We start from the raw sequence: 121,896 nt of genomic DNA on the forward strand, positions 1-121,896 counted from the left end.
CATCATGGTTAATTCCCAGGATCATCTTCCAAGTAATGTCACGATCTTTAATATCCACCTCAGAGGAGACAGGGCTTCAGTTGAACATCCCATGTAAAAGATGGCTCTTCTAAAAGTTCAGCACTCACGGTACTGCATCGGAATGTCACCATATGCCCAAGTGTCCAAGAGGATGGGGAAGGGAGGAGGGAGGGAGGGGGGGGGGGATTGTTAGCACTGAGATGGGGAATGGAATATCATCCAGGAAGAAGGTTAATAAAAAATCTAACGAATCAATAATAAATCTCATTCAATATATACGCTCGTGCGATTAATGATATAGATTTATTTGGATAAACTGTGCAAAGTGCTTCTCCTAATTTGGAAGAGGGTTTGGCGTAAGGCTTGGAGAATGAAACCTTTGAATCCCAGAATATGATATGTAGCACTCGAGATATTCTGATTGTTAATGAAAATGAATTTTAATGGCTGGGAGAAAAGGAGTGTTGGCATTCCACATAATGACACCCACACACTGTTTTTAGAAAAAAAATGCATAATGTAAGTCAGTTTTTAATTTAAAATCGATTACTTCATGTTTAAATTCCTCTGTGGACTCATCCCTTCCAATCTTTGTCGTCTTCAGCTTCCACAACCCTATGAGATCTCCAGTTTCTCCTATTTTGGGCTCTTGAGCATTTCCATCAGTGACAGTCACTTCAAAAGTTTAAACCTTAAGGTGTAAAATTCCCTCTTTAAAGCTACTCCCACCTCTCTACTTAAAGATCTAGGCATAGTCCCCCAGCTCAGTCACCTCAGGATTCAAAGGCTTAAAATAAAGACATCAGCTTAAAACTAAGTATGTTGATTTTTTTCTGCTTTATTGTAAACAATTTTCTCCGGAAGGTTGTGTTTTCTGTAGATGTCAAATCACATTATGTTCAATTCATTATTTTCCATAAATAAAACACTTTGTACCTTAAGGAGACCCAAGGTAATTTATTCTGAGCAGTCACTAATGTATGGGAAACACATGAAAAAGAATTGCAAGATTATGGGATAGAGGGAGGGGATGGGAATAATTGGATTGATCTTTCAAACTGCTGGCCTGTTTACAGCAGCTGAAATAGTCTCCCTCTGTTCTATATGATTTTTGTATATGATATTGGGTGTGATAAGGTCTACACACCCATACAATCAAAACCTGGCATTTGCTCATTCATCAACGTTAATAGGCATGCTTCCCATGTATTTATTCATCTGATCACGATATATAAATTGTGCCAACTTCAAAAGCATACTGGCAAATAAGGGCAGGGTTCTGGTTTTGAGGATTACGATATAGAGATCGCTGACAGGTGCCAAACTCGATGCCTCGGTGAGTTTAAGCCTTGAGGGTCATCACACTTTGATTGCAAACTCATTGTGAATATCATTCTAACACCTGCTCAGTCACCTGCTGGTGCTCTCAGGAGAAACATTCTGTTTGATGGCGAGGAAAAAAACGAAGAAACATTTAAGTATATTTTGAAAAAATAAACAGGTGGTGAGGAGAGAAAGGGATAAAATTCTGTGAAAAGTACGCAAAATAAATGATTTACTCTGTTGGTTCTCCTTCTTCAGAGTGGTAATTGAAAATCAGTGTGGATCAGGGATTCACAAGAAGAGAAACAGCTGAAGAGGGGGAAGATATTTGGCTCACCCTTCATATTCATGTAATTCCAAAAATAATCTGTCACCTTTCACATATCCTTGTATATACTCAAACTAAATTTATTAAAACAAAGCATCATGTAAGTGGGTAATAATGCTAGAATATGGGGGATACTTTTTCAGGTTTAGCCATTCATGTTGTGGCCATGGCCATTGAGTGGATGTACCAGTGCTGTGTTTATTTCTATCCTGAGAGGAACATGGCTCAATTAAAACATTCAGGTCTACAGCCAGAATGGGTTGCAATGGCTGGCTACAGTTGAAGAAAATTAATAGGAACAGGAAAAGAGCATTTGATCCCTTAAGTATGCTCTGCCATTCAATTAAATCACCTTTGAAGTTCTAATTCCATCTCTTGTAAAATACTGAAATTCCATGATTCCTTCTGTGTCCAAGAATCTATCGATTACAACTTTCCAGGGACTGCCAGAGAGAGCAACTGCATCTCTGTGAAGAAAATTCCAAAGATTCTCAGCATGAAAAACGTTCTCCTCAGCTGAGTTCTTGATGGCTCAACTGTACTCTGAGGCCGTTACGCAGAGCTGGGAAAATCATCCTCCTTGTATCTATTCTTATCAGTCCATAAGAATCTTAAAATATTTGATGATCCCACCAATCATTACTGAGCTGCAGATTATAGGTTTAGTAAATTTAATCTTTCCCACTTGAAAATTAGTCAAATCAACCTTCACTGCAACCCCTCTAAAGCAAAAACTGCTATCTTTAACAAGCTGCTGAACAAATGACAATCTTTAACAAACGCAAGGCTGCATCTGCGGAGGGTAACGGACACACGATGTTTCAACATAGGACCCTGCTTTAGACCGGCTATCTTAAAGATTATTCCACAGGCATGGTCCCAGCTTCGTCTCTCCAAGGTCCTATATAATGCAGCAAGCCTTCTTGGGAGGGAAAATCATTCATCTGTATTTGAACTAAATATTTGATGGAGGCTGCATTTAATATTCTTCTTCCAAAAAAATGCTCAGCTGACATCAAAAGAACCAAATTTTCGAATCAGAGTGCAACCACCCAACATAGCTCCTACATTATGCATTCAGCATATCTAATCAAGGGAGAATTTCTACTTTCACGCCCCTATACCTGTGGAATGTGATTAACATAATTGAATGCTTGTCAGCGAAGTAAAAGTTCTGATATTCATAATAAATCTTAAGTGAACCATTCGTTTGCTGATTATTTGGGCAGATATCAGTTTCAAACCAACTAGACGTTGATGTCAGCTCCAATGAAGTGATTTGGACTCCCTAACTCTAGGTTTGACATGCTCCCTGCACTCCAGTACTAATTTGGACGGGCTGCTCTGATGTGCTCAGTTAACAGATTTTGTTATTACATTCAGGGAGACAAAGTAGTGGATCGTGCCTAACCTATTCCACACTTGAGCTCATCTCTTTCTTCCCCAACCGCACACTGTGCTATTACCAGAGCCACAAAACAGGTTTAAACATCAGTGCATCTGATAATCTGCCAGCAACCATGACTGGAGTCCGTAGTCAAGACAAACTTTATACATTACAAACCACCATTCATTCATTCCTTCAAGAGCCCAGAAAAGAGAGCTTGCCAGGGATGGTGAGGCTATCTGCAGTTGCTGGAAAAACCTTTGATGTGACGGCCCATGATTTCATCCCGCAGACCCTGTAACCCGGATGCAACCCAAGCCTGGCATGATGCTACAAATTGCAAAAAAATCAAGGCCTCTGAAATTTCTACCGGAGTACTAAATTGTGAAATTTACAGAGGAGTTTCCTTGCCATTTGTTACTGGGAAATTCATCACAATGATCCTCTTCGATACATTCTCCCTGGTGTCAATGAATGAATAAATGAAATTTGATTTTCACATGTGACATGTCACAGTTCAGTTTAGTTTAATATAGTTTTGTTTAGAGATACCCGTGTAGAAACAGGGTATTCGGCCCACTGAGTCAGCACTGATCACCGATCCTGTACATCAACACAATGCTACACACACTAGGGACAATTTACATTTTTATACCAAGCCAATTAACCGACAAGCCTGTACATTTTTGAAGTAAGAGATACACCACAGTCCTAATCAAAATACAGTGCCTTGTAACCTGTCACTGCACCAACATTCTTCCTCTTCATTCTTGTTGCAAGCATTTGGGAAAATAATGCACAGCTCAAATCTCTCTGGTAAGAGCAGAGGGAGGCCCAGTGAAGAACATGCAGGAGGACAGCACAATGATCTAAACAATCCTCCCCACTGTAAGGTCCACCTCTTGCACTTGTTGAGATCATCCATGGTCTTACTGAATAGCAGGGCAAGCTCAATGGGTTCAGTGGAACCAAACAGAGCTATTTGGTCATTTCAGAACCACAAAACTGCAATGGAAGTAATTCTTCCTCAACCCCGAAGCACCAGCAAATGCCCATTGGATTCAGAAGGTAGGCAAGCAGCACCACTTACACCAACAAATTTTGGCTATGCTGCCAATTGCACTGTTGTATCAGAAAACAATGTGTGTCTGTATCCAGGGATAATTTACCATTGTTTCCTTCTGTATTTAATATGTACAAATTGGAAGTAGAAATAATAGCTTGTCCCCTCAATCTTGTCTACTATTCAGTAAAATCATGGATGGTCTGATTATATATTCAACTCCACATTCCCATCTATCAAAGGTTATGGGGAGAAGGCAGGAGAATGGGGTTAAGAGGGAAAGATAGATCAGCCATGATTGAATGGTGGAGTAGACTTGATGGGCCAAATGGCCTAATTCTGCTCCTATGACTAGTGAACATGAACTTATCCTATAGTAATCTTTCATCCCCTTGTTTATCTAGTATGGATCTACCTCAGCCTTTAAAATATTCAAAGATTCTGCTTTCACTCTCCTTTGAGGAAGAGTTGCAAGGACCCTCTGAGACAAAAAAGATATTGTCACCTGTCTGCCGAAATGAGTGGCTCTTTATTATAAACAGTGAGCATCAACTCTAGATTCCGCCACAAGAGGAAATGTCCTCTCCAAATCTATCCTGTAAAGACTCCACAGGATCTTATATTTTGGCTAAGACTCTTCTTAATCTGCAAAACTTCAGTGACTATTAGCCTCACCAATCTAACCCTTACTAACATGATAACCCACCCATTTTGACAATGGGTGGGTTATCACAGCTAGACAGATTCCCACAGCTAGCCAGACTACACCTCCTCCCTGACTATCGTAAGGATGCCATCTCTTTTATATATCCTGGGCATCTCCTTTATGTAATCTGGGCATCACCTGCACACCTTTTTGTTTTATTCTGCCAGAATTGACAATTTCACATTATCCCATATTATACACCATCAGACTAAATGGTATTGTTAAGAGCAGAGAGCAACATTTTAAATATGACAACCATAAAAACCACATGTAGACACACATAACATGATTATTATTTTGAACAGTACGTATAGACGTATCAATAACGAGTGTTGATTATATATACAATGTATTATTCAGTAATGCCACACATTATCCATTGTGGTCCTACTGAGTCACTCTTACACGTGTACTGCTAATGAGATGAATGATCATTGTCAACACCAGGCACCTTGGAGAATAAAGTGGATGCCTTGACTCTTGAAATTAATGCTATTAGCTTCCAGAAAATGCAGTATTCAAGCAACATAAAGATGAATTCTCTAACCAGATTCCTTTGTCACCATGGAACCAAATATTTGATAGTGTCAGTCCAAAATAATTCATACCTATGCACTTTTCGGGGTGTGATTTCAGTTTGCTGACATTTTATAAGTACACTGGAAGGCAACTTAACATTGAACGACTCACTGTGAAAGGGGAAGTTATTTAGCCCATTGGGACACTGATGGCTTTCAGCACATTGACCTCATTCACCCACTCATTTCCCTGGATCTTTACAAATTATTCTCTCTCATACTCAGGAGTAAAAGCCATGGGTGCTGACATTGTAGCTTGGGTGAGTAACTTCTCTTTCATTATTTTGCCACTCACCTATACCAAATGGTAGCCCACAGCGGCCAATTAGCCTACCAACCTGAGTTTGGGATGTGGGAGGAGAGCAGAAACCATGCAGTCATGGGGAGAACCTGCAAATTCCACATAGAGAGTGTCCAAGGTTTGCATGGAAAATTGGTTTGAATAGAGTGGATGTAGAGAGGATGTTTCCACTAGTGGGAGAGTCTAGGACTAGAGGATATAGTCTTAGTATTAAAGGACATTCTTGTAAGAAGGAGATGAGACATTTCTTTAGTCAGAGGGTGGTGAATCTGTGGAATACTTTGCCACAGAAGGCTGTGGAAGCCAAGTCAGTGGATATTTTTAAAGCAGAAATAGATAGATTTTTGATTAGTACAGGTGTCACAGGTTATGGGAAGACAGGAGAATGGGGTTATGAGGGAGAGACAGATCAACCATGATTGAATGGCGCAGTAGACTTGATGGGCTGAATGGCCTAATTCTACTCCTATTCCTTCTGACCTTATGACCACAGGTCCTCGGAGCTGTGAGGCCACAGTAGTAGGATAGAACTAGTGTATGGTTGATCACTGGTTGACGAGGACTCTGTGGGCTGAAGGGCCAGTTTCCATGCATTATGTCTAAGCTAAAGTTGTAAATGTTGAACCACTTCAGTTCATGTGTTGGAATTGTAGCTGAGATCCACATAAATAATGACAACTAAAAACAATTCTGCCCCAGATACTCTTTGTCAGAATATGTATGCTTTCCACACCATCAAAACATTTATGGCCCTGTCCCTCTGTACGAGTTCATTCAAGAGCTCTCCCGAGTTTAAAAAAAAAATCTAACTCGTGGTAAGCACATAGAATGAACGTAGCAGGTACGTCGGAGCTCAGAGACATCTCTTAGCAGCTCGTAATGCTAATGGCAGGTACTCGGGAAACGTGGTAAGCTTGGGAAGACTCGTGAAGATTTTTCAACATGTTGAAAAATGTCCACGAGAGCCCCGAGTACCAACGAGCGGCCATTACTGTAAATCTCCGAGTTCGAATCAGGGCAAACTCGGGAGAACTCTTTGAATGAACTCGTACAGTGGGACAGGGCTTTAAGACAGGTGAGAGATCAGATGAAACCTCAAATCAAATTTATGGGAATAAAAATCTCTAAATCCTTTCAAGTGTCTTTCAGAATCAATGTGCTGCATCTAGGAAGCACAGCAGCCAATTTGTAAATTGAGATATCTTTCAAACAACATATTTCAAACAACATGGCCAGATAATGCATTTTAATTCCCCTTCCCATTCCCACCTGACCTTTCTGTCCTAGGCCTCCTCCATTGTCAGAGTGAGGCTAAATGCAAATTGGAGGAACAGCATCTCATATTTTGTTTGGGCAGTTTACAGCCCAGTGGTATGAATATTGATTTCTCTAACTTCAAGTAACCCCTGCATTCCCTCTCTCTCCATCCCACCCCCATCCAAGTCACACCAGCTTTTCATTCTCACCTAGCAAACAGCTAACAATGGCCTGTTTCCTTTATAATTGTTACTTTTTTGCATATCTTTCATTCATTTGTTCTATATCTCTCTACATCATCATCTATATCTCTCGTTTCCCTTTCCCCTGACTCTCTTTGAGGAAGGGTCTCGACCCGAAGCATCACTCATTCCTTCTCTCCAGAGATGCTGCCTGTCCCGCTGAGTGACTCCAGCCTTTTGTGTCTATCTTCTGACTAAATATGTAGATGGATTTAGCAGAGTTCATGAGATCTACCTGGACTACAGTAAAGCCTTGGTGAAGGTGACAGACTGCTCCAAAATGTTGTAGTCATTTAGAAGGCTCTTAGGAAGTACTGAGGTAACCGGGTACATACAGTATGTCCTACTATCCTTTAAGGCAACAGCACAGCCATCTAAAGTGGTGAAGAAGGCATATTGGATATTTGCCCCATTATCTCAGGCATAGAATATAAAAGTAGGATGTTTGCGGCAAAAAAGCACCAAAGATTTGTTGCACCAACCTAGAGTGCGGAGCGCACTCGTGGTTATGCCTTGCTAGAGGAAGAGCATGTTTGCATTGGAGAGGGTGCTGAGGAGATTGATCAGGATTCGCCTGGATGGAACATTTCAGTTATGAAGAAAGTGGATAGGTTGGGTTCATTTCCCCTTGAGTGCAGAAGGCTGAGGGAGATATATAAAATAACTAGACCAAGTGCAGACCCGTTGGGTCTGTTCCCCCAACGTGCGGTTGTGGGGGGGGGAGGCGGCATGCAGTGTCACACACACTAACTATCCCCCCCCCCCCACACACACACTAATTACCCCCCTTGATATTATATTACTATTATTCATTTGCTCCTTTTACCCCATAATCACCCTATCTACTGACGCATAGCCCCCAACTTGCAGTCACATCTAGAGAGTGGGGGGCGGGGGTAGAGAGTGAGGGCAGAGAGAGAAGGGGCAGAGACAGAGAGAAAGGCAGAGACAGAGAGAGAGGGGCAAGAGGGAGAGGGGGGTGAGGGGGGAAAGGTGGGGGAGGAGGGGAGAGAGGGAGGGGAGGAGAGAGAGAGGGGAGGGGAGGAGAGGGGGTGAGAGTGAGGGGGAGAGAGAGGGGGTGCTGAGAGGGGGGTGAGGGGAGGGGGGGAGGGTGGAGGGAAGAGGGTTGGGGGTGTGGAGGGGAGGGGGTTTAGGGGAGGGAGGGTGGGGGAGCGGATGGATGGGAGGAGGGGGAGAGAAAGAGGGGAGAGAGAGAGAGGGGGGGAGGGGTGGGAGGGGGAGGGAGAGGGGGGAGAGGGGAGGGGGGGAGGGAGGGTGGGAGAGGTGGGGGAGAGAGAGGGGGTGCTGAGTGAGGGGGGAGAGAGAGGCGGTGCTGAGTGAGGGGGAGAGAGAGGGGGTGCTGAGAGGGGGATGAGGTGAGGGGAGGGGGAGGGGGAGGGGTGGGGAGCAGGGAGGGGGAGGGTGGAGGGAAGGGGGTAGGGGGGTGTGGAGGGAGGGGGGTTTAGGGAAAGGAGGGTGGGGGAGGGGATGGAGGGGAGGAGGGGGAGAAAAGAGGGGAGAGAGAGGGGGGGAGAGGGGAGAGAGGGGGGGAGGCAGAGGTGGGGAGAGAGAGGAGGGGAGAGAGAGAGAGTGCCTTTTTATTTCAACCCAAACCCCCCAAACAACCATTTGCAGGCAGTGCCTTTTTACTTCAAACCAACCATATTTTCATTTTCAAACCACATTAAGGGCACTCACAGTTGAGTAGATATGTGTTCAGTGTTATTCAGAGCTCAGAGAGTCGTGACCTGCATCTTGCAGAGACTGAGTGAGGCACACCACTTCCTGGTTTTATAGTCCCTCCCCCTCCCTCCAGCAGCAGAGAGAATGGAGAATTTTAAAAATTAATATCTCTCTGATTGTTCATCGATGGGAAAGATCCTCTGGTCCAGGAAGGCAGACGTGGGCTCTGAGCGAGATGGCCAAAAATGACGGCCGTAGGTGGCGGCGTTCTCTCAGAAATCACAGCACAGTGGGCCAAAAGCGGTCAAAATCAGACTTTTAGTAATATAGATAGATAGATGAGGGGAGATAGATTGGGTAGATCAGGAAAACTCTTCCCCTTAGCTGAGGTATCTATAACCGAAGTATATGTTAAGCGGTAGGAGAGTTTTGAAAGAATTTTAGGTGGATTTATTTTTCACCGTGACAGTCGCTAAATTTTTTAACACACTGCTTGAGGGCGTGGTGCAGATAAGTACTCTCATAATATTTAAGAAGCCTTTAGATGAATACTTGAAAAGCAAAGGCATACAAGACTTCAAGCTAAATACTTGAAAATGTGATTTGGGTATTGAGTGGATAGGTACTTGGTGGCTGACATGGCAATGGTGGGTTGAAGGGCCTGTTCCACTTTTTTTCAGGATAGACAAAAGCTCAATTTAAAATTTCATTCCAAAAATGATGCTGTGTGTTAAATTCCATGAAATTCCATCTTGATCTTTTTGAGTCATCCAGGAGATCTTTATGGTCCTAGATTCCTTGAAAGAACTCCAGTTCTGAGCAAATTTTGAGAGAAAGCCCTAGCAGAAACAGGAAGAAATTTAGCAATTCAGTGGACAACAGATCAATTACCTTGAAATTTATGCTCCAATCATTTAGTATATACTTGAACACATCATTGATATCGTTGATCACTGTGCTGCAATCAATAAACATGCCTAGCCTTCAATCTGATGAGACTCCTTAATCTCTTTCAGACATTATTAGTTTTCACACCACCATTCACGAAATATGTGCCATTCATTATCCCTAATTGTGAGCAGCACGTCACTATATTAATTTCTACTGGCAATTTTTCTGTCCCCATAGATATATTGTTCATCTTTCTCTGCTGCGTTTGAACTGCCTCCAGGGTTGCCATAGTGGAGCATCCATAGTGGTCCCTTGTCAGCAAGCGGGGCCTACTTATGAACACCAAGCAAAACAAAGGACTATCCCGAAACAGAATATTAAGTACTTTAAACAGGGTGCCATAAATCTCTCATGAAAGAAACGAGCTGATGCTTTCTGCAGATGAGTGCTGGGACACAAAGATCAGTGACATGAGTCCATTTAAAAGACCCATGAGAGGTCATCAGAGCTATGTTGGCGTAGCTGCTGGGATTCCCTCAGGGATCTGGGGAACAGTAACAGCATTATAGCAAAAAGAGTCATAAAGTGTTATAGTCATGTAGCATGAAAACAGGCCCTTTTGCCAACTTGCCTACACTGACCAACATGCCCCATCTACAAAAGTCCCACTTGCCCAATCTATTACTGTCATGACTTTGTACACCTCTATAAGATCACTCCTCATCCTCCTGCACTCCAAGGAATATAGCCCTAGCCTGCTTAACCTCTCCCGATAGCTCGAGCCCTCGAATTCTGGCATCATCCTCATAAATCTTCTCTGCATCCTTTGCAGCTTGACAACATGTTTCCTATAACATGGTGACCAAAACTGAACACAATACTCTAAATGTGACCTCACCAATGTCTTATAGAACTGTAACATGGCCGCCCAACTCCTATACTCGATACTCTGATTGATGAAGGTCAATGTGCCGAAAGCATTCTTGACCAATGTGATGTCACTTTCAAAGAACTATATACTTGCATTCCTCGATCTCTCTGTTCTACAACTCTCTCCAGAGCCCTGCATTCAGCTTGTAGGTCTAGCCCTTGTTAGACTTTCCAAAATGCAACACCTTACATTTCTCTGAATTAAAATCTATCAACCATTCCTGAGCTCACCTGCCCAACCGATCAAGATCCTGCTGCAATTTTTGACAACAATCTTCACTTTCTACTATACCACCCACTTTAGTGTCATTTGCAAACTTGCTAATTATGACTTGCATGTTCTCATCCATTAATCATTGAGATGGATGAAATCATTGATGTAGATGACAAACAATAATGGGCCCAGCACCGAACCCTGAGGCACACTATGAGTCACAGGTCTCCAGTCCGAAAAGCAACCTTCCACCATTAACCTCTGCTTTCTTCCACGAAACCTATTTTCTATCCATTCAACTATCTCTCATTGAACCTTCCAGAGCAGCCTACCATGCAGAACTGTCAAATGCATTGCTGAAATTCATATATACAACGTCTGCAGCTCTGCCATCAGCCTTTTTACTCACACCTTCAAAAAACTCAGATTCATGAGACACGATCTCCCCCGTACAAAACCATGCTGACCATCCCTAATCAGCCCCTGTCCATCTAAATGTATATACACTGTATATTTTATTCCACAGAATACTCTCCAGTAACTTTCCGACCACTGGCCTGTAGTTCCCAGGCTTTTCCCTGCAGCATTTCTTAAATAGAGGCACATTTGCTTCCCTTCAGTCTTCCAGCAACTCACCCGTGAGTGGAGTAGCGCAGATGACCATAGGAGACAAAGTTCAAAAGTCAGCAGAGTAAGGAGTGCTTAATTGTCATCTGTACTGGAACAATTACATTTTTGCTTGCAGTAGCTTAACACGCCCATAAATGCAAAACACTGCAGGGCAGCCCAGTGAATTCATTTAGTGAGTTTAGGGGCTTTCACTTGCTAAACCACTTCCATTGATCTGGGGATCATCTGGCAGTCGTAACTTTACATCTACTGCCTGAAAACCACCACTATCATCCCGGTGCCCAAGCAGAAAAACATCAACTCCCTCAATGAATACAGGCCCGTTGCTCTTACATCTGTAGTCTCCAAGTGCTTTGAAAGGCTGGTCCTAGGTCACCTCAAATCATCTCTCCCCCCCTCACTCGACCCACACCAGTATGCATATAGGGCTAATAGATCTACAGAGGATGCCATAAACACTGTCCTCCATGCTGCACTACAACACCTAGAGGAGAAGGGGTCATATGTCAGGATGCTTTTTGTTGATTACAGCTCAGCTTTTAATACTATCATACCCAGCAAGCTGATCACAAAAATGCTAGACCTTGGCCTCAGCAGTCAACTGTGTCGGTGGATATTGGACTTTCTCAGTGAACGCCCACAGACGGTGAGACTTGGACCCTACACCTCGACATCCCTGACCCTCAGCACAGGAGCACCGCAGGGCTGTGTGCTCAGACCGCTCCTCTACGCCCTATACACACATGACTGCTTGCCCCATCACCCCGCAAATAGGATCATAAAATTTGCGGACGATACAACCGTGGTGGGGCTCATCTCAAATGGGAACGAGGTCGCCTATAGAGAGGAGGTGCACAGACTTTCTGAGTGGTGTGCTCACAACAATCTCTCTCTGAACACTAAAAAGACAAAGGAGATCATCACTGATTTCAGGCGACATAGAGCGGAGCTCAGGCCACTGGAGATAGGGGGCGAGGAGGTGGAGAGGGTGCCTAGTTTTAAATTTCTATGGATCAACATCAGTGAGGATCTTAAATGGTCTGTGAACTCTGCTGTAGTTGTAAAAAAGGCGCAACAGAGACTTTACTTCCTCAGAACACTGAGGAAGGCCCATCTGTCTGCTAAACTGCTGGAGTCTTTCTACCGCTGTTCGGTAGAAAGCATACTGACTTACTGCGTAACTGCCTGGTTTGGGAACTGTTCAGCAGCTGACAGAGCAGCTCTCCAGAGGGTGATAAAAACTGCCCAGGGTATCATTGGACTCCCCCTGCCCCCTCTGGAGGACATTTACCACTCCAGATGCCGCAGCAGGACCTGTAATATCGTGAAAGACATTACACATCCTTGTCACCACCTTTTCACACTGCTGCCCTCAGGAAAAAGGTACAGGTCGCTAAAGTCACGCACTGCCAGACTCAAGAACAGCTTTTACCCATCAGCAATCTTGGAACTGAACTCTGTCTCGGGAGCGGCTTATGGGGAAGGAGGGGGGGTGGGAGACAGTGTTAATTTATGTAAATGTGAATCCATGGGTGGGTTTGGGGAGGGAGGGAGTGTAAAAAGTATGAGTATGTGAATGTTTGAAGTTCTTTTAAATGGAGAGACACAGTAATCTCGTTGTATGTGACACATGCAATGACAATAAAGCATTCTGATTCTGATTCTAAGTCCCTCTGCCCTTTTTTAATTCATCAATTGCTTCCATATTATGTGCATTGTGTATTACAATGTTGTCAAATGGGACAGTGACAAATCCCTTGCATCAATGATTTCAGTTTGGAGAAAATATTTAAAATAACAGCAGCAACAACTGACCGGAGATAATTGCAGTGAATAAAAAGGGGTGAAGCCGAAGAGGGGTTTGAAATGAGTGATGAGAATTATTAAATTAAGGCATTGCTTAGAGTTTGGGGGTGAATAGAACTGAGTGTGTAAACATGAGCAGCAAGTTTTCAGACAGCTTCAAGTTTAAGAAGAGTGGAAAATAAGAAGCTGGCCAGAGGAGTTTGTGTTTTAACCTTTGAAAGGTGGTATATGACCAACTGCCAAGGAAACAGAAAATGAAAAGCATGACTATTGCACTGAAGGAAACTGCAATGAGAAGGTACAGAGATTTAAACAATTTATAGATAATTTTAGAATTGATTGCCACAGCAGCGATTAGTGTGTGGAATAGGTTGCCAAACAGATTAGTGGAGGCACAAATGCAAACATTACTTAACAGCCAACTGACTTTTGTAATGAAGTCACTGCGGGATCATTCTGGGTTTGCAATTCAAGATAGGAAGACAAAAAAAATGCGGCAGCAGTCCACAGGAAGTTGGCAGAAGAATTTCTGTCAAATCCAAAGGAAGACACAAAATGCTGGAGTAACTCAGCGAGACAGGCAGCATCTCTGGAGAGAAGGAATGGGTGACGTTTTGGGTTGAGACCTTTCTTCAGAATAGTTATTCGACTAGAAGTCTGAAATCCTTGTCTGAAGATATCCTAGTCTGAAGAAGGATTTCAACCCAAAACGTCACCCATTCCTTCTCTCCAGAGATGCTGCCTGTTCCACTGAGTTACTCCAGCATTTTGTGTCTATCTTCAGTTTAGACCAATCTTTGCAGTTCCTTTCTACACATTCTGTCAAATTCACTTGACTATTCTTGTCTCCATTAGTTTCAACAAAGATAGCTGTTACCAGGATTTATCAGAGAACAAGCTGGGCACAGCTGAAGCTTTGGTAATGCTTAAACTATTCCTAAAAAAAAAATCTAGTTATCTATTCAATAAGCGGAGGAATTCTTTTATGCCTGACCAAGTTATCTTAAGCTCGATTTAAATATAATTCAGAGCAAGTCCAATTAAGAGTCAGTCTCGGCAACAGCTTGCACCAATCCATTACATCTGCTCTGTGAGCCATTTGTGCTGATTTGGAAGAGTCTCAATGGCTTAAAAGCTCAAAATATTAACCTCATTGTTTTGATAACAATCAGTTGAACTGGTGGACTATTTCCGTGGCTCAGCAGCAGGTCGCATGTGATGGTGATTGTGAGAAATTGCAACCGGATTTGTAAGATAAGGTCGGTAGTAGTACTCAACACTGAAGACTGTGATCAGTCAGTACATTAGCCAGAATTAGCGGCCACTACAAGTGCTCAGTTCAATGATCGCTACAAATAGTACAAGTACTAGTGGATTGATGGGTATAAAGAATAGCACGTAGTGTGATGACAATGTGAAGTTATTCGTGCAAAGATCCGTAGAGTGGACAAAATAATGAGCTGTCAAGTGGTGAAGAATAATGGGCAGGACTGAATGATGGTATTAGTGATCATTGTTATGGTCAGTACAATGCCATTGCTGCATCTTCAGCTAAGCAACATTACCAATAAATCATTGTATTCAACTGTCTCAGCAACGTGGGCCCACATTGCCCGCGGCACAGCAGTAGAGTTGCCTTACAGTGCCAGAAACCTGGGTTTGATCCTGACTACGAGTGCTGATGTAAGGAGTTCGTACATTCTTTCTGTGACCTGCATTGGTTTTCTCCGGGGAGCTCCGGTTTGCTTCCACACTTCAAAGATGGACAGTTTTATAGGTTACTTGGCTTGGTATAATTGTAAATTGTTGCTAGTGTGTAGATGGGTCAGCATGTCCTCGGTGGGCTGAAGGGTCTGTTTCTGCACTGTATCGCTAAACTAAGCAACATGATCATTTTATTTGAATCATTGGCTTTTACAGGCATTCAGTACTACAACAGATATCCGAAAGCTTAGTTCCATTGCCCTAATACTTCACACTCGTTTTCTCAAATCTTTATTCATGTTAATTAAAAAAATTATCTTGAATACAATTATCTTTTACAATTAATTTTCTGACCTAATCTTGTAATTAATTATTTTTTTCTGATCGACAAAGATGCTCTGAAACTTTTGCTGATAATGACCTAGATCTTAAAATGTATCCATCTGGTAATCTGGTTTTCCCTGACTATATCATAATTTTTCACAACATTTTTAACTTTCTCTGTTGAAAGAGATGTGACCTAGCCTCACAGGTTAACGATGAATCATCTATCTATCTATCTATCTATCTATCTATCTATCTATCTATCTATCTATCTATCTATCTATCTATCTATCTATCTATCTATCTATCTATCTATCTATCTATCTATCTATCTATCTATCTATCTATCTATCTATCTATCTATCTATCTATCTATCTATCTATCTATCTATCTATCTATCTATCTATCTATCTATCTATCTATCATTTTTTGATACTATTTCTGTAGTTTTAGGTATTGATTTACAACCTCATCCTATTACTGCAATTTTTGGGCTACCAATGTTAGATTCTACTCATCTTTTCCGTTCTGCTCATCGGCTGATTGCTTTTACCACATTAATTTCCAGAAGGTCTATTTTATTTAAATGGAAAGACTCTAATCCTCCGACCACACTACATTGGTATTCTGAAACGATATCATGTTTAAATTTATAAAAAATTAGGAGTGACATTGTAGAACCCTTGGTTAAATTTGACAGGACTTGGGGAAGATTTATTCAACATTTTCATACGACATAAATTGTCCCCTCTCCAACCGTTATAATAATTTTTTTACCTTTATACAGTGGAACGGACTTGACAACAAACAGGGACTTAAATTGTTGAAATTCTTTGCAGCCCGGATTCTGTTTTGCTTTTTTTTTAGTTTAGGGGGGTTTTGTTTTTTCATTTTTTCTCTTTTTTTCATTTTTTTCTTTTTATCTTTTTGCTTTTATACATATAAGTTCTCTTTTAAACACTTATCTATATTTACATAGAGACCGGGAGGTCTATATTCAATGTGTATTTTGACACTGGACTCATATTTAGTAATGTAACGCTGATCCCTATGTATCAATATCATTGTTATGTTTATCATTTTTTTTTTGTCTTGTTTTTGCTTTTGAAAAAAACTAATAAAAAGATTTTAAAAGAAAGAGGCTGTCCAGAGCAAGCGATGTCTGCGAAGGGCGTGCAGCATCGTCAAGGACTGCTCTCACCCCAGCCACAGATTGTTTACCCTCCTCCCTACGTAACTCTATGCCTTGGTGGTTGCCAGTCATCCCCTCCCCCCCCCCTCGGACACTCCTTCCCCCAGTGACTGATCTTTCTCTCCCCCCCCCCCACCCAAAAATTGTTGTCTCTGTACTTGCACACTGCACAATGACAATAAAGTTTGAATCTGAATCTGAAAAAAAAATCTATCTATCAATCTATCTATCTATGTTTGCCCATGTGATCCTGGACCTATGCCAAAATGATATATGATAGTGTTAAAACATTTTGCACCGCCTTAATCACAATTGTCCTGTGTTTGTTTTGTGTCAAGTTTCGTTCAGATTGATGTTATATTTCATAAGTAAGATGGGTGAGTGTTGGAATATTGCGTTGGGGGAACAGGATGCATTGGGGGAACGGGTGAGTGGTGGAATATTGCATTGGGGAATGGGTTGTGTTGGGGGACCAGGCTTCCCATGGGGGCTGTGGGTGAGTGGTTGAATATTGTGTTGGGGGAACAGCTTGCGTTGAGGGACCAGGGCTCCCATGTTGGGGAACGGGTGAGTGGTGGAATATTGCATTGGGAAATGGGCTGTTTTGGGGGACCAGGCCTCCCGTGGGGGCTATGGGTGAGTGGTCGAATATTGTGTTGGGGAACGGGTTACGTTGGGGGACCTGGCCATCCATGTTGGGGAATGGGTGAGTGGTGGAATATTGCGTTGGGGGAATGAGTTGCGTTGGGGAAACGGGTGAGTGGTGGAATATTGCCTTGGGGAAGGGGTTGCATTGGGGGACCAGGCCTCCTGTGGGGGCTATGGATGTGTGGTGGAATATTGCATTGAGGGAATAGGTTGCGTTGGGGGACCAGGCCTCCAATGTTGGGGAACGGGTGAGTGGTGGAATATTGCATTGGGAAACTGGTTGTGTTGGGGGACCAGTCCTCCCATGGGGGCTATGGGTGAGTGGTTGAATATTATGTTGGGAGAACAGCTTGCGTTGAGGGACCAGGCCTCCCATGTTGGGGAACAGGTGAGTGGTGGACTATTGCGTTGGGGGAACGGGTTGCTTTGGGGGACCAGGCCTCCCGTGTGACAGGGACCCAACTTGGTCTAGTATATTATTAAAACTCTCATCTTGTTTGTTTCTATCTATCTATGTGCGTATATGTGTGTGAGCAAGGACCTATGCGAAAACGGTACATGATAGCGATACTCACCATTAATGGTCTGTGTCAAGTTTCGTTCAGATTGATGTTATATTTTACAAATTATTCATGGTTTTTAATTTAAAAAATTCAAGTTTAAGAAAAATTTAGCAGCTAAAATCTTTACTGGCCCAGCTTGCAACAAAGTTGCAATCGAGGAACACTCAGTCCTTCCAGCAAGTTTTTAGCTGAACAGGAGGGGGAGGGGGCAATTGCATTTTTTTTAAGTCCTCGAAGCAAGAGGAGGGGGAGGCAGTGCTGGGGGATACTGCCCTACAAATTTGGGGGCTATGGGTGAGTGCTGAAATATGGGGGAAGGGGTGAATGGTGGAATATTGCGTTGGGGAACGGGTTGCGTTGGGAAATGGGTGAGTGGTGGAATGCTGCGTTGGGGAACGGGTTGCGTTGGGGACCAGGCCTAACGTGTGACACCGACCCAAGGAGAAATGGGTGAGTGGTGGAATATTGCGTTGGGGAATGGGTTCCTTTGGGGAACCAGGCCTCTCATGTGACAGGGACCTAACGGGTCCCATTTGGCCTAGTTTATAACTAAAACTCTCATCTTGTATGAATATATATTTGTTTGTATGTATGTTCCCAAAATACAGACAAAAGGGTACATGATAGGGCAACAATTTTAGGCCCACCTTACTCACCATTCACCTGCGGTGTGCAGTAGCAAGTTTAATTCGATTTGACAAAGTAATTCCCTTTAGAAACTTTAATTTACTTTATACCGTGAACGGCACTGCGCTACCACTTGCCGGCCCTATCAGCCGTGCCTGCGCAGTTGGGGGAGGTTTGCCAGGCCCGCTATCTGCGTGTGCGCATTTGGGGGAGGGTTGCCTGGCCCGTCGCCATTTTTAGATCGCCATTTTGACTGGCGTCACAACGGGGATCTCTGGCGTCACAACGGGGATCCAACGCGTCCACAGGTCGTCTAGTGTCCCTTTAAAGACAATGAAATGTACAAAAACAAAATGCTGTAGTGTCATTTTAAAACCAACACACAAGATTCATTCCAAATGAGTATGACCCAAAAACGAAATCTTTAAATCTAGGGCAACAAGGAGATTAAGTCATGTTAAGAGAGAATAATCCTTATCCGATTTTCAACATATCATTGTAACAAGCAAAATCCTCCTTCCACATCTGTTACATCCGGTTTGTTCAACGGGCACCTGCAAATATTGTGCGCTATGATACTCACAATCAATAGCCTGATAGCAGTAGGATTTATTTTTTTATCTGTTCGTCTGCGAATTGCTAGCAATGCCAGCATTTACTATTCATTTACTGTCCTTGCAGCCTTGGCAAAGCACCGTTTCTGGAACCTAATTGATGACCTAAGTTCCGCATTCCTGCTGGTGGGATATCCACAGTTCTGACCCAGTGATGACAAAACGGTGTCCTTACCTGGTTACATCATTCAAAGCACGACCTGTACAGATGGAGGAGAATGCCACAATGTTGCTGCGACTGACCTTCCACGTCATCCTCCTCCTTTCTGACAACCATGGAAATGTTCTACTTTCTTTACAGGAAAAAATAACCCCATAAGCAGTTGCACTTCAGTGGATGTGGTAAACATCCTGAATCCTTTGTCAAAGTTTTTCCTCTCTTTCTTCCATCTTAAAATTCTCCCAATTTCATTTTTATGGTTGGTCTTTTAAGATTGCATTTTGCGTGCTTTCATCATGTTTGCTGCTGCCTAACTGACATAAACCTAGAAGTGAGATGATCAAGAGATGACTATGTTAAAATGCCAAACATATGTGTTACAATTCCTTCTGTGTTTTCCATGTGCTTACAGAACATTGCGCTACCCGAGCAATAATCTGGATAATAATTAATATTTTCCTTCAAGGATGTTACTTGACTCAATTGGTAATCAATGCTTTTATTTTGGATTTCCAGCCTGTGCAGCAGTATTTTTACTTTGTTAAGGCCCAGGGGCATGAAGATGGGTAATGTTTCAGTTTTTGAGGAGAGGTAAAAAGGGTCATACATCTTAGAAAACACCTTGCATTTCCTTGCATGACCTATTTCCTTCGCTCCATAGATGCTGCTGCACCCGCTGAGTTTCTCCAGCATTTTTGTGTACCTTGCATTTCCTTGACACTTTTTGTTGACTCTTGAGTGCCCAAAATTCTTTAGCAGTAGCCATGCTGGCCTTCATTAGCTGGAGTATAGAATATAAGAGAGAGAGAGATAAGGAATTGCAGAGACTGGAATCTAATGTGAAGCATAAAGTGCTGGAGTAATTCAGCAATCACACAGCATCTGTGGAAAGAATGGAGAGGTGGCATTTCAGGTCAGGACCTTTCTTCAGGCTGATTGCAGTATGAAGGGGGGAGGGGGAAGCTGAAAAATGCTGAGTGCTGAACAAAGATGGCAATTGATGTGGGTACAGGTCAGAGGGGGTTTGATTGGTAGATGGATGGACAAAGGCTGGAGATGAAAAGGAAACAAAAGTCTGTCAAATAAGGAGAGAGGAGGCGTGTAATATAAAGCCAAAGCCATATGGGTGGAATGGGACAGGGCATGGGGGAATAAAGGAACAGGATGGTGGGAGAAATGGGTGCACAAGGGTGGGAAGATTCATTCATCATCGTTGAAAACATTAGCGACACAGTGGTGCTGGTTTACGACAGGAACAATGACGGACGCACCACACATCTCTGTTCTCCAGTTCCTGCGGACTTCCGCTGATGGAAATATAGGATTTTGGTGTGTGTGTTTTATCATCATTCCTTACAATGCTATTTACGACAGTGATCGCAACTTCTACTGAAGTGTGGATGGCCGTTGGCTCGCTAGAAGCAGAGGTTTAGGTTTATTATTGTCATGTGTTCCGAGGTACAGTGAAAAGCTTTGTTTTGCATGCTGTCCAAATAGATGAGATGCAAACTCAAGTACAAGAGAGCAAAGGATAGAGTTCTGCAAACTATTCTCAGCATTGTACTGTAACAGTTCCATAGACAAAGACAAATGTCCACAATGAGATCGAGGTGAATCAGACAGTATCCTAGCTTATGGAAGGCCGTTGGGAAGTCCGACAACAGAGGGGAAGAAGCAGACAAGAGCCGGGGGAAGAAGGAATGCGCAGGGTGGGATAAGTCTTTGATTACGTTGGCTGCTTTTCTGAACTGTAGATGGAGTCAATGGTGGGAAGTCTGGTCTGTGTGATTAACTGGGCTACATCTACAACTCTGCAATTTCTTGCAGTCTTTGACAGAGATTTTCCCAAACCAATCTGTGATGCAACTTGACAACTTGCTTTCAATAGGGCATTTGTAGAAATTTGTAAAGAGTCATTGGAGACATGCCGATTCCCTCAGTCTGCTAAGGAAGTAGAGGCGTTGAACAATAGACATTAGGAGCAGGAGTAGGCCATTTGGCCCTTCAAGCCAGCAGCGCCATTCAATGTGATCATGGCTGATCATCCACAATCAGTACCCCGTTCCTGCCTTCTCCCCATATCCCCTGACTCCGCTATTTTTAAGAGCCCTATCTAGCTCTCTCTTGAAAGCATCCAGAGAACATTCCTCCACCGCCCTCTGAGGCAGAGAATTCCACAGACTCACCACTCTCCTCGTCTCCGTTCCAAATTGCTTACTCCTTATTCTTATACTGTGGCCCCTGGTTCTGGACTCACCCAACATCGGGAACATGTTTCCTGCCTCTAGCCTGTCCAAACCCTTAACAATCTTATATGTTTCAATGAGATACCCTCTCATCCTTCTAAACTCCAGAGTGTACAAGCCCAACTGCTCCATTCTCTCAGCATATGACAGTCCCGCCATCCCGGGAATTAACCTTGTACACTGCACTCCCTCAATAGCAAGAATGTCCTTCCTCAAATTAGGGGACCAAAACTGCACACAATACTCCAGGTGTGGTCTCACTAGGGCTCTGTACAACTGCAGAAGGACCTCTTTGCTCCTATATTCGATTCCTCTTGTTATAAAGGCCAACATGTCATTCGCTTTCTTCACTGCCTACTGTACCTGCATGCTTACTTTCATAGACTGATGTACAAGGATCCCCAGATCCCGTTGTACTTACCCTTTTCCCAACTTGACGCCATTTAGATAGTAACCTCGCATTTATCCGCATTAAAGTTCATCTGCCATGCATCTGCCCAGTCCCCCAACCTGTCCACGTCACCCTGCATTCTCATCGCATCCTCCTCACAGTTCACACTGCCACCCAGCTTTGTGTCATCTGCAAATTTGCAGAGGTCCTATTCGCAAAATATTATTCACCTCAACTAAGTTTTTTCTTCACCTCTGTTGCTGCAGAGAATACAATCCCAGTTATCAAATCTTTCTTCAAAATGAAAAAAAATTCCTGCCCTGCCAACATCTTCGTAAATCGCCCCTGGATCCTCTCCAGAGCAATTGCACCCTTTCTACAATGTGTCATTGTCTTACAGTATGGAAATAGACTCTTCATCCCAGCTTGTTCATGCAGATCAAGATGCCCCATCTAAACTAGTCCCATTGATCCGCATATGGCCTATATCCCTTTAAACCTTGTGTGTGTGTGTGAGAGTGTGTGTCAGTGAAGCAGCGACAACATCCGGAGTGAGCGGAGACTTGGCAATGCCCAGGGAGCGATTTCCTTTCCCCATCCTCCCGGGAATGCAGGCCAGCCCAGGTGTTCCTTGGCCAGATGGGGTCCGGGGGAGGTGAGGGTCAGTGACCCGGGGGTCGGGCATCGGAGCGGAGCCTTAGCCCGAGATTCATCCCCGCGACTCCGGATGCGGCACTGACGCCCCCACTCACCCAGTCCGCTCATGGCTCCGGGCAGGGGTTAAAACTCCATGGGGTGTGGACAGAGCGGCCGACGGACCAACACCTGCATATTTTTGAGCGTGAGAAATTTGTGATCAGCGTGAGAGCGTGAGAATTTTGTGAAATGTGTGAGGCTCACGCTCAATGCGTGAGAGTTGGCAGCCCTGCTAATAATGCAAACATTTTATGCGTTCCAATTGTTTGGACAAAAATCACTTATTACTGCTTTATAACAGTTAAGTTACTTTAAGACCATTTCAGAAATTATGGCAGTCAACTAACAATCAGCTAACAAATTAATGCAAACTAAAAAAAAATAACATGTTCCCTTTCCTGACTCTAGCTCATAAGTACTTTAACGCTGTTAACAGAGCAAAGGGATATTAATCTCAAGAATCAAAACGGGGAAAGTGGGGGCAATTTTGCTTAAATGGTAATTCTAAGCCCATTCAGATCTGCGTAGAGTAAGAGTACATGGCTGGCCCAATTTGTCCATAATGATCAAGTTGGCATTCTGCGTGTCCTGGGACTGGCTGCAGTTTCCAGATCAGCTCGCGTCCCAGGGACTGGCTGCAGTTCTCAGGTCGGCTCGCCTGCCCCGACCCCGTGAAAACGGATTGAAAAAAAAAAACACGGTTTTTCGGGTCACGGGCCCGATTCGACCTGTGTGCCATAGTTTGCCGAACCCTGTCCTAGATGTTTGGCCTCATTGTGGTCCCCCTCATGTTTTACAATTGATTCACCTGGTTAGATCTGTCTCTGGCTGCTTCATGTTGTCAGCGGCTGCACATCCAACCAAGAAAGAAGAGAAGAGAAGAAACGCGACGTCACTCACAGCCGCGAACTGACGTCCTTCCCCAGACTGCACAGATCGCTGTGATGTGGCGCAAAGAGACAAACTGTGCAGGGACTGAAGACAGCGTGAGAATTCTGTCATCAGCGTGAGAACGTGAGAATTGGTTGAAATGCGTGACTCTCATGCTCAAATTGTGGGAGTTGGCAGCCCTGTCTAAGGCCAGGATGTGACAACACACACACAGGGAGACATGCACAAAGGAAGACACACATACACACACACAGACAGACAGACACACACACACAGGGAGACAGACACACACACACACAGGAAGACACACAGACACACACACAGAGAGACACGCACACACACACACACACACACAGGGAGACACACACACAGACACGCACACACACACACACACAGGGTGGCACACATGCAGAGACACACACACAGGGAGGCACACACATGCAGAGACATGCACACACACACAGGGAGACACACACAGACACGCACACACACACATGCGCGCACACACACACACAGGGAGACACACAGACACGCACACACACACAAAGAGACACACACAGGGAGACAGACACACAGCCACACACCTTTCCTTCCCCCTCTCCCTCCCCCAACACGGGCCGGAAACGAAGGGCAGAAAGAGAAACACAGCGGTCGAAAAGGCCAGAAACCGACACAACGTCCCGGGCGAAACAGTGTCTCACCCTCCTCACTATTGGCCCCTTTGCTCTTTCATACCACTCCGCTTTCCTCCCCATCCTTCTTCATCACCCGCCCTCTTGTCCTTCGCCTCCTTCATCCCCTTTCTACCTTCCTCGCCCCTGTCTCTCTTTGCCCTCCATCCCTTCCTTTTTTTTCCCCTCTCTCTTGGTCTCACCCTGCCCTCTCTCCTCCCGGACTTCACCAATGGGGAGTCTGATGGGCACGGTGCAGCGTGGATTGGCGGCGCTGGCGCTGCCGTGTGAGTTGAAGGGCAGGAGAGAGGGAGGGAGGGAGGGAGAGAGGGAGGGAGGGATTATAACAAGAGGAATCGAATATCGGAGCAAAGAGGTCCTTCTGCAGTTGTACAGAGCCCTAATGAGACCACATCTGGAGTATTGTGTGCAGTTTTGGTCCCCTAATTTGAGGAAGAGCATTCTTGCTATTGAGGGAGGGCCGCGTAGGTTTACAAGGTTAATTCCCGGGATGGCGGGACTGTCATATGCTGAGAGAATGGAGCAGCTGGGCTCTGGAGTTTAGAAGGATGAGAGGGTATCTCATCGAAACATTTAAGATTGCTGAGGGTTTGGACACGCTAGAGGCAGGAAACATGTTCCCGATGTTGGGGGAGTCTAGAACCAGGGGCCACAGTTTAAGAATAAGGAGTAAGCAATTTGGAACGGAGACGAGGAAACACTTTTTCTCACAGAAGTGGTGAGTCTGTGGAATTCTCTGCCTTAGAGGGCGGTGAGGCAGGTTCTCTGGATGCTTTCAAGAGAGAGCTAGATTGGGCTCTTAAAAATAGCGGAGTCAGGGGATATGGGGAGAAGATAGGAACGGGGTACTGATTTGGGATGATCAGCCATGATCTCAATGAATGGTGGTGCTAGCTCGAAGGGCCGAATGGCCTACTCCTAGACCTAGTTGTCTATTGACCTGTTTTGCTTAACAAATAGTGGAGTAAGGAATTGCAGATGCTGGTTTAAACTGAAGATATAGACACTAAAAACTAGAAAAACTCTCACCCAATGTTGGCAGCCCTGTAACTGGCCCCTTCGTCTTGCTGACATTGACGGAGAGATTATTGTCCTGACACCATGTTACTAAATTATCTCCTTCTTGTTCTCCGTCAAGCTCACGACAAACTTGCAGGACCACCAGGATCCTTTGCTTGGGGAAGCACACACACCCCATCCCAAGTAAATACAACCCTAAACCTTGTATTGAAACACAATTGGAAATCTTTCTCCAGATGACACATATACAAAGTAAGAGTTTATGATATTAAAGGATCATGGTTTAGTTTTTATCGCGAATATGCATTGCATTCCTTTGCCCGCCCTGATGCACTGAAGCACCAGGACCAAAGCTCCTATAGCGGAGCGAGCTTTGACCAGGACCACGTGAGCTCTGCCCTGGGACCGGCAGCGCCGCAACATTCTCGTCAACGCGCCTGCGCGCCAGCACTTGGCCGACCCCTGTCAATAAAGATTGTTCTCCGGCAGCGGTTTAAATAAAGTATTGTTGCGAAGATGGCGGCGCCCAGGGGGTGAGGTGTGTCTGACTGGTTGATGCAGCAAAGCAGCACAAAACACCCTCTAAAACATCAAAGAACAACGACCAAGAGAGGGAATGTCAACTGTGAAAAGGAGAATTGGTTATTAAACCAGTTCTTGTGTTTTATTTCACAGCAGCAAATGGATTTTTGTGGCCCCTGAGATTTGAGTTGCTTATTTATTTCTCATTGCCCACTCCCTCTCGCCTCCCCCATAATTGTCTTGCGTCCCAGCTAGTTCTTGGACTATGAGTAGCGATTCTGCTCCTCGCCAAACCAACAACAGGTCAGTGCTAAGGAAAGGCAAGTACTGTACTTAGATTTTGCACTAAGTTTCAGTCCCTTGGCCCACAGGTCCGGTATTGTATATGTAAAATTTCGCACCGGAATACTAAACATAACAATTGTGAGGAAGAACACGGCAAATGTTTGAAAGGCAACTCTGAGTTTGCAGTTGCCTGTCACGTTAATTTCCATCCCATTCTGACCTCCAGCCTTGGATCCAACTTTGCTCTATTAACGTTCAAAGTAATTGTGTGGAACAACACCTAAATTTAGCACTTACAGATTTCAGGATTCAAAGTTAAATTAAATAGATAAATAGATTAAATAGAAAAATCTGAAAACAGATGTTTTAAGTTACATAGGGGATAGGTGGAGGGATAGAGGGAATGTCTGTGATGGGATGCTGACCAATATAAAAATAATAATTATGTGTAATAATAAAATAGTAGTTGATGACAACAAAAAATGAGATCAAAAGTGTTATCTCTGGAATTATTAAATTCTCTATTAAATGCTGAGTACTACAGGATAAAAATGGCAAGCTAATGTTGGGCATCACTAGCAATGAATAGAAGTCACAAGACAGATCAGAATCTGTTTAGAATGAGGAATTAAAATGATAGGAGACTCACCTATGCTTGAAGCGATCCTTTCCACTGCGACTCCCATATCCACATTTCCATCTCCCCCAACTATCCCCCAGAACATTTCTCTATGCAACATGATAGTTTAAATCTGTTCTTTTATCCCTTTTTTTCAATGATCCAGGTTACATGGTTAACATGCGACATAAGTTTTTCACTGTACCTCTGTACACGTGACAATAAACTAAAGTACAACTGAAACGTTCTAGGTAAAGCACGATTCACTCAGATTCTTTTAATTGATTGCATTTCATCCTCATGATCAGGTCCGAACGTTAGAGAAACCAAATGCAGATACTTTATGGAACGTTTCTCTTTAAGGGCGGCTGATATTCCAGTTTCTTGTCAATATAATTCTCCATTTCACCTAACTCTGGCCTATTTGTTTTTGGTCCTATGTTACTCTGGTGATGCCCAGTGTAAGTTTGAGTACAGCAACTATGCTTTGTCTATGCATTTTCTAACCATCAGGGCAATATTGAATTTACTCATTTCAGGTATTTTGTTTACTTTCTCTTAACACACACACATGTGGCCTTACAAATCTGTAAATTTGTTTTATTTCTGTATCCATATGACATTTAAGGTAATTGTTATCTCTACAGCATCAGTATCTGCTCTACCACAAATATTCCCTCTTCTCTCCAGTACTTTCCGCTGCATAAAGAATGCATGTCTGATGACATTTCCGCTCTAAAGAAAGGTCTATGATCTGAAATGCTGCCCGACCTGCTGAATGCTTCCAGTATGCTGATGATATTTCTTAATGTATAGCGTGTTAAGGTATTTCAACCTAGATAAGTTGATACTTGTGCAAAACAGAAAGATCGATCCAGGATACAGGGGGAGTGTGTGAAAGCAGAATTAGAAAGAATTTAATGTGAAGAAACTGGTCATTTGGTATGGTCCACCAACCGCAATCTGATAATTATGCTCAACATAAATCTTCTCTTTTGTCAATCTTTTATGTCATAGTTATACAGCATGGAAACAGGCCCTTCGATCCAACTTGCCCATGCTAACTGAGATGCCCCAACTACACTAGTCCCTCTGGGGTAGACAAAAATGCTGGAGGAACTCAGCAGGTGAGGCAGCATCTATGGAGAGAAGGAATAGGCAAAGTTTTGGGTCGAGACCCTTCTTCAGACTGATGTTGGGGGGAGGGGAGGGAGGGCGAGTGCGGGAAAAAGAAAGGAAGCGGCGGAAACAGTAGGCTTGTGGGTAAGCTGGGAAGGGGGAGGGGAAGGAGGGAGAAAGCAAGGACTATCTGAAATTAGAGAAGACAATGTTCATGCCGCTGGGGTGTAAACTACTCAAGCGAAATATGAGGCGACGTTCTTCCAATTTGCGCTGGGCCTCACTCTGGCAATGGAGGAGGCCCAGGACAGAAAGGTCAGATTCGGAATGGGAGGGGGACTTGAAGTGCTGAGCCACCGGGAGATCAAGTTGGTTAGTGCGAACTGAGCGGAGGTGTTGGGCGAAGCGATCGCCGAGCCTGCGCTTGGTCTCGCTAATGCAGAGAAGTTGACACCTAGACCAGCCTATACAGTAGATGAGGTTGGAGGAGGTGAAGGTGAACCTCTGCCTCACCTGGAAAGACAGCTTGGGTCCTTGGATGGAGTCGAGGGGGGAGGTAAAGCGACAAGTGTAGCAATTCTTGTGGTTGCAAGGGAAAGTACCCAGGGAGGGGGTGGTTTGGGTAGGAAGGGACGAATTGACAAGGGAGTTATGGAAGGAACGGTCCCTGCGGAAAGCAGATAGGGGATGAGATGGGAAGATGTGACCAGTGGTGGAATCCCGTTGGAGCTGGTGAAAATGTCGGAGGATTATATGTTGTATGCGACGGCTGATGGGGTGGAAGGTGAGGACAAGGGGGACTCTGTCCTTGTTACGAGTAGGGGGATGGGGAGTAAGAGCAGTGCTGCGGGATATAGAGAAGACACTGGTGAGTGCCTCATCTATAATAGGAGAGGGTAACCCCCGTTCCCTAAAGAATGAGGACATCTCCGATGCCCTGGTCTGGAACACCTCATCCTGGGTGCAGATGCGGTATAGACGGAGGAATTGGGAGTCACGGATAGAGTCCTCACAGGAAGCAGGGTGAAAAGAAGTGGAGTCCAGATAGCTGTGGGAGTCAGTGAGTTCCTTAAACATCTAGTCCCCCTGGTTTGAGTTAGGCCCTTATCTCTCTAAACCTTTTCTATCCATGTACGTCCAAATTTATTTTAACTGTCCTTAAATTTCGTTCAGTTCCTTTCTCCATAATTTGCTTATTTGATATCCTCATAAATGTATCAGTGGTATTACCTCAACTAATCATGAAAGTAAGATTGCATTTTTCCCTGTTATGATAATTTTTTGTTTTCTTGAAGGCACCTGATTTGTACAAAAGATGAAGCGTGCCTTGTGGATGCTGAGGCATTCCACGTCCTGTTTGGAGAGACGTTTGTGTGGATGGCAGAGTTTACTGAAACAAAATGGAAGGCAAGCACTGGGATGTAACAGAAATATTTACAGTGAAACAGGGACATGGGAGAGAGATTATCGACCTGAAACACGGAAAAGCGTAGAGGAGTATTGGCATTCAAGAATAAAGGAGCAATTTCAAATTATTTCTGAAACTGATGTAAGTATTTACAAATACATCCAACTTGTATGTATATTTGAAACACAATCATGTATCAAACTGAGATTCAGGGAGGAAAAAGCATAGAAACACGAGTGGTCAACAGATTCAAGAGTCTCGGGGATGAACGACGACAGTGACACACTAGTCCTGAAATTTCTCCATTTTGCTGAATGTTTTGCCAATGTGTAAGCTATCAATTCTCTCTTCTCCAGAGTGTTACCAGTAGTGACAATGTAAAAGACAAAGATCCATATGACAAGAAATTTATTAAAAAGATGCTGCAAAAAACTCAGCAAATCCGATGCGCAGAAAGACCCGAATAAATATTTATTATATTTGAACCATTATATTTGGCCAAAGTTACAAAAAAAAAAATATTTTGGTTGCAGATAGTTGTTTAGAGAACAATACAAATATTGGTGTTACGGTCATTGGAGAAATCAAATGCAGACTGGGTGACCACTTTGCTGAACATCTTTGTCCAGTCCCCAAAAGTGACCCTCCAGTGCCTGTCACTTGAATTTTCCACTCCATTTTGATCTTGATCCTTGGCGTCCGACACTGTTCCATATAACCATATAACAAACACAGCACGGAAAACAGGCCATCCCGGCCCTTCAAGTCCGTGCCGAACACTTATTTTCCCCTAGTCCCATCTACCTGCACTCAGACCATAACCCTCCATTCCTTTCCCGTCCATATATCTATCCAATTTATTTTTAAATGATAAAATCAAACCTGCCTCCACCACTTCCACTGGAAGCTCATTCCACACAGCTACCACTCTCTGAGTAATGAAGTTCCCCCTCATGTTACCCCTAAACTTCTGTCCCTTAATTCTCAAGTCATGTCCTCTTGTTTGAATCTTCCCTACTCTCAATGGGAAAAGCTTATCCACGTCAACTCTGTCTATCCCTCTCATTATTTTAAAGACCTCTATCAAGTCCCCCCTTAACCTTCTGCGCATATAAACCATATAAAGCTATAAACCAATGAAAGTTTATGTCATTTTGCTGATTTGCATCTAATCTGATGGTGCTTTACATCTTTCGAGACTTTGACAAGTCAAGGCAAGTTTATTGTCATGCACGTACAGTGAGGTACAGGTACAATGAAAATCTTATGTGCAGCAGCATTACAGGCACATAGACACAAACACACAAAAGCATAAATTATACATAAATTATATGCAACATTTTGCAAGACCGTAATAAGAAATGACCAAAAAAACAAACAAGACATTATTGTGAAACACAATTAGAGGGACAAAAAGTCCATGGTAGTGCTCGGGGTGGTCTATAGGGTTTCCTTGATGAGGTTGGTTTAGGGTTGTGCAGGTTGATTCAAAAACATGATACTTGTAGGAGAGCTTTCCTGAACCTGGTGGTGGGCAACTTCAGGCTCCTGTGCCTCTTGTCTGACGATGGTAACGCTGAGAAATGGCATGGCCCTTAATGGTACATGCTGACGCCTTAAGGTAGATGAGGCTCATGTAGCTGCTTTCAAGGGTGGGGAGGGCGGTGTCCATGAGGCACCAAGTTCAGTTCACTTCTCCCTGCAACCTCTTGCGTACTTGTATGTTGGAACTGCTGTTCCAGGTCACAATGAAACAGTCAGGATACTTTCCTGATTTGGTGTTGAATTCAACAGTTTCTCTTATCAGCATTCTAATTCAGTACAGTACCTCCATCATTAATTAATTTTTTGTTCAAGTTAACATTTTAAATCAATGACCTTTCAACAGAACTTGTGTGGAATTTAAGTTCATTTTAAGAGTTGTGTTTGACTTTGTTTTGAATTGAATATTATATCTGTATATATGTGTATTATGGATTTTTATTTGGAAATAAAAATTGTGACTGTAGTGTTATCTGCTGAGGTGCCCCAAGTTAACTAGGTATACAATAAATTACCAGAAGCAGCTTCATTATTATGTGGTAACTATTTAATCTACATTCCATTCCTAATTTCCATTGGAAAAATAACATATGCTCTAGTGAATGATCATAAGCTTAAGACTGAATTACTGTTGTTTAATAATTTATAGATCATTTTTATTTTCTTCCCAGAAATCAAAGCCAAAGTGTTATGTGCTTTCCATGTTCCCATATCCTTCTGGGAATCTCCACATGGGGCATGTTCGAGTGTACACCATCAGTGACACAATGGCCCACTTCCAGAGAATGCGTGGATTTCAGGTAACTAATTGCACTGGAATATCTGTCTGATGCTCCTGTCCCACTTAGGCTATTTTTTAGGCGACTAGGCTGTCGCCACATGGTCGCCGGGGTGACACCTGTATGGTCTCCTCAGTCACCCAAAGAATCGTACCTTTTTTCTGGTCACCCCTGGATTTTGAAATGTTCAAAACTTTTCGGTGCCAGTTGGTGCCCATGGGCTTGACACCAACGATTGTAGCCTGATGTAGCACTACCGCCAGGGTGACGTAGGTTGTTGCCGGTGCTGACTTTGGTGAATTCCATTGGCGACGACCTACATCAACCGGCGACAGGTACCGGCGACTGAATTGTCTTACCTTGTCGTAGCTTGTTGCGGGTGGACATAGGTTGTCGTAGGTGTGGTCGTAGGTGGACGTCCCATGGGTCGCCGGTTGTCGGTAGCTTGCCGTCGACTAGGAGGTAACTTGTTGTAGACATTATCGTACAGGGGGTCCAGTCGGCTGTTTTCGGCTACCTGCTAAGGCTATGACAGTCGCCGAAAAAATCATCTAAGTGTTTTTGGAGTTGTCGCTCCATGGCATTTATTGTTTATGGTCCTGTGGGGAGAAAAATTGTGATGTTTCTTTACTTGTTTATACTTATAAAATGAACTTATCTGCATGGTAGGCTGCTCTGGAAAGTTATTTCATGTGGGATCCAGTGAGGGCTAGCCGACTGGATTAGCAGAGGGTGATGGTAGAAGATAGACACAAAATCCTGGAGTAATTCAGTGGGGTCAGGCAACATCTCTGGAGAAAAAGGTTGGGTGATGCTTTGGGTCGGGACCCTTCTTCAAAAGGTGATGGTGGAAGGTTTTTTTTTTGGACCGTAGGCCTGTGACTAGTGGTATGCTTCAGGTGTTGGTGCTGCGCCCATTGCTGTAAAGCCCCTGTCCCACTTAGGAAACCTGAACGGAAACCTCTGGAGACCTTACGCCCCACCCAAGGTTTCCATGAGGTTCCCGGAGGTTTTTGTCACTCTCCCTAATGGTCGTAAGTGGTTTCCGCGTAGTCGAGCTTCTTCTATGTTTCGCCGATTATTTAAAAAAATTCAAAACCGGCCTCGACTAAAAATAGGTTGCTGTTTTAAAAATCGGTAATTTTTTAGTCCCAGGTTTTAAAAAAAAAATCATTCTGAACCATGAGAGCAGGGAAGGAACAAGTTAGGTGGATGTTACTAAAAGTACATCTACTGCTGTCAGCAGCAGCCCTTTTGCTTCATCAGCCTTTCATCACACAGAACATCATTTGGTATTCTGGGGCAGTCGATCACATTATCCCCATATATGTCAATGATTGCGTCACAGGCTCTCGTACAATCTTACTGATAGTGTTGTGGGCTACAAGAAAGTTGTAGCTGAGGCTCTTGTAAGAGTCCCCTGATGCCAATTAGCGGAGTGTGATGGCTAGGCGCAGTCCTGGTTCCAGTGGCTTCCTCATATAGGTCTCCTTTATTTCCAGCAGGGGACCCACAGTTTCCTTCAGCTCATTAAACAGCTCGGGTGTGATTCATAGAAAGTTTTTAAATGCAGACAAATCCTCCTCTTGTAGCACATTCATCAGGTTATCATACTGTCAAAGCATCAATCTTCTTTGCAAGAAGGGCTTCACCCACTGACACCTCTTCTTCTGCTTCCTCTTCACCCTTGTGCTTTCTCTTCTGCCTTTCTTGAAAGGCTGATGAAGCAAAAGGGCTGTTGCTGACAGCAGTAGGTACTTTTAGTAACATCCACCTAACTTGTTCCTTCCCTGCTCTCATGGTTCAGAATGATTTTAAAAAAAAAAAACAAAAAAAAACTGGGAGGCATTTTATTGTAAGAAAAAACAACTTTTCTCTGCTAAAAGAACTCTGCAACTATGATTGAGCACGCCCAGGAGTGACAGAGGTCACATGCTTATGTTAATATTAACCTTTTTTTCACCCAGTTTTATTCCACCAGGGAGGTCTTACCTTCCACTACCTGCAACCTCCGGTAACCACCTTCAACTAGCATCGCAACCGGCTTCGAATAAAAAATTACCAATTTTAAAAACGGCAACCTATTTTTAGTCGAGGCCGGTTTTGAATTTTTTGAAATAATCGCTGGAACAGAAGAAGCTCGACTACGCGGAAACCACTTTCGACCATTAGGGAGAGTGACAAAAACCTCCGGGAACCTCACGGAAACCTTGGGTGGGCGCAAGGTCTCCAGAGGTTTCCGTTCAGGTTTCCTAAGTGGGACAGGGGATTTAGTGGTTTAGATCAATGATTTGCATGAGAATGCACAAGGCATGATTAGTAAGTTTACAGATGACACTAAAGGGCTTAGTGAAGACTTTTATCGGATATTACAGTAAGATCTTGATCACTTGGGCAACTGGGCTGAGGAATGGTTACTGGAGTTTAATGTAGATAAGTGCGAGGTGTTGCATTTTGAGAAGTCAAACAAAGGTAGGACCCTCACATTGATGGGAAGTGTTGTCGAGCAGAGCCATCTAGGAGTGCCGGTACATAGTTCCTTGAAAGTGGCGTCACAGGTAGATAGGGTGGTCAAGGAGGATTTTGGCACATTGTCCTTCATCAGCCAAAGTAATGAGTATAAAAATTGGGATGTGTTGCAATGGTACAAGACATTGACGAGGCCACATTTGGGGTATTGTGTTCAGTTTTGGTCACCTTGCTATTGGGAAGATGTTGTTTAGCTGAAAAGGGTGCAGAGCGGATTTACGAGGATGGTGCTAGGACTTGAGGGCCTGAGACCTAGGGAGAGGCGAGGTGGGCTAAAACTTTATTCCTTGGCTTGCAGGAGGCTGAGGGGAGATCTGAAAGAGGTGTATACGATCATGTCTTTTACCCAGGGTAGAGAAATAAAGAACCAGAGGATATAGGTTTAAGGTGACAGGGTAAAGATTTAATAAGAATCCGAGGAGCAACATATTAACACAGAGAATGGTGAGTATATGGAACGAGCTGCCAGAGAAAGTAGTTGAGGCAAGTACTATAACAACATTTAAAAGATATTTGGACAGTTACTTGGATTGGGGAGGTTTAGAGGCATATGGCAGGTGAAACTATTGTAGATGGGATATCTTGGTCAGCATGAGCAAGTTGGGCCGAAGGGTCTCTTTCCATGCTCCATGTCACGATGACTATGACTAAATCGCACGAAGCTGATCAGCTCAAATAAGCTAAAGTTTATTGACTGACATTGTATGCCTTGTCATTCAATCTCTTTTGGACTCATCCTTCCCCTTCTCTGTATTTTAAAATATTTTTGATTTCTAACATTACCTAGTTCTAATGAAAGTCCCTGATACACACTCCACATACAGCACCTGGCCTGCTAAATATTTTGAGTAAACATCTAAATATTTTCAGATGTCTACGATCTGCACTTTTGCTTTTCGCTCATAGTTTTAGTGTAAGTTTATGTAGAATCAAGATATGCAGCCCAACATTTTTGTATAATTTTGCTTAATAAATGTTATTGAATTATCTGTACATTTTATTATTCTACATTATCTCTAAGAATTTGGTTTTAGATTAGAATCATAGATTCGCAGAGCTATAAAGTGTGGATAGATTTTTCTCTGATTTCTGAATCCTCTTCCTATTTAGAAAATAGTCTATGCATGACTGCACACTTTGCTATGCTGTATTCCATCTGCAATTTTTTTTGCCTGCTCTCCCAGCCTGACCAAGTCCTTCTGCAGAGTACCTGCCTCCTCCACACTACCTGCTCCTCCTCCTATCTTATCATTTGCAAACTTGACCACAAAGCCTTCAATTGTTTCATCAAAATCATTGATATACTACATGAATAGTAGCAGCCCCAACACCGACCCCTGCAGAACATCTCTAGTTATGGGCAACCAACCACATAAAGACTCCACATAAATGCAGAATTCTCATGCGAGACACTGCATTTTGGAAGTTAAATAAGGGCATAGCCTTTACAGGGAATGGCAGGGCCCTCAGGAGTGTTGTGGAGCAGAAGAATCTAGGAGTGCAGGTACATTATTCCTTGCAAGTTGTGTCATAGGTAGATCGGGTGGTCAAAAAAGCTTTTGGTACATTGGCCTTCATTAGTAAGGGTAGTGAGTATGGAAGTTGGGTTAGGTTGAGTAGAAGTTGTACAAGATATTGGTGAGGCCAAATTTAGAGTAGTGGGTTCACCCTGCTATAGGAAGGATGTTGTTAAGCTAGAATGAGTGCAGAGAAGCTTTACAATGATGTTGTCAGAACTTGAGGGCTTGAGCTATAGGGAGACGTTGGGCAGATAAGGACTTTATTCTCTGGAGACTAGGAGGCTGAGGCTGATCTTATAGAGGATGTATATATGATCAAGAGGGGAATAGATATGGTAAACGCACAGTCTTACCCAGAGAAGGGGAATCAAGCACCAGAGATAATCGGTTTATGATAGATTTATTAGAAACCTGAAGGGCAACCTGTTCACACAGAAGGTGGTGGGGATACAGAACGAGCTGCCAGAGGAGGTAGGTGTGACAGGTATTAGAACAACATTTAAAAGACATTTGAACAGGAAAGGCTTAGAGGGACATGGACCAAACATGGTCAGGTGGACTAGTGTAGATAGGAGGTCTTGGTCGGCATCGGCAAGTTGGGCCAACGGGCCTGTTTCCATGTTGTATGGCTTTATGGCTCCTAGTTTTATGTGAGGAACAACTGCAAATGCAATCCAGCAAAAGTCAATGTTGGCTATTGTGCTTCATATTTATCAGTAATTTGTCCATTGAGGATGCCCACTGATAATATGTATCTCAATCCAGTAACTTATCTGCGGAGGTAGGAAAATTAAGGCAAATAGACATATGTGCTGGCAGAAACTATAAGGGTGTACAAAAGACATGTTCAGCTATTGCAAACTTGTGTGATTAAAAACAAATGGCGGGCAGTGCCAGCTCTGAAAGTGGATATCTGCATGCAGTGGATGGTTTTTAGCATGGATAAGTATTACAGCAAGAATACTGCAATGCCAAACCCAAAATGGTTATCAATGGGAAGCTAACTAAAACTGTTGAGAGGAAGGAAGGGAATCAACAACAGTACATGTCGCTGAATCTCCATGACCAATTCCGCAGATTACTGCAAGACTTAATATGCAAAAATGTAAAAATTAGAAAATGTAATTTAAATATTCTCCTTCCTGCCTCTATGTCATTGTCAGGAGCGCATTAAAACTACTGTCCTATTTATGGCCTCACAGAGATGAGGTGTATGAGTGCTTGGATAAGGGTAGCACTTTTGATAGCAATTCTCTACAATTTCTTGCCATCTTGGATAAAACTCTATTCAGACCATGCTGAGATACATCCTGCTGCAGCACATCAGTAGAAGTTGTTGGGGACATGCCGAACTTCCTCATCTGGAGATGATGTTTTCACTAGTGGGAGGGTCTAGGACCAAAAGCCTCCAAATAAAATGACGTACCTTTAGAAAAGAGATGGGGAGGAAGTCCTTTAGTCAGAGGGTGGTGAATCTGTGGAATTCATTGCCACAGACGATTGTGGAGGCCGTCATTGAGTATTTTTAAAGCGGAGATTGTCAGATTTTTGATCAGTAAGGCTGTTAAAGGTTATGCAGAGAAGACAAGAGAATGGAGTTGAGAGGGAAAGAAAGATCAGTCATGATTGAATGGGGGAGTAGACTCGATGGTCCTAAATCTACTCTGATGACATGAACATGCTTATTGGATGATAGCATCAACCTTTAATGCACTATGTAATCTAGCATTATTCTTAATAATATGGATTAATGTCAATCAACCATTTGAAATCTCTGGCTCTCAATGGCCTTCACTTACCTTCAGGCTGTTTTCATTTCTGTCTTTATTATTTGTGCCAGGTCCAAATGATAAATAATGCTTAAGTTAGAACATATTCCTCAAGCCAAGAGGCATTGAAAGCCTCTTGGCTTGATAATGAAAGGATATGTGTAATGAGTTTATTAAGAATGAGGAAAACAAAAGGATATAATCTGCAGAGAATCTGGCCACATTTTTGCGCTGATTGCTAATGTTATTGTGTGCTGCACAGGCTTAGCTGCATATGCAAGCAATTTTAAAATATCTTTTCAGTAACTATCTTCTTTAGTCAGTAATTTCAGGAGGTGGTACTAAATCCAACATTTGGATGTAACCAGGTTATAAAGTCTACCTAATTTCATGGATAGTGACGTATAATTGTCATTATGATGCTTGAAACCTCCAACAATTTTTATTTCCAGAGACCAGCAACCTTTCCAGTTTCTGGACCTTCATACTGAGGTGTTTGGCAGAGGCAACCACAAAGGGGGAGGCTAAAATAGCCATCTTAAAAAAACAAAAAAACATTTCCTTATTTCTTGGAGTCCCTTTCTGTTTCAATCTGATCAGCAGATCACCTCTATAATAATTTCACAGACTATACAGTGCCATCCATAATGTTTGGGACAAAGACCCGTCATTTATTTATTTGCCTCTGTACTCCACAATTTGAGATTTGTAATAGAAAAAATCACATGTGGTTAAAGTGCACATTGTCAGATTTTAATAAAAGCCATTTTTATACATTTTGGTTTCAACATGTATAAATTGCAGCAGTGTTTATACATAGTCCCCCCATTTCAGGGCACCATAATGTTTGGGACACAGCAATGTCATGTCAATTAAAGTAGTCATGTTTTGTATTTTGTTGCATATCCTTTGCATGCAATGACTGCTTGAAGTCTGCGATTCATGGACATCACCAGTTGCTGGGTGTCTTCTCTGGTGATGCTCTGCCAGGCCTGTATTGCAGCCATCTTTAGCCTATATTTGTTTTGGGGGCTAGGCCCCTTCAGTTTTCTCTTCAGCATATAAAAGGCATGCTCAATTGGGTTCTGACCGGGTGATTGACTTGGCCACTCAAGAATTACCATTTTTTAGCTTTGAAAAACTCCTTTGTTGCTTTAGCAGTATGTTTGGGATCATTGTCTTGCTGTAGCATGAAACGCCGGCTAATTAGTTTTGAGGCATTTGTTTGGTCCACAAGACCTTTTTCCAGAACTGTGGTTGCTCATTTAAGTACCTCTTGGCAAACTGTAACCTGGCCATCCTATTTTTTGCAGCTAACCAGTTGGTTGCACCTTGCAGTGTAGCCTCTGTATTTCTGTTCTTGAAGTCTTCTGCAGACAATGGTCATTGACAAATCCACACCTGTCTCCTGAAGAGTGTTTCTGATCTGTCGGACAGATGTTTGGGGATTTTCCTTTATTATAGAGATAATTCTTCTGTCATCAGCTGTGGAGGTCTTCCTTGCCCTGCAATTCCCTTTGTGATTGGTAAGCTCACCAGTGCTCTCTTTCTTCTTAATGATGTTCCAAACAGTTGTTTTTGGTAAGCCTAAGGTTTGCCTGATGTCTCTAACAGTTTTATTCTCGTTTCTCAGTCTCATAATGGCTTCTTTGACTTTCATTGCACAACTTTGGTCCTCATGTTGATAAACAGCAATAAAAGTTTCCAAAGATGATGGAAAGACTGGAAGGAAGACTAGGTGCTGCATTAATACCTGCATTAAGGAGGGATTTAAACACACCTGAGCAATTACAAACGCATGTGAAGCCATGTGTCCCAAACATTATGGTGCCCTGAAATGGGGGGACTATGTATAAACACAGCTGTAATTTCTACATGGTGAAACCAAAATGTATAAAAATGGCCTTTAATAAAATCTGACAATGTGCACTTTAACCATGTGATTTTTTTTCTATTACAAATCTCAAATTGTGGAGTACAGAGGCCAATAAATGAATGATGTGTCTTTGTCCTAAACATTATGGACAGCACTGTAGAACATAGAAAATGTACAGCATGGGTACACGGCCTTCAGTTTACAATGTCTGTGTCGAAGATGATGCTAATCTCATCTGCCTGCACCTGATCCATACCCCTCTATTCTAAGTTTTAACGTAGTTTTTTTATTATAGCCGTAACAGAAACATGGTTGAGAGAAGGGCATGGATGGCACCTCAATATTCCAGGGTATAGATACTACAGATGTGATAGAGATGCATCACATAGAGATAGAGGAGGAAACAGGGGGTGCCTATTTGACAGGGAGGACATACAGTAACTAAGTATCAGAAAGGATATTCTCTGCGAATCATCCAGTGAGGCTATATGGATAGAACATAGAAATAGGGAATAATTACATTAATGAGATAATATTATAGGCCTCACAATCGTCAGCGTAAATCAGAGGAAACAATGTGTAGGGAGGTTGCAGATAGCTGTGAAAGTAATAGGATCATATTAGTTAGAGATTTCAATTTTCTTTATATTAACGAGATCATCCATAATGTAAAGGGCATGGATGGGGTAGAATTTATTAAATGTGTCCAAAAAAGCTTTCTTAATCAAGATATAAAGGTGTCTTTTGGAGGTGGCGAAAATGTCATGTTCATAAGTGATAGGAGCAGAATTAGGCCATTCGGACCAACTAGTCTACTCCACCATTCAATCATGGCTGATCTCTCTCTCCTTCCTAACCCCACTCTCATGCCTTCTCCCCCTATCCCCTGACATCAGTACTAATCCAATGTAGTTGAGGCCAGTTCATTGGCTATATTTAAGAGGTAGTTAGATGTGGCCCTTGTGGCTAAAGGGATCAGGGGGTCTGGAGAGAAAGCAGGTACAGGATACTGAGTTGGATGATCAGCCATGGCGGTGCAGGAGAATGGCCTACTCCTGCACCTATTTTCTATGTTTCTATAATCAAGAATCTATCTATCTCTGCTTTTAAAATATCCAATGACAGCCTTCTATGGCAATGAATTCCACAGAGATTTACCATCCTCTAATTAAATAAATTTCTCCTCATCTCCACCCTAAAGGAAAGTCCTTTAATCCGGAGGTTATGACCTCTGGCCTTAGACTCCCCCACTAGTGGAAACATCGTCTCCACATGCACTCTCTCCAGGCCTTTCACTATTTGTGAGGATCAGTCAAAGGATTATGTTTCCCCTCCTCCATTTTCGCCACCTCCAACGGATCCCACCACTTGTCACATCTTCCCATCTCCAACTCTCCACTTTCCACAGAGACTGTTCCACCCTCAACTCTCTGGTGCACTCATCACTTCCAACCCAAATCACCCCCATCTCCCCAAGTGCTTTCCCCTGCAACCAAACATAGACACAAAAAGCTGGAGTAACTCAGCGGGACAGGCAGCATCTCTGGAGAGAAGGAATGGGCGATGTTTTGGGTTGAGACCCTATTTCACCCATTCCTTCTCTCCAGAGATGCTGCCTGTCCCGCTGAGTTACTCCAGCATTTTATCTTTGGTTCAAACCAGCATCTGCAATTCCTTCTTACACATTTCCCCTGCAACCACATTAGATGCCACACCTGTTCCTTTTTGTCCTCCCTTCGGTTCCATCCAGGGACCCCGACAGTCCTTTCAGGTGAGGCAGAGGTTCACTTGCACCTCCGCCAACCTCATCTACTGCCTCAGCTGTTCTAGGTGTGGACTCCTATATATCGGCGAGACCAAGCGGTATCTGGGCGATCATTTTGCTGTACACCTCCGCTCAGTTCGTCTTGGCCTATGCGATCTCCTGGTTGCCAAGCACTTTAACTCCCCTTCCCATTCCCATACTGACCATTTTGTCCTGGGCCTCCTGCACTGTCAGAGTGAGGCCAAACATAAATTGGAGGAACGGCACCTCATATTTCGCTTGGGCAGCTTACAACAATGAAATTGAATCGTTTCGGGTCGAGACCCTTCTTCAGACTGTATTTATATTCCTCTCCTCTGCCCTACAACACTCCCACTGTGCACTGTGAAGGTCCTTCCATGGTTTTTGTGCCATCTGCAAACTTCTGTGCCATCGGCTGAATAATGGCGCAGCAGTAGAGTTGATGCCTTTAGAGCACCAGAAACCCGGGTTCGATCCTGACAATGAGTCCTGTCTGTGTGGAGTTTGTACGTTCTCCCTTGAGCGCTCCGGTTTCCTTCCACATTCCAAAGACGTGCCGGTTTTATAGGTTAATTGGCCTCTATAAATTGTCCCCAGTGTGTAGGATAGAGCTTGTGTATGGGTGATCATTGGTCAGTACAGACAGGGTGGGCCAAAGGATCTGTTTCCACGCTGTATCTCTAAACTAAACTACTATTTGCAACTGCAGGAGACATAACAGCTGTTTCTACACTTCCTCCTTCACACACATCGCAGGACCCCTGTAGCCCTTCGAAGTACCATTTCCCCCCAGCCCCACTTCCCCCGGATCTCCGGCGCTTCATTCGTTGTAAGGCAGCAACTCTACCGCTGTGCCACCGTGCTTCCCCTTAAATGAAACGCATATAGATGTAATTAATAGAAAATTGCTCTCTCATATTAACATGGAATCCATTATCTGTCTTCTGTTTATACAACAGTTGTCATGTAAAAACATATCCAAGCATACATATTTCTGGAATTCAAAATTTACGTGCAAGAAAACATTGATCATACTGTGAAGTCTGAGGCAATGTTTTAATTTCATTTTAAAAGATTTTGATCTTTTGAAAATGTTCTTCATATAATGTTGGCATAACCAATAAGGTCAATACTTATTTTCCATCTGTAATTTCTCTTGAATTGAAGGTCGTTTCAGAGGATAGTTAAGAGTTGGCCTTGTTGCTATGGATATGGTGTCAAAAGTAGGAAGGAAGGACAGCACTGAGGAAGGACAGCATATTTCCTTCACTCAAGGGTGTCAGCGAAACACATGGGCTTTAAGTTCAAGTTCAAGTTCACATTTACTGCCACATGCGCCATTTAAGGTACAGTGGAACTTGACTTACCATGCAGCCATACAAACAAAAGAGCACAATACACAATAGAATATAACATGAACATCCACCACAGTGGAATCAACATTCTTCACTGTGGTGGAAGGCAATAACTTTTGTCAATCCTCCTCGTTTGTTCATCTGTGGTCGGGGCCATGAACCATCCGTAGTCACCGCTATGTACAGGCGCTCTTGTCAGGATGCCCGAAACTCCAATGTCGGGACGGATGGACACTCCGTGGCTTGGAGGTCCCAAAGCTTCCTACCGGACACCGGGGCTTCACGATGTTATAAGCCGCAGGCTGATGGTCGGAGCTCTTAAAGTCCACACTGCGCCCACGGCTAGAAGCTCCGCAGACCGCGGCTTCAGTAATAACTTTAATAACAGTCTGCAAGTTTCCTGCTACTAGTTTTTCCAGAATTATCTGGAATGGTTTGACTTACTAATATTTTAAAGCAGGTGAGAAGATAAGACCATAAGACATATGAACAGAATTATGCCATTCAGCCCATCGGGTCTACTCTGCCATTCAATCATGGCTGATCTATTTTTCCCTCTCAACCCCATTCTCCTGCCACTCCCCATAACCTTTGACATCCTTCCTAATTGATAAAATAGATTAGATGTATATGATTCGTGTAGAATATCTTAGCAATAAAACTCTCGTAAAAGAACTTGGCTGTAACTGTGTACATCACAGAGAACTGCAAAGACATTTAAAGGAAAAGCATTACTTACTTCAATAACTAAGGGATTGTAACTTGGTTGTGTCAATTGTAGGTCTTGCATCCAATGGGATGGGATGCATTTGGCTTGCCGGCAGAAAATGCTGCAATTGAGCGTGGCTTGGATCCAGAAGAGTGGACAAAAAGGTAAAGCAAGTGTATAAAATTGCATAAATTAGTACGAAAATATACTTGGGGAGCTATTCCCCATTTTCTGTTTTATGGTAAGATTTTCAGTATGTTCTCTTTGAAACTGGTACAATAAGTTGTCACCTTGACATTTTTTTCTGTCGGGCAAAGGGTCTCAAAGGTTAGGAATGGATTTCCCAGAATTTTTATCCTGCGGCAATGAAAAGATGATAATGGATAATGATACATGTCTTTGAGGGGGGTTTACAGCCCAGGCATCAGCTGCTCTGGTCCTTCTCAGTAGAGGGTGCAACTTTTGGCAGTTGCTTGGTGACAGTAGTACTGATGCATTTATGGTGAAGCCGAACGTGCGTATGAATGAGTAAGAAGGAACTGCAGATGCTGGGTTACATCGAAGATGGACACAAAATGCTGGAGTAACTCAGCGGGTCAAGCAGCATCTCTGGAAAAAAGGAACAGGTGACATTTTGTGTTGAGAAACTTTGATTTCAACCCGAAATGTCACCTATTCCTTTTCTCCAGAGATGACGTGTATGAATGATGCAGGAATGGAAGGATATGTCAAAAAGCAAAAAAAATGGAGATGCTGAAAATCTGTAATAAAGACAGAACATGCTGAGGTTATGTAGCAGGTCAGGCAGTAATGTGGAAAGAGCAAGAATTCTAGTGAATGTTAACTCTTTTTCTCACTGCCTATTTTGCTAAGTATTCCCAGCATTTTCTGTGATGGAAGGATATTTCAAAGATTTGTGTGAGCAGACTCTTGAGATGATCTTTTGGGCTGAATGTTTTTGTTTCTCTGCTGTAAATTCCACATAATGTGCCTGACCTCGCTACACATATTATTCAACCCCCTCCCCGTTTTCAATCCATTCAAAGATGAAGGCTCCTCTGTTGGAGGACTCATTCCATCTCTGATCACAAAAAGAAGGGAGTCCCTTGGTTGCAATCTTGTGCATGCATTGTTGCCTCTGGCTGTGTGGGGGAATTGCTTTTGTGAGCTGTGACCTTGAGCTATGAACTAAACATCAGTTCTGGTTAGATGCTTAGCAGAGCTGCTTTTCCTCACAATAATTGATACTGGTGCCACCAGGACCTTTACTAAAAGTAACCATTGTAATAAGTACATCATGACCATGTGCTGCCTTAATTGATCATTTAGTGGATGTTTTAAAAGGTTACCGAATAGATTAGTGTACTGCAGCTGGAGTTCAAGAGCAAAGACATTTATAATATAACCATATAACAATTACAGCACGGAAACAGGCCATCTCGACCCTTCTAGTCTGTGCCGAACACATAATCTCCCCTAGTCCCATATACCTGCGCTCAGACCATAACCCTCCATTCCTTTCCCATCCATATAACTATCCAATTTATTTTTAAATGATAAAAACGAACCTGCCTCCACCACCTTCACTGGAAGCTCATTCCACACAGCTACCACTCTCTGAGTAAAGAAGTTCCCCCTCATGTTACCCCTAAACTTCAGTCCCTTAATTCTCAAGTCATGTCCCCTTGTTTGAATCTTCCCTACTCTCAGTGGGAAAAGCTTTTCCACGTCAACTCTGTCTATCCCTCTCATCATTTTAAAAACCTCTATCAAGTCCCCCCTTAACCTTCTGCGCTCCAAAGAATAAAGCCCTAACTTGTTCAACCTTTCTCTGTAACTTAGTTGCTGAAACCCAGGCAACATTCTAGTAAATCTCCTCTGTACTCTCTCTATTTTGTTGACATCCTTCCTATAATTAGGCGACCAAAATTGTACACCATACTCCAGAATTGGCCTCACCAATGCCTTGTACAATTTTAACATTACATCCCAACTTCTATACTCAATGCTCTGATTTATAAAGGCCAGCACACCAAAAGCTTTCTTTACCACCCTATCTACATGAGATTCCACTTTCAGGGAACTGTGCACAGTTATTCCCAGATCCCTCTGTTCACCTACATTCTTCAATTCCCTACCATTTACCATGTACGTCCTATTTTGATTTGTCCTGCCAAGATGTAGCACCTCACACTTATCAGCATTAAACTCCATCTGCCATCTTTCAGCCCACTCTTCCAACTGGCATAAATCTCTCTGTAGACTTTGAAACTCTACTTCATTACCCGCAACCCCACCTATCTTAGTATCATCTGCATACTTACTAATCCAATTTACCACGCCATCGTCCAGATCATTGATGTACATGACAAACAACAGTGGACCCAACACAGATCCCTGTGGCACCCCACTCGTCACTGGCCTCCAACCTGACAAACAACCATCCACCATTACTCTCTGGCATCTCCCATTCAGCCACTGTTGAATCCATCTTGCTACTCCACCATTAATACCCAACCATTGAACCTTCTTAACCAACCTTCCATGAGGAACCTTGTCAAAGGCCTTACTGAAGTCCATATACACAACATCCACTGCTTTACCCTCATCAATTTCCCGAGTAACATCTTCAAAAAATTCAAGAAGATTAGTTAAACATGACCTTCCAGGCACAAATCCATGTTGACTGTTCCTAATCAGACCCTGTTTATCCAGATGCTTATATATATTATCTCTAAGTATTCTTTCCATTAATTTGCCCACCACTGACGTCAAACTAACAGGTCTATAATTGCTAGGTTTACTCTTTGACCCCTTTTTAAACAATGTAACAACATGCGCAGTACGCCAATCCTCCGGCACTATTCCCGTTTCTAATGACATTTGAAATATTTCTGCCATAGCCCCTGCTATTTCTACACTAACTTCCCTCAATGCCCTAGGGAATATCCTGTCCGGACCTGGAGACTTATGCACTTTTATATTTCTCAAAAGTGTCAATACTTCCTCTTCTTTGATCCTCATAGTTTCCATAGCTACTCTACTTGTTTCCCTTACCTCACATAATTCAATATCCTTCTCCTTGGTGAATACCGAAGAAAAGAAACTGTTCAATATCTCCCCCATCTCTTTTGGCTCTGCAGATAGTTGGCCACTGACTCTCTAATGGACCAATTTTATCCCTCGTTATCCTTTTGCTATTAATATAGCGGTAGAAACCCTTCGGATTTACTTTTACCTTACTTGCCAAAGCAACCTCATATCTTCTTTTAGCTTTTCTAATTTCTTTCTTAAGATTCTTTTTACATTCTTTATACTCCTCAAGCACCTCATTTACTCCATGCTGCCTATAACTATTGTAGATCTCCCTCTTTTTCCGAACCAAGTGTCCAATTTCCCTTGAAAACCATGGCTCTTTACAATTTTTACGATTTCCTTTCAACCGAACAGGGACATAAAGATTCTGTACTCTTAAAATTTCACCTTTAAATGTACTCCATTTCTCTTCCACATCTTTCCCATAAAACAAACTGTCCCAATTTACTCCTTTTAAATCCTTTCGCATCTCCTCAAAGTTAGCCTTTCTCCAATCAAAAATCTCAACCCTAGGTCCAGTTTTGTCCCTCTCCATAATTATATTGAAACTAATGGTATTGTGATCACTGGACCCGAACTGTTCCCCAACGCATACCTCTGCCACCTGACCCATCTCATTTCCTAACAGGAGGTCCAGTACCGCCCCTTCTCTAGTAGGTACTTCTATGTATTGTTGCAAAAAACTATCCTGCACACATTTTACAAACTCCAACCCATCCAGCCCATTTACAGAATGTGTTTCCCAGTCTATGTGTGGAAAATTGAAATCTCCCACAATCACTACCTTGTGCTTACTACTAATATCTGCAATCTCCTTACATATTTGCTCTTCCAATTCTCGCTCCCCATTTGGCGGTCTATAATACACCCCTATAAGTGTTGCACCTGAAGCAATGAAATCCTGGAATATTTAGTTTCCAATCACAGCCCTCCTGCAACCATGTTTCACTGATCGCCACAACATCATACTTCCAGGTGTCAATCCAGGCTCTAAGTTCATCCACTTTTCTTACAATGCTCCTAGCATTAAAATATACACATTTAAGAAACCCACCCTCTCTTATTCTCTGATTATTTTCTTTTTCTTCTCTCTCCCCTACATTTTGGGTCAGAGTGCTACCATTCTCTGCCCCCTGCTTCACACACTGACTGCTAGCTTTCCCAATTTGAGTCCCTCCCCCCAACCATACTAGTTTAAAGTCTCCCCAGTAGCCTTTGCAAATCTCCCCGCCAGGATATTGGTCCCCCTTGAGTTCAAGTGCAACCCGTCCTTTCTGTACAGGTCGCACCTTCCCCAAAAGAGGTCCCAATGATCCAGAAACTTGAATCCATACCCACTGCACCAGTCTCTCATCCACGCATTTATCCTCCACCTCGCTCCATTCCTACTCTCACTGTCGCGTGGCACAGGTAGTAATCCTGAGATTGTTACCTTTCCAGTCCTTCTCCTTAACTCTCTACCTAACTCCCTAAATTCTTCTTTCAGGACCTCTTCTCTTTTTTTACCTATGTCGTTGGTACCTATATGCACCACAACCTCAGGCTCCTCTCCCTCCCATTTCAGGATTTCTTGGACACGTTCAGACACATCCCTGACCCTGGCACCAGGGAGGCAAACTACCATCCGGGACTCCTGTCTGCGTCCACAGAATTGCCTATCCGACCCCCTGACTATAGAGTCCCCTATTACAATTGCCCTCCTCTTCTTTTCCTTACCCTTCTGAGCAACAGGACCGGTCTCTGTGCCAGAGGCCCGGCCGCTGTTGCTGCCCCCAGGTAGGCTGTCTCCCCCACCCTTACTCAAACACGAGTACTTATTTTCAAGGTGTACAGCCACCGGGGTACTCACCAGTCCCTGCCTCTGCCCATTGCCCTTCCTAACTGTGACCCAGTTTTCTGTCTCCCGTGGTCTTGGAGTGACCACCTCCCTGTAACTCCTTTCTATGACCTCCTCGCTCTCCCTGAGCAGACAGAGGTCATCGAGTTGCTGCTCCAGGTTCCTAACGCGGTCCCTTAGGAGCCCCATCTCGACGCACCTGGCGCAGATGTGGACGTCTGGAGAGCACTCAGACTCCATGACCTCCCACATCTGACATCCAGAACAGTAAACTGCCCTGGCCCTCATTCTCCCCCTTATCCGAATACAATAAAGCCTTACCCGGGATACAAGCCAATCAGCTGCTTCCTCTGATCCTCTTCCACCAATCAGAGGCTTCCACCAGAATCCTTCTAGCTCCAGGCAACTCCTCCTCTCACCAACGGCTCCCCGGGCCCCGGGGGATTTCTTAGCACTTTTTACAGGGTATGATTAGATAAACCCGGATGAAGACTTAAATCACTATTTTTGTACAGTTATCTATCTGAGAAATGTGGTCCAAATAAATAACATTACATCTCATTCCTATCCTGTACGATATGTACAGGATAGGAATGAGTTTACATGGATAGGAACGTTTTATAGGGATATGGGCCAAACGTGGGACTAGTTTAGATGAAGCATCGTAGTTGTCATGTTCGAGTTGGGCTGAAGAAGAGCCTGTTTCTGTGCTGCATGACAATGAAAATGGCATTCTTGGTGCACTCCAAGCCCAGGTACTATATTTCAATGAAATGTACAGGATGGGAAGCTGAAATCAAGGCCTTGGACAAGGCCAGCGATCCTTTCACTTCTGATTCACCTTTGTCTGAATATTTCTATTTGGCATCAACATGTATACGTAAGCTGAGCACAAAGCTGCAGACTATTCCAGCATGTTGATGGCAAAGATAAGAAAAGAGCAAGAATTAGAGCAAGAATTGTAATTAGACAGAGAGCGGAAGCCGATATTAAAGATACAACTATTCTCAACCTCTTTGGTGATCCTTGAACTATTCTTGATCGGACTTTGCTAGCTTCACCTCGCACTAAACATTATTCCCTTATCATGTGTCTATACACTGTAAATGAATCGATTGTAATCACGTATTGTCTTTCTGCTGACTGGTTAGCACGCAACAAAAGCTTTTCACTGTACCTCGGTACACGTGACCAAAAAAAACGAACTAAAGATGTTCATGACATTACTGTAATGTCTGCTGTATGATCTTGTTGTGACATGACCATTTATAGACTCCCAAATGAATAATTTTCATGACATTCGAAAGTATAAAAAAAAATCTAGCTGTTGCCAATGAGCCACGTCCAGCTAGTTTACATAATGAAAGGTTGTGTAACGAGGCAGTGACAGAATGAATTTTTAAAACAAGGTGTAGACAGCTGGTTTTACCACCTCTGCTGCGTAGTTACTTGCAAGTTACTTTCAAGTATAGCACATTGCAAAAGCATAAGATAACCATAAAGTCAGGGGACTAAGCTTCTCCGTGATCCTAAAAGTATACCAAGCACACATTCAAAAAAGATTCACCAATAATTCAGCCATGAGCTGCTTAGTGTTTCCTGGTTTTCAGTTCAGTTTAAAACATGAGGAAAACAGAAAAAATGTATAATAAAAGGACAAACCAAACTTTTAGATGAGACAGCATGTCAAGTCTTCAGACTGGTGATCATCCAGAATCAGTACCCTGTTCCTGCTTTGTGAATTGCCCTCCACTGCCTTCTGTGGCAGAAAATTCCACAGATTCGCAACATTTTGAGTGAAAAGGTTTTTACTTCATCTCAGTCCTAAATGGCCTACTCCTTATTCTTAAACAGTGACCCCTGGTTCTGGACTCCCACAAGTTCGGGAACATTTTTCCTACATCTAGCCTGTCCAATCCCTTAAGAATTTTATACGTTTCTATAAGATCCCCTTTCATCCTAAATTCCAGTGAATATAAGCTCAGTCGACCCATTAATTCCAATGAATATAAGCCCAGTCGATCCATTAAGAAAAGGCACAGGAAGCTTTGTTGAGTTTTTACAGCACATCCTTTAGATAGTTCACACTGCGGCTACGATTTTAGACATATTAAACAGTTAATAGATTAGTGGGAGAAGCAGACTGGAGTGCTCTGAACGCTGTCAAACTACTTGAATGTTGTTGCTGTTGCACTCAAGCATGTCAACAAAGAATATTTCCCACTCTATGCTAATTTCTGTGTTATAGTTAGAAGGAAGGCACTGCAGAATGCCATATATTGATGTGTACTGATTTAACGCTAAAGGAAATCCATGACTTTAATTATCTGAATTTGGGATGTGTGGATTTCAGCATATGTTTATATAGGTTCCTTAACCAGTAAAGCCCCTGTCCCACTTTCCTGAGTTACCACAAATTCTCCCGAGTTTTCCCCTTGATTCAAACTCTGAGGTTTACGGTAATAGCCAGCCGTAGGTACTCGGGGCTATTTTTTTTACTCGTGGACATTTTTCAACATGCTGAAAAAACGACCCGACTTACCTGATGCCCCGAGTACCTACGGCTGGCATTACGAGCCGCTACGAAATATCTACGGACTCCTACGGATACTCGCTACGGACTCGCTACGGACATTCACCGAGTTTGAATCGAGGGGAAAACTCGGGAGAATTCGTGAGTAACTCGGGAAAGTGGGACAAGGGGGTTAAACCTACCCAAGTCTCAATCCTGACGTAACACACTTACTTGGTGCCTGTTTTTTTAATGAAAAGATTGATCTTCACTCGGAGGATTGTAAATCTTCCAGAACCTTTGGACTCCCCTAACTCTGACTGGTCAAAAAATATTCCGTTGGCTTCTCAGGGAATTATGGTTCTAGGAAATGTTGGGAAAGGGTTCTTAAGGTGCATAATGGAGCTAGTCAGAAGCAGTTGGGCGTCTCCTGTTCATTATGTTTATGTTTGGTTGTTTGTCTTTTAAAGAAATGCTCAATACGTGCCAGATTATCTAAAATTTTAATTTTAATTTCTACTTCATGCAACAAAGTATCTTTGGATATACTCTGACAAAAAATATTACTGTACTTTAAATAAATATGATCTGTTTCCTTCCAGTAACATTGCACACATGAAAGAGCAACTTCATAGACTTGGTCTGTGCTTTGATTGGAATAAGGTGAGTTGGTTACAGTTAGTTTTGAAATTGTTATTTAAGAATAAATGATGATATATGCATAAATGCTCGATCAACGTACGACATACTCTAATTCAATATAAAATTCAATTCAAAAACTAAAATAAATAAAAAATTTCCCAATGTCTCACCCATTTGTAATAAATGTCAGTCACAAGAAGCTAACATAGCGCACTCTTTTGTTTTCTGTATAAAAATTCAAACATTCTGGAACGAAATATTTGAAATCTTCACAAAATTATTTAAAATAAAACTTGTACCAAAAGCAGAATGGATCATTTTTGGAATATCGGAAGGTAACCCCGAATTAAATGTGTTTCAAAAGAACTTACTTAATTACGGGCTAATAATGGGAAAAAAGCTTATACTCAAATTTTGGAAAAATGCTCCAATACCAACAATAAAAATGTGGATTTCAAACATGTTCGAAACACTACACTTGGAAGAGATGAGACTCCTCCTAGACGTGGTCTGCATTTACAGAACTATTACAAGCATAAGGTGCAATAGTAATTTAAAATATAAATGGTACCAGGATCTGGTAACAGGGGGTATAAAATATTTTTTTTTTTAAATACGGTTGGTATATCCTTTTTTTGCGGAGTTTTGTGTTACAATAGAGCGATTGTTTTTCCTTTTTTTTCTTTTCTTTCTAGGGTCTTATTTCCTTTCTTTACTTCCTTCTCTAACTTCTTCCCTAAGGGGCTTTCTTCTCCCAACACTTTCCTGCACCGTCACGATTCTTGCTCACTTTCCTTACTTCTTTTGATTTTGATTTTATTTGATTTTGATTTTATTTGGGACAGTGCATATTAATAAAACATTTGCATGTAATATGCAAGATTGTAGCCAGTGGCTAATTTCCATCTTATTTCTACCTTTTTTAAAGATCGAAAAACGAAGTGGTACAACAAAATGTAATAAGATATATGTGATGTGTATTACTGTAATTTACTGTACTTCTAATAAAAATAAAATTAAAGAAAAAAAAAAGAAGAAAAAAAAAAGAAAAAAAAGAATAAATGATGAAAATTGCGAAGCCAGTGTAAAACTTACATGAGTGGCCTCGTGATGCTGCTTTCTCGATTTTCTGGTTTGATGCCATGCTGAGTTATTCAAATGTAATTTCCACGACTTGTTAATATATTACTGTGGTGCAAATGGTGTAAAACCACAAACAAAAGTACAACTGAATTATTTTAAGCATACAGGATAGATAATGGAAAAACGGTGTAGGATCTTAATGCTCACATATATAGATTACTAGACTAAGTCGGACCTGTTGGGTCCCAGTCACACGGGAGGCCTGGTCCCCCAACGCAACCCATTCCCCAACGCAATATTCCCAACGCGTGTGTGGGCGGAGGGGGTTTGGGGAGGGGAGTGTGGGCAGGGGGGAGGGGTGTGTGGGTGGGGGGGTTGTTGGAGGAGGGGGGTGTGGGTGAGGAGGTGTGGGCGGGGCGGTTGTTGGGTGGAGGTGGGGGTAAGGGGGGTTTGTGAGGGGCAGGGGTCTGGGGGCAGGGAGGAGGGGTGTGTGGGGAGATGTGTAGGGTGGGGTGTGTGGGCAGAGGGGGTTGTGGGTGGGGGGGGGGTTATGGGGGCAGGGGTGTGTGTGGGTGAGGGGTGGGGTATGTGGGCCGGGGGGGGTTTGTGAGGGATTGTGGGGAGGGTTGGGGGGGAGCGGGAGGGGGGTGGTAGTGGGGATTGTGCGGGAGGGGGGCAACGAGCGTTGTGGAGCCGTAGAGGGGTGATGTGTGGGGGGGGGGGGCGGTGTGGAGGCGGGAAAGGAGGGGGGTGTGGAGGCGGGAGAGGAGGGGGGTGTGGAGGTGGGGGGTGTGGGGAGAGAGCTTGGAGAAAAGACGGGGGTCGTGGAGGAGAGCGGGGTATCACGGGGGAAGGGGGCAGGAGCCAGCAAGGGGGACCAGAGGGGAAAGGACTGGAGGACTCACAGCAGGCGATGTGGACTCACAGTGGGCTCTGGTCTCTGGACGTTCTCCTCCGCCAGGATCAGAGTTTCTGTTTGGCAACACCTCTGACTCCGCGCCGGGTTGGGCCGCTTCCGGTCCCTCCGAAAATTGTGTCTGGTTGGAGAACTCCGCCGGCCACCCTCAGCTCCAGTAAAGACGCAATGGTGCAGGAAGGGGCTGAGCCTCCCGCGGAGTGACAGGATAAAAGACCAATCCACGCGGCTCCAACTGGCAGGAGAGTAGATCGATCTGTGCACCCGCGACTTTTAAACCTTGCTAACTTTTACATTTGACCCCCGATCGGAACGAAACTTGGTGCAATCGCGGCAGAGGAAAACTGAGTAAGCTGGCGAAAATCGTAACGCTATCGTGTACCGATTTTGCGCAAATGGAATGACCGCGCAAACCAGAAGATAACAAGATCAGAGTTTTAGTTATGTATAGATAAAAGCTAGCAATCTATAGGAATCTGATTAGAACCATAGGTTAATCTTTGGATTCTTGTGGTCATTTCTGGATTGAAAACTTTAAATGTTTATTTTTGGAGCAGACGACAGTTCCAGACTTCTGTATTCACTCAATAATGCTCGAAATCCACACTACAAATTAATTGCCAGCACAAATTGTTGAATGATGGGTAAACATTGGATACCAATATATGTCTATTCTTTATAGAACAGAGACATATTTATTTATTCTGCCATAGAATGTGTAACTATTTTCCTGAGTGATTTGAAGATGTCTCAGTAAGACACTCAGCTAATAGATAATGCTGCACTATCTCAGCGCTATACCCAAATGCCAGCTTACATTTTTGTTCTTCTTCATTGGAGTGAGATTTAAACACTCTGACAAAGGAGAGGTTTACCATTGAGGCACAGCTGACAAGGAGCTATTTCAGAAAGCCAGCTTGAAAGTAATGGGTGAAATTTCTTTTTTGCTGGAAGATGATTTTACTAGGATTGTCAAGTGGATACATGGGTGACACGGTGGCGCAGCGGTAGAGTTGCTACCTTACAGCGCCAGATACCTGGGTTCAATCCTGACTACGGATGCTGTCTGTACAGAGTTTGTTTGTTCTCCCTGTGACCGTGTGGGTTTTTTTCCGAGATCTTCGGTTTCCACCCACACTCCAAAGACGTGTAAGTTAGAAGGCTCATTGGATGGTATAAATGTCCAATTGTCCCTAGTGTGTGTGGGATAGTATTAGTATGCAGGATTTCTGGTTGGTGCGGATTCGGTGGACCGAACAGCCTGTTTCCGCGCTGTATCTACACTAAACTAAACAATGTAATTTGAAAGAGGTTGTCATTTTTTTCTCCTTGTATTTTGATCTGTTCTTCTCTTTCTCCTATTAGGAAGTGACCACATGCCAGTCTGACTATTACAAGTGGACACAATTCCTCTTTCTCAAGCTGTTTGTGGCTGGCATGGCTTACCAAAAAGAAGTGAGTTTTTATTGATTAATGAAATTTGACCTTTGATTGTAAGGCTTATATTCATTATCTTCCCCCTAATTGCTCATGCATTAAGTTACTTGGCATTTCTCCTCAGAATAGTCAACCACTGGCAGGGCTGAAAAAATTGTATATTTCCTTCTCTAAAAGGCATGAGGAATCGCAGTGGCAATTATAAAATCATTTTTTGGTAATAATTTCTGATGGTGGCTTCATATTCCTGATTTATTGAATTAGGAATTATAATACAATACAATACAATACCGTTTATTTGTCATTTGAACCTCACATGAAGTTCAAACGAAATTTGGTTTCTGCAGTCATACAAGAGAAGAACCAAGACACACACCCAACACAATTTACACAAACATCCATCACAGTGAATCTCCACCTCACTGTGATGGAAGGCAAAGTCTTGTCTCTTCCCTGCTCTCCATTCCTCTCCCGAAGTCAAAGTCAAAGGCCCCGGCGGGCGCTAGCAAGTCCCACGGCCACTTAAAGCCGCGCCGGGCGATGTAAGGCCCTGCTCCGGGTCCCGATGTCGTTCCGGTTGGAGGCCGCTCCACGGTGCTAGGCCCCAACGGCAACGGAGACCCGACAGGGAAAAGGTCGGGTCCCCGTACAGGGAAGAGATCTAAAAGTTTCCCCCACCCACCCCTCTGCCCCCCCACACATACACAGTCAAAAACCCACAACAAACTATACACTCAACAGGACAATAAAATAAAAAAACTGACGGACTGCAGAGGGCGCTGCGACGTCGGTTGCGCCGCCAACGCCGATAACATAATTCTCCATCTGCAGTGGTGAGATTTGATCTTGTAGTTTTGTATTAAAATCCATTCCTCAGGCTACTTGTTCAGTAACTTCCAAAGGAGTGATGCAAATATAACATAACCAATACTCAAGTTATATATATCTTTGAAATCTTTCAACACATCTTAGTTATTGCAGAGCAGATGGATGATCTGTGACTCATTGTGATAGTGTTATATATCTCAGGGATCATTCGTGCAATTGCTAGTGGCCGCTAGTGCAGCATATATTGGGTCGTTAAGTCTGTGTTGATGAATCATAATGTTGCCATCAAGACACAGACACATAAAAGTTAGGAAGGTTAACATTTCACCTGCTTGGCAGAGATTGTTGTAAGTGATATTGACAATGTATAAGTGGTTGAAATTAAAATATCCACATCTGGGGATCAATCCAATGTCATCTTAAGTTTAAAAGTATGCATCGTGTGTTACTAGAAACCTATGGCATGAAGGGAAGGAAAGCACATCATGTCCACACAGTTGAACAAAACTAGGACATCCCAGTTCCCCGATTTAAATATATAGCTTTGGAAACCACAGTGCAACAAGGTCCATCCATTTTGTTAAAATGTTTTAACAAATGATAAAATGTTCCGCCTTTAAAGTCCTTCCAGATCGCCACCGCTATTTGAACAGCAAATGTTGTTGTCTCCAAACAAACAGCTGAATAGCAGTGCCAGGGTGAAAGCTATTGGTCAAACTATTATAAGAAGAATTGCGGATTTAATAATAGTTAGACCAGCAATGATCAGAGTAGCCTCCTGACCATTGCTGGATTGGTTGATGTTAGCAAATTCTGTGTAAATAAAATATATGGTAAAATTCTCTCCACCCTTTCACTTTATTCCTTTCCCTATGAGAGGAAAAAATATCCTTGCACATAGCACGGGTTGCCTACCACTGCACATGTTTGTTGTCAGTGAACTGAATTCATTGCGTGTGGATGAGTTATACGTTCAATCTCAACATGTTGTAATGCATTTTCCATTGCTCTTCAGGGACTGGTCAACTGGGACCCAGTAGATCAGACAGTGTTGGCAGATGAGCAAGTCGATGAAAATGGCTGCTCCTGGCGCTCTGGAGCAAAGGTTGAACAAAAGTACCTCAAACAGTGGTTCATCAGGACAACAAACTATGCCAAGGTGAGCATATCATGGGGACAAAGATGCAATGTTCCAGGATAACTCAGAATAAACACCACTACATTGCAAGTTGCCTTTTACTATTTTTAAAACAGCTGTTTTTGAAATTATCACAAAATTCCTTCTTATGGTTTGAACAATAAAGTTGCAATTGGGTAATCTTTTTGAATCGTGAATTAAGACAATTTGTGTTGAGTGATCTGAATGATAATCCAGACTACACAATAGCTAAAGTATATATATATGTGCATTAAATATTTATTTTGTCTTCACAATATTTTGTTGCTACATTTTCTGGTGGTCCTCACAGTGCTCTCCCTCTGAATAAAAAGGTTATTGAGCACAAACTCTTGACTGACACTGTTACACCATTGAGTATTCCTGTGATGATAAATTTAAAGTCCTGTGCCCTCTCAGGTGAATATACACATACAAGACCTTAAACTTAAGTCAGCAAAACATCCTTCACTATAATTCTCAATACCGGTCGTCAGTAAGGATGGATTCTCAGCACCTAAACGTTGATTAATAATTATCACATATGCCGAGATATAGTGAAAAACATTTTGTCCAGTCAAATCATAGTATATATGTGTTCAATCAAGCCATACGCGAGTTCAATAAGTAGTTCATAGAGTAAAATATCGGAGTGCAGATTATAGTGTTACAGCTAAAGAGAAGACGCAGATTTTTATGAAAGTGCAAGGGCCGCAAACAGGTGGATTGGGAGATTGGGAGTATACCTGTATATGAGAGGACTGCTCAATAGTCTGATAACAGCAGGGAAGAACAGTTTTTTTCCCACAGTCCCATTATAAACTGTCACCTTCCTATCACCTGCTCTCCTTCTAAAATTGAACCAAGCTGCTCAATACCTTAATACATATTGAACCTTTAGAAGAGCTGCAGGCAATGACTGCACAAGTACTTGGATCCACTGATGTTTTTCACTGTTGCTATCTTAGTGACATTGCACTCCATTTCGGCTCATCTGCTGAAATGTTGTTCTATGCTTTTGTTATCTTTAGATTTGTTTGTCACCAAATGCGTTTAGTTGGCTTTCGCATTATATCTACTGTATACGTATGATCGACCAACTCTACAGCCAGTTCCCTAGCTAAGTCCCATTTATCGTACAATAGACAATAGACAATAGGTGCAGGAGTAGGCCATTCGGCCCTTCGAGCCAGCACCGCCATTCAATGTGATCATAGCTGATCATCCACAATCAGTACCCCGTTCCTGCCTTCTCCCCATATCCCCTGACTCTGCTATTTTTAAGAGCCCTATCTAGCTCTCTCTTGAAAGCATCCAGAGAACCTGCCTCCCCCGCCCTCTGAGGCAGAGAATTCCACAGACTCGCCACTCTCTGTGAGAAAAAGTGTTTCCTCGTCTCCGTTCTAAATGGCTTACACCTTATTCTTAAACTGTGGCCCCTGGTTCTGGACTCCCCCAACATCGGGAACATGTTTCCTGCCTCTAGCGTGTCCAAACCCTTAACAATCTTATATGTTTCAATGAGATATCCTCTCATCCTTCTAAACTCCAGAGTGTATAAGCCCAGCTGCTCCATTCTCTCAGCATATGACAGTCCCACCATCCCGGGAATTAACCTTGCAAACCGACGCTGCACTTCCTCCATAGCAAGAATGTCCTTCCTCAAATTAGGGGACCAAAACTGCACACAATGTTCCAGGTGCGGTCTCACTAGGGCTCTGTACAACTGCAGAAGGACCCCTCTTTGCACCTAGATGGAGGAACTGAGTGAAATCCAGGTTAGCCGTGAAGTGGTGTTAGGTAAATTGAATGGATTAAAGGCCGATAAATCCCCAGTGCCAGATAGGCTGCATCCCAGAGTACTTAAGGAAGTAGCCCCAGAAATAGTGGATGCATTAGTGATAATTTTTCAAAACTCTTTAGATTCTGGAGTAGTTCCTGAGGGTTGGAGGGTAGCTAATGTAACACCATTTTTTAAAAAGGGAGGGAGAGAGAAAACGGGGAATTACAGACCAGTTAGTCTAACGTCGGTAGTGGGGAAACTGCTAGAATCAGTTATTAAAGATGGGATAGCAGCACATTTGGAAAGTGGTGAAATCATTGGACAAAGTCAGCATGGATTTATGAAGGGTAAATCATGTCTGACGAATCTTATAGAATTTTTCGAGGATGTAACTAGTAGAGTGGATAAGGGAGAACCGGTGGATGTGTTATATCTGGACTTTCAGAAGGCTTTCGACAAGGTCCCACATAAGAGATTAGTATACAAACTTAAAGCACACAGTATTGGGGGTTCAGTATTGATGTGGATAGAGAACTGGCTGGCAGACAGGAAGCAAAGAGTAGGAGTAAACGGGTCCTTTTCACAATGGCAGGCAGTGACTAGTGGGGTACCGCAAGGCTCAGTTCTGGGACCCCAGCTATTTACGATATATATTAATGATTTGGACGAGGGAATTGAATGCAACATCTCCAAGTTTGCGGATGACACGAAGCTGGGGGGCAGTGTTAGCTGTGAGGAGGATGCTAGGAGGCTGCAAGGTGACTTGGATAGGCTGGGTGAGTGAGCAAATGCATGGCAGATGCAGTATAATGTGGATAAATGTGAGGTTATCCACTTTGGTGGCAAAAACAGGAAAGTAGATTATTATCTGAATGGTGGCCGATTAGGAAAGGGGGAGATGCAACGAGACTTGGGTGTTATGGTACACCAGTCATTAAAAGTAGGCATGCAGGTGCAGCAGGCAGTGAAGAAGGCGAATGGTATATTACCATTCATAGCAAAAGGATTTGAGTATAGGAGCAGGGAGGTTCTACTGCAGTTGTACAGGGTCTTGGTGAGACCATACCTGGAGTATTGCGTACAGTTTTGGTCTACTAATCTGAGGAAAGACATTCTTGCCATAGAGGGAATACAGAGAAGGTTCACCAGACTGATTCCTGGGATGTCAGGACTTTCATATGAAGAAAGACTGGATAGACTCGGTTTGTACTCGCTAGAATTTAGAAGATTGAGGGGGGATCTTATAGAAACGTACAAAATTCTTAAGGGGTTGGACAGGCTAGATGCAGGAAGATTGTTCCCGATGTTGGGGAAGTCCAGAAAAGGGGTCACACTTTAAGGATAAGGGGGAAATCTTTTAGGACCGAGATGAGGAAAACTTTTTTCACACAGAGTGTGGTGAATCTCTGGAATTCTCTCCCGCAGAAGGTAGTTGAGGCCAGTTCATTGGCTATATTTAAGAGGGAGTTAGATGTGGCCCTTGTGGCTAAAGGGATCAGGGGATATGGAGAGAAGGCAGGTACAGGATACTGAGTTGGATGATCAGCCATGATCATATTGAATGGTGGTGCAGGCTCGAAGGGCCGAATGGCCTACTCCTGCACCTATTTTCTATGTTTCTATAATCAATTCCTCTTGTTATAAGGCCAACATGCCATTCGCTTTCTTCACTGCCTGGTGTACCTGCATGCTTACTTTCATAGATTGATGTACAAGGACCCCCAGATCCCGTAGAACATCCCCTTTTCCCAACTTGATGCCATTTGGATAGTAATCTGCCTTCCTGTTTTTGCTACCAAAGTGGATAACCTCACATTTATCCGCATTAAACTTCATCTGCCATTCATCTGCCCACTCCCCCAACCTGTCCAAGTCACCCTGCATTCTCATAGCATCCTCCTCACAGTTCACACTGCCACGCAGCTTTATGTCATCTGCAAATTTGCTAATGTTACTTTGAATCCCTTCGTCCAAATCATTGATGTATATTGTAAATAGCTGCGGTCCCAGCACCGAGCCTTGCGGTACCCCACTAGTCACTGCCTGCAATTCTGAAAGGGACCCGTTAATCCCCACTCTTTGTTTCCTGACTGCCAACCACTTCTCTATCCATGTCAGCATTCTACCCCCAATACCATTTGCCCTAATTTTGCCCACTAATCTCCTATGTGGGACCTTATCAAATGCTTTCTGAAAGTCCATGTACACTACATTCACTTGTCCATTTCCCTGGTTACATCTTCAAAAAATTCCAGAAGATTAGTCAAACATGATTTCCCCTTCGTAAATCCATGCTGACTCGGACCGATCCTGTTACTGCTATCCAAATGTTCGGCTATCTCATCTTTTATAATTGACTCCAGCATCTTCCCTACCACCGATGTCAGGCTAACTGGTCTATAATTCTCTGTTTTCTCTCTCCCGCCGTTCTTAAAAAGTGGGATAACATTAGCTCCCCTCCAATCCACAGGAACTGATCCTGAGTCTATAGAACATTGGAAAATTATCACCAATGCATCCACGATTTCTAGAGCCACTTCCTTAAGTACCCTGGGATGCAGACCATCAGGCCCCGGGGATTTATCAGCCTTCAGTCCCATCAGTCTATCCAACACCATTTCCTGCCTAATGTGGATTTCCTTCAGTTCTTCCATCACCCCAGATCCTCTAGCCACTACTATATCAGGAAGATTGTTTGTATCTACATCTTGTGTCTACAAGATCTACATTTTTATGTCCAAATCCCCAGACTACTCGACCATTCTTTCCTCTTATGAAATCTGAGTTTTTGACTGCTTTTAATTGAATAGGGCCCTTGTTAATAGAATATATTTGAAATTGAATTTTTACTTTGGCCAGAAATGTGGGGTAAGGCATGGTCAAGGATGGGCTGGTGGTTAATGTATGTGATTTGTTATTTTACAAACTGTTATTTCAGCAGGCTTTTATGTTTTACAGTCTTTGCTGGATGCCCTGGAAGGCCTTCCTGATTGGTACGGTGTCAAAGAAATGCAAGCAAACTGGATTGGTGCTTGTACTGGATGCTATTTTGACTTTGAGTTAAAGGTATAAACAACTTTGGGCTGTTCCTCCATTTTCTTGTTTGCCCATCTGAAGTTTTTTGTTATTTTACTGCAAGAAATAGAAAATCATAGGTTGGGTATTGCAGCTGTGGGAATCTTGGGCTTGTTTTATACATGTAAAAACAGTTAAATGAATGCCATTTTATGGTGTTGGAAGGGGATTGAATATAGAAATGTAAAACATTTAAATGTGGCTTGCAGCTGTGAGGTTCCCAGTTTCACACAGAGAGTGGTGAATCTCTGGAACTCCCTGCCACAGAGGGTAGTCGAGGCCAGTTCATTGGCTATATTTAAGAGGGAGTTAGATGTGGCCCTTGTGGCTAAGGGGATCAGAGGGTATGGAGAGAAGGCAGGTACGGGATACTGAGTTGGATGATCAGCCATGATCATATTGAATGGCGGTGCAGGCTCGAAGGGCCGAATGGCCTACTCCTGCACCTAATTTCTATGTTTCTATGTTTCTATGTTTACTGTATTATTCAAATAGTGTGAATCTTTCTACCTAGGTGAATGGTGAAAAGGTTGGTGAAAAGCTTGCTGCATATGCCTTCGTTCCAGAGGCCATTTATGGAGCGTCCCATCTATCCATCTTGCCTAGTCATAGATTGCTACATAGCGACAGTAAGCTGAGACATCTGCTTCATGAGCAATTCGTATCTGATACGGGTAAGGTTTTGTGGAAATATTTTTGTTAGCAGAACTGTTTAATTTATTTATTATTGTCCCAGGTCCGGGACTCTACAATTAGACTTGGTAACCCCCAAGCTGCTTAAGAATTGGGGAAGGTGAAATCAGCTGGAAAATGATTGCGAAGACACAAAGGACTGTAAATATTGAAAAAAAAACAATTGCTGGAGGATCTCAGTGTCGGGCATCATCTGTAGAGGGGAATGGACATTTGGTGTTTCAGGTTGGGATCTTTCCTCTGGACTGAAATAGTGCCGAAGAGGTCGCCAGTATGAAAAGGTGGGGCGTTTGGGGAATAGAGGAGGCCAATGGCAGATAGGTTGTGGTGTGGGAATTGGGAGCTCAATGTGGCCATGACAAAGTAGTTGCCTAGTCTGCACTTGGTCTTACTGACATAGAGGTGACCACCTTATGCGATAGATGATTTTGCTGCACCTCCTACTGCACAAGTAACACACATAATACTCCAGGACACTGGTGACATTTCCCTTGATCTTTGCACCTGAAAAAACAGACGGGGCCGCAGCTTAGTTGATGAACATCTGACAGTGTGACACATCGTGCTGACAAGCAGGCCAGGATTTTTGCTCACAGTTCTCTGGCATATTATAGGGACTGACTTGGTTAGAATGCTAAGAACTCAGATTCAGATTCAGATTCAACTTTATTGTCATTGTGCAGTGTACAGTACAGAGACAACGAAATGCCCCTCGGATGGCATTTGATTTGTAGGTGAAAAGTTGTTTAGCATTGAGTCAACTTTTTCCTAAGCATTGAACAATAAGGCTGCTAATATAAGATGTAATATAATGTGTCATACCATTCACTGGGTGAGAATTAGAAACAAGGTTATGTTTGCAAGGCAATGTTGTTTTAGCAGTAAATTCCAATTGTGTCTGTTTCCCTGTAATAGAATTTACTGTCCAAAAATGATGAATTTTTTCCCCTCTAAATATGGAACTGAAGGAAATCTTGTAACAAGATGTGTCTTCATCAGGAAGTGCCTTTGATAGAAATGTACTTCTGCGTCTTTGGAAGGCAATGCCGTAATGTGCTTTCCCATAACCGGCAGAGCTGCATTCATTTTCCAGTCCCAGCAGGATGGTTCAGACAGAAAAAATAACCAAACTGAAATCTGTTTTCCCAGACTGTACCTTTTTAAATTTACTCTCATCCTGTGAGGTCCATGAAAACATCCTGTCAGAATATTTACTTGTCAGCCAAGTGAAATTTGCCTATAAACAATTTCAGCAATCTTTCTCATCGTGTAATCCACCACATTGTCTTTGCTCACATATTAACAAACTACAGACAATGCATCTGCATTGGATTGTGGAAATTTTGCCAGTGTTTTACACATCTCATTACAAGTTTCCTTCTGTTTTCGTGGCACTGTAAAGCTAGTCACTTTGTATATAACATATAAAAGATCTGTTATTCCTGTATTCTGGCTACTGCCTCAACACGATTAAATGGGTCAAATTCCATTCTGATTCCATGTACTTTTGATGATCAGTTCAAATTAGCATTGGTTCCCATTTTCCTAAAAAATCCAGTGTCCCTAATCTTTGGGACAGTTAAACTACAGTATAATCATAAATATTTCTGTTTTAGAGATACAGCGCGGAAACAGACTCTTCGGCCCACCGGGTCCACGCCGACCAGCGATCCCCGCACATTAACACTATCCTACACCCAATAGGGACAATATTTTTTTACATTTACCAAGCCAATTAACCAGCAAACCTGTGCATCTTTGGAGTGTGGGAGGAAACTGAAGATCTCGGAGAAAACTCACACAGGTCACGGGGAGTACGTACAAACTTCGTACAGACAGCATCCGTAGTCAGGATCAAACCTGGGTCTCCGGCGCTGCATTCGCTGTAAGGCAGCAACTCTCAATGGCTGATAATTTTTTTTATGTTGTTGTGTTCTATAGAAGCAGTATGTACTTTTATAGAAGCAGTATGTCTGCAAAGGGAAGCACAAGTCTTTTAATTTATTGAAAGCTAGAACTACTTGATTCTGAGGAGGTCCACTCATGGAAACACAGTTCTATACTTACTGGATAAAAAATTGATTTATAAGGACCTAACCATAATTCATTACTAATTGAATTCCAGATTGCCGAACTCCAGTGACTGCTGTAAACCTTTTAAATGGTCTAGAAATTCCTCTTATAATTTCAGCCAAGGAAGAGTTTGAAGATCGTCTCGACACTGTCATAGGTAAAGCATACATTTCTGCTTCAATTTTCTCTGATCAGGTAATGTATTCCAGGTTGTTTTATCTCCAGTAAATTTCTTAGATGACCTGTATCATTTTTGAATGTAGTTTATCTAAGCGGCGAGCCGCGCGGCAGAAGGTCACCTCCCAACAAGCTGTGTCGCGCTATCGCGGCAACAAGAACGGGCCCGGAGAGGTTGCTGCCATGCCCGGCCTCTGCTCACCCCATACACCGGAGAGGAGGAGGTCGAACCGAGGGTCGTTAAGCGGATCGGTAGCGGGAAGCAGGCCAGGGCCTAGACGGTGGACAGGGCCACTGGAGGCCCAGCAGCAGCAGGCTTTATCCCAACTGCAAGCCCCGCTCCATCGGAGAGGAAAGGCCGCCGACCCCGGCCCTGCTCGCTTTGTGAATCGGGAATCGGCGAAGGGGTGGAAGAAATTGTTAGCAATTTTGGGCCCCATATCTGAGGAAGGATATGCTGGCTCTGGAGATGACCTCTGGCCCAGAGGAGGATTACGAGAATGAGTGGATTAACATATGATGAGCGTTTGATGGCACTGGGCCTCTACTTGCTGGAATTTAGAAGGATAAGGGGGGTTCTCATTGAAATGTACCGAATAGTGAAAGGCTTGTGTAGAGTGGATGTGGAGAGGATGTTTCCACTAGTGGGCGAGTCTAGGACCAGAGGTCATAGCCCCAGAATTAAAGGATGTTTCTTTATTTTAGCCAGAGGGTGGTGAATCTATAGAATTAATTGCCACAGAAGGCTGTGGAGACCAACTCAATCGATATTTTACGGCAGAGACAGATAGATTCTTGAATAGTACGGGCGACAGGCATTATGGGGAAAAGGCAGGAGAATGGGGTTAGGAGGGAGAGATAGATCAGCCATGATTGAATGGCGGAGTAGACTTGATGGGCCAAATGGCCTAATTCTGTTCCTTTCACATGAACTTATGGAAGGAGACACTGATGGCGGCGGACGCTGGAGGAACCGAAGGGCCCAGTGAGAGGAACCGGGGGGGGGGGGGGGGGGGAATACACATTTATGTAGGGAATATACACAGATATTTGTACATATATACACAGTTATGTAGGGAATAGTCTTGCTGATCAGTATGAAAAAATGTATGTCACTGTACCTGGTGTACGTGGCAGTTAAGAAACCGTTGATTGAACATTGCAAATGTGACCTCCAAGGGTGGGGAGAGTAAAATTTGGAGATGCGCGAGAGGCCAGAATTGTTTGAGTGCTTAAATCCTGATTGGTTGCAAGTCTGGGTGAAATTAGAGGTTTGGAGGGACAGGGCCATGGAGGAATTTGAAATGAAGAATGAATGGTCTGTTTGCAGCACTAATGTCCATAACAATCCATTTTGTGAAAGAAATGTGAGAACGTATGAAGTCATTAAGTACAATGAGATGCTTCCCTTGTGACAGGCATGGGGCTGAAGGAAAGAGAGTAATTCTTTATTACCATTGAGCACCTCTGTTAGCGTGTTTAGAGCCACAGGAGCAAATGGCCTAATCCCATTAACTGCAGAGTTCTCAATTATACTGTGGCGAGTTGGAATGAACAAGAGTGATTTACATTTCCATAGCATTGTTCAGCTAACTTCAAGGTCTATAATTGTAATAATTGATTTATGGTTGGTAACCCACAATGTGATGTTGATCACATAATTGCTGCAGAAATATTGAGTGAGGAATACATATTGGCAGAGATGTTGAGGAGGACTCCTCTACCTTTACTGAAATAATCCCATGGGTCTTTTAACTCATTTGGTAAACTCATGGGGTCCTTGTTTAGCACTTCATGCTATGATAAAACAGTTCACCTTCAATACTGTATTGGAGTCTCATCAGAAAATCACCTGCTTGGGAGGGATAGACAGAGTTGACGTGGATAAGCTTTTCCCATTGAGAGTAGGGAAGATTCAAACAGGACATTACTTCAGAATTAAGGGACAGAAGTTGAGGGGTAACATGAGGGGGAACTTCTTTATTCAGAGAGTGGTAGCTGTGTGGAATGAGCTTCCAGTGGAAGTGGTGGAGGCAGGTTCGATTTTATCATTTATAAATACATTGGATAGGTATATGGATGGGAAAGGAATGGAGGGTTATGGTCTGAGTGCAGGTAGATGGGACTAGGGGAAAATAAGTGTTTGGCACGCACTTGTAGGGCCGAGATGGCCTGTTTCCGTGCTGTAATTGTTATATGGTTATATATGCGTCTCCAGAGTCGGATTTCACACCACAGCCTTCTGATTTAAAAGGGGTGGGAGTACTACTCACTGAGCCTTGGGTCACGACCAATGCCGTTGTCTTGTGGTTCAAAGTGAAGAGATGTGGCAGCTATTTACACAGCAGAAAAATGGCAGCAAATATATTTCTTAATATAGTCCAGTTAATCCTTCTGGTTTTTTTTAAACAAAGGTATTCCATGTGTAAATCCAGAAGATTCTGCAGTTGCACAAAAGTTGGATCTGCAGTGGAGAGAGGTCTTTGAGACTTTACCTGATGGTACAGAAAAATTACGGAATTCTGGTGAGGTTAGTGCTGCAGCTGAGCCTGCTGTGTTTGTGGTACTTGTAACTGCGTTCAGAACAAATTTACAAGAATGCTTCCAAGGATGAGTGCTTAAAGTTGCATCAATATACCAGTGATGTGAAGATTTCTCTGCCAAAAAAATATGTACAGTATGAAGAAAGGATATTTAGCAGCGGAGGAAGAGCACAGGGCACAGATTAAGGTTTTCATTAAAAGATCTGGAAGCAGCAGAAGGAAATATATTATACACAATGTACATTTAGAGTTTACTGATCAGATACGGATACTGATACTGACTCAGATACTGATTGATAAGGTATCACGTGGATTTCATAGTAGCCTTGAAGTCGGAGAATATTGGACAAATATGGGGAATATTGTCCATTCTTTTCCCCTCACCTCTTTCTGCCAGCTTTCTCCCCTCTACTCCGTTGGTCTGAAGAAGGGTTCTGACCTGAAACGTCACCTGTCCATTTCTCTCCATAGATGCCACATTCTTGAAAACAATTAGAGATGGGGGAAAAATTGGGTAACCACAGATACTGGGGGAAAAAAAAATCATACAAATTTCTAGTTAAATTAGACTATTTTATCTTTAGTTCACAGGACTAGATAGACGATCTGCAATTCATGCCATACTAAAGCATGCAAGGGACCTTGGAATTGGTGGCCATTTTACGAGTACAAAAATGCGTGACTGGTTGATATCCCGGCAACGTTACTGGGGGACGCCTATTCCCATCATCCATTGCCCATCTTGCGGCACTGTGCCAGTTCCTTATGAAGAACTTCCTGTACCTCTGCCCAAACTTAAGTCATTTACAGCCAAAGGAACTTCCCCACTATCTACAGCCTCCGAATGGTTTAATTGTACATGTCCTAAGTAAGTATTTTTTTTGTTTCCTCAAAAGTTTCGCTTCAAATTGCTGTAATAGCTTATTGAAATAAAAATAAAGAATTGCTGAAATGCATAGCAGGTTAAACATTAAGTAAAAATATATCGATAGTAGAAGATTGCTCATGGCATCAAATGTGAAATGATTTTGTTAAAATATTTTACATTGCATGAGGTACATTGTCAGATAGCCAGTTTATTGACGATGCTTGCTTGGAAATCAAGTCATTAACCAAAACAAAACACAATTTTATAACCAAAACTAAACACAATCTTATCTTCATGGCCATCCTGTCTCATTGGACATTGACTAAACTTATTTAATTTTTAATTGGAACATTCTGAAAGTATGGAGTAAAATCTAAGTTGTACCTAAACAAGAATAGATTCTTATTCAGTAACATTGGAGGATATGCAGATATGTGTTATCACTGGTTAAAGAATTAATAATTAGAGGGTATAATGTTTTAAAATCATCAAAAGCTGAAAGAGAGAAATTTGATTTTTTTTTTAATACTTAAAATTGTTAGCAAATGAAATAACCATATAACCATATAACAATTACAGCACGGAAACAGGCCATCTCGACCCTTCTAGTCCGTGCCGAACACATAATCTCCCCTAGTCCCATATACATGCGCTCAGACCATAACCCTCCATTCCTTTCCCATCCATATAACTATCCAATTTATTTTTAAATGATAAAAACGAACCTGCCTCCACCACCTTCACTGGAAGCTCATTCCACACAGCTACCACTCTCTGAGTAAAGAAGTTCCCCCTCATGTTACCCCTAAACTTCAGTCCCTTAATTCTCAAGTCATGTCCCCTTGTTTGAATCTTCCCTACTCTCAGTGGGAAAAGCTTTTCCACGTCAACTCTGTCTATCCCTCTCATCATTTTAAAAACCTCTATCAACTCCCCCCTTAACCTTCTGCGCTCCAAAGAATAAAGCCCTAACTTGTTCAACCTTTCTCTGTAACTTAGTTGCTGAAACCCAGGCAACATTCTTGTAAATCTCCTCTGTACTCTCTCTATTTTGTTGACATCCTTCCTATAATTAGGCGACTAAAATTGTACACCATACTCCAGAATTGGCCTCACCAATGCCTTGTATAATTTTAACATTACATCCCAACTTCTATACTCAATGCTCTGATTTATAAAGGCCAGCACACCAAAAGCTTTCTTTACCACCCTATCTACATGAGATTCCACTTTCAGGGAACTGTGCACAGTTATTCCCAGATCCCTCTGTTCACCTACATTCTTCAATTCCCTACCATTTACCATGTACGTCCTATTTTGATTTGTCCTGCCAAGATGTAGCACCTCACACTTATCAGCATTAAACTCCATCTGCCATCTTTCAGCCCACTCTTCCAACTGGCATAAATCTCTCTGTAGACTTTGAAACTCTACTTCATTACCCGCAACCCCACCTATCTTAGTATCATCTGCATACTTACTAATCCAATTTACCACACCATCGTCCAGATCATTGATGTACATGACAAACAACAGTGGACCCAACACAGATCCCTGTGGCACCCCACTCGTCACTGGCCTCCAACCTGACAAACAACCATCCACCATTACTCTCTGGCATCTCCCATTCAGCCACTGTTGAATCCATCTTGCTACTCCACCATTAATACCCAACCATTGAACCTTCTTAACCAACCTTCCATGAGGAACCTTGTCAAAGGCCTTACTGAAGTCCATATACACAACATCCACTGCTTTACCCTCATCAATTTCCCGAGTAACATCTTCAAAAAATTCAAGAAGATTAGTTAAACATGACCTTCCCGGCACAAATCCATGTTGACTGTTCCTAATCAGACCCTGTTTATCCAGATGCTTATATATATTATCTCTAAGTATTCTTTCCATTAATTTGCCCACCACTGACGTCAAACTAACAGGTCTATAATTGCTAGGTTTACTCTTAGACCCCTTTTTAAACAATGGAACAACATGCGCAGTACGCCAATCCTCCGGCACTATTCCCGTTTCTAATGACATTTGAAATATTTCTGCCATAGCCCCTGCTATTTCTACACTAATTTCCCTCAATGTCCTAGGGAATATCCTGTCCGGACCTGGAGACTTATCCACTTTTATATTTCTCAAAAGTGTCAGTACTTCCTCTTCTTTGATCCTCATAGTTTCCATAGCTACTCTACTTGTTTCCCTTACCTCACATAATTCAATATCCTTCTCCTTGGTGAATACCGAAGAAAAGAAACTGTTCAATATCTCCCCCATCTCTTTTGGCTCTGCAGATAGTTGGCCACTCTGACTCTCTAATGGACCAATTTTATCCCTCGTTATCCTTTTGCTATTAATATAGCGGTAGAAACCCTTCGGATTTACTTTTACCTTACTTGCCAAAGCAACCTCATATCTTCTTTTAGCTTTTCTAATTTCTTTCTTAAGATTCTTAAGATTCTCTTAATGTCTTACTGGAAACTGTAATAGATGCTAAAACCATGTCCTCCGTCATTTTTAAAAGGATTTGCAGAATAAATTAAATAGCTATTGAGAAATAGATGAAAACAAGGAACTGCAGATATTGACTTACAAAAAAAGGCACAAAGTTCTGGAGTAACTCATCGAAACAGGCAGCATCCCTGCAGAACATGTCTCGTCTGAAGAAGGGTCTCGACCCGAAACGTCAATTATCCATGTTCTCCAGAGATGCTGCCTTCTTCTTCTTGCGTATGGCCTGCACAGCCTAAAGTTGTAGGACAACTTGTTCTATTTGATCTTATTTGTTTGTGCACTCCGGGTTGATTGCATTCGCCGAAACAGGGCGGCCATGTGAAGGTTGCATTCTTCCACCCCAGATGCTGCCTGACCTACTGGTTACTGCACCACTTTATAAGAAATAAGGTTTAGATGGCTTAGAGGTCAGCTTGGGTGCACAGTTAAAACCTGGCAACGAACCCAGTGAGGATGAGTGCCTGTAATTATTTTGCCATCAAATTAACCTCACCCAGATTCCTGTACTACCCTGCAAATGCAACTTGCTCCCACTAAACCAAGCCTCGGGATTGCTGACTTGCACATCTGTCTTTTAAAACTAATCACAACCCATTTGTTAAGAAGGATATAGCTCTGGCTGTGTGCTATTCAGTAACAGTCTGGACCTTGGCGAGTGAAGGGAAGTGTTGAGGTGGGGCCCTGGTAATGGAAGGGAAGTGGGACCCTGTTACTGGAAAGGAGGGTGGGAACAGGGGCCTATGAGGGAGTGAAAATAGATGCAAGAATCAGCACCCAATGAGCCAGGTGTCAAATCAACAGGATTTTCAGATAACAAGTTATTTGAATTGTCCTGCAAGTATAAATTGCTATTTTCTTTGAGTACATTTGATTACTGGAGAGCATTTGAATAGTGTAACAAATAAAGGATCTTTGTTGGAGATGATTCTGGCTCTAAATAGATGTTTCTTTTCAGAAGTGAATGACCCAATCATTTGCCACCTTTCCTATGGCGCTTGCTGCTGCAGGTTTAGATGAGTTTGTTGTCATAAACACCACATGCAATAATATTCCTTGTTCACATCAATCTCACAGAGTAAACAGTATCCATACAGTTATGATAAATGTGACAAGTACAAAACAGCAGAATAGTGCAGCATTGTAGTGCAATCTGAAGCATTGCAAAAAATGTTAAAATCCAATGATGGCACAATTGAATGAGGTAGAGTTAAAAGTATGCAGGAGCAGCAACCCTGGAAAAGGGGCAGTGAAAGGTGATTCAGAAGTCTGATAGCAATACATACAGCATGGAAACAGGCCCTTTGGCCCAATGTGCTCACGCTGACCAATGTGTCCCTTTTCCACTAGTCCGACCTGTGTGCCCATATCATTCTAAACCTATCCTATCCATGTACATGTCTAATTGTTTCTAAATGTTACGATAGTCCCTGCGCCAACTACCTCCTCTGGCACCTAATTCCATACACCCACCACCCTTTGTATGATAAAGTTACCTCTCAGATTCCTAGTAAATCTTTTCTCCACCTTAAACATATGTTCTCTGGTTCTCGATTCATCTACTCTGGGCAGCAACAGTTTTCAAGTCTGGATGTCTCCCACAAGGTAGAGGAGAGAAGAGGGAATGGCCAGGGTGGCAGGTATTCTTGACAATACTTCCAGCCTTCCCAAAGCATGTGAAGATGACTGAATGGAAGAGAGTGATGAGTCTGTGATGGACTGGGCTGTGTTCATCATTCACTGCAGGTTAAGTTGGTCAAAAGCAGAGCAGTTATCATTCATGCTGAGATGCTGCATAGCTCGTAATGTTGCTTAGTTCAGTTAGCACTCTTCCCCGTTTGCTGCTGGCTGCAAAACTTGCAGAGCTTACAACTTGTCTCTTCTTGTGCAGGTGTAAGGGCCCTGCCAAACGAGAGACCGACACCATGGATACATTTGTGGATTCAGCCTGGTATTACTACAGATACACTGATCCTCATAACAGTCAGAAGTGAGTTTGAAATGACTATCCTTATATTATGAAATATATTTTCCCTCTTTTGCCACCATCCTTGCTAGTACTGTAAATAGTCAAGGTCAATGTTGAATCATAAACATTTACAGCACAAGAAGAGACTATGTTTAAATGGAAATTAAATTGAAAATTAAAATGGATCAAAACCTGTTGATTTTTTAAAAATGTCATGAGGATTTGCCTCCAGACTCTATCAGATAGTGAGTTCCATGATTTAACTCATTACTGACCAAAGTGTGGTGTTCAGAACTCCATATGTAGTCTGCAAATTCAGCACAACCTTTACCGCATTGTCCAGTCAAGTCACATTTATTTAAATAGCACATTTAAAAAACAACTCTCGTTGGCCAAAGTGCTTTACATTTGTTATAAGAATAGTATAAACAAACAAACTACATACATATATACATATAGCCCTCACTCAGTGGACGTCAGGAAAGGCTTGGGAGTATAGATAAGATTTTAGTCTTGACTTAAAGGAGTCGATGGAGGGGGCAGTTCTGATGGGAAGGGGGATGCTGTTCCACAGTCTAGGAGCTGCAACCGCAAAGGCGCGGTCGCCCCTAAGCTTATGCCTAGACCGCGGGATATTCAGCAGCCCCAAGTCGGCCGATCTGAGGGACCTGGAGGTGGAGTGGTGGGTGAGAAGACTTTTAATGTAGGAGGGTGCAAGCCCATTGAGGGCTTTGTAGACATAGAGGAGGGTCTTGAAGTGTATACGGAACAGCACAGGGAGCCAGTGGAGAGAGGCCAGGATCGGGGTGATGTGGTCCCTGTAAAGTAGTAAAGTAGCCTGTTTCTGACACTCTTTAAAGTATTCATATTGGGCATTTTTTCAGTATGAATCAAATAATTCAATATTATTCTTTTCTTACAATTGTCAAGTTAGACCATAGTGAGGGCATATTTTCATTGGAGTGTCTGTGGTGGTTTTACTGGAGATTCTCAACTTCAAAGGCTATCGCAAGAAGAAAGATTACACAAAGTACACATATCCTAAAATTTAGGAGATATTTATTTATTACCGTCACATGCACTTTGTTTTGTGTTATTCAGGCAAATCATCGTACACCATACATGAGTAAAGTAGTGCAAAAAGAGAATGGAAATAGTTTAGAATATAGTGTTACACCTACAGAAAAAGTGCATGAGCCACACTTGGGTGGATTGGTTGGGAATACATCCTTAGTATATTAGAGGTTCATTCAAGAATCTGATAACAGTGGGGGGAAAGTAGTCTTGAATCTGGTGGTGCGTGCTTTCAGGCTTTTAAATATTTTGTAAGATGAGAGAAGAACAAATAAACAATGGTGTGAGTGTTCCTTTATGTTGACTGCGTAGATGGGGGATGGTGTAGAGGAAGATCAAAGTGGTTTAATCAAAGTTTCAAGGCATCGGAAAGAACTGATAGGATGGATAAGAGAGTAACTCTTTACATTGTTGGGAAAGATAGAAATGTGGGGGTCTCCTCCTTGAATGATAACCAATGATGTGCCAACTGTTAAAGGAAAGTCCATTTTAGTTTCTCGGTTAAATTTGAGTCTTTATCTTGAAAGAAAGCGCTATAATTTACTGAGCTCTGAATGAGGAATGGTGAGGCGTTTATTCTTGTGTGCTTAGTTAGGGAATGGGTTAGGCACTTGTGTGTTGTTGGGTTTCAAAGTGGATATAATTAAAGTCATATTAGGTGCAGATGAATTTCCTCCCTGAAATCTCTTTTAAGTATAATGGCAATGCAGTAAAATGTATTCAATTACAATACATATAATGGATGTTCCACTAAAGACAACAACAGCAGTAATAATCAGATATGTGTTATTAAATTCTCATCTCGTTGCTTGGCAACCAATTATCCCAGAAAATTTGAGGTTAGGCAATGTAAATAAAAGATGTTTGGCTTAACCAAGGAATGAGATACTTGGAAAACAATGCCTTTGTTATGAAGTGTTTAAGTAGGAACTGCAGATGCTGGAAAATCAAAGGTAGACAAAAATGCTGGAGAAACTCAGCGGGTGAGGCAGCATCTATGGAGTGAAGGAAATAAGCAACGTTTCGGGTCGAAACTCTTCTTCAGACCCAACTTCTTGCCCAACCTCAAATTTTCTGGGATAATTGGTTGCCAAGCAACGGGATGAGAATTTAATAACACATATCTGATTATTACTTTATTATGAATATAACTGTCTGTAACTACTTGCTTTCAAGGCCCTTTGACACCTTATTAGCGGACTTCTGGATGCCTGTAGATCTGTACATTGGAGGGAAAGAGCACGCTGTCATGCATCTATACTATGCAAGATTCATTAGTCACTTCTGCAATGATCAAAACATGGTCAAATACAGGCAAGTCCATCTCTACTGAAAAGATGCAAGCAACAAAAATGTTTGCCTCTGTGATTGTTTTCATTCCCCAGTGGTTTTATAGTATTTTAATAACCCATATGTCACACTAGGCCATTGGAATTGAGCCCGTGTTCTTTTTAAGCTACCATGATGTGTCAAGAGGATAATTTGTTATTGTGTGAGTCGGTGTGGTATGCTTGGACTAAATTCTCTAGTAGTAGCAGTAGCAGGCATTTGTCCCCTAGGCAGGGAAGTTGAGCTGTATGTCCACAAGTTCCTTCCAGTGGGAAGATGGATGTCCTTCTGGATATGATTTGGCAGTGACCTTTCATTTTCTGACAAAACAAATCTTGGGCGTGCCTTTTTCAACAGCCATAACCTTGGCTAATATAAACTTTTAAAATTAGCACAGGATGAATTGAACACCTGTTGACGAGGCACTATAAACAGCAGGATGATTATCTGATGGAAGAGGGCTCCAATTGACTACAAATTTAGCATAATATTCTTGGCTAGCACTTGGCGGTCACTAATGGTCACTTATGAATGACTGCTGCACTGCAGGAAGTACCTTTTTTCAGATGAAATAAGGCTCAATCTGCTCTCAAGAACCATAGAACCAGAGGATAGCACGGCATGGAAACAGGCTCTCCGAGACTGTGCTGATTATCAAACACACTAACCCTCCCAAGCAGAAGTGTTTTGATATAAGATTTTAGCGTTTGCAGTTTCCTTTGATTTTCAATTCATGTTTGCACACTTCACCCAGTGCCATGAATTCTAAACTTCTGCACCAGCCTTGTACATGGTACTTTGTTGAATAAATGGAACGGGAAACCCAGATACACTACCTCTACAGGTTGCACTCTGATGTCTCAGCTCATCTGGTTGGAGTTTAACTTTACAGGAAGTTCTAACTTAAACAAATTATGTTTTTTTTAAACTGGACCATTTGATGACGATAAAGGTTATTTAAAAATAAAAGCTTGGTTACTTTTTCTGCTGTTCTCTGCTTTAGCCACATAACAAACTTAGACCATTTTCTAGAGCAGTGTATAAAAGTGTTGAGGACCAAAGAATGCCTCAAACCAGTGACTCCTTGTTTTCCTTCCATGCTCGAAGGAATTGTCCATTCTATCTCTGGCCACTGCCAAGACTGATAAATGAATTAGTTAAAAAGTGGAAAGCCAAAGCGAAAGAAAGAAAAATAACATGGAAAGACACAAAGCTGGAGTAACTCAGTGGGACAGGCATCATCTATGGATAGAAGGAATGGGTGACGTTTCAGGTCGAGACCATTCTTCAGACTGGTTAGGGATAAGGGAAATGAGAGATAGAAGATAAAGAACAATGAATGAAAGATTTGCAAAAAAGTAACGATGATAAAGGAAACAAGCCATTTGTAGGGTGAAAATGAGAAGCTTGTGCGACTTGGGTGGGGGAAGGATAGAGAGAGGGGGAATGCCGGGGCTACCTGAAGTGAGAGAAATCACAATGCATACCACTGGGCTGTAAGCTGCCCAAGCGAAATATGAGATGCTATTCCTCCAATTTGCGTTTAGCCTCACTCTGATAATGGAGGAGACTGAGGACAGAAAGGTCTGTGTAGGAATGGGAAGGAGAATTAAAGTGTCCAGCAAACGGGAGATCAGGTTGGTTCACGCGGGCTGAGCGAAGGTGTTCCGCGAAACGATGGCCCAGCCTGTGTTTGGTCTTGACAATGTATAAGAGTCTGCAAATTACATGGATGTTGGAATTACTCAGCGGTGTAGGCAGCACCTGTGGAGAGAGAAACAGAGTTAATGTTTCAGAATGAGGATCTTTTATTGGAACTGGGAAAAATCAGTGGTGAAACAATTTCTAAGATGCAGAGAAATGGAGGGGGAACTAAAGGGGCAGACCTGAAAGGATGCATTGCTGGTGATTTTAGCTGAACGAAGTGCAGTTCCAACTTATTCAAATTTAATTTATTTTGGCACTGATCTCCTTCACACAAAATCAATTCCAATACCAACTTTTCATAGTGGGGGTAATTGTTTTGTTTTTTTGGTCTGTGTTCGTACTTGCCGCGGAGTTTCAGTAAATACATCTGTCACTCTCTGGTTGTTTGATTTCTTTTGCATAATCTGAGCTTTCCTATTCTCTGATCTGTCTGTAGGGAACCTTTCCATAAACTCCTCGTTCATGGACTTATGAAGGGGAAGACATATCGATTGCCATCGAATGGCCGGTATCTGAAAAACGAAGAAATAAGTTTCAGTGGTAGGTAGCAAGTTGGAACTTACCAAAAGGTGGATAAGGAAAATTACTGATTAGTTTAAAATTAAAAGAAAATTAAAATTACGGATAAGATTAAATTACTGGCTCCCCGCTGACATATCATTTTCTATTGCCTGAATGGTTTAAGGTTATTTTGACAACTGCTTTGATTTATATAATACAAACCATGAAGGAAAAAAGATCCTAAGGCACTTCTCAAGTTTATCAAACACAGAATTTGATGCCGTACCATATAACGTCATAAGATGTGTAAAAAGATTAGATTAATGGTAGGTTTTAAAAAGCATCCTAAAGGAGGAAGGAGATGTAATTAGACAGAGAGGCTTTAACAAGAAATTCCTGAGCTTGGGATCTTGGCAGCTGAAGGCATGGCTGTCAATGGAGAAACAATTAAGTTCAGGGTTGCTTAAGAGGCCAGAATTAGAAAAAAAGAGAAATATTGGAAAGTTGCAGGGATGGAGGTGAATATTAGACAAGAAAAAAAGACACTTTAATGGAGAAATTTAAAAATAAGGACGAAAACTTGAAATGAAGATGCTACTCAATCAGGAGCATTTGAATATCCAGTTGTGCAAGGCTGGTATTGAACAGTTTGGACTACGGCAAAAAGCATTTGTTTTAAATAATGAACACATTTTTGTTGTAAATGATATGTCACTCTCCCTTGGTTGCCCCCAACTTTGCTAAAATTGACAGACTTTGATAGAATTGATAGTGTTTAAATGCCAAAGGAGCAAAGGCAACTGGATTTGATTATGCTACAGATTTCGCGTAGTGAAAGAACAGCTATGGAGACCTTGAGCTGATCCCCTGTTTTACCAAAGCTGTTTTCATCCTCCAGACAGATGTATCCAGCAGCTCTATTTATTGCTATCCTCGCTGTGATCTGCTCAATTTCACAAACAGTATAAATAAGTGTTTACAAATAAATGTTCTCATCATTAGTCTGCTGCTGTTGAGAAGCAAGCTTAGAGGGGAGAATGACCTATACAGTATGTCAGCTTGAGGAATAATGATATAACCAATTGAATTGACTTTTCCTGAAAAACTAATTATTTTTCAAGTGTGTTTGAGCAGTATTACTTAAGATGTGTGTACCTACAGTATTTGGTTCCATGGTAATTCATCAACCCAGCTCTGTTTCATCATGAAAAGGTGGAATGAAACATTGTGGTAATGTAACTGGGCAAGGGACGGAAACTAAAACCTCATCACAGCACTTGGCAAAGTCAAATATTGTTAATTACATGTATTTTCCTAAATTGAAAAATTAGTGTCAGTTGCAGTGACCATGTATTAATTGGATGATCTTAGAAATCAAATAGTTTCACAGATGTTCTTTAATGAAGGAAATCTATCACCTTTGCTTGTTAGGCCTTCATGTAATTCCAAACCACAGCAATATGGTTGACTCAGACCATTCTTCTGAAAAGGCCAAACAAGCCATTCAGTTCATGGTTAATTCAACTGAAGGTGTGTCTGATTGGTAGCAAAATCACCTAGTGGTCATCCCCAAGAATACCAAATGTCAATTGTGGTGAAAACCTTAGGGATTGTAACATCCAGTCTTACTAATCAATCTGAACATCTGGATCAAACCAGTGACCGCTGCGAAAGGGCAGCTGACAACCAGGCAAAGACCTAGTGACGGCCTGGAGAGACTGCTGACCAGAGGGAATAGACCCCACCGGGGCTGGCATGGGCTAGCTCCTCATGCCAGCAGGATCCATCGCTAATTAGCGTTTTGGATCCACCCTTATATTGCTACAGAAGGAATCAACAATGAATATTACAACTAGCACAGCAATTGACAGAGCGGCAGCCCCGGCAGGACATAAGCTACGAAGCTGCATCTGTGGCTGGGAAAAGATAACATCAGAGAAGGGTCTCAAGATCCACCAGGGCAGGAAAAAGTGCCTGAGAGAGCTTGGTGAGGGGCCTCGCATTGACCTTTACTTTCTAAGAGGTAGGCCAAATCAGTCGAGTGAAGCCCAGTGGCAGGTTAACCACCACAGTCCACAGGGTATCAGCACCCCAGGCGATGCTCCACCAAGTACTGCCCCACCAACGGACACAAGTCCAGAGCCCAACCAGCCACAGTCAGTGGTAGAGAGGAAGATGGAAGGAAAAAAGCCGAATGGAGCAGTCACTGGCTGTGGATGAAGAGAAAAGATGCTGTCTGGGCTGCCACAAACCATCTGGAGGCAAACCATAAGACACACACCCAGGTCTGATCTCCCTGCAGTGGGCCTGCCTTGACTGAGGGTGTCTTGTGATTAAAGGACAAAACACCCAGTGACGTTGAGGTACACAACTGAAGATGTGTCTGATTGGTAGCAAAATCACCTAGTGGTCATCCCCAAGAATACCAAATGTCAATTGTAGTGAAAAACCTTAGGGATTGTAACATCCAGTCCTACTAATCAATATGATGGCTTTGACGATGAATTAAACCAAACCCTTCACATTTTTGCACATTACAAAGTGAGCTTGGAAAATTAACGTTTAACTGTTTTCATTTTTCTTTCAAGGCCCTGATCCAGTCCATGCTCAGACCTCCGAGAAACTCCAGATCACCTGGGAAAAGATGAGCAAATCCAAATATAATGGCGTTGATCCAGCAATAGTAGTCCAGCAGTATGGAATTGATACCATGCGCCTGTACATTCTGTACGCTGCCCCTCCTGAGCAAGACATTCTATGGGACATTAAAAGTAAGTGACTTAACTCAAGCGACTTATTGCTCTTTATATGCTTGAGATCTTCCAGAACAGAGCATCCCCTCACTTTAAATGTCACACTCTCTCCACCATACTACTTTGGCCATAGTGTGTATTGTCTGCAAAATGCATTAGATTAGTTTAGAGATACAGCGCGGACACAGGCCCTTTGGCCCACTGAGTCTGTGCTGACCACGATCCCAGTGCACTAACATTATCCTACACATACTACAGACAATTTACAATTTTACCAAGCCAATTAGCCTGCAAACCTGTAGGTCTGTGGAGTGGGAGAGAAAACCCACGCAGATCACTGGGAGAAGGTACAAACTCCATACAGACAGCACCCGTAGACAGGATCGAACCCGGGTCTCTGGCGCTGTAAAGTAGGGACTCTACCACTGTGCCATTGTGCCACCTCAGATCAAGGCTACTTTAATAGGATCTCCTCCAAATCAGTGATCTCTGCCACCTAAGGGAACACCAAACAGTTGACTGGGAACACATTGCAAGTAGTCCTCCAAATCACACACCAACATCAGTAGGAAATCAATTGCCAGTTGTCACAATTTATTAGTTCATCACAAGAATGTATTTGTATCTTCACAGACTGCAAGAGTTCAAGAGTAGGGAAAAAGTTCAAGAAGATGCAACACCACGACCTTGAGAACATTTAGGGATGAGCAGCTTTTGCTGGTGACTCTCCCATCCCGTGAATTGTTGGGAATTAAATATGTAGATTTGAGAGGATAATGAGAGTAGTCACGGACTCACAAAATCGACAAAAAAAACAAAAACTGCCAATTCTAGGAAGTCTGAAATAAAACAGGAAATGCTCAGCAGATCTGAAGAACGAAACTATTTTGCATTTCAGATTGCTGACCTTTTATCACAATTGAGCAAAATTAAATATCAAACATTGTTTTAAGTTGCAGAGAAGGGGGAAGGTGAAAGGGCAAATATCTCTGAGGTAGACACAAAATGCTGGAGTAACTGAACGGGGGACAGGCAGCATCTCTGCAGAGTAGGAATGGGTGATGTTTCGGGTTGAGACCCTTCTTCAGACTGAATATCTCTGATTTGGCACGAAATAAAACAACACATTGGAGGCTGACGGGATGATAAAGGTTTTATTAGTTGCAGATGATGTTACTTGAGGAGATGCAAATATGTGAATGTAAAGCGTGAGAGTCATTGGTGACTGATGGAAAAAAACCTTCTGCACTCAAGAGATTGTCAGGACCTGGCTCGTTCAGTCTGATAATTTGCTAAAAGCTGATTCCATCAGTAATTAAACATGAGTTCACAGAGTAGTAAATAAAAACTAATTTGTGGCTCAGCATGGCATCCAGCAAAGGGATGGTGAGCAGACCCTGAGAGTGCTAGACGCTGCAGGCTGCTTATTGGTTTGTCTCTCTGTATCCTCAGCGGATGCCATTCCTGGTGTCCTGAGGTGGCAAGTGCGGCTCTGGGCCCTGGTTACAAAGTTGATTGATGCTCGGAACGCTGGTGTACTGCCCTGTCCGGACCTACTTAATGAAAAGGAGACATCAGAAGCCAAAAGGATGTGGCAGAGCAAAAACTACGCCATTTCTCAAGTAAGTACGTGTGTTTTGCTGGGTGAGATAGCAATTCATATGGTTTGTGTGAAACAGAATGGTTAAGGGACATCTCCTTCAATTGGTGATCAATTATTTTTCTGTGCTGAAAAGCCTGTAAATTGTTAGGTAAATAAGTGTTGAAATTCCGTGTAAAATCTCTCTCTATTTGAGTGTAATCACTCTCAGCAAGAAATCGATCTTAACTTTTCAATGACAATGCCATGAATCTTTGGATTTTCTCACCACCACATCTGCGGATGTTCAGTTGTTGACTTTTCAGAGTTGAGATTGATGTATGTTTGGAAATCATGTGGAGGCAATGGATCAGCCACTGGCTTACTGAGATCAATACTCAATGTCCTTCTCCTGCTATTTCTTATGGTTAGGGCCGATCAGTTCGGTCTTGTCAGTGTATTCCCAGTGATGAGGCACAAATTGGAGCTGTGTGGGATACTTGTGCGTTGGCTGCTTTCATGCTGTCTTGAACTATTCTTTACCAAGCAAATACAGTGGGACAAAGACCCATCATTTATTTATTTGCCTCTGTACTCCACCATTTGAGATTTGTAATAGAAAAAAAATCACACAGTGAGGAAAAATTGGGGTAATCATTGATCATTTGTGATCCTTGATCCTTTAGCTAAGAGTTTATGGATAATTAGTTAGTGTAGGAAGGAATTGCGGATGCTGGTTTAATCCAAAGAGGCACAAAATGCTGGAGTAACTCAGCGGAAAGGCAGCATCTCTGGAGAGATGACGTTTCGGGTCGAAACCCTTCTTCATACTCAACCCGAAACGTCACCCTTTCCTTCTCTCCAGAGATGCCGCCTGTCCCGCTGAGTTACTCCAGCATTTTGTGTCTATTTATGGATAAATAGTTGTTTGTCAGTGGGGATGCTTGCTCTGAATTATGCAAAACAGAAGTTAATAGCATCCAAAATCTTAAGCAAGCTGAAGTTGTAATATCTGTGTTCTTGTGAGCAACGATTAACTGCTCAAGTTTTGTTTATGTTTTTATTGTGAACTAAGCTCCACATTCTAACTTGCAATTCTCTTTTTAATTACATTTCGAAAAAATCTTTCATAACCACAGTTTGATCTAGTGAGTTTCACAATCGATTAATAACTTTGGAATTGGAGAATTCCACTGTAATGTAGAAAATGCAGTAGACAATTTACATGTGGCAAGTCCTCACAAACGGTAGCGCAGTGATCTGTTGGAAGGATGAATGCTTTCTTGGACATTGGCAACAACTCAGATAGTTTCCTGACACGACCTCGGTTTAGGGTCATTTTCTCCTGCCATATCTCTGCCAAAAAATGGCATTCCAGCCAATGCCGCAGTCTTTGGTTCTCTGGAGTGGTATTTAAGAAATCCGTTTTCTTATTCCAACAAGACTGCTGCCAAGTGTGCCACAGCTGACACTAAGCGCTATTATTTTAAATCTCGTTACCAAGGTAAAACTGCACCAAATGTGTGCCTTTGTTTCTCGATCAGAGGATAGCCGTCTGCAATTTTCACTTGGCTAGCCAAGTATTGCAACAATTGTTTTTAATCTTGTTTCCCTTGCTTAAATGTGTTTAGGTAACCAGCTACTTGACCAAGGATTTCCTGCTGAATGCTGCAATATCTCGGCTAATGGGTCTTACAAACACTTTATCAGTAAGTGCAGTTCCACAAATCTCTAAGCGTTAAGAAACAGGAAGTTACTGAGTACAACGGGCTTCAAGTATCTCAGTCAGCCAGGGAAAGCACAGAACATCTGTCGGGCAGCTTTGCATATTCATATCATTAAGAACTAGAATATTTAGTGCTGAATTTAAATTACATTTTTATGAATTTATTTCTTAACACTTTTTATAGTTGTCAAATAACATGCACTTCAGAAGTGAATGGCGTTATGACCTTTGTACTTTTGTCAGGGCAGATCTGTAAACAATGTTTTGTTTGCCAAATGGAAGCCAGGAACTTCCCACATGGAGGAACAGGAGGTGATAGATCTTGCAGCAGCGTTATAAGAGAACGTGACGCAAGAACTGTTTTCAATCATCTAACTTTTGCTAGGTCGTTAAGAAGGTGACCAGTAGCAGATACAAAAATGCACTTAATCAGAATTAATTTTAAGGAGCCCAGCAAGTTTAATTTTGAAAGAAAATAGAAGCCTTCCAGACCAGAAGAATAGAGATGGGGAGGGAGATAGATTCATGCCACACAGAGGCTCTTTGATACATCGAGCCCACACTTCGTGTTTAGCATCCATTTACACAAAACCCATTTCACTCTCCCCACATTCCCAACCATACTCACCCTCTGTCTTGCGTTTGGTCCCAGCCGAGTGTAATTGAAGTTAGTCGATGGAGGGTAAAGATAAGTAAAGTAAGTGAAAAGAGGATGCAGAGGTTATACATGTTTAGATAAGAGTCTTCCTGATAATCTTTGGGTGGAACCAATACATGCTGATATCATTCCCATTATGTAGATAGCTCAAACTAAAGGAACTGGAGGTAGCAATGGGAATGAGGAGAGGATAGCAAAAGGAAAATGCTGATGCAAGGAACTGCGAATGCTGGAATCTTGAGTAAAACACAGACTGCTGGAGTAACTCAGCAGGTAAGGCAGCATCTCTGAAATGAATGGACAGGAGAATGCAGAAAAGAGTCGTAGGTCCACAGTTCAGTGTTAGTGAGGTGATGAGAATGATTGAGAATTAAGCTTCTATGTCGTGCTCTTCTTCACCGTTTCTCCCTTCACCCACCTTAAATCAAACCCATCCCAATGTGGGGGGACCTCACATTGGGATGTAAGACCCCCCACATAGTGAAAGGCTTGGATCGAGTGGATGTGGAGAGGATGTTTCCACCAGTGGGAAAATCTAGGACTAGAGGTCATAGTCTCACAATTAAAGGCAGTTCTTTTTGGATGAGAAGGAATTTCTTTAGTCAGAGGGTGGTGAATTTGTGGAATTCTTTGCCACAGATGGCTGTGGAGGCAAAGTCAGTGGATATTTTTACGGCAGAGATAGATAGATTCTTGATTAGTACAGGTGTCAGAGGTTATGAGGAGAACGCAGTAAAATGGGGATAGGAGGTAGAGATAGGTCAGCAATGATTGAATGACTTGATGGGCTGAATGGCCTAATTCTGCTCCTATCTCATATGATCTTATGATCTCTCGAAACTTAAGTCTAAAAGGAAAGAATGGGCTGGAATGGAGAAATTAAGATTTATTTGATGTATTTCAGAAGTGTGAAATATCTTTTTCATAACTGCACAATATTTTAGTTGATTTAAACTCGGTTATGTGCAGAATATTAGTTGTCATTGGTAAGTTTATTTTCTGTTTACAGCAAGTTTCTTCAATATATAAGACTGAACATCTGTTATTGAATGAGCAAATTCTATCCATTTTTAAATCAACTTTTATAATAACTTCTCATTTATTTTGTTGATGTTTCTGCTTTGGAATTATAAAAGAAAGCTTGCATTCTGCAGTTTTTTTAAATCTTGAGTTGCAATTTCAATTATTGTCATTTTGATTGATCTTTCGGTTTGGACCTATGGGGTATGGAGAGAAGGTAGGTACAGGATACTGAGTTGGATGATCAGCCATGATCATATTGAATGGCGGTGCAGGCTCGAAGGGCCGAATGGCCTACTCCTGCATCTATTTTCTATGTTTCTATGACCTCTGCTCTTTTGTTTTTCTAAAGTCCGTTTGATGCTGTTTATCTTTGTTCTCCTTTCAGGCAATTGCCTACAGGTGTATTTGCTACATGTGGTGGCTATATTTGACCCAATTGTAAATTAACAGATGGAATTAATCTTGGGTTAATTAATTACTCAGTGAAGTTTTCTCAGGGGTGAGTTTAACGGCTTTAGGAGGAAACTTGCACTGTTGTTTATGCACACCTTTTGTTTTCTTTCCTCTATGTCGGGGTCGGCAACCTACGGCCCCCGGGCCGAATGCGGCCCGTAAACCGAAATCATCCGGCCCGCAGGCGGATTTTTTCCCCCGTAATCATCCGGCCCGCCGAGCGCCCCGAGCAGCAGTGACTGGGCGCCGAGCTCTGGCTGTATCACATCCTGCGCAAAGCGACCGGCACGGCTGCGTACCTTTTGTGAACACGTTTAAGAAAGAACTGCAGATGTTGGAAACATCGAAAGTAGACAAAAATGCAGGAGAAACTCAGCGGGTGAGACATGCAAGGATTGCATGAGGCTGTCACACCCGCGGAGTTTCTCCTGCATTTTTGTGTACCTTCTGTGAACACGTGATTTGATGCCTGCCATCTGGGGCAGGAAAATGTGTACACGTGATAGATATGGCCTGCCATCCGCTCACAGACATGTGTCCTGACCCCTATGCAGAACAAGGTTGCCAACCCCTGCTCCATGTTTCCCCGGCTCATTCTTTAAATCTCCCCCATATCCTTTGAGGTTTTGCTCTCCATTATGAGTAATGCACAATAGAGCTGAAAGTTATCAGCTTTCAGGGGCCACTTTAAAAGGAAATTGCTCAAGTGGTTGCCTTAGCAATAAGCTGCAACACAATTACTGTTTTAAGTAATGAGAACGATGTTGGCATCTTCTGCACTCTTGTTTACTTTCCCAATCAATACCACAGCAGTTGAATAAACAAATCTGTAAAGGCAATTTTGATTTGCTGCCATGTAGTCATTTGGGACTAGCTTCTGTCTGAGGAATAATGACTAGATTTTTCAACAATAATTAAAGAAACCTCTCACAAATTTCCAAGGCACTGGGTTTCTGGCCTTGAAGCAGTATTAAAGCTGTAGGTAATGAACAGCTGACTGTTGCCATTAATGATGTCTATTGGCATTTTGCAGTGGATGCTGTTAGATCTAATCTCCTTTGATATGTTTCTCCAAGTTTTTTCAGTTGGTTTCTATTTGAAGAGATCCTCTTTTATGCAAGTCCCATTCCCCAAGGCCAAACCTCATTATTTTTCCAAAGTCCCATTTCCTACGGGTTGTTTTCATGATCTTGCTGGGGATTTTTTTTTAAAATTTTTTGACAGGAAGCATTCTTTGTGAGAAAGTACAAAGATGGACATTGCAGTGTGTTGTTTTGTATTTAACTCATTTTGAATAGCTCAAACTGCAGACAACATTTTGTGTTCACTGTTTTTCTCTCTGTACCCCATAACCTCCAACAAGTTGACTGCATTGACAAGTTGAATGATCGTCACTCCCGCCCATGATTATGTCCTGTCTCGCTGATGCGATCTCCCATGGTTGTGCTGTGCTGTCTGTTTTGTATTTCTGTATTTAGCTTCTCCTTGGTTCCCCACTGTTTCACTGATGGTCATGGTTTTAAAGACACAAAGTTAAACTATTCCACCTTACACTGCAAAGCTCCTTCTGCTTGGCCACTTCCTCTCAAACCTTCTTAAAACTATTTTCAACTGTGTCTTTCACTTTCTACCTATACTGAGCGCAAATCCAATATACGTTTCCTCTTTCTTCTCTTGGATAAGTAAGATATTTCATCAGACATCCTTGCCCCATTGAATTGACCTCGGTAAGAACTTATTCATGAATTATATTAGACAAAAATGCTGGAGAAACTCAGCGGGTGCAGCAGCATCTATGGAGCAAAGGAAATAGGCAAAGTTTCGACCCGAAACGTTGCCAATTTCCTTCGCTCCATAGATGTTTCGACCCGATACGTTGCCTATTTCATTCGCTCCATAGATGCTGCTGCACCCGTTGAGTTTCATCAGCATTTTTGTCTACCTTCGATTTTCCAGCATCTGCGGTTCCTTCTTAAACATGAATTATATTAGACGAGTTAAACTTTATGGCCCTAAGAGAACACATTTCTGCAATTTAACAGAACAATTATTCTTTGTGTTGTACTTGGCAAAATGTTCCCGACCCTATAAAAACTGTAGCCTTTGATTTCCAGTGTGCTGTGCCCCTTTGAATTTTCAGGTACCTATTAAATTCAATCCTTGGACATTTGTTTAATTGAAAACTCAACCTGAAGAACCTATTTCATTGTGGTGATAACTTTTGTTCTAAATTATCACAGGGTGGTACCTAAATGGACTTTGCATTACAATAAATAGATTCTTTTGAGATTGTCAAAGCCGACCACTATATCAAAATGCTTCTCGCAAAAATGTCTGTTGCCATTTCTTGCTTTGTATTAAGAATTTCAAATATCCAGTATCCCTTCATGGTTGAAGTTAAAAATACATTCATATTTTTTGATCAAACCATTGTATTTTTTTTGTGCCTTGCCTTCATTATATATTTTTAAAGATTATCCATTTCCTAAAATTGAGAATGGGGTTAATATTTTTGCTTGAACCCATACAAAATTGTGCGGTTTGAAAATTAGCAACACATTGAATCTCCTCGATCCATCTGCACTGCTCAGTCATTTTTGCTTCAAGCACTTTCAGCTCAATAGCTCTTCTTCCAATGATTTTGGAATACAAGAGGACAAATTTGAAGTGCTGTACTGAGGAAGAAAATCATTGTTTAATTAAAAACACATGCTACATTGTGAGAAAGAAAATAAATATTCCCACTACACCTCAAATGTAATTTTTATGTCTAAATCAGTACAAATAATTTATTACACTAAAGGAATAATAGATGAACTTGTGCGTGAGAAAGAGACTGGATTTAGCAAAGTAGGGTCTCGACCCGAAATGGCGCCTATTTCCTTCGCTCCATAGATGCTGCCTCACCCGCTGAGTTTCTCCAGCATTTTTGTCTACCTTCGATTTTCCAGCATCTGCAGTTCCTTCTTAATCACAACAGCCAGTCTTTTAATGTTGCTTCAGCTTTCAGCAAACACCAGCTGAATTTTAACTTTGGTACCAATTAATATCACCACTGGAGCTTGGGAAAAGTCATTTAAAATCCTATGAAATGTAATCTCCAAATGAAATGTAGTCTCCAGACTGAACAATGCTAGAGAAAATTCAGATAAGTAATTTCTTTCTTTGATCTAAATGATTTCTTTGTGGCGTCACCTGGTTGTTAGGCCTTTACTGAGCGAACCCTCGGCGCTAGGACTGCAGGGTCACATGACTGTGTTTGGCGGGAAGGAGTCGTCACGAGGTTTAGGGGTGTGCCATGGTATATATTCAGAACTATGGAGTACCCTCGCCAGTCGCGTCTGTGCTGTTCTCTGCATTTTACCAGTAAAGATTACTTTGATTCACAATGCTTGGCTTGCTATATTGCTCGCTATATTGGTGACCCCGACGATCCACAACGGTTATTTTGGATTTGAATAATGGCAGCAGAATGCCGTCTCTCTTAAGCTGCCCGTGTTCTGGGCATCGCAGCCTCAAGTGTGGTTTCAGCAGGCCGAGGCCCAGTTCCACATCCGACGCATCACGGCTGATAACACCCAGTATTATTATGTGATCGGCACGCTGGATCAGGAGACGGCCGGTCGCCTGGTCCATTACCTATGTGCACCACCGGATGAGGACAAATACGAGGCGCTTCTCCTGCGTACCTTTGGGCTCGGCCGTCGTGACCGCGCAGCGCGGCTCATGCACATGGACGGTCTCGGCGATCGCAAGCCGTCAGTGCTCATGAATGAAATGCTTATCCTCATGGATGGTTATCAGCCCTGCCTCCTATTCAAACACGCCTTTCTAGAGCAGATGCTGGCGACATCCGCCTGCTCCTCGTGGGTGAAGATTTTGCTGACCCCCTGCAGCTTGTGGAGCATGCGGACGACCTGTGGCAGTCCAAGCAGCAGGGTGGCGTTTCGGCCAATCGGGTGTCGGGGGTGCGGTGGAGACCCCAGCGACCAGGCCCTGCGTCCACCGGGAGCTCGACTGCACCACTGGTCCCAGGGGACCCCGGTAATGGGAAGTGGTGTTACTACCATCAGTGCTGGGGTCCCGTGGCCCGTCAGTGCCGCCCGCCCTGCTCGTATCCGGGAAACGCCGGGGGCCGGCCGGCAGTAGACACTGCGGCGGTCGGCCAGAAACACCGCTTCTGTGCTTGGGACCGACATTCGGGACGACAGTTCCTCGTTGACACGGGTGCGGAGGTTAGCATTTTGCACCAATTGGGGGTCGACACTCGTTCCGGCAAGCGGGGGCCCTCTCTGACTGCAGTAAATGGTAGCTCCATCCGGACGTATAGGGTTCGTACGGTCCCACTCATCTTTGGCCCCTGTCATTTTACCAGGACCATAACGGTTACCGATGACTCCCAGCCGTTGTTAGGTGTCGATTTTCTCCGGGCTCAATCCCTGTTGGTGAATGTGAGAAGGCAGCGCCTCGATCGTCTGCCGTTTTGTTTTCGTGCCTCTGGTGGGGGGGGGGGTCCTGTGGTTAGGCCACTTAATGAGCGAATCCTCGGCATTAGGACTCAAGTCAAGTCAACTTTATTTGTCACATACACATACAAGATGTGCAGTGAAATGAAAGTGGCAATGCCTGCGGATTGTGCAAAACAACAGATCAACAGAACAGAACCAGTATTTAAGGTCATGTGACTGTTTGCAGGAAGGAGTCGTCATGGTTTAGGGGTATGCCCTGATATATATTTAGAACTCTGGGAGCACCCTCCCCAGTCGCATGTGTGCTGTTTTCTGTATTTTGCCAATAAAGATTGCATTAATTCACAATGCGTGGCTCGCTATATTGCTCGCTACATCTTCATCTTTTTAATAACGAAGTTGAATCTTTCAATAAAGACGGCAGACTTTGAGAGAGGAAGCAAACAGCCTCTCAAGTCACTTCCATCCTTGCAATAAATTATGACACGAGTTGATGAAGGGTGGTGGATTGTGTTTGGTTAAGTATAAAACAGATGACAGAAGGAGAGTTAGAGAAGAATGTATGGGCATCGAGGCCATCTTTGGAATGAAGTGTTGCAAATAATGGCACTAAAAGATCAAGGGACAAGATGGCAATAGGACCAGTGTCAGGTGTAATATGCATAGTTGGGGTGGTGAAGTGAAAATAGTCTCTGGGAACTGTATTTACCCTGCAACCCAACGTATCAGAGCAGTTTAGTTTATTGCCACGTGTACAAAGGTTTTGCTTCATCAGTAGCAGCAATGGGTGGGTTCTGACATTACAATATTCTCCCGATTATCCAAAAGACAAGACCCCAGAAAAGACAACGTGAACAAAGAGTGAATTGCAGGAACTGAACAAGAAAGTAATATGAAGTCAGGTCCTGCGATGTTTATCTTTGAAAATGATGAGAGAGCAAATAATAAAGCGTTTGGGATTATAGACTACATAATGGCATTGCATACAAAAAAAAAAAGATTCTTTATAAAAGACTGATTTAGCCACAAATGAAATAGTATTCAGTACTAGTTGCTTTAGTTGGGTGTGAAAGTCCATTGGAGGATGCAGAAAAGTGAGTGGTTATGATTAAGAACTTGCTGTCTACAAGAATAGCAAAGAAGAGTTGATCAGGACTAGAGAAAGGAAATTGTTTCTGGAGTGCAGTAATTAGCAGGGCTCTCCAAGTGTGAAAGAATGAGATTGATTGGATTATTAGCTTAGAAAAATCATCACCTACTGTGCAGAAATTGTCCTAACAATCAAATAAAATGATCCTATTCCCTGTTTTTAGCACCAGGGCAGATTGATTAATATTTCAGCAGAATTATGGTGTTGTTAAGGAACTAATAATTCAAAATCTGAGGATAAGGTTGAAATCCCACAATTAATTGCTTCACATAATTGAATTAACATGAATTATAAAGCTAGTTATTAATGGCAACTGTGGAGTTATTGGGCTGACACAATCAAAATTGGCTCTAATTAGGACAGGAAATTTGCCGTGTAGGCGGGGGGCGGAGGGGGGTTGTGGGGGGGAGTTGTGGGCGGGGGGGAGTTGTGGGGGGAGTGAGCTCGGAGAAAAGACAGGGAAGAGCAATGGGCGAGAGGGGGGTATTACGGGGGAGGGGAGGAGGAGCCAGCGAGGGGGACCAGAGGGTTAGTGACTAGAAGGAGGAGGCGCTGTCCTGAACGGCTGCCTGTCCTGCAGCTGTCCGTTTTTTTTCCCCTTCTTTTTTATTATTTTTAGTACGTTGAGTGTGCAGTCAGGGGGCCTAATCTTTTTATGTGTGGGGGGTGGTGGGGGGGAAGGGGGAAACTGCTTTTCGAGTCCCTACCTGGTCGGAGGGGTTGCCTTCCTCCGAGCAGCGACTTCGACCTGTCCTTGCGGCCTACCAGCGGGTCCTGGAGCGACGTTTCCCTGAGGGGACCTGGCCAGAACATCGGCTTTGGCGGCGGCGCAGAACATCGGCTTTGGCGGCGGCGCAGAACATCGGCTTTGGCGGCGGCGCAGCGCTGGAGCGCTATTGCGGAGCGGGCGATGCCTTTCCTGGGTTTGCCGCGCTGGAACTCCAGTATGCTGGGACCGCCGATAAGAACATTGTGGAGCCGCGGTTCTGTGGAGCGGCCAGCTGCGACGCTGAACGTTACATCTCGGAGCCTGGGATCTCTCGTTGAGATCGCCAGTGTGTGGGGCTCCGTCCGGCGCGGTCTGTTGGCTTGGAAGCCGCGGTCTCCGGTGGGAAGGCGGTCGTTCCTGGCACCCCAAGCCGCTGGGGTTCTCCCGACGCCGGAGTACCATCACCCGGCGAGAACATCGGGCGCCGTGGCAGCGACTGTGGAGGCCTCAATAGGCCCGACTTTGGGTGGACAAGAGGATGGGGACTGGACTTTGTGCCTTCCCCCACAGTGGGAACCACTGTGGGGGGATGTTTTTGTGTTGAACTTCTTTTTGAATACTATGTTGTATTTTTATTAGTGTGCTGCAAGGACATCTGAATTTCCCCTAAATAAAGTTTAATCTAATCTAATCTAATCTAATTGGCAGTGCGATGGCGATTCACAGCGGGCGCTGGTCACTGGTCGTTCTCCTCCACCGGGATCAGAGTCTCCGCTTTCTGTTTGGCTACATCGGCGACATCTCCGACTCTGGGCTGGACTGGGTCTCCGATGTAGGGCTGGGTCTCCCATGCTGGGATGGGCTGGGCAGGGTCTCAGATGCTGGGCCGGGTCTCTGACGCTGGGTCTCCGATGCTGGGCTGCTTGGGGCTGGGCTGCTTCGGGTCCCTCAGAAAATTGTGTCTGGTTGGAAACCTCCACCGGCCATCTTCAGGTCCAGTACAGACGACGTGACAGGTGAAGAGACTAATCCGCTCGGCGCTGAACAGCAGGAGAAGAGATCAATTTGCGCATGCGCGTTTTTTAAGATCTTTTAAACCTAGCTAACTTTTACTACACTCAACCGATCGGAACGAAACTTGGTCCAATCGCAGCATAGGAGAATGGTGAGTGAACTGGCGAAAAATCGTAGCACTAACGTGAACCGTATTTGCGCAACTAGAAAGACCGCACAAACCGGAAGATAACAAGATCAGAGTTTTAGTTATGGATGGATGGGGGGGGGGGGGGGGGGTGGAGAATCTCAGATGAATGGTTTAGGTGTTTGGAATCAAGAGAATGTAAAATTCTTCATTGAAAGTGTTGTAAATTCTAGTTTTAATTTAGAGATACAGCGTAGATACAGGCCTGTCAGCCCACTATGCCCATGCCAACCAGCCATCACATATACACTAGTCCTACTCACAAGGACCAATTTACAAACAACAACTCCATACAGATAGTACCCACAATCAGGATTGAACCCGGGTCTCTGGCGCTGTAAGGTAGCAACTCTTCCGCTCTGCCATTGTGCCAAATCTTTGTAGATTCTACCATTGAGTTACGTCGACATCCTGGCAATGAATCTTTTTATTTCTGAAATTAATTGTTTTTTAAGCATCAAGGTAATCAAAGGATATGGCAAATGGGTAGGAAGGTGGAAGATGAGCTGTGATCTTACTGAGTAGCAGAGCTGGCTGAAAGGGCAGTACAGTTAACCCTCATTACATCAAACTGTAGGGGGAGTGAGTCGGGCGTGGCATCGGAAGCCAGGGCTGGGGAGGCCACGCGAGCTGGGTTGGTGTCGACAGGTCCGTCCCCTAGAATCAAAATCTGTTATAAAGGAGTCCATTAAAATTAGGGTTTATTGTATAGTGAACTCTGATTTCTGCTCTTGAAGGAATTGGCTCCATTCATGCTGTAAATTAAGATTTTATTTTTTTCTTCCTCTTAACCTTTCTTTCAGCAAGCTACTCCTCGGGTAATTCTCCATAGCAGGGAATATGAAGAGGCTCTAGTGGCCTTGTGCATTATGGTGGCTCCTATGGCTCCACATCTGGCATCAGAGTTATGGAAAGGTAAAATCAATTTTTGTGTTGCACCAAAAAATTGTCGTGTTTATCAAAAAGAGTTATAAAACCAGTCCATGACAGTAATACTGAGTTTAACACTGAGAAATTTGAATTTGTCTATCTATTATCGTGAAGGTGGTTTTGAGTTGCGTTCATAATGTTCTATAGTCAGTGTGGTGAAGATACTCCAACAGTGGCATATAGAAGGATTTGCAGAACTTTGATCCGGTGATAATGACAGAATATTAATATTTACTAAGTTGGACCGTGTGCAACAAGAAGGGTAAATTGTTGGTGATGGTGATCCCCTTGCACCTGCTGCTTTTGTTCTTCCAGATGATAGACCTCACGATGTTGAGTAATAGATTAAAGAGTTGATGCAGTGGATTCAGTAGAAATTGCATTCTGGCAGCTGCACTGAAGGGTGTGAAGGTCAATGATGCTGAAGAGGGTCCAATTAAGGGAGCTGCTTTATGCCAAATGGTGATGAGTGTTTTGCGTGTTTTTGGAACTGCGCTCATCCAGGCATGCAAAGATTATTTTATTACATACCTGACCTGTGCCATGTGAATTGTGAAAAGTCTTTGAGGCATTGGGAGATAATCCATTGGATGCCAAACATCTGTTCCGATTAGACATTTTGATATTCTCAAATTGACGTTGAGCATTAAGCTCTCATGTTATCGGCAGCAGCAAGGATTTGGTTTCTCATTGCTACGAGGTGTTTAGAATCTATGATGATAAAGAATACTGCATTGAAATGACAAAGGTCATACCAAAACATGTTTTTGCTGGTGCAGCAGTGTAAATTTGCCTGCTCATACTTTAAACTAAACTAGAAAACACTCAGGTTGACAGTCAAGGGTTCTATTTACTAAAGACACAAGCCGTCACAGTCATGGAAATCATGAATGCTATTTGATAAATTAAAGTAATAAAGAATAGAAGTAGAATGAGGCCATTCAGCCCATCAAGTCTACTCCGCCATTCAATCATGGCTGATCTATCTCCCTCCTAGCCCCCTTCTCCCCACAATCTATGACACCTGTACTAATCAAGAATCTATCTATCTCTGCCTTAAAAATATCTACTGACTTGGCCTCTGGTACATTCTGTGGCAAAGAATTCCACAGAATCACCACCCTCTGACTAAAGAAATTTCTCCTCATCTTCCAAAAAGCATGTCCTTTAATTTTGAAGTTATGACCGCTAGTTCTAGACTCTCCCACCAATGGAAAAATCCTCTCCACATCCAAGTTGGTGGCCTTTTCCTGCTCCCAAGTTTCTGTATTTTTCATTGGATGTGGCTGTTCATGGTAAACCTGGCATTTATTTTGCATTTCTATTTGAGCCTTCTTTTGATCCACTACGTTGAAGGTATTCCCACAGAGTTGTTGCATTGGGGTGTTCTAGAATTTGGACCCAATTACGATGAAGGGACATACGTTTTAAGTCCATAGCTGGTATGAGTTGGTCTGTGATATGTGCTGAGGTACATTCATGTGTTTATTGTTTTCTTGTATGTTAATGAACTCGTAATGGAGCTACACTATCTTAAGATTAATCAATCACAGCTATTGTTTCTCCAGATGACTTCCAGCTGCTGGCTAGCATACAATAACAGGAACAATGAATGCTTATTTAGTTATTTTCCTCCTCCTTCGTAACTGAAGGTCAATTTTAGTGTCTGCCTTACATCACTTGACAATTTGCTTGATTAAATTATAGAACGGCTTTTCTCTCTAAACCACACATCTTGTTCTAGAGTTAGTTATACAACATTAACACAAGCCCTTCAGCCCAACTTGTCCATGCTGACCAAATTGGCATTCTGAGCTCGTCATATTTGCCTGCAGTTAGCTCGCATTCTTCTCAACCCTTCCAATCCATATATCTGTCCAAATATCTTTTGAAACTCGTAATTGTATCCGCTTCTACAGCTCCCCCTGGCAGCTTGTTTCAGATACTTTCTGCAACAACCACCATTAGGTGTCAGCTAAGGCTCATTCATGGACATTACTTTGTTTCTGTGTAGCTTGATTCTTGGCCTTTAGTTGAGTAGAAAATCTAGGTTGACACACCAGTGGAGCACGGTCCAGGCGTGTGTTTTTATAGTTTGCAGTAGTTCATGAGTTCTCGGAGCAGAATAAGGCCAATTGGCCCATCAAGTCTACTCTGCCATTCAATCATGGCTGATCTATCTTTCCCTCTCAACCCCATTCTCCTGCCTTCTCCCCTGACACCCTCACTAATCAGTAGTTTATCAAGAGACAATAAGGTTTACCCAATCTCTTCTGAAGACTCAATTTTTAAATATTCCTATCACCTGTGCTTTTGTTTCACAAATAGTCTGGTAATTTACCGACCGTTAATCGTGCTTTAATTATTTGAAGAACATTTAATAGGCTTAGCGTGATCATCAAAATTAAAGAGCACAGGTTCTAACCATTTGTTCACCAAATCCTTATATAAAAATGACTCTCAAGAGTCATGAGTGTTTAATTGTCATAACTACAATGGAACAATGAAATTGTTTAATTGTCATAACTACAATGGAACAATGAAATTCTTATTTGCAGCAGCATTACAAGACTGTAAACAAAAATACACATTGATAATATGTAATAAACAAAAATTCGATAAATCAAGTCCCAATGTAGTGCAAAAAGCCATCATTAGTGCAACACAAGACAGTCCATTGTTCATAGCTTAATGTTGTATAGTGTTCAAGAGCCTGATAGTTATTGGGAAGAAGCAATTCTTGAACTTGATGTCACAGCTTTCTGATTTTATACCTTCATCCTGATGGTAGGAGTGAAATGAGAGCACAGGCAGGATTCTGCTGCTGAGTTACTCCTTTTGTGTCTATCTTCGGTTTAAACCAGCATCTGCATTTCCTTCTTACTCATTTTGTCTGTTCCACTGCAAAATCTCCTCAAGGTATGTCTACTTTGAAGACGTTCTCCTCCTCTCTCTGACGACAATTCTGCAACATCCTCTCTCGCTACTCCCTCTCTGATTCCTCCTGCTCTATGACCACGTTTTAACCTAGACTCGCTACCACAACCACGTGTGTTTTGTTGGTGCTTGCCTGCGCCTCCATCTTCTACCTCTGGGATTGCAGCTCTGGTTCCAGTCAACCTAGCTCGGACCCAACCCAGATTACAGGTACCGACAGTCGATTTGCTGCTTTTCGCAACAGTTCTCCTTCCGTGCCCTGCATTCTACACTGGCTGCAATGCGCCGGCACCAGCAGGCCCTTGCTCTGCCTCTCCCGCAGCTCCGGGCCTCGCTCACACACACACCTGCAATGGACCCCAACTGTACTTCATTCAACGCCAGATCCACAACCTCAACAAACACTTCCTCGCCTACCTGGTCTCTACCAAGGATCACAAGCTTGCCCGTGTCCAGACTGGTCCCTCCACTGACACTCCTCGACACGGTCGCCCGCGGGCCTGTGTCCCCACCGCTGGACTACGCCGCCTGCCCGAACACCGTGAGGCTGAGATTTCTACCACAAGGAGCAGCACCAATTTCCACTGCCTCTCCAAACTTCACCGCCTTCCCGACCAAACCCAGGCCCGGACCACCAAAACTGCCGCGGCCACCGGCTCTCATCTGGGGCCACCGCTTTTGTCGTCGACTCTCATCACCACCTGTTCTCGGTCTCCTCCATTGTTTCTCCGGGACCACCGATGCTGCTGCCACCGACCTGTATCTCTACTCCAGCCCCCCACGGGCCTCCACCAGCGATTACACCGACCCGTGCCTCTTCACCGCCCACCAACGTGCCGGAGCCATTGCCTCACCTGAGTCCCAGGCTCAGCACCAGGCCCACAGTCTCCACAATGCAGACTCAGCTGGGTCCTACTGCTCCCCCCTCCTACGGGGAACTTCAGTAGTGTTGGGTCTTCCCCTTCTCCCTCTTTTAACCAGGTTACCCTGACCACACCCCACCCATACAATAGTCCTCACGCCCCCCTCTCTGAGCACCCACCACTTCCCGGACCTCCACTGACCCCAATCCCCCCTGACCTCCGCCTTTCTGATACAGAATAGTCTGTCCTCAACAGAGGCCTCACCTTCGTTCCCCTCCGCCCCAACCTCAACGAGTTGCGGGTCCACCACGACGTAGAGTTTTTTTCCCTTCGCCTCCACCGTGCCTTTTTCTATGGGAAGGAGTCCTCACCACCCAATGATGACCCCTCCTCTTGGACTCCCCAGAACTGCCTTCTACCCTCTCTAGACCTCTTTATTTCTAATTTCCGGTGTGACATCAACCTTTTCCACTCCCTTTAAGGGCATGTCCCACTTAGGCGACTCTTTAGGCGACTGCCAGGGACTACTTTTAATGGAATTCACCTACAACACCTGGCGACAACTGACGACAGCGCCCACGACAACACCTACGTCCACCTACGACAACCCACGACAAGAACAATTGTCGCCACTGGCGTCCAAAAATATTCAACATGTTGAAAATGTTGCATCAGTCGCGCAAAAAAATCGCCAACGTGGGACAGGCCCTTTACTTACTCCATCCTCACCCCCCCCCCCCCCCCCCCCTGATCGTACAGCCCTCCACTCACTCTGCAGCAACCCTGACATTATAATCAAATCCGTTGACACGGGAGGTGCCGTGGTAGTCGGGCGCGCTGATCTCTGAGGCCAGGCGACAACTCTCAGACTCCTCCTCGTACTTGTCCTTGGACCATGATCCCACAGATTAGCACCAGGCCATTATCTCAAACTCCATTTCTGATTTCATCACTTCTGTCCTTCCACAGCCTCGAACCTTATCATTTCCCAGCCCCGCACAGCCCAGTTTTACCTTCTCCCAAAAATCCACAAGCACAACTGCCCTGGCAGACCAATTGTTTCTGCCTGTTCCTGTCCCACGGAAATGATTTCCACGTACCTCGACTCCATCCTATCCCCCCCTGGTCAAATCTCTCCCGACCTATGTCCAAGATACCTCACATGCCCTTCGGCTCCTTAATGGCTTACGTTTTCCGAGCCCCCACTCCCTCATCTTTACTATGGACATTCAGTCACTCTACACCGCCATCCACCACCACCACGAAGGCCTTAAGGTCCTCCGTTTCTTCCTCGACCGCAGAACCATCTAATTTCCTTCTACTAACTGTCTACTCCGCCTAGCAGAGCTGGTCCTCACCCTCACCAGCTTCTCCTTTGACTCCTCCCACTTCCTCAGAGTCCAAGGCGTAGCTATAGGCACTCACATGGGACCCAGCTATGCCTGCTCTTTGTAGGGTACGTTGAACAATCCCTGTTCCAGGCGTACACTGGCCTTATCGCCGAACTCTATCTCTGTCACCGATCCAGAACTCACGGACTTCATCTACGTCACCACCAATTTTCATCCTGCACTCAAATTTACTTGGACCATCTCCGACACCTCCCTCCCCTTTCTTGATCTCACAGTCTCCACCACAATAGACTATTGACTGACGTCTATTACAAACCCACTGACTCCTACAACTATCTCGACCTCACTTCTTCCCACCCTGCTTCCTGCAAAGACTCTAACCCTTACTCCCAATTCCTTCATCTGCGCCGCATCTGTGCCCAAGATGAGGTGTTCCATGCTAGAACATCCGAGATGTCCTCATTCTTTAGGCAACCTGGGTTCCCCTCACCCATCATAGATGAGGCCCTGAGTACCCCGCAGCTCCGCCCTTCCTCCCCATCCCCCTCCCCCTAGTCGCAACAGAGACAGAGTCCCCCTAGTCCTTACCTTCCACCCCATCTGCCGTCACATACAACACATGATCCTCCGAAATTTCGCTATACCTCCTCCCTCGACTCTGTCCAGGGACTCCGACATCCTTTCAGGTTAGGCAGAGGTTCACTTGCACCTCTTCCAACCTCATCCACTGTATCCGTTGTTCAAGATGTGGACTCCTATACATCGGCGAGACCAAACGCAGACTGGGCAATCGTGTCAGCCAAGGTATGAATATTACAGCCCAGGGATATGAATATTGATTTCTCCCACTTTAGGTAGCTCCGACATTCCCTCTCTCTCTATCCCTCCCCCACCCAAGTCGCACTAGCTTTTTATTTTCACACTACAAACAGCTTACAATGGCCTGTTTACTTATCATTGTTACTTTTTTGTATATCTTTCATTCATTGTTCTTTATCTCTCTACTTAACCGTCTATATCTCTCATTTCCCTTATCCCTAACCACTCTGAAGAAGCGTCTCCACCCTAAACGTCACCCATTCCTTCTCTCCAGAGATGCTGTCTGTCCCGCTGAGTTACTCCAGCTTTTTGTGTCTATCTTCGGTTTAAAACAGTATCTGCAGTTCCTTCTTGCACATAGACAGGATGGTATTAGTTGCCTTTTTGAGGAGGAAACATTGTTGTCAATTCATACTCATTTGTACTTTGTTGTTGTCTGCTGATAAGGAAGTCAATGATCCAGTTGCATGGGGATGAGAAGAGACCTAGTTCCCTTAGTTTAATGTAATAAAAAGGAACTGCAGATGCTGGTTCAAAGATGGGAATGTTAATCCTGGCCAAATTGGAGAGGCTAGGACTTTAAAATGGGGTAAAAGCTTCAGGGCTGCTGGGAGATTTGGTCAATTTGGAATTGCTCTCTGCAGAACTGGGACAAGCTGCGGAGTGGTGACATTGTGTCGAGAGCCTAGATACAAGTTGCAAGAAAAGAATAAGAACATCTGCAGACACTGTCAATTAGGTGCAAAATGCATTGAATGGATTGGATGGCTGCAAACCAGACATACACCTTGTAAATAATTATAAATAATGTTGCAGAGTTCTACATTGCCGAGTGTTGATTGGATGAGGTATTGAGCCTTGTCTGGGTTTCTTGCAGATCAGGGTAAATGTTTCTGTTGGCTTCCTTGAGAAGTCCTGTTTGAATACAATGTATTAAGCTGCTGTATTATTGGGTTAGGGAAATGTCTGTAATGTATGGGGTTAATCAATATCTGTAATTGGATTATTAATAGACCACCCCGATGTGGTTCGGCCCCTCGAGGTCCTGGGACATATAAAAGTCCGCTATCACGAGGTCCAGCGACGATCTTCTGGGAGAGCGCTTGGAACTGCGCGACCTTCTGGAGTGTCTGTTTGAGCGAGGCCTAGAGGGCTTGATCAGGAAGATACGAGGATCGAGCCTGCGGTGGGATAGGTACAGTAGTTGAACTGTAATTGCGCTTCGTCAAAATAAAGATTAGTTGTTCAAGTGCTTGATTCAGTGTTTTTGACTGAAACTAGACTGGGGGGAAGCTTAGAATGAGCAATTTACAGGCACAAAATGCCAGAGTAACTCAGCGTGGCAGGCAGCATCTCAAGAGAAAATGTATAGGTGACGTTTTGGGTCGGGACTTTTAGAATGTCACCGTTTCATTTTCTCCAGAGAGGCTGCTTGACCCGCTGAGTTACTCCAGCATTTTGTGCCTTTCCCTTAGTTTATCGAATAATATGTTTAGAGGGGATGATGGTGTTGAACGTTGAGCTTTAATCGATGAACAACAGATTTAGGTTTATTTATTATTATTGTCATGTGAACTGACATACAGTGAAAAGCTTTGTTTTGCATGCTGTGTAATCAGATCAGGTAATATTATAATGTGACAGCTCCCCCTCCCTCAGATGACACTCGGATCACCATCACTGCCAGACAGGCCAGGAGAGGCCAAACCTTGAGCTGAGGCCACAATTATATGTAACAGCTGTGTGCAATTAGCTGATATTGGTTTGTAAAAGCAGGCGTTCCAGCCAGAGGGGGGAAGTGAAAGGGTGAGAGAAGCAGGAGAGAGGAAAGGAAGGAAGGAAGGAAGGAAGGAAGGAAGGGAGGGAGGGAGGGAGGGAGAGAGAGAGTTCGAATTTATTTGAAATTGAACTTGAGAGAAGCAGGAGAGAGAAAAGGAAGGGAGAGAGAGAGAGAGTGAAAAAGAGAGGGAGCGAAAAAGAGAGAGAGAAAAAGAGAGAGAAAAAGAAGTGGGGTGGGGTGGCTTCCTGCTAGCTGTGTTCCCCTGTTGCAGATTTGGAGGAAGACTAAGCCATTGGGGCAGACCCAAGACCACCAAGACTGAGCTGCCAGGAAAAGCCATAGACAGCTAGCTAGTGCCTCCTCTGAGGCCAAGACTGAGCGGCCGGGGCAAGCCTAAGACCGCTAGTGTCTTACCTGCCCACAGACAACGAGGGACTGCGCCCACACAGAGGCAAACATTGAGCCACCAAGATAAGACTGAGATAAGACTGAGACCTCTTGAAGCCCTGAAGCTGAACTGCCAGGACAAGCCTGAGATGGCCACTCAAGGGTGAACTGCTGGGAGAAGCCCGAGATCTCCATGCTTCCTCCTTCGAGACCACGAATGAGGTGCCGCGACAAACCCGAGATTGCCAGCTTCTCCTCACATGCACCCTGACGACGACGGACAGCGCCCCCATGTGGACGTGGGCTTACTTGTCACTATCAATAAACCTGAGTTGTGGAACCTGGCATCAACCCTGATACCGCAATAAATACAATCCGGCCAAACTCAGGTACCATAGATTGAGCAAAGGCTAAGATGACAGAGTGTGGAGTATAGTTCACAGCATTGTAGTGTATCAGTTCCATCTACAAAGTCCAAAGTCCACAATGGGGTAGAGGTAAATCGGACTGTACCCAACCTTATGGAAGAACTGTTCAGAACCTGATAACAGAGGGGATGGAGATGTTCCTGAGTATGGTGAGACATGCTTTCAAGCTTTTGTAACTTCTGCCTGATGGGAGTAGGGAGAAGAAGGAATGACCAGGATGGGACAAGTATTTGATTATGTTGGTAGCTATTCAGAGGCAGTGCAAAGTGTAGATGTGGTCAACAGTCTGTGTGATGTTTGGGGCTACATCCACAACTCTGCAATTTGTAGCAGTCTTGAACAGATCTAACCAAGCAATGATGCAACCTGAATCCACTCATTATGCCTAAACCTACCTGATCTCCCAGTTGCTCAACACTTCAACTCCCCCTCCCATTCCCACACTGGCTTTTCTGTCCTGGGGCTTCTCCATTGTTAGAGTGAGGCCCAGTGTAAATTGGAGGAATAGCACCTCATATTTCGCTTGGGCTGCTTACACTCCTGTATAAAAATTGACATCTAACTTCAAGTAACACTTGCCTCTCCATCCCTCCCCCCCCCCCCTCCCCCCGCCCAGTTTTCCAACTAGTCTGACTGTCCTCATTTACATTTTATTTGTTTGCTTTATTGTTATTCTCCAAGCTAACAATGATCTATTCTACATATTCCTTGACCTTCATCCCCTTTGACTCGTTTTCACACCTTACACGTCCTTATCTCCGTATCTCCCTCTCCCCTGACCCATTCCTTCTATCCAGAGGTGCTGCTTGTCATGCTAAGGTACTCCAGCATTTTGTGTCTTTGTTTTCTATGGGGCATTGGAGATGTGCTGAATTTCCTCAGTCTGCTAAGGAAGTAGAATCATTGGTGGGCCTTCTTGGTTATCGTATTAATATGGTTGGTCCCCGACATCGTTGGTAATACTAAAGCCAGGGAAATTGTAGCTCTCAACCATTTCGGCACCATTAATGCTGGTTGGGGATTATACCCCACCATGCTTCCTGAAGTCGATAATTATCTGCTTCATCTTGCTGACATTGAAGCAGAGGTTATTGTCTTGACACCACATTACTAAGTTCTCTAACTCCTTCCTGTACTCCGTCCCATCATTCCTGATTTTGCCCACCGCAGCAGTGTCACCTGAAAACGTGTAGATGGAGTCGGAGTCGAATTTAGCTGTACAGTTGTGAGTATATAGGGAGTATTGTTGGGGACTGAAAATACATCCTATTCGGGCACCAGTGTGGAGAATTATTGTGGAAGAGATGTTGTCACCTATCCTCACTGATTGTGGTCTGTGGGTCAGAAAGTCGAGGATCCAGTGGCAGAGGTGGGGTTGATTCCTAGGTCCTGAAATTTAGTGATGGGTTTGGACAGGATTATGGTGTTGAAGGCAGAGTATAGTCGATAAATAAGAGTCTAACGTACGAGTCCCTGTTGCCTAGGCGTTCCTAGTGATGGGGGGATGACGTCTGCTGTGGACATGTTGCGACAGTAAGCAAGCTGCAGTGAATCAAGGAAGGCTGGATTTAATGTGCGCCATCACCTGTCTGACGTTACGCGTTCTTATTTTACAATTGGTCTAGTGCAGAGTGAAGAGCCAACAAGATTGCACCTCCTCCCTCCCCCCCTCCCCCCCTCCCTCCCTCCCTCCCTCCCTCCCTCACAGTTAATCTATTGTAGACAAATTATGTGGGTCCTGTACTTATTGTGGTAAGAGTTGATATGCACCATAATCAACCTCTCAAAGCAATTCATCACACAGATGGTGGTGCCACCAGTTGGTAGTCATTGAAGCATGTCACCTAGGTCGAGTTTAATAATTTAGTGTGATAGGTTTGGATTGGATTATGGTGTTGAAGGCAGAGTATAGTCGATAAATAGTCTAACGTACGAGTCCCTGTTGCCTAGCTACATAGCTAGATAGGCCAAAGCTACTTATAAAAATCAAGCTTAATGAATATATATTTTTAATTGAATTGAATTGAATCCATTTTATTAGCCAAGTATGTATACATACAAGGAATCTGCCTTGGTGCCTTGCACTTGTGAAGTAGTATTTGGACCTTCCAGTAATGAATGTCTAAAATGCTAAACCATTAGCCAATATGTGTTTTAACTCTATCCAGTAAGGACTGGCTCGTCTACCTTTACACCGTTCTGCTGTTTTTCATTTGTTCTATTTATTGTTGTATCTGACATTAGTGGATGCTATTCACTTTGAGTTTCATGTGCACAAGGAATTTCATTGCACCTTGGTGTATATAACAATAAACTAATCTGAATTTATTCCTTTCAATTATCTCATGTCCTTCACTTCCTTGTATAGTCATACTATCCTGCTTTGCAAATTACTTTTGAAAGGCATATTGAAAGAGATTTTACTCAGAAACATGCTTGAGTTCAGGCAGTGTTACAAGACACAAATCTGTTCAAGAATATAATTGGCAATAGAAGCAATGCTATTACATCCAAAAAGGCCGCCCTTTGAATCCCCATCTTTTTCTTCTTCTGGATTGCATCCAACTGTCGTCTTACCTTTCTGATAATATTTGCTTCAAGGGGCCCCTTTCTAGTATGAGGTCGTTTCATAGTGGCAAACTTGCAAATTCACTCTCATGAAACTTGTCTTGAGTGTGCAGGTTTTCAATTTTTCCCAGAGATTTAAGTCCGTCCTGTCAGTTCCACGGTACTATGTGTAAGAAGGAACTGCAGATGCTGGTTTAAACATAGAAATATAGAAACATAGAAAATAGGTGCAGGAGTTGGCCATTCAGCCCTTCGAGCCTGCACCACCATTCAATATGATCATGGCTGATCATCCAACTCAGTATCCTGTACCTGCCTTCTCTCCATACCCCCTGATCCCTTTAGCCACAAGGGCCACATCTAACTCCCTCTTAAATATAGCCAATGAACTGGCCTCAACTACTTTCTGTGGCAGAGAATTCCACAGATTCACCACTCTCTGTGTGAAAAAGAAAATTCTCATCTCAAGTCAAGTTCAAGTTCAAGTTCAAGTGAGTTTATTGTCATGTGTCCCTGTATAGGATAATGAAATTCTTGCTTTGCTTAAGTACACAGAAAATAGTAGGCATTTACTACAAAACAGATAAATGTGTCCATATACCATGATATAAATATATACACACATGAATAAATAAACTGGTAGTGCAAATAACAGAAAGTGGTTGCTAATAATCAGAGTTTTGTCCGAGCCAGGTTTAATAGCTTGATGGCTAAGGGGAAGTAGCTATTCCTGAACCTGGTTGTTGCAGTCTTCAGGCTCCTGTACCTTCTACCTGAAGGTAGCAGGGAGATGAGTGTGTGGCCAGGATGGTGTGGGTCTTTGATGGTCCTAAAAGACTTCCCCCTTATCCTTAAACTGTGACCCCTTGTTCTGGACTTCTCCAACATCGGGAACAATCTTCCTGCTTCTAGCCTGCCCAACCCCTTAAGAATTTTGTAAGTTTCTTTAAGATCCCCCCTCAATCTACTAAATTCTAGCGAGTACAAGCCGAGACTATCCAGTCTTTCTTCATATGAAAGTCATGCCATCCCAGAAATTAGTCTGGTGAGCCTTCTCTGTACTCCCTCTATGGCAAGAATGTCTTTCCTCAGATTAGGAGACCAAAACTGTACGCAATACTCCAGGTGTGGTCTCACCAAGACCCTGTACAACTGCAGTAGAACCTCCCTGCTCCTATACTCAAATCCTTTTGCTGTGAATGCTAACATACCATTCGCTTTCTTTACTGCCTGCTGCACCTGCATGCCTACTTTTAATGACTGGTGTACCATGACACCCAGGTCCCGTTGCATCTCCCCTTTTCCTAATCATCCACCATTCAGATAATAATCTACTTTCCTGTTCTTGCCACCAAAGTGGATAAACTCACATTTATCCACATTATACTGCATCTGCCATGCATTTGCCCACTCACCCAACCTATCCAAGTCACCTTGCAGCCTCCTAGCATCCTCCTCACAGCTAACACTGCCCCCCAGCTTCGTGTCATCCGCAAACTTGGAGATGTTGCATTCAATTCCCTCGTCCAAATCATTAATATATATTGTAAATAGCTGGGGTCCCAGCACTGAGCCTTGCGGTACCCCACTAGTCACTGCCTGCCATTCTGAAAAAGACCCGTTTACTGCTACTCTTTGCTTCCTGTCTGCCAGCCAGTTCTCTATCCACATCAATACTGAACCCCCAATACCGTGTGCTTTAAGTTTACATACTAATCTCTTATGTGGGACCTTGTCGAAAGCCTTCTGAAAGTCCAGATATAACACATCCACTGGTTCTCCCTTATCCACTCTACTTGTTACATCCTCGAAAAATTCTATAAGATTCGTCAGACATGATTTACCTTTCATAAATCCATGCTGACTTTGTCCAATGATTTCACCACTTTCCAAATGTGCTGCTATCCCATCTTTAATAACTGATTCTAGCAGTTTCTCCACTACCGATGCTAGACTAACTGGTCTGTAATTCCCCGTTTTCTCTCTCCCTCCATTTAAAAAAAAGTGTGGTTACATTAGCTACCCTCCAATCCTCAGGAATGACTCCAGAATCTAAAGAGTTTTGAACTGAAGATTGACACAAAGCTAGAATAACTCAGCGGGATAGGCAGCATCTCTGGGGAGACGGAATGGGTGACGTTTTGGGTTGAGACCCTTCTTTTCTCGACCCGAAACGTCACCCATTACTTTTCTCCAGAGATGCTGCCTGTCCCGCTGTGTTACTCCAGCTTTTTGTGTCTATCCATGGTACTATGTGCTTGCCACAATCCAGATCAAATCTGGCTATGAAAATGGAAGCACAATAGACTGCAGATGCTGGACTCTGTAGCAGCAGCAAAAAAAAAAAAAAGAGCAGCTGGGGGAACTGCAGTAGAGTTCACTTAGTTCTTACCTTTCAGCCCACTAACTCCATATCCAGCACATCATTCTTTAACATTTCCACCAGCAACATCATGATCCAGTGCGAACTCCATCATCAAGTTCGCTGACGACACCACTATTGTGGGACGTATCACTGATGGGGATGAGTCAGAGTACAGAAGAGAGATCGAGCAACTGTCCATATGGTGCCAGCGCAATAACCTGGCCCTCAACACCAGCAAAACCAAGGAACTGATTGTGGACTTTGGAAGGAGTAGGATGGGGACCCACTGCCCCATTTATATCAACGGGTCGATGGTTGAAAGGGTCAAGAACTTCAAATTCCTGGGCGTGCACATCTCTGAAGATCTTTCCTGGTCCGAGAACACTAACGCAATTATCAAAAAAGCTCATCAGCGCCTCTACTTCCTGAGAAGATTACGGAGAGTCAGTTTGTCAAGGAAGACTCTCTCTAACTTCTACAGGTGCACAGTAGAGAGCATGCTGACCGGTTGCATCGTGGCTTGGTTCGGCAATTTGAGCGCCCTGGAGAGGAAAAAACTACAAAAAGTAGTAAACACTGCCCAGTCCATCATCGCTCTGACCTTCCTTCCATCGAGGGGATTTATCGCAGTCGCTGCCTCAAAAAGGCTGGCAGTATCATCAAAGACCCACACCACCCTGGCCACATACTCATCTCCCTGCTACCTTCAGGTAGAAGGTACAGGAGCCTGAAGACTGCAACAACCAGGTTCAGGAATAGCTACTTCCCCACAGCCATCAGGCTATTAAACCTGGCTCGGACAAAACTCTGATTATTAATAGCCACTTTCTGCTATTTGCAGTTTATCAGTTTATTTATTTATGTGTGTATATATTTATATCATGGTATATGGACACATTTATCTGTTTTGTAGTAAATGCCTACTATTTTCTGTGTGCTTAAGCAAAGCAAGAATTTCATTGTCCTATACAGGGACACATGACAATAAACTCACTTGAACTTGAACTAACATCAGTCACATCTTCCCCTCCCCTTTCTGCTCTCTGTGACTCCATGGTTTGCTTACTCCTCCACATCCATCCCTCCCCCAAACCCGACCACTTTCCCCAGCCACTATAGGAGGTGTAACACATGTCCCTACACCTCCTGTGACCTAAACACCATGTGAGACAGAGATTAACATGCACCTCCTCCAACCTTGTCTATTGAAGTTAGTGCTCTTGAAGTGACCTTCTCTGCAGCGGTAAAACCAAATGCAGGCAAGGCGACCACTTTGCCGAGCACCTGAGCTTTGTCTGCTGTGGTCATTAGATCCCTGGTTGTCAGCATTTCAATTCCCTTTTTATCCCAGATCCACCTGGCTGGCCTCAGCCACCTCCCCTGCCAGGTTTAGGCCAAACACAAACTAAAGGAATTGCACCATGTATCCTCCCTGTGTAGTCTGCTCTTCTGCCTGAAAATCACCTTGTATTCTGTTGTGGTGCCCAATTGCATGAACATTAACTTCTCCAATTTCAGGTGACCCTGTGTCCTTTTCTCTCATCACTTCTGAAGGCTGGCCAATTGTGTTTTATTGTCATATTTTCTGAAACAGATCAATTCAATTTTTATTTGCAGCAACACATCAGATATCTATTTATCACCTCGAAGCCAGTGTTACTAGCTGCACCCTTCGTTTTGCCATCTTGTTAAACTGAGTTATTTTGCCAGTCTAATTCAAGAAAACTTGATTCAAACCATTGCTGCTGTTGAAATCAATTCTTTATTCAGCGCCGAGACTAATCTCTAAACCTTCCAACACAGAGCTGAAAGCTCCAGGACAGGTCCAAAGAACTAGTAACTTTGGTACAAACTTAATGCATCATATAGGTATTAGACAATTATGGTACAGAAGGTGTGGCAAACTATTAACCAATCATTATGGTTTACCATACATTAGCTTATTTGCACTAACTAACCAACTAAGTCCTTTCCAGTGATTGACAACACATATAGTCACATGATTTTCCCTTTTCTGGCCTCTTTACAACCCTTCGTTTGCCTGTGGTCTAACTTTACCCTCTTTGTTCAAAATCATTTTATTTCAATGAAGTATACCCACAAAAATATAAAATCAATTCTCAGAGACCACCTCTCAGAATATAAAATACACATCATACAGCAATCACACAATACATACACACAAATAATTTCCCTACAACTACATAGTTAAAATACAGTTACTTATGGATTACAAAGATTAAATATGAGTTTTGTCCCATTCTTACAAAGTGGTAAAGACTTAAGTTATTTCTAATCACACAATTCCCAACTCCAAGCACACAAAGGCCATATACTTGTCACACTTGATAAATTATAATTGCTTCTTACCAAGCTCGGGTCTAGTTTCATTCTGAATTACAACCTCCCCCTTGCTCATCTCTGGAATGTAAGGCCTCTCTATGACTTCTTACTAATGACATTCCACACAGCAAATGGAAGATTACTATATGCAGACCCAAATCGTTTGGCTTAGATCAAAACAGAGTTACTTTCTCAGTTTTCTATAAACATAAGAAATCATCCTTATACAAAGGTCACACAACCATCACCCATGCCTTAACTCTTTAACTCTGACTCCAAATCACAGACTATTATCTAGCCTTGCTGTCTAAGACCCAACATAAACAACCACAAACCTTCTTTGTGACGCACTTGAGCTCAAAGATGTGTCATAAAGAAAGAACAAATGGTGCCTATGTCCTGGGAAGAGACCCTATTAACAACCTAAACCAAATACAACTTCTGACAGCGTTATAGCTGCTTCAAAGCAAACAAAGCTATGCCTATTCAGATTAACATTTCCATGTTATGATAAGCCATCTGTTCTCCTGTGAGTGTGTACTTTGTATTTTATTACTTTGTGGGGACATGTATTTCTGAAAACCCCAAACCCTTCTCTTGCAACTCAACATAAGTTCCTCACACTAAAGTTATTATCCGAGCAATTCCATTACATAATATTTCCTCGGGAAGATTGTTCCCGATGTTAGGGAAGTCCAGGACAAGGGGTCACAGTTTAAGGATAAAGGGGAAATTCTTTAGGACCGAGATGAGAAAAACATTTTTCACACAGAGTGGTGAATCTCTGGAACTCTCTGCCACAGAAGGTAGTTGAGGCCAGTTCATTGGCTATATTTAAGAGTGAGTTAGATGTGGCCCTTGTGGCTAAAGGGATCAGGGGGTATGGAGAGAAGGCAGGTACGGGATACTGAGTTGGACGATCAGCCATGATCATATTGAATGGCGGTGCAGGCTCAAAGGGCCGAATGGCCTACTCCTGCACCTATTTTCTATGTTTCTATGTTTAATACTGGCTACTTCTCCGTAATCCTTTAGTCAAGATGAATGGTATCGGCCCAAAATGACAACTGTCCATTTCCCTCCACAAATGTTGCCTGACCCTCTGAATTCCTCCAGCTGCTCTTTTTATTTTATCGATGATGAGAATTGCTCAGATAGTTCACTGAATGTTGTACGTGGGAAACAAATGCCCACCCACTGTAGCCTCTTCCAGCAAACCTTGTACCTTGACTCCTGGTACTCCTCTGGAAACGAGGTTTGTAAATACTCAAGCAGTACAACTCTACATTTACCATTTTAATTTCCACTTCTTGAAAGAACCTACCTGCAGCGTCATCCTCACCGTAGTAAACCTGAGACATTTTGAAGAGTGAAAAATAAATCTAAAATGTAAAGCAGATAGGGGTCAAAGAAATTAATGTGAGGTTTTAGTAGAAATGTTTAAATATTATCCCAATTGAGCATATAAATCCACCTATCTGAATCCTAAAATATAGTTCATGGAACATGTGAATGGTATGCTTATTGGAGCGCCATATCTAAATTTGGTTTCCTGAAATGTAGTGGTCAATCCTACCAGTTAGTTTGGTTTATTATTTGGAATAATATTAAAAGCTAATAAATCAATGCCACCTGGAAGCTTGTGTTGTGCAAATTAGCTGCTATATTTCCTGTCTACAGCAACAACTCTCTTATAAAAAGCACTTCATGGCTGTAAAAGATAATGAAAGGCACTCAAGGAATGTATGTTTTTGCTTTTATAATTGTGATAACACTCAAAAGTATAATTTATATTAAAGTCACATAATTCAGAGCCTGATATGACTGGATTTCTCTGTCTAATGTTGAGCGGGATTGGCACCATGGTTCTCCATTGTCTCATGGCTTGTGATAAATAAACATTAATTTCCTCAAGGTGTTGCCATCACCATCATCGCCACCTGATGTATTTTTGGGAATCACAATTTTATCTTTACATTAATGCACAAATTAATGTGTTTCTTTACTTTTCAGGTCTTTCCAGTGCTCAAAATAAGTTTTCCACTCTCTGTCAATGGAACACTGGTGTACTTCTTCAACAATGGCCAAGGGTGGACCCAGTGTATATGCAGCAGCCAGACACTGTGCAGATGATAGTCAGGGTAAGAGCAGAAATGTGAAATAACTCTTCCGCATGGTATACTCATATATAACTTACTTTTTGTACAATTCCTCTTTTTCTTCCACTACACAGAACTTATTGCTCTTCTTTGCATATTTGAAACGTTCCAACTTATTTTGTTCCATAGACATAGACATAGAAAATAGGTGCAGGAGGAGGCCATTCGGCCCTTCGAGCCAGCGCCGCCATTCATTATGATCATGGCTGATCGTCCCCTATCAATAACCCGTGCCTGCCTTCTCCCCATATCCTTTGACTCCACTAGCCCCTAGAGCTCTATCTAACTCTCTCTTAAATCCATCCAGTGACTTGGCCTCCACTGCCCTCTGTGGCAGGGAATTCCATAAATTCACAACTCTCTGGGTGAAAACGTTTTTTCTCACCTCAGTCTTCTCCTTGTATCTCCAAGATGGGTGATAGATTGGGCCCAACATTAACAGCTACAAGCCTTTGGCATCAATTTTTTCTTTACGTAACAGGAAGAGGCCATTCATTTCTAATTTCATCCATTTTCTACCATGGTTGATCAATGGACTAACCTCCTATATCCATCTTCCTGCTGCGGAGGGTCTCTGTGAAGACAGGGAAACGTTGAGGCATGGATCTATCAGTGAGTGGGTCACAATTCTCTGATTCCAAGACACAGTGGATGGATATTTTCTAATGCTCTCATTCACCATTTGATTCTCAAAATAGAATATGGAGCAAGTAACTTTTTGTTTGAATCGTAGTAATCGCAATTGGGAAGAAAAGTGAGAAAGGAGATCACTTTTTCGTAAGTTTTCTCCCAGTATAGGAAGGAAATATAGTTTTGCTGCTGTAGTTCTGAACTGTAGTGGCTGACAGTGCCCCTTCCCTTGGTCCAAGTATTATCTGGGTCAGTAGATAGGATTCCTTTTCTGCATTTAAGTCAGAAACTTGAGGTTAAAACCAACAGAAACATACTTGTTGGGTTAATTAGTAAATCCCCAGGAGCATCAAAATAATATTTCCCTCAAGACACCCTCGAGAGATTTGAGTCCAAGATTCAGGCAGAGCTCTGCTGCAGTCTGGAGGGTAGTACCATGCTGTCACAAATGGTATATTTCAGATGACATTTTTAACCAAGGCCCTACTTAAGACTCCCATTTGAATATTAAATATATCCTTGACATTATTTGCATATCATGGGAGTACTACCTAGTGTCTTTGCCAATATTGTCGCTTCGACATCACCAGAAGCAGACAGAATTTAATTTTCTCACCATATGGTTTTGCAAGAGCATAAGAAATAGAATCAGGAGCCGACGTTTATGGGCCTGAGAGGACTGCTTCAACATTCAGTACGATTGTGGCTGATCATTACTATTTTACTTCTCTATCCTCATAGTCCTCAATTCCTCTAAAATCCAGAAACCTAGTGTCTTTGTTTTCAGTAAAATCAATAACTATACTTCCACGGCACATCGAGATAAAGAATGACAATGATTAATTCTGCTCAGAAAAACAGTACTGCTCCTTGATTCAGTCCTAAATGGCTTCCCTCTTATTTGGAAATTTTGGACCCTAGTTCTGGACTCCTTAGCTATGGGAAACTCCTTCCTGCATCTACACCATTGATAATGAGGACAGATTTCAATCTAATAAACACTATAGAATAGAGATAGACAGCATCTCTGGAGAGAAGGAATGGGTGACGTTTCGGGTCGAGACCCTTTAGTTTAGTTTAGAGATACAGTGCGGAAACTGACGAGTGATCCCCGCACATTAACAGTATCCTACACACATCAGGGACAATTTACGCATACACCAAGCCAATTAACCGACAAGCCTGCACGTTTTTGGAGTGTGGGAGGAAACCAAAGATCTCGGAGAAAACCCACGCAGGTCACAGGGAGAACATACAAACTCTGTACAGATAGCATCCATAGTCAGGATCAAACACGGGTCTCCGGTGCTGCATGCGCTGTAAGGCAGCAAAGCTCAGTCTTCAGACTGGTTAGGGATGAGAGGAACGAGAGATATAGATGGGGAGCAGCACCAACCATCGCCCCTCCGACCACCCCCTTTCCGATATGGAAAAGTCGGTCCTCAAAAGAGTCATCACCCAGTGATGACCCCTTCTCCCGTCTCCACTGGGACTCCCCACAATGGCCATCTACCTTCTCTAGACCTCTTTATTTCTAACTGCCGGCGTGACATCAACCATCTCATTTTGCACCACAGTTTGATTCAACCCGTCAAAGCATAATCAACTCTTTGCCATCTCTGCACACTTCATGATCAGTGTCACTCATATTGCCTCACTGGGCGATCTCCCAAAAATATCCTTCCAAGCGCTGCTGTCATGTTCCACAAAATCAAAAAAACAACTCTGCCACCTCTCTTACCTGCCACTCTGTCTATCTTGTAGTGTCTTCCCGATGGAACATTGAGCTGCCAGTTCTGCCCCTCTCCTATCCATGTTTCTACTGGCGATAATATCCCAGACCCATATAGCCTCAAAGCTGCCCTACTCAAAATAGCTACCTGAGTACAACTGGAAAATCTCACCACCAGGATATCGGTGTTGTTCCTGTTTAGATGCAACCCATTCTCATGTATAGATCCTATCTTACTTGAAAGAGAACACAAGTAAGATAGGTACTCAGAAGGGTTTATAGTAGTCTGGCAAGGGTTGGGATGCAAAGCAATAGTGTGGCACATGTGGAAATAGATCCTGATACAGATATTATTGTGTGTTAATTTCATAATAGGCATCAGGGGGAGAGAGAGGGAAGGCCTCCCCACTCTTCCCCCCCCCCCCCCCCTCCCTTCTCCTCTGTACTAGCTCCTTGGCCATGCTGATATTTTTAGCATCTTGGTTTTGCTAGCTCGTGGCACAGGGAGTAATCCTGAGATAATAATCCTAGAAAGAAGGGTCTCGACCCGAAACATCACCCATTCCTTCTCTCCAGAGATGCTGCCTGACCCGCTGAGTTACTCCAGCGTTTTGTGTCTATAATCCTATAGATCCTGCTTATCAGTTTCAAACCTAATCCCTAAATTCTCTTTACAGGACATCATCTCTCTTCCTACCGCTGTTGTTGGTACCCATATGGACCATGGCCTCTGCTGCTCACCATTCCCTTTCAGAATGCCCTGGGCCAGTTGTGAGGCATCCTTGGCACCAGGGAGCAACACATGGTCTCTTTCATGGCCACAGAATCTCCTATCTATTCCCATGACCATAGACTCCCCTATCATTATTGCTTTTCAAGTCTTTGCTCTACCCAGTTTTACCGTAGAACCAAACATGGAACTATTGATCTCGCTGCTACTGATATTTTCCCCTGAAGCTATTCCCCCTCTCACCCCCCAACAATTTCCTGGTACTGGATACTACTGTACTTGCTTGAGAGGGGTATAGCCACAGAGGACACCTGCACTATCTGCCTACTTCTCCTGATGGTCACCCAATTTCCTGACTGAACCTGCAAAGTGACCACCTTCCTGATACGACTACTCTCTGCCTCCTAAATGCTCAGTGTGACCAACTGGTGCTCCAACCGATCCATGGGGTCTGAGAGGAGCTGCAGCTGGATACACTTCCTGCAAAAAGAGTCAGCAGGGACACCTGACTTGTCCTTGATATCCCACATCCGGCAGGAGGTGCACACCACTCCACTGACTAACTTGACTGCCCTTAGAAGAAAACTGAGAAAAATAATAAGACCCACTGTGCCTTTACCTTTGTCTGCTTGCCGTCCTCACCGGAGCTCAAATTCACCAAAGCCAACTCTTAGACCACCACAACAATTGGGCCTCAAAGCTGCCCTGCTCAAAATAGTTACAAAGTGGGAATCTTGAAAGTGGCTTTGACGATCCATGGAGAAATCTGTCTGCAAAAGGCTATAATTTCAAAAGCATCTTTCACATCTAATTTATATTTGCTGATGTGAAGAGTGATAATGCAATGTATGTATGTCTGTGACCAATTTTGCTCAACTCTTCCCCAACAGATCAACAACAAGGTCTGTGGCTCGGTGAATGTGCCCCAACATGTGGTGAAGAATGCAGAGCGGGTGCAAGAGCTGATCCTTCAGAGTGAATTAGGGATCAGGCAGCTGCAGGGTCGCCCCATCAAGAGAGCCATCCTTTCTCCCAGGGCCACTCTCATCAACTTTCTAGTGGAATAATAAACTTGTGAATGCAACCTTCGTGACAGGTGTGAGTTAAGTCATCACTTTAAACATTGCTAGGATATCAAGAGGTGGACCCTCAAATTACCAAGATCGTTCTGATGGTTTGTATATTGTTGCAATCAGCTGCTTACTCCAGTCTGGAAACCTTCAGTAAAGGTGGGGACTTACAAGGCAGACAGATGATGCCTTATCTCCTTGATGAAATGCTGTCAATAATAATGTTGATCATTCACTCTTGGCTGGAGTATAGGACATGTGATAGAACACTGCTGCAATGGACAGAAGACCGAAGTTCGAAAGTCAACAATTACAGATGCTCGAAATCTGAAAAAAACCCAGAAAAGGGCTGGATAAACGCAGCATATCAGGCAGTGACAATGGAGAGAGAAGCAACATTACTGTTTCAGATCAATGATTTTTTTCTGAGTATATTCTTTATATACGAAACTGAAGTTGTTGGTTTGTGTAATCAAAGTGTTTTGGACAAATACTGTACAATATTATATGATCTCCAAGTCAAAATTCTCCACATTTTATGTTCCATCCATCTTCAATTATTTTGCAAACGCAATGAATTAACATCAAAATAAACCAAGTCCCAGGAGTTTTTGTTTAATGATGAGATAAATAATAAAATAAGACGGGAATTTTTAGAAGTAATATTGCACAAACAAGCCCATTTTCCCCATTCAATGTAAAAATAACATGTGTGATTATTTGTGTAGGAAGGAACTGCAGATGCTGGTTAAAATAAACTGATGATAGACACAAAAAGCTGGAGTAACTCAGCGGTTCAGACTGCATCTCTCCAATTGGTTTTAAGTTTTATGTAACAGTGTTTTATACAAAAACAAAATACAAGTCCTAGAAATCGGTAATAAAAACAGAAAATCTCAAAACTCCAAGTTGTCAGCATCTGTGGATTAAAATGGTTCAAAGGAATGGAAGTTAATGGTTCAGGACAGTGCATGAAACGACAGAGCATTGACGTGAAACGTCATCTTTTTTGTCTCTTGCTGAAGATTACTGCCTAACCTACTAAGTATATTCACAAGGAACTGCAGATGCTGGTTTCCAAAAGAAGACTGAGTCCTGGAGTAGCGCGGGGGGTGGGAGTGGGGGGGTGGGGGGGGTTGTGGGGGGTCAGGCAGCATCTCAGGAAAACATAGATAGGCAACATTTCAGTTTCAGGACTCTTCTTTTTAGACTGACCACTGCTTTAGTATATCCACTACTTTATTTCAATGTTGTTTCATGTTCCTGTGTTTATCAGAGGGTGAACATAAACATTTTCTTACTGATCTATATCTGACCGTGGCATTTTCTGATGACTGATGTGAATTCAATAGATTTTTAGGGAATCCCTGGAATACCAAACATGATCCTTTCGCCCATTTTTCTACTGTAAAACACTGTTAAATGTTCCTACCACTCTCCGTCAGTTCAATCATCCCAGATGACAATCATAAGATCATAAGTGATAGGAGAAGAATTAGGCCATTCTGCCCATCAAGTCTACTCCACCATTCAATCATGGCTGATCTTTCTCCTTCCTAACCCATTCTCCTGCCTTCTCCCCCTAACCCCTGACATCTAGATCTCCATGTTGGATTTTCATTATGGCATGTTTCTTTTGTGTTTTTTTTTACGAGTATTGGGTTGTTAATGCATATTAATCTCTGTTACAAATTTCATAGTAAAGTCTAAACCTTCACACTTCGATTTTTTTTTCTTTCTCTGTTTGTTGTTTAACAAATTGCTGCTGGCTCTGTTTCAGTAAACATGCAAAATTGCCTCAGAGGCAATATCATTAGAGCTGTAACGTGGATAGTGTATTTCAGGAAGGGTTCCAAATGCAACAATCTGCAGACGAGGCTTGTAAAAACTTGAAGAAGGAGACAGTGCACACTCCAGGATCTCTAGTGAAGCAGCCCTATAACTGTGATGTATACTATAACACAGTGCTTAGGCAATGAAGCAACAATGGGTGACCATCAGTGCACAAATGGTAAAAAATAAAAAGGAAAACCAGCCTTTATGTACAATGGACAACCTCCAAGGTCTTGACTATTATTTGGAACATAGAAACATAGAAACATAGAAATTAGGTGCAGGAGTAGGCCATTCGGCCCTTCGAGCCTGCACCGCCATTCAATATGATCATGGCTGATCATCCAACTCAGTATCCCGTACCTGCCTTCTCTCCATACCCTCTGATCCCCTTAGCCACAAGGGCCACATCTAACTCCCTCTTAAATATAGCCAATGAACTGGCCTCGACTACCCTCTGTGGCAGGGAGTTCCAGAGATTCACCACTCTCTGTGTGAAAAAAGTTCTTCTCATCTCGGTTTTAAAGGATTTCCCCCTTATCCTTAAGCTGTGACCCCTTGTCCTGGACTTCCCCAACATCGGGAGCAATCTTCCTGCATCTAGCCTGTCCAACCCCTTAAGAATTTTGTAAGTTTCTATAAGATCCCCTCTCAATCTCCTAAATTCTAGAGAGTATAAACCAAGTCTATCCAGTCTTTCTTCATAAGACAGTCCTGACATCCCAGGAATCAGTCTGGTGAACCTTCTCTGCACTCCCTCTATGGCAATAATGTCCTTCCTCAGATTTGGAGACCAAAACTGTACGCAATACTCCAGGTGTGGTCTCACCAAGACCCTGTACAACTGCAGTAGAACCTCCCTGCTCCTATACTCAAATCCTTTTGCTATGAAAGCTAACATACCATTCGCTTTCTTCACTGCCTGCTGCACCTGCATGCCCACTTTCAATGACTGGTGTACCATGACACCCAGGTCTCGCTGCATCTCCCCTTTTCCTAGTCGGCCACCATTTAGATAATAGTCTGCTTTCCTGTTTTTGCCACCAAAATGGATAACCTCACATTTATCCACATTATACTGCATCTGCCAAACATTTGCCCACTCACCCAGCCTATCCAAGTCACCTTGCAGTCTCCTAGCATCCGCCCCCCAGCTTCGTGTCATCCGCAAACTTGGAGATATTGCCTTCAATTCCCTCATCCAGATCATTAATATATATTGTAAATAGCTGGGGTCCCAGCACTGAGCCTTGCGGTACCCCACTAGTCACTGCCTGCCATTGTGAAAAGGACCCGTTTACTCCTACTCTTTGCTTCCTGTTTGCCAGCCAGTTCTCTATCCACATCAATACTGAACCCCCAATGCCGTGTGCTTTAAGTTTGTAAACTAATCTCTTATGTGGGACCTTGTCGAAAGCCTTCTGGAAGTCCAGATACACACATCCACTGGTTCTCCCCTATCCACGCTACTAGTTACATCCTCGAAAAATTCTATAAGATTCGTCAGACATGATTTACCTTTTGTAAATCCATGCTGACTTTGTCCAATGATTTCACCACTTTCCAAATGTGCTGCTATCCCATCTTTAATAACTGACTCTAGCAGTTTCCCCACTACCGATGTTAGACTAACTGGTCTGTAATTCCCCGTTTTCTCTCTCCCTCCCTTCTTAAAAAGTGGGGTTACGTTTGCTACCCGCCAATCCTCAGGAACTACTCCAGAATCTAAAGAAAGGAACAAAAGGAAGTTTTGCTGCATTTTGTGTAGAATGTCTCCAACTCTTTCTTCAGGTTTTATTTTGATCGGGCAACATAATCATAACAGGAGCATAGCAAGAAAAAGTGCATTTTAGCCCTTTGAATCATTTTTTACTTTAAATGAGATCAAAGATAACGTTGCCTAATTCCAACTACCTGTATTTTCCCTTTACCCCTTTACAATTGATTAACAAAAAAATCACTGAGTACCAATTGCTGTTTGCAGAAGGAACTACCAATTTCTACTGCCCTGTTTTGGTTGGGAGGGTTTCCTGATTTCACTCCGGATAGGATTCACTCTAATTTTTAGATTGTACTCCTCTGTAACAAATAAAACCCTCCAATTAAATTACATTTAAAATATTCACCACGGATTGTGTGAAATCTTAGTACGGTGTTGCCTAGAAAAATGGGCTTGTTTGTGCAATATTACTTCTAAAAATTCTTTGTGATAAGGAAAAAAAAACTGCACAATCTGTAAGCCTGAAATAAAAACAAATTCTGGAGACAGCAGGACAGGTAGCAGAATTAATGTTTCATGCCTCTGACCTTTCTTGACAACGAGGAAAGAGGAGGGAAAAAAATGAACACAAGAAAGCAGGAGCAGGATTAGTCCAATGGACCCTCAAGCCAGTCCTTGATTTCAGCATATGACAATACAATAGAACATTTTCTTGCGTATGGCGTGCACAGCCTAAAGTTGTAGGACAACTTGTTCTATTTGATTGTGCACACCAGGTTGATTGCATTCGTCGAAACAGGGTGGACCACGTGAAGGTTGCAATCTTCCACCCCAATACAGTAGATGACCCCAGCTGATCTCAACTACTCTCCTGTGCCATTTCTACATACCTTTCATATTCCCCAAATCGTAAAATATTTATCAACCTCCACCTTAAATATTTCTAAGCTTCCACCATTTGCCAGTGCAGAGAATGTTGAATAGTTACCATTGTTTGTCATTTGACCTGTATCTCAGCACTTTTACCCTGTCCACCTTAGACAACTCTTCCCTCATACCATTATAATTGCCCTTTTTTAAATTGAAGATACTAGCATGGACTTATGGTCTTCATGATTTTAACCTACAAATTGATCGGTTAAAACAAACCAGCAAGAGTTTCATTGAAGAAGAATTTATGGATGGTGTAATGGATGGCTGTTTAGAGCAGCATTTTAAGGGACCTATCTGGGAACAGGCTATTTTAGATTTGGCCTTGTGGAAAGGATTTATTAGGGAACATGTAGTTAAAGATTTCGAGGGGGTAGTGATCACGATATGGTAGAATTCCAAATGGGGAAGTTGGAGAGAAAAATGTCCTTGATGCCCTTAGGCATCGATTTATTGAGAGGTCTGATTTTGGGGGTTTATATTTTACTCCCACCAACTCCCTGATATTCATGATTTCAACCCGAACTGCATGTCAAGCAGCCTCTGCAGAAAGAGGAACAGAGTTAAGGTTTTAGTTCAAAGAGCCTTCGACATGATTGGGAAAGAGGGAATATATGGAGGGGCAGACAGCACTAAGGGCACTAAGCACCCTGGTGCAAAATGCAAATAGCATCTCACCCAGAAGTGTGAACACCGAATAATGGAACAGTAAAATACATATATGTAATTTTCGGGGGGGGGGGGGGGGGGGGGGGTTATCAGTCACTGAGGGAAGGAGAGGAGGGGAGGGGGGGGGGGGGGGTGGGGGTGTGGTGACTGGCAATCACCAAGGTGCAGAGTTAAGTAGGGTAACAGCCGCAGGGAAGAAGCTGTCCAAGGTTGGGGAGGGGGACGGCTTTGGAAGCTTCAGCCCGCAACAATGAAGGCTGTCTTGGGGTTGTGAGTGTTGTTTGCCAATGGCAGTATGCAGTTCTTTCATTGCAAGCTTAGCATTAGCATCCGGAGGAATATGGGCTGCAGTCACAACAGTGGAGGTAAACTGTCTGGGCAGATAGAACGGTCTGCATTTAACCATGAATCCAGGGTTGTCATGGGGATAGGTTGTAGAAATAATCGTTTTGATAGGTTAATGGAGTGGTCAAGAGAAAGTGAACTGAAGGCTGTTGGAGATTAAGAACACAAAGGAATATGAAAAGGAGTGAAATGCGTGACTTAGCACTATGACCATCATAATAGACACAAAGTGCTGGAGTAACTAAGTATGTCAGGCAGCATCTCTGGAGAACATGGATAGATGATGTTTCGGGTTGGGACATTTCCAGCACTTTGGGTTTTTTTTGTCAAATAGCATCTAGAGTTCCGTGCATCTCCAGTATTACAGATGTTTAATTTATAGTAAAAGTTGCCCGTTCTGATGCAGAGTGGGAAAGTGAGTTGGAGATTCAAGAGGCCACAGATAGAAACATAGAAAATAGGTGCATGAGTAGGCCATTCGGCCCTTCGAGCCTGCATCGCCATTCAATATGATCATGACTGATCATCCAACTCAGTATCCTGTACCTGCCTTCTCTCCATACCCCCTGATCCCTTTAGCCAGAAGGGCCACATCTAACTCCCTCTTAAATATAGCCAATGAACTGGCCTCAACTACATTCTGTGGCAGAGAATTCCAGAGATTCACCACTCTCTGTGTAAAAAATGTTTTTGTCATCTCAGTCCTAAAAGATTTCCCCTTTATCCTTAAACTGTGACCCCTTGTTCTGAACTTCCCCAACATTGGGAACAATCTTCCTGCATCTAGCCTGTCCAACCCCTTAAGAATTTTGTAAGTTTCTA

General features: G+C 43.1%; 1 protein-coding gene across 4 annotated transcripts; it reads left to right on the forward strand.

The window, feature by feature from the left end:
* The first annotated feature begins 25,608 nt into the window (after positions 1 to 25,608).
* Positions 25,609 to 116,480, forward strand: lars2 (leucyl-tRNA synthetase 2, mitochondrial). 4 transcript variants are annotated; one of them, XM_033048553.1, is made up of 21 exons: positions 25,609 to 25,975; positions 28,970 to 29,223; positions 31,296 to 31,424; positions 43,020 to 43,111; positions 50,995 to 51,055; positions 54,399 to 54,488; positions 56,314 to 56,457; positions 61,196 to 61,303; positions 61,827 to 61,986; positions 64,131 to 64,235; positions 66,670 to 66,785; positions 67,383 to 67,666; positions 72,075 to 72,173; positions 74,403 to 74,540; positions 76,699 to 76,802; positions 79,352 to 79,534; positions 80,969 to 81,138; positions 82,727 to 82,804; positions 93,288 to 93,399; positions 111,270 to 111,397; positions 115,398 to 116,480. In XM_033048553.1, the coding sequence occupies exons 2-21, from the start codon at positions 28,990 to 28,992 to the stop codon at positions 115,572 to 115,574; spliced, it is 2,712 nt and encodes a 903-aa protein (XP_032904444.1). In that variant the 5' UTR covers positions 25,609 to 25,975; positions 28,970 to 28,989; the 3' UTR covers positions 115,575 to 116,480. The 4 variants fall into 4 exon arrangements, with proteins under 4 accessions (XP_032904444.1, XP_032904434.1, XP_032904423.1 ...); XM_033048543.1 differs by having other exon boundaries at positions 25,609 to 25,971; XM_033048532.1 differs by having other exon boundaries at positions 25,609 to 25,954.
* Positions 116,481 to 121,896: the final 5,416 nt, after the last annotated feature.

The sequence above is a fragment of the Amblyraja radiata genome, chromosome 2 (genome assembly GCF_010909765.2).
Source record: "Amblyraja radiata isolate CabotCenter1 chromosome 2, sAmbRad1.1.pri, whole genome shotgun sequence".
Lineage (NCBI taxonomy): Eukaryota > Metazoa > Chordata > Chondrichthyes > Rajiformes > Rajidae > Amblyraja > Amblyraja radiata.

What these genes read in the sequence shown, in the direction of transcription:
- lars2 (XM_033048553.1), top strand. Translation starts at nt 28,990, where the DNA reads ATGAAGCGTGCCTTGTGGATGCTGAGGCATTCCACGTCCTGTTTGGAG. An exon ending in TGTGCTTTGATTGGAATAAG is followed by an intron (nt 51,056 to 54,398) that starts GTGAGTTGGTTA and finishes TTCTCCTATTAG; the next exon opens with GAAGTGACCACATGCCAGTC. An exon ending in GCAATTCGTATCTGATACGG is followed by an intron (nt 61,987 to 64,130) that starts GTAAGGTTTTGT and finishes ATTGAATTCCAG; the next exon opens with ATTGCCGAACTCCAGTGACT.